The sequence below is a fragment of the Thunnus thynnus genome, chromosome 11 (genome assembly GCF_963924715.1).
Source record: "Thunnus thynnus chromosome 11, fThuThy2.1, whole genome shotgun sequence".
Classification (NCBI taxonomy): Eukaryota; Metazoa; Chordata; class Actinopteri; order Scombriformes; family Scombridae; genus Thunnus; species Thunnus thynnus.
Genome location: NC_089527.1, coordinates 30,093,261 through 30,199,387, shown reverse-complemented (window position 1 = coordinate 30,199,387; position 106,127 = coordinate 30,093,261). Strand labels below are relative to the sequence as shown.

At 40.3% G+C, this 106,127-nt stretch overlaps 1 protein-coding gene across 9 annotated transcripts; it reads left to right on the top strand.

The window, feature by feature from the left end:
- The first annotated feature begins 3,632 nt into the window (after positions 1-3,632).
- map4k4 (mitogen-activated protein kinase kinase kinase kinase 4) lies at positions 3,633-98,681 on the top strand. 9 transcript variants are annotated; one of them, XM_067604390.1, is made up of 32 exons: positions 3,633-4,040; positions 4,295-4,360; positions 47,716-47,772; positions 59,624-59,749; positions 61,764-61,874; positions 62,092-62,182; positions 63,486-63,616; positions 64,202-64,256; positions 64,860-64,938; positions 65,023-65,198; positions 65,614-65,686; positions 66,065-66,275; positions 69,301-69,462; positions 69,910-69,996; positions 71,657-71,983; positions 74,810-74,965; positions 79,630-79,932; positions 81,662-81,771; positions 83,640-83,800; positions 84,041-84,138; positions 84,898-85,076; positions 85,255-85,372; positions 85,942-86,295; positions 87,603-87,717; positions 88,850-89,038; positions 89,660-89,803; positions 92,564-92,698; positions 94,237-94,337; positions 94,658-94,807; positions 95,091-95,250; positions 95,868-96,007; positions 97,398-98,681. In XM_067604390.1, exons 1-32 carry the CDS (start codon positions 3,984-3,986, stop codon positions 97,479-97,481), a joined length of 4,506 nt encoding a protein of 1,501 aa, XP_067460491.1. In that variant the 5' UTR covers positions 3,633-3,983; the 3' UTR covers positions 97,482-98,681. The 9 variants fall into 9 exon arrangements, with proteins under 9 accessions (XP_067460491.1, XP_067460493.1, XP_067460498.1 ...); XM_067604392.1 differs by having other exon boundaries at positions 3,642-4,040; positions 88,871-89,038; XM_067604395.1 differs by lacking the exon at positions 71,657-71,983 and having other exon boundaries at positions 3,649-4,040.
- Positions 98,682-106,127: the final 7,446 nt, after the last annotated feature.

Genomic DNA, 106,127 nt, shown 5'->3' with positions numbered 1-106,127 from the left:
GGCAACTACCCGGTTGTGTTTTATTAAATTCCACACACAATACTGAGGGTGGTATTACTCCATCATAGCAGCATAAGGGTACTGTAAGGCTGCAACCAACAATTATTGTCATTATCAATAGGTCTGACAATTATCTTCTTTAACTGATTGATTGTTCAGTGTACAAAATGTCAGGAAGTAGTGAAAAAGGCCGATCATTATTCTCTGAAGCCCAAGTTAACATATTCAGATGATTTCTTTTATCTGACTAACAGTCAAAAACACAAAGATGTTGAGTTTACTTTCATAGAAAATCATGAATATTAGCAAATATGGTATCACTGGTATCAGGGAATTTTGAACATTTCTGTGTTAAAAAATGACTTAAACAAAAATCATCAAAATAGTTGCCAATTTTCTGTCAGTTGACTAACCAATTAATCATCCAATCATTTCAGCTCTGGAGTACTACAATGTATAATAGGGGTCAACAGGGGCCCAACAACAAATTTTTGCCCCGGTGTCCCATAAAAGCTTAATCCAGCCATGCTCTTTAACAATCTCCACTTGCATTAGAAATTTGAGGGTGGAAAGAAAAGCTGCTGAAGCTGATCAATCACAGTTCTTGTGGTTTCTACATGATAGGCTATTTCTGTAGCGCAAGCCCCGAGGAAGAACGCCAAGCTGTGAAGCCAATCTGACATAGTGGCCGAACCATGTAATTACAACTTCTGAGTCTTTCACGTGATGCACACTGACCCAGAAAGCATATTTCCTGCACACAATCATGGAAAAGGCTATAAAACGGTAAATACATTTCTTTGAGCATCACAACCCCCGCGACATGATTCGTTTTATTATCAGACTTTCATCCATTTGGTCCAATAATATTTGAAAAGTCTAGAAGAGCTGCATGATTAAATTATTTTATCCTCATTAAGGTGAACGAGGAGTCAACCAGAAGTTAGCCAGCTCATCCAGCAGAAGTCACTAGTGAGCATGCTCTATGGGCCCAAAAATCAGGACATCAGAATATCCGGGTAATTTCTTTACAGCAGGAAGCTGGCTTCATGCGCCACTGAGCAACTTTCATAGGAATGAACGGGGCGCCATCTTTGAGTCCGGTATCCAGTTCTCCTTAACACATCCATGGTGTAGCCTCTGTAGCATGGAAAACTGGATACTGCATTCAAAGATGGTGCGCATTCATTCCTATGAAAGTGGCGGATGAAGCCAAAAAAAGTCTGCCATGTGTCTGCAGGCTTTGCCGCGCTTCTGCGTTTTTGGGTCCATCAAGCATGTTCACCAAAGTCTTTCTCCAGCCGACTGTTCAGAGCATGTGCGCCCCAGACTTCAGCTGGCCGAGCCGGCTGACTTCCAGTTGGCTCCTCGTTCATTTGAACAGGATAAAATAATTTAATCATGTGGCTCTTTTAGACTTTCCAAATGTTATTGGACTGAATGGATCCAATTCTGATAGTTGTTATCCTCAGAAAATTTATTCACCATTTTACAGCTGCTCATTTTTCCAATAATCGAGTATGGTGAATAGGCATTTTGGGCCAGTGCGCATCATGTGACGGACTCAGACGTTGTAATTACAAGGTTTGACCACTATGTCAGATTAACTTCACAGCCCAGTGCTGGTCCTGGGGGCTTGTTTGTAGCCCTGATGAGTAATTGTATTTTTGAAGGGGTTACTAATGGTGTAGCCTACAGTGTAGTTATGGTGACATGTGAAAGTTAAATAGCTATGACCTCAATGCACAACTAACCCTACAAATCATTTTTATAGGGTAAAGTTTTAAAGTGTTCTAAGAGGCTGAGGATTGGTAAATATACAGTTACCGTTTTGGGGGTGAGGGGCCAATAAAATGTGTTTAGGGCCCCAAAATGTCTTGGGCTGTCCCTGTCAGAGAGAGAGAGACAGAGAGAGAGAGAGAGAGAGAGAGAGAGAGAGAGAGAAGGGGCAGGGGATGGAGAGAGAGGAGCCTTTTCAGCCTCTTTATCAAACCTAAAGCCCTCAAATAGAAATGCCAAAAAAACTAACAACAATGACAAATGGTTTGACAATGACTGTAAAAACCTCAGAAAGCAATTAAGGAACTTATCAAACCAAAAACATGGAGACCCAGACAACCAGAACATATGTCTTCACTATGGTGAAACATAAGAACAGTATAAAAATACAGTAAGGAAAAAAATCCATATAAACAAACAACTTCTGGGAAAATTGGAACACTCTAAACAAACAAAAACATGAGGATCTACCCATCCGAAATGGAGATGTATGGGTAAACCACTTCTCCAGTCTCTTTGGTACAATAGAGAAGAATAAACAGCAAAAACACATACAAGACAAGCTACAAAGTTTAGAGTCAACCATGAACCAGAACCAGAACCCGTTAAACTCCCTAATTACACTAAAAGAACTACAAGACAAAATAAAATCACTTGAAACCAAGAAGGCCTGCTGGTGTTGACGGCATCCTAAATCAAATGATAAAACTCACAGACCTCAAATTCCAATTGGCTATTCTAAAACTCTTTAACATCGTCCTTAGCTCTGGGATCTTCCCCAGTATTTGGAACCAAGGTCTGACAACGCCACAAAAGTGAGAGAGACAAATTCAACCCCAATAACTACTGTGGGATCTGTGTCAACAGTAACCTTGGAAAAACCCTCTGTATGATCATAAACACAGACTCATACAACTCCTTACTGAAAATGATGTCCTGAGCAAATCCCAAATTGGCTTTTTACCAAATGATTGCACAACAGACCATATCTTCACCCTCAGCACCCTAACTGACAACCAAATAAACAAAGACAAAAACAAATTATTCTCCAGATTTGTTGATTTAAAAAAAAAGCCTTTGATTCAATTTGGCACGAGGGTCTGGTGGAGGGTCTTGTCCTGCACTTTTTAACCACCTGCCAACTGTACCAAGACATCAGAGACATACACTACCCCCAGATTACAATCTCCCAAAAAGACTTTAAAAACATGGCTAATAACTAAAAACTTCCATATCTGCTGGGCGAAATACAGCAATGTATAAACACAGTAGCAAGATTTATGAGCTGTTGTGACTGGAAAAGGGCGTCCAGTGGAAAACAACCACCATTAAGACTGTCAGTCACCTGTGTATTCCTGCACTGGCCATTTGCACTGTGCTGACCTCTGTCCATAGACATATATACTGTACATACATACAGAACAAATATCTTTAAATACATTCATTTATAAGAACAACATGTGACAGAGTTTATATAGTTCACACTTATGTGTATTTATATTTTTAATTACAAGTCTACAAAATCACAATTCTTCTGTTTATGTACTTTTTTTGTTTTTATTTCACACTTGTTTTGGCAATGTAAACGTCTGTTTCCCATGCCAATAAAGCTCCTTTGAATTGAATTGAGAGAGACAGAGAGAGAGAGAGAGAGGGAGAGGGAGAGAGAGAGAGAGGCAGAGAGAGAGACGTATAGAAACACACAGAGACAGAGGCAGAGAGAGAGAGAGGGAGGGAGAGGGGCAGAGAGAGAGGCAGAGCGAGAGAGAGAAAGAGAGAGACCCATAGAAACACAGAGAGAGAGGGGCAGAGAGAGAGAGAGGGGCAGAGAGATAGAGGCAGAGAGAGAGAGGTATAGAAACACACAGAGACAGAGGCAGAGAGAGAGAGAGAGAGGCAGAGTGAGAGACAGAAAGAGAGAGACCCATAGAAACAGAGAGAGAGAGGCAGAGAGAGAGAGAGAGAGGCAGAGAGAGAGAGAGAGGGGCAGAGAGAGAGAGGCAGGGTTTCGGCACTCGGTCGGTATGTAGCAGCAGCGGAGCTTCTGTCTGGGATTACAAAGAGAGAAAAACGCGCCTTGATTGAAAATATCGGCACCGGGATTAAAAAATAAAACCACCCGACGATGAGACACGCACCGTCCGCTTGAAGGAGACTAAAAACACGCCTTTATTCCGCTGATTTATCCCCGTTTTTTTACAAAAATGGCGAACGACTCTCCGGCCAAAAGTCTGGTGGATATAGACCTGGCATCCCTGCGGGTGAGTGTGTGTCACAGACATTTCCAGAGTGCATTTCATCTTTTTACACTCACAAATAACAGTCATGTAGTAAGCAAAGCAGTTGTTGACACAGCCCTGCGGAGGCTCTTCTTTGTCTAATATCCGCTGGCATGGGAGGCCAGTAAACCGGGCGCAGCCGGCTCCTGCATCGAACATACCCGATTGTAATTAAAACAGGGAATTGATTAATCGGGCGTTTTCATATTTGTTTGTTTTGATACTTGTCAATACAGGATCCTGCTGGGATTTTCGAGTTGGTGGAAGTGGTCGGAAATGGCACCTATGGACAAGTCTACAAGGTTGGTTTGAGCCTCCATCTCTCTCTCTCCCTCTCTCTCTCTCTCTCTGAATGTATATATGTATGTGTGTGTGTGTGTGTGTGTGTGTGTATGTGTGTGTGTTAAAGCTCCAGCCGAGAGAACAAACGGGCGGAAACTGGAGCACAAACATGCATTTATGTATTTTTCCCCTCTCACGGTCTCAGGAACACGTTGATTATAACACGTCCCCTCCCCTCCTTGACTCGGGACCGGTGCGGTCTGGACTGGATTATCTCTCTGATAGCATTTTGCCCTCTCACTGCTTCACATCCATTCATTATTTTTTTTCATTCTAGCGATGCAACCATCCTCCCTGTACACCTATTTTGGTCCCAGAGAGGTCCCTCCTCCCTCCTCCTCCTCGCATCCACACCCCAGTAAAACATTCCTTGCACACTGCACGCCTTGCATTGCACTGATCAAGACAACCCCATCCGTGCATGACAGCCTTCACCACGCTGACCGACTTGTGCGCCATTGGGTGGGCGGTGTTTCATTGCGCATTTGTGAACACACCATTGCCTAGCAGGCTTTTTTTTTTTTTTGCTGGAGTGGTTCTGTGCTGCATTAATGGGGATAGGCCTGTTCATCCCAACACGCACATTGTGGAAAAGGCAATTGATGGAGATCTGGTGCTTCGGCGGCCCAGATTTCCCCCATCAGAGCCGAGCAGCGACATCATCCTGCTGTTGCTCGGTAGAAATGAGAGCAGAGGAAAGAGGAGCACTGGCTTCTACTCAGTTGTGTCACTTTGAAATGAGTCACATGCAGCGCTCCCTTGAGAGGAAATGCACATTTTGTTGTTGTGCGTGATGCCTGCTGAACCACGGTGTTTCTGCAGTTCACCAGAGCTTTTACTGTTTCTGAACACTGGTGTCTGCTGCAGGAAAATAGTTTGTTTGGAATGATGTCATATTACTGTCATGAGGGATGGAAGATTCCCAGGGTTAAGACTTACAAGCTGTCAGATAAATCTACTCGCAGACAGTTGTGTGCCGCAAACTGCAAGTCAAAGCTGTGTCCAGCTGTGATTGACTCTCGTTTGCTTTTTCCTGTAAGATTAACCGATTTCCTATCTTTTTTCTACTGTGTTGCATTGCAGTGTTGCAGCTAGATAATGTTTGAACACCAAGACTTGCGGTTAGCTTTGTGATTAACCACAAATGTCTGCATGTAGGATAACTCAGGAAACCAAATCGCCATGGTTACTTATACATATTGAATGAATAATATTCCAATATTGACCTGTGGTGTCGTACAGTCAGCAATTACCAAACAAACAGTAAGTTATGTTTGAATTATGGACTAAGCTTTCACTAAAAAGAGATTCTCAGTCATACTAAACACTTGGATGTTGATGTTAGCTGTGCGTACGTACTGCTAAACACATCAACTTCCATATGACATTGAACGCTGCATTAGTGTAGCAGAGCCAGAGGAGAATGTGTCACCTCCTGATGAGAATACACACCTGGAGACAGGATTGTGGAAATGAATGACTAAGCTCAACGCTCTCCAGTCTCTGGCGTTTTATTTCTTATATCAAACCTCACAAGGTAAAAAAAAAAAAAGGTGAATGAAAGTTGAGATAATAAGGTTATACTTTTAAGAATAGAATCAACTTTATTTATGAAAAGCATTGTATAACAGCTGATTTAACAGTTTTTGATATAGTATAGTTTCTGATTTCAGCCTTTCAACCTGTGATAGCTTCCATGTGCTAGCACTGAGATATGCTCTTCAGGCTCTGTCTACTCGAACAAGGTAGCAAAAAAAAAAAAAAAGTGTGAACATATTTTTCCAATTTTATTGAATTTGCTGTGATATGAAACAGAGAACAGCAGCAAATCATCACAGTTGAGATGATGGAACCAGACATTTGTGCTTGATAAGTAGCATAATGTACATGAGGAGCCATTTTGGGCCTCAGATTTGAGAAAGCACAGTGAGGGCTGTCACTCAACCTCAGTGGCTACATCATAATGAGGTCATGAGATGTTTGGGAGACACTCAGCTGAAAGCTTTCTGTCTTTCTGTGATGTAATAATCAAGAGTTAGAATACATGTTCCAGGAGTTTGTTCAGGAATGTGTTGACACCTAAACTGTTGGCATTGACTCTCTGGCATGTTTCGGGGGTTAACAGGCTTTATTTTTACACATGTACAATATGGCGTCAGAACGGTCTCAAGGACTACTGTATCTCTGCCTCTGAGGATTACACAAGTGACCGGGAGCGTTCAGTGATTCAGTGAGTCGAGTGTCACTTTGAATCAGATTGTATGGTCATGGACAATGAGGCCGGCCCCGAGGCGAGCCTCTGCGGACGCCCGCTCCGTCGTTACCTCGTGTGTACAATGAAATGTCTCCTGATAATTAAGCAGAGTGGGTGCCATGTGCTGCGTTGGGTCATATCTTTCTAGGTTGGGAGAAATTCAGTCTGGATTTGCTTTTGAGTTTTTTTTTTCTTTCATTTGTGTTTTTTTCTGTTTTTGTGGCTTTGGGGAGGACGGTGGCTGCTGTAAACGTTTCATTAAAGTGGGGGGTGGGGGGGGACAAGTGGTTGTGGAAATGCTCAGATGAACTAGAGCACAAATTAACCTTGACATTTTGAGTTTAGTTCCTCAGGATTCGGTGAATCACAACCACGTGTGCCATGCGAGTTTGAGTGAGGATGAACCCAGCTCTTTTTTGTCTGCACTGCCTGCCTCACAAACATCTGACCCAAAAACGTGTGTGTGTGTATGTGTGTGTGTGTGTGTTTGGGTCTGCACATGTGCACTTGATCCTCAACACTTAGCGATTGGTTGGGCTTCCCAGGCCAGCGAATAGCTTGCTAGAGTGTGACTGACTGAAGGCCGGTTGCAGCTGTGCGCACCGACAACAGCTGTTGGAATGGAAAAATAAAATAGAGGGGAGAGAGAGAGAGAAGAGAGAGAGAGAGAGAGACGCAGAGCAAAGAGGAAATAAGAAAGAGAGAGAAGCACTTATCCTTTAATCACCAATGTGTTTTTGTTCACTGGCTAAAAAGGGGTGGTAGGACCTGAATAAAACCCCGTTAATCAATATGACTGAAAAAAGATGCAAACTGAGAGTACAGAGGTCAGAGGTCACAATGTTTCTGTTTCTGGGAGGTAAAGGGGACTAATTAAATCAGAGCTTAAGAAAGAGGCAGACGGAATTTTTAAAACTCTAGGGTAAGACCACACTCAGTATGGGGCCGGGAATCCCCCTCTCTGAGGAAATGGTTTAACCCATTTATGACTTGCTGAGCTTTTGACTGGCAGAGCTTCGCTTCCTTCATGCCACAGCTGTAATCGTTTGAGCCTCACTGACACACGCTGCCGTCGAGTTTATAAAATGTCTTAAGATAAGCAAAGACATCAAACCTTTATATTTTTATTCCTTAAACAGAGTGAATATGGGGTCGCTTTTCTCGGCCTGTTGTGGGTTTTTGGTGAGGGCATGTTTGTGAGGAAGTAGTGAAACGGCGGAAGTCATCAGTGCAGTGAAGAGAAGTTGGTGGCTATGCTGTATTTAGCAGATTAGAAAACCACAGCCCGGTTCCTGTCGCTCTCTTATGTATCTTTATGTAGTGTTTCATCAGTTGGGAAAGCATGACACTGCGGTGTAGATGATGTCATAGTTAAGATGCTGGTAATTTATGTAGATCTTATTACCGTTTAAATTATTATTGTGATGCTCAAGAATACAGAATATCAGTTTAAGCTATCATAAGGCTGCAACCAATGATCATTTTTAATCAACAATTCATCTGACAGTTGTTTTTTTGATAGTTAAATTCAACATTTAATCTATAAAATGTAAGAAAATAGTCAAAAATACCCATCACTGTTTCCCAGAATCCAAGGTGACATCTTCACATAGCTTGTTTTGTCCAACTAACGTCCAAAACCAAAAAATATATACAATAATATAAAACAGAGAAAAGTGGCAAAGCCTCACATTTGAGAAACTGCATCCAGAGAAATTTTTGCATTTTCCCTCGAAAAATGACTCAAATGATTAAATCATTATGCATATTGTTGATTTCCTGTATTAAACTCTAAATATATATACTTGTATACGCTCCATTTACCGTTCTGCTACACAATTAAATGTGTGTATTTTCACGTGAGAGTCAGAAAAACTGAACAAAATGAGCTTTATTCATAAGACACTAGACACCAGACAAAGAAACTCTACTTTATCTCTGTCTTTAAATGAATAATGACGATAAAATGTGCAAAACAGTCAGATTGCACTGCAGGTGATCTAAGCTATCTCCTGTAGGGAGAAGCCTTTAGCACAACAGAGGTGGAACTTGGGTTTGCAATGCAAATATGGAGTGTCTCACTCATGCACTGTATTGTAATCTTATTTCCCTAACCTGTCATTTCAGCACTATGGGAAGATTTCTCTGGAGCCTTGCTGTAGTCTACCAGGCAAACACGTGTCAGATATGATGAAGGCCACTGAGAGGTTCTCTTTAAAGCAAATGTTAGTCCTGTTTACCTTTCAGATCGGAGGACTTCAAGCATCAGCAGCAGGGTCCACATTCTCATTTTTACTCACATGGATGCTGTTGATTCTAGGTACAAACTGACTATAGGTTTACCAGTATTCATCAGCTGGTATTCCATCCTTAGATTGGTGTTGGTCATTTACCTGCCAGTAAGAATGCTGTTGATCCAGGGTTATATGGGACATGGAAAATCCTACTACTATAGTTTGTTTCATGGTTTGTAGACGAGGCCTTCTGATTGGCTGGAAGTCTGCCATGACGCAGCTTCTGGGAGCTGTCAATCACAACAGAGTGGGCTCATTGGGCCTTAAAGAGACAGGAAGTAAAACAGCCTGTTTCAGACAGAGGCTGAACCGAGGGGCTGTGTGAAGGGCCAGTATAAGATAAATATGGAGTTATTGAACTGTAAATCATGCAGAGATATTCCAGTAGAGCCTCAGAATATAAATATAAACCTGGAAATGTGCAGAGTATCTTCTTTTAATGTTTTTGTTGAGTTCACATGGAGCCAGTGAAGAGAAGTAAGAGCAGGTGTGATATGATAGATTTGATTAACAGCCTGTTAGCAGTATTTTGTATCCGCAGGAAACTTTTTTTGTAGGGTTGCAACTAATGATGTTTTTCATTATCAATGAATCTATCGCTCTTCAAAAATGTTTCAAATTGCAATCCAAAACCCTGTAGATATTTAATGTACCGACCAACCAACAAATCATCACTTTAATGGAGCTGGAAACAGGAACGTAATATAAAAAACACTCAAAGCAGTTTGACTTCCACTGCTTCTCTGAAATCTGACTTTACAACAGGAAAGATGTGTGTTTTTTTTCTGGTGTTGCTGATAAAGTGCAGCTGGGTGTGGCTCCCCAGCACCAGCCTGTCATCAGCAGGGCAGAGCAGCATCACTGCATGTCCCACAGAGGAAGTGTGCCGCATCACTTCACTGAACGCCTGCGTGTCAAAGTGCACGCGCTTCTGTAAGTCCATGTCCCGAACTGAAGAAGGGAACATATCGCTGGTGATGTTTCATGTTCATGTGCAAGTTAACAGTCCACGCACAGGACAAATCTACTCTTTGGCTATGTTGGTCTATTAGGACAATAACGGCCTTGTATTAAACAGGATATTTCCACAGAAAAGTCTGTTAGATTTTCAATGACATTATTAAATGATTTATCTATTACTTCATTTAACCAAAACAATAGTGAAAAATCCCCCATGGCAGTTTTCTAGAATCCAAGATTCTGTCTTCAAATATTTTGTCTGACCAACAGTCCAGAAAAACCCAAATATCCCATTTGTCAATGATTTAAAACAGAGAAAAGTAATAAATCCTCTCATTTGAGAGGCTGAAGCCAGAGAGAGATTGGTATTTGAATGAATAACTGGTTGTCAAAACTGCTGTTGATTCATTTCCAGTTGACCAACTTGTCAGCTAATGGTTTCAGCTCTGGCGTCTACCATCTTGATGAGAGCAACACTCGGGGTGGTAAATGCTGGATATTTGTATACATTTATATTAAAATATATCAACCAGAATCATTGGCTATCAGCTGCTTTAACAGAAAAATATATCAGAAAATATTCATATAGTCATCAGAGGCTGAACATTTCACACTTTGAATTTCTATTGTTTTCTACTTAACCCACTTCTATGAGGAAGCTATTTATAGGGCAGCCCTTGCTCTGTAAAGTGGAGGAACTACAAAGCTGTCAGAAGGAATAGACTCATGCAAAGCTGGCTCACCGACCTTCCGGCTATTCAAACTGGAATGTTAGTCGTGTCTGCTGTGACCTTTCATAGCACAGGAAGTGCAGCACGGCCACGACCAACAGCAGCAGCAGCAGCAGCAGCAGCAGCGGTAGCGGTAAAGCAAGCTGTGTCTCCACTGGGAACTTTTCTTTACAGTCAAAACTACTGTTATCTACTGTGACCTTTCCAAACAGAAGAAGTGGAAGCTCTGCCGCTGATAGCAGCAGCAGGAACTTGACTGTGTCACGATTTACGATGGAGAAGTCGTGCTGCTTTGTGTGCCCGACTATTGTTTTCCATGTTGATGGACAAATACTGCTTTTTTTTTTGGTGAATAACTGTTTAATCTTTTCGTCTAAAGGTTCACCACAAGTGCAAAAATATCCGTCACAACAGCTTGGAGTGATAAAAGGTGGAAACATTTCAAATTTGTTCAATGAATGAGTGTTTCCTGGAACAAAAACTCCTTTTTATGGTATTTACAGTCATAGCCTACATGTTCCTGAAAGCATGAGGAACTTAGCTTGTTGCTAGCGCTCACAGGATCATTTGCTTGAAGTGCAAATGCACTTATCTTGATTACATTGCTAGATAATCATTAATCCTATTCGGTAATCTCGATGAGCTGAATAAGAAAAGTTTCCGTTTTAGCATGAAATATATCTGTAGCTTTGGGTGGTTGACAGAGAGACACTGACATCATTAACTGTAAAGAATACCGCAAAGTTGAAACACTGATGATATATTGGGTGCAAACACAAGTCGCATCATGTAGTAATTATAGAAGTGATAATACACAGATTTTTAAATGATACACCGTGGTGACATTCTTGGTACCTCTGTTAATGAGTCTGTTAGCAGTGAGCTGCTCTGCCTGCTAGCTACAGCTAAGCTAAAAATAAGACACACAGCCTGAGACAGTATCTGGGTCACGTTCTTTGATGCTCACTGTGTGGAGCGATGCAGTGACTGTACTGCTGCTGCTGCTGCTAGTGAGTCTCAGTGGATACATTCACATCATCAGCAAGGGGGAAAGTTTCTCTCTGCTCATTGAAAATCTGAAAATATTTTTAAGGGATGGACCTACGAGCAGGATTTGTGACATCATAAGTAGTTTGGAGCCAATCCTGGTCTGATATAAAACTTATACAAGTGTGATGTGGAAACTAGAAGCCTCCAGTGCACAAACAGTGAGAATGGACTTTATGGTGAAGAAGGAGTCATCTTGTGTCCAGCAGTTAAACTTATGAGATGAAATATATTTGCATATTCATAGATTCTGGATATTTTTTTAATGAGGAAGGAGTAGATGTAATTGAGTGGTAATTATACTTTTCTGTGGAAAATCCATGTCAGACATACATTATTGTTCCAAGCAGAGTATTTTGAACCTGGCACTATGTCTTAATAAATGTCTGGAGGGGATATTAATAGTAGATGAAGTCTGTGAAAGTGAGAACTCTATTAACTGAGGACTCTCTCACCGTGTCTCCATTATCACCTGTTCAACGTCCTGCAGCTTAACACCTGCTAACCTGCTCCGGTTGCAACACGCCTTCATTCTCTGTATTTGACTTCCTGGGTTTCTGCTTTATTAGCCAGAAGTCAGCAGGGTGTGAAAGCACAGACAAGAGAGGCTGTGACAAAAATCACAACGCTGCAAGTTCACACTGACGGCCTTTAGCTCGCTCAGCTGCAGAGACACCGTGTTAAAACACTCAGGCCCTGTGCTGAGCCTGGATGAAGATGGAAAAAGATGTTCCTCCTCTTCTTTGGCCACTGAGAGCCCATCCTCTATGTGGAATGCGAGGGTCAGGCTGCATCCACAAGAGGAGAAAGAGGGCGATTAGGAAGGGGAGAAAAAAGGTTTAGGTAATGAGGACAGATTCAAGAGGAGGAGGAGGAGGAAGAGAAAAGCAGAAGAGGAAGGTCTGTCGTTCTCCTCAGCCCGGGTCACGTGTCTCTGTGGGGATGGGAGTAAGGAAGAGGTCGGGGTGGGGTGTTGTTGATGTTGATGGAAGGCACCGTGGCGGCTACAGTATTATCCCTCAGTGTGAGACGGGACATGCTGAGAGGAAGAGGAGGAAGTGATAAAGAGCGAGAGATATTAACAATCATAGTAGCCGCTCTTCATTTTCTCCTGTTTATACACATCCTTCTACATGTAATTCCTCAAATTTTCATGTCATTAGTTACTATTTGGTCTGTGTGACAAAAAAGAGCCTCTTTGAAGACATTATCTTGCTCTCTGGGGAATTGTGATGGATATTTTTTGCATTACTGACCAAGCGAATGTTATTTGCAACCCACATGACATGAATGTGGCATTATCAACCTCTCTTTGCCTTTTAACTTTGTATTATCACTGCAGTAATTCTGATGACAGCAGGAATATATTCTCAGACTTAAAACGACTTTGTCCCAATGACACGTCTTTTTTAAAAACTCATCATAATCAACAAAATGCCCTTTCGTACTGTTTTGGTCGGGTGTCCGCCGGCTCCTGCGAGGACTGTTATATAATACAGCTACAGTATGTGTTGATGTGCCGGCGGGTGAAGCGGTGGATGCATACAGACAGTGTGAAGCGGCTTCTTGTTGTAGCAGCGAGGTAGTGTTGCCGAAGAGAGCGTTTCTCTCTCTCTCTCTCTGTCTCTGATGTGGGAAGTGTCGCTGAGACATTTTCACAAAGGAAGAAGAAACCAAATAGAGATTTTCTGTTGTGAACTAGCACACTGTGGTTGAAGGGGCTGGCAGTCAAATTTCAGTTCTTTTTTGGTACCGACTGAAATATATTCAAAACATGGAGTATTTAAAAAGTACAGAAAGCTGGCACTGAATGTCTGTTCAGATTTGTTTGCTTATTGTTTGATCTGAGCCCTGATTTAAATAAAAATCCTGCCAATTTAAAATTGTAATTTATTTAGTCAAAATATGTTTATTTCTCAAAGTAAGGTATAGAACAAGTGTCACTTTGTCATTGAAACTGTTTTTTTTCACCAGTTCATGTTTTCAGTCCCACAGACCAATCAGACCACAGTATTTAAGATCAGTCACACTGATCATCTGCACATCTGTGGTGAACTTGACATTTCTTTTAAATGAAACTCCCTTTTCCTTTATGAGCGATGTCACAACCTGTGTTATAATTTCATTCCAGTATCTCAACCTGCCTGACTAGTGATCGCTATCTACTTCTTCTTTCTCTCCTGCTTCCTTTTATCTTCTTTCTCATTTGCTTCTCTCTCTTCATCTTCTTTTTGTTCCGCAACTTTTTTGTATTATAAACGCATCACAAACTCTCAAATATTCCAAGACTGCTTAGACTCCAGATAGTCATGTCAGTTGTATGATGAATTATTTTTTCCTTCTGCTCAAATTTGACTCATGTCAGTCCAGTTTATACATCAGTGAGTAAACCAATGTCTGAACTCTGCCCGGTTTTGAGGTTTGATTCGTACTCTGCTCTATATTCATGCACCTAATCTCATGGATCTGCTTCTCTTGGCCTACATTGTGTTGTGTTACTCTCTGTATCGTTTGGAGTTAAACTATGAGCTTCAGTGGCTCTCATTGTACATCTCTCTGGATAAGCTTAAATGCCTGAAATGTAATTTGAAAGCTGAGGTCGTGGGGTTGTATCTCTGAGTGAAGAGGCTATTGTATCACTGTGAAAGAAGATTTGCTGTTTATTAGGCTGATTATGTCTCTCGTTATGGACAGACATCCCTTTGTGTTCGCCCTGGTGTCTCTCGCTGCTGTCGCACTGACGAGCTGAGAAGACACATGAATGCAGGTTTTTTAAGATCCGAGCTTCACACAAGAGCATAAAGTTTCTGTAATTAATAATGGTATTTTGCATGTGTTTTATAAGTCATGCTTTCATAACTGCTGACAAGCCACAACCTTTAAATACTCAATGTCCATGTGACCAAAACTAAAGTCCAGATGGAGAAGCAGCAGGAAAACCTGACTCAGTCTCTGGAAAATAGTGAAAAAGAACACATAAATCTGGTGTTTCACAATTAAATCGTACTTTTTAATGTCAGGGTAACAAATGAGGATGATTTTTGTAGACAGAAATACCTTTTTAGCAGCTAAACGCTCCGTTATGTTTGCTAGCTTGTCGCTAACTTTGTCTGGTTGTCGTTTGGTGCTGGTCAAGTAGTGTACGGTGGGTTTATCACAGACAAAAACGTTGTTATGGGAACAGTGAGAGCGAACTAGAACAATAAAGTTGCAGGATGTAAAACCAAAACAATAAGCCTCATAATCATCCCCTGGCTCCTCTTGTTAACATAACATTTTAAGTGTGGTGATAAAAAAACAAGAAAAATGTCCTAAAGATGTGTTTTTTTTTTTAATGTGGTTCATTGTCTGTCATCTGCAGGCACTTGTACTTTAAACCAGATGGCAATCGGTAAATTAAATGTGAGTAGAAGCTGCACACTGAAGTAATAAAGCAGGAACTGTTGGAATTTGCTAAATGAGGACAGTATAAAGAGTGCAGGACTGTGTAGACGCTGGAAGATTTGAGAAGTAACTTCACTCAAAGTTGAAAATATGTTTCATCTGGATTGATTTCCTCAAACAGTCTCTTACAATAGTGATATCATAACATTTAACAACATAGTTAGAAATGTATTTGTTGCAGGAAGAGTGAAGCTCCAGCAGAAGCAAAGATTTTTACCAATTGTTTTTCCCGAAGATAAATGCTATCAAGATGAAAAGTCTTTCAGCTAAATGGTCATGGGTCATGAGTACACACACACACACACTCACACACACATAAACATCATATTTCCAAGGTCAGTGCATCAGTCACGCATGTCCAGTGTTTCTAGATGGGTTTCATGCCTCACTCTTTCTTCCCAGGGCTCCACCCTTATTGATTTTCCACAGCACTAGCTAGCGTCTCGTACAACAGCCCCTTCATTCTGTTATCTGTGACCTGCTCCTGCCTGATAAAACCTACTGAAAGCCTCTCTGTTTAGAGCCAAAATGGCTGCCACCTGGGCGCCGCGTGTTGGGAGTGGTGGTGATGGTGGTGGTGCTGGGGCGGGTGGGGGGGGGGTCGGGGTTGGGCAGTGGTTTAAAGATGTTCACACAAGTAAAACGGTACTTACAAGTGATGTCATTTGAAAACATGCCAGCATGATTTTATATGGCTTAAAACATGACTGGAGGGGAAGTTTGACACAAGTGCAGTTACTGTGTGTATGTGTACTACACCGTGTGGTAACTGGGCTCTGCAACATGTTGCCATACAGTCATAAACAAGTACATATCATCACATTTAGTGACTGTTGTGAATTGCGGCTTTAAATAAGAAACCTGTTGAGCAGTCCTTTGCTTTAAGCTCAGACAGGCAACTCATTTTCAAAAAGCTACTCTGTAGTCAGGTGTGGGATATCCACTGTGGTGGAGTCACAGCTTTATAGCAGAGGCTCTCGCTTTTTGTTGGGCAGGAAGGCTGAGGAGAGTAATGTGTTTCTAACATAGATGAGACTTGGCAATAAATCACTATTATTGTTTATTAACTTTCATTGGAATTGTATTGTGATCATACAGTCTGCTGCCCAATTACTGATTTTAATATAAGGCTGCAACTAATAATGATTTTCATAATTGATTAATATAGTGATTATTTGCCTGATCGAACATAAGGTCTGTCTATATAAGATCAGAAAACAGTTATAATGCCCATTACAACCCACAGTGATGTCATTAGATGTCATCAATTTACTGTACTGTTAAGACCAGGAAAAGTAGCTAATTTTAATTTTAATCTTAAATGAGAAATCAAGCAAATCAATTGGACCAATTAGTTGACAAATGGTTGCAGCTGTATACTGATTAAAATCACTGACAGCAATCTGTGGTGTCAGTGATTTTTTTTTAGTAATTTCAAGATGCTTTTTTAAGTGTGTTAAAGTGTATTCATGTTTTATTATCTGTATGTAAATAAAAAAAAAAATCACAGCAATGTTGATGAAACGTGATGTGACGATGCAAATTTGTGACATCACAACTAGTCAGGCCTGTTGAGGTCTAACCTACAGTGCAGCCAGTTTGTTCATACAACACAAAAGTTGGCTAAAAATGGTTTGTTGAGTCTGACGCAGCATGAAAAAGGGGATTAACTACCCCGGCCCACTGTGCTTACAGTTTTTTTTGTGGGGAAGGTAAGCACTGCTAGATCATCTGTGTTTTAGAGGTTATAGATGTGTTCTTCAGACACTGTTTTGGGGAAGAAATCATTTCCTCTCCAGGGTTGAGACAAATCCTTGGCTGGGCCTTGGTCCCAGTGAATCTGGCTCTGTCTAAGCGCTGGACTAGTACGACTGAATAAGAAGTAGACTAACTGGCTTGCCAGATAAAGGCGCAACACAGAGTCCCTCCTGTTGGCTTATTACAGCCCCTCCCCCTCCGCACACACACACACACACACGCCTGCACGCACACACACACACGCCAACTAACTCTCAGCGTCTGGTCGAGGCTCTTAATGACAGTTGTTGGCCTGTCTGAGCTTCTGCGGTTTAAACGGGTGGACGTGGTGGACTGTGTGTGTGTTTGTGTGTGTGTGTGTGTAGTGTTGGGGGGTGCGGGGAGTTACTGTATGGGTGGCCATCTGGAGCGGGAAAACAAAGCTGCTATTGGATTGGGGGGCCTGTTTGTCCTGGGTACAGGCTTAAAGAAGTCCTGGACAGCAGGTTTCTGAAGTGAGGGAGAAGTTTAGTTCAAAGTTAAGATTCAGAATTTAGTTCTTTCGAGGAAGGAAGGGTACGGTCAGTGAGCCTGCCATACACCTGCACCTCTCATTTGTCTTTCAAACTAAAAAAAAGTCATGGCAGCTGTTCTGGATGTGTGGCCAAGTTCCTTCTAACAATCCACAGAGATCAGTGTGTGGGTAGAGCTGAGGTGAGAAAGCAGGTCGTGCTGTTGCAGAATCCTGCTCTTTTTTCATCATGTCGAGCTAAAATACTTCTTCTCGAGGCATGGAGTTGTGTCATCATCTAAATGTCAGCAATAGTTTCAGTATCTGTCTGAGTCCTTCTATCTTCATCCAGACTTCTTCATCTTGTAATGAAAACTGAACTTACATGACGTAGTCTGGTTGTTTGAGGCTACCAAAATGTCCCCAAGAAGCACTTCAAGGGAAATTTCAGATAGTGCTGCAGCTAAAGATTCTTTTCATAGATTTATCTGTTGATTTTCCTGAGAATCTCAGAAAAATCTGGAAAATTGCATTTCTTAGAGCCCAAGGTAATATCTTCAGATTGTTTGTTTTGGCCAATTAACAACAACTTATAATGAAATAAAACAGAAAAGCAGCAAATCCTCAAATTTTAGAGGCTGGAACACTTAAAGTATGTTGTTGCTGAGTGATTAATTGACTAATCAGCATATTACTTTGCAGTTGATGCACAACTCAGGCCTGAATGCAGAATGAATTTGTCATTTTCACACGCTAAAGTTCCATGTTCCAGTTTTAAACTGTTTTTATTGAACACCTCTGGATTGTATCACGTTGTTGTGGAGCAACCTTTATAGAACTAAAACTACAAATCTGAACTCTTTCATTCATTTTCCCTCTTGCCGTCCTCTTTCTTTCATTGTCTACCTCTTTCTTCATCATACCCCTACACACACACACAGACACACACACAGACACACACACACACTTGTTGCCGTAGCGATAATAAATCCTGTTTTTCTTTCATGGAGCTCTGTAGCTTCTTTCAGCTCTGCACACAGCGAGGCAGCTGGCTGGGACGACTGACAGCCTCATTAGCTTTTGTTTTCATCCGCTTCAAAACACTGTGAGCCGGTCTGAGCTGTCACCTGACCACGAACCCTGCCGCACGATTGGCCCAAAGCGATGAGCCTCAGCCAGCTGACCAGAACCCAGGCTTCTGATTGGGCTAGAGTTTCTCAAAGCACTTCCTCCTGTAGCCGGGCAGACTCTCTGTGTAAACTCCCATGAGAAGTGAAGAGGTTGAAAACACATATAGGCTGCAGCTAAGAAGAAGACAGTCATAACTAAAAGTACCATTCGGAGCCTCTGTTATAGTTATACAACCATACAGTTGAATATTAAGCTTCGTTCCTGTCGGGGGGGAATGATCAGTATATGAGGAGATAAAAACAGCTGATTTCTTTTCTGACTCTGCTTTACTTGATGTTGAAATGAAAAAGAGTGACCGACAGTCGCTCAGCTCCAATGAAAACCTGAAAATAATCGAAACTGAACCCGGCATACGGAAAAGCTCATGAATGCAGGCGATGTTGTCGTGACTCTGTTTCCAGGCAGAGACAACATCTCAGAGGATGCTCAGGCAGGGAGGGAGAAGCAGCTGCCACTGAGTTTGAGCTGGTAAAGGAACAGTCCGACATTCTTGGAAATGCCCCATTTGCCGTCAAGCGAAGATCGATATCGGTTTCGTTTCTGTGCTTCCAGTTCAAAGATACAGGAGGTCCAGTGTTGCCAAGCTTAGCACAAAGACTGGAAGTAGAGGGGGGAAGCTGCTAGCATCAAACAAGCATGTTTCCTTAAATGTTGAATTGTTTCTTCAGCTATAGTTAGTGCTTGTTTATTTGACAAAGGTAGATACACAGATTGTTTGGGTCCAAAGTGGAAATTGGGGAAAGAAAAACCTATAAACACAACTGAAATGTGTCCATAGTGTCAAGAATTGTCAAAAAGAGAAAATTGGCAAAAGCATTTTCAGCTCTTTCTTACATATTCCGTTAATCTTTGATTCTTTCATTAAAAGTCAACATAAAGGAAATGAAAAGGAATTTAAAAAAAAGAAAGTGAAGTATCACATTGACAGCAGTACACTCTCTTCTCTTGTATTGTATGTGTGATCATGGCTGGCACAGTCTGTGTAGAAGCTTGTTTTTTGTTGTTGTGGGCGCCGGGTGCTTGTTGCTGTGCCCAGAGCATGTTGTCAGCAGCTGGTACACGGGTCACATTAGGGTCAGGCCTCACAGTGATGCCCGCCCACCGCTGTTTGCTTACCAGCCTTTGTGCCCCCCCTCCACCCATCATCCTCTGTCCCTGTGGTTGCCTTGGACACAGGTTTGGAAAGTGTTTAGCAGTCTGACTCTGGGCTTGAAATAGGGAAGGGATCTAGCAGAATGTGCTGCAGTGTCACTGTCTGACGCTGCAGAGATGTGATGACATTGATCAGTGACTCTATTTAGGAATGTGCCAGTTATGTTTTTTTTAGTGCTGATCCCAATAAGAGGCCTTAAATATTGTTTGCTAAAATGCTCCCTTTTTGTCACCAAACATTTCCTCCGAACATAAGTATGTATAACATGAGTATGAAGGTGCTGCATCAGGAACCTATTACTCTAACATTTGTTTGTTTAGCAGCAGGTTTCAGCTTAAAAAAAAAAAAGACTCCATGAGGCTTTTGATGTTCAGTGACCTGTAGGAAAAGTCGGCTTCAGCCACTTGGAAACACACGACCCATAACTAACACCTCAGCAACACACTGCCAACCTCCAGAACAAGCCTGGACATGTCCGTGCATAACACTGACTGCTATACCTGTGTGTGTGTGAGTTGTGTCCCAGCTATACACTACATACTAATTCTAACACTGGTTTGAAGTTTTGAAGTAACACTGTTTTTTGAAGTTGCTATTCACAGTGGTAAAAAATAATGCACTATTTGTTATAAGGATTCAATTTTCAGTTTGGCAGTAGTTGAAAAATACAACATTATACAGTGTAATCTGGTTATATATAAATATGTGGTTTGAAAAATGAGAAAATAAACTTTTGATGACAAATATGACCCTGCAGGTCAATATCATCTCTTCAGCTGACTAGGTGTGTGTGTGTGTGTGTGTGTGTGTGTGTGTGTGTTCTAGTTTATTCTGCTTAGTGCCCTTTGAAAATAACTTTGACCCCCCAGATTTGTCTTGAAGGATTGTCCATTCCCAACCAATGACTAGCTGTGTGTTTCTCAAGCTTCATCTTAAAATGCGTTTAGCTTTGTTGCTCTTCATTCTGATCAGAAATCAGCGTCTCTGTACATACATCCCTCCCCATCTATCTCAGAGAAGGTCTCTATAATGTAAAAGTAAGTCCCAGAGGTGCATTTATGACTAGCCTATTTGTTTTCCAAACTCACCAAGATTTAAGCTAATAATTTAGTAAAAACTCCATAGTGACAGACATGTTGCCACAATCTTCATTATTATCATTGAAAGTCAAGTCAAATCTTGCTCTGCTTTTGCATTTCGGACTCTTTTTCTCTTTTTGGCAACACCTTCTGATACCAGTTTGCTTCAGTGTTTGCACTGAACACCTCTTCTCACCCTCTCTGCTCTCTGGCTCTCCTTGGTGGGGACAGTGGCATTGATTTAAGGCATTTTCAAACTTATAATTTGTTTTCTTTGGTCCTAATCAGTGGATGAGTCTGTAAACTTCATGTGTTTTCCCCTTGGCTCTGGTTCTTCTCACACAGAGAAAAATCCAAGCAAACCTAAATGCATCACTACAAACCACATGAGAATGTTCACTTCGCTTATTAGTCAGATGTGTCTGGAGCAGGAGCAAGAATATAAAAAGAGGAAGAAGGTCCTGAAGAAGGTCCTCTGACCAAGTACAGCACTAGTCCAGGTCGGATCTCGATTTATTCTCTGACTAGTTGTTGGCAACTGTTAAATTTGTTCATGTGCATTTAAGTATGCAACATGCACCTGGATATGGAAGCCGTTCTCAAACTTGTGGAGTACACCTGGTGGTTGGGTTGGATTAAGGCCAGATCACAGTCCCACCACAAATGAACTGCTCCAGAGTTAGTTTTGGACCAGACGGTGACCACCTCCTCTAAAGGTTCTCGGTACGGTTGTTTTGGTCTGCACCCGAGTGTGATTACTGTGTCCAAATGAATCGCACCGAGGTGGAAAACGAACCAGAGTTCGATTCAACCAGACTTAAAAGCCCAGGTGTGAAAACGCCCAAAGAGAGCTGTGATGTGGACACTACATAACTCAGTGCTCCTTCACACTCCTTCAAAAGTCATAAAAGGCCAAATCAACACTCACAATAACAACTCAGCTGACTGACTGAGAGCTTTCTGACATGAAAAGCTTCATCTCACATGTTTTTGTGGAGTTTTGTGTTATCTGAATTGAGGCTGGTAGCTAAGATAGCTATACAAGTGTGTGTGTGTGACGGAAGCATCCTTGGAAGTCTGGCAGTTTGTCAACCTTATAAAGGACAAAATAAAAGACGATGATGAACGGAAGATCTGCCTAGTCATAAAACACTCTTTCCACACACACACACACACACACACACACACACACTGTAAATCTCTCAAACAATATGCCCTTTGGCTTGACTATCTTTTATCATCATGGCATTGCTCTGCAGTGAAATCACTCTGTAATTGTCCTCACTCTCTCTCTTACTCTTTACTGCCCCCCCCTTCCTCCTCTTCCTCCTCTACCATGTGATTAAAACAAACCCTTGGCATCCACCCTCCTCCTCTGTTGTTTGATTCCATGGTAACTTGTGAGGCATGCTGGGATTGCTGGCTATTTTTGGCTCCTCAAACGAGCTACCCGGCACTCGGACATGAAAAGGTTAACACTTTCATTGGAGGTGTTAAGTGCTGTTATGTGTGGCAGTAAGTGTAACCTTTGTGGTTTCAGCTCGTCACCTTTTATATTTACCAAACAACAGCGGCGTTACTGAACTTCTAACATTGCCAACATGGACACTTTGCCGTTTGTTGGAGTCTTTATGATGTGGTCAGACAGGCCACAAATTGAATATTCACTTTGCGTCATTTGCATGTATTTGAGCGCTGGACCGTTGGGTTTATTTGCCCCAAACAGCTAAAATACCAGCTGTAAGCTAGGTAGTTCAGCCTCTGACTGAATTTAAAACTCACCATAAACTTCTTTCTGTTATTTCCCTCCAGTCTCCAGACTCTCCAGTCTTTTCCTTCTCTGTACGTCATGTCTAAAATCCGCTTCGTGTTCTGTCTGAACACACAAGAAGACTTCAAAAACATGTACGCAGTGTCGGTGATGTCACCCGTAGGTGGAGTGTGGTTTGAACCGGCCACCATGTTGGTAGATCTTGTTCCTTCAGAAGGAAGGTGGATGTGGGACAAACAACCTGCAACCATCATGCCGATAAACTTTCTAATCATGCCAACAACCTCCAAATCAGCATCACTTTGAGCATCAGTTAAATCTTTGCCTCACAAAATACTTGGAAATAGGTTGTTGGTGCCAATTGTAAGAAAAGTCAAGATTATTGACTTTCAGTTTCAAGAAAGAAGTCAAGGATTCTCGTATCAATTTCAAATAGTTTGCTTTTTTGTTTTTAAGATATGTTTGCTTTTATTTTACTCAGAACTGGGGATGTTGTATTTATATGGTCTACGCACCAGACTGCTAGAGCCTTTATATAGTGGCCATTAGAGTAACTGCCTTCAAACTGTAACCACAGATGATGCACTTTCACCCAAACCAATCTGATTCTAGTTCCTGTTCAAATGATTGAAGATCACACAAAGAAAGAACTGAATATGAGTCCAGACTTCAGTTTATACTACTTGAATTTACCTAATTTACTAAATTTCCTTTTGTTTTTGGGTTGTTTTTCTGGCTGTTGTTCCTGTAGTTCTCAACTGGATGAAGGAAATGAGCTAAACGGGTTTCATTTGAATAATTCCTCTCTTGGTGTAAAGGCTGGTTTTAAAGGCTTTTCTGCATAAGTCAGGAATGGATTCCTGATGAAGGTTTGAAATCTTGGTATTTTTCTTTTGGAAAATCTCAGATTTGTGGAGAGTGAATATTGCCACAAAATGTTCTCAGTAGCTTCAAAACAACTTTGGGTTTTGCTTCTTTGTTTTTACACTCATAATGACTCAGCCGCTCTGTCTGGATGAAGGGCCCTTTGGCAGGGAGGGTGTCCGTTGTTGGACATGTTGGTCACAGGAACGGCCTGTCTTGCCGCCAGCCGGCCCGTCCTGCCGTCACGCCATGCGGGTGAAGGAGGGAGCGTGGAGAGCGAGTGGGTGACATCATTCCTAAAGTTAAAAAAAGAACCAGAGACAGATGCAGCTTGGATGATGCAAGCCTGGTGCAAGCCCACCTGAGTGAGAACCTGAAGACCTGAGGAGGATTTACTGACTGGCAGACGATTCAGGCTCTCTCTGTCTGTCCTGTCCTCTCCTCCTCTGTTGTAATCCCAACTCTGCTCTCTCTGGCTAAATAAATCATCTGCGGCTTTCCAGCGTTGGCGTGGTGGAGGGTTTGTGTTGTCAGATGAAAGGAGCCAGGCTGTGGGGATTATCAGCCAGAGCAGAACAGAGGACTTAACAGGCTGTGTTAACACTGCAGCTCCTAAATCTTATGTTTGATTCCTCTTTACACATGAGTGACTTTGGATATTTTTCCAGTCAGAATAAACAGAAAAAGACTGCATGAACACTTCAGTTCACCCTTCAGTGAGATTCTGGACAACGTGGCTGTCAGGACTCAAATCGTATGCATGTAAATAACAGATAACTGAGGAACAGGTGTGTGTTTTTTCAAACCAAAGACTTTTTGGTGTCTCTCTAAACCAGAAGCTGCATTGGTTTAAGTTGATGGTAATTTCCTAAAGGCTGTAATTTGTTGTCTTGTACTTAATTACATCATAAATTTCTTTTTGGTCAACTGTAGCTACCAATCCTGCGGTCCAGTCTGCCCTGGGATCTTGGGTCATGTGGCATCCTAAGTGCAGAGAGTTCATTGATTTTCATATTTGACTGAATGAATGATACAATTTTTGGTAATCAATTTATAGGCCTAGGCCTTAAACTGTAAAAAAAAACATTTCTGTAGCATCAAAGCAAAGAGGTTCTGACTTAAATTAAGTCAGTTTTATACCATTTTATTTAGGAAAAGCTCTTGTAAAGCTGCTTATGCTTACACAACATTTAATTGTGTAAAGTTTGACTTCTTTTGTTGAATGAAAAAGACGTTTTGTAGAAAAGCATGTCTATTTTTCTCACATTAAGGTGTCAAAAAAGGTATCGGTTTGGTGTTAGCACAGAAACTCTGGTATTTTACTGGCATTAGTGTAAAAACATTTCAAAAAATATGCAACAGTTGTTCATTTCAGTCACAAATCTTTGTTTGTCAGTGATTTGTGCTTGACAGTGTGGTGATCATTTGTCATTTTTAAGATTTTAACTGAAAAAGTATAAATGTGTCAATCAAAAGAATTCTAAAATAGAGGAATTACTAATAAAATATTAGTCAGAGGCAGCCTTGTCAAATCCCTCTTTGTCCCATGCATCATTTAACCTTGATGAGGACGTTCTGCTCTATGTCATGCTGCTGTTATCGTTCAAGTTTTTACTGTCTAGTTTTATTTTATTGAAAAACACTTGGACTGTTTTATTAGTCAGGACGTCTCCAAATCTTTTGACCTGCATTTTCTCCCCATAATTGAAAAGTCTGTTTGCAGTCACCTATCCCATGAAGCAAAAAGCTGCTCACTAACCAAAACGTGCTGGAAAAAGTCTGGAGGACAGATGGATGTGACTTCCTGTGGCTGCTGGTTCCTCTCAGGTCTTTTCAACATTGCAACATTACATCTGCAGGAACAATATGGACACTGATCCGAAACAAATCAGATATATGAACATTATTATTATCAGAATGGAGCTGGAAACAGAGCTGGAATGGAGCTCTGTTCATGTTTGCCATCATCTTTCTTTACCTCCCTGCGCTGCCCTTTCATTCTCTCCCTCCCTCTCTCTCTTGCTGTAGGTTAAAGCTGTCTATTTATAGCGTGCGGCAGCAGAGCTGAATTGTGGGTCAGTATGTTGAGAGGGAGGAGGGGTTGCTGCTGCTGGTGCATGGCGCATCAAGATTCGCATGGCTTCATGTCTTGAGGAAAAAAAAATGGTGGATTTTGAAATTGAATTTTCTTTTCCTTTTTTTCATGAACTCGTCACTAAAAATAAAAGGAGTTTATTTCACAAATTTTAAAGTAGCTTATTAAAGAGACTAATGAACTGTCAGTGTGAGTGTTGGAACTTCTCTTTATCATTTGTATTCATACTTCATGTTTATATAATTATAATGTCAAACAGCCTGTTGCAGTGTGTTGATGTTGACAGAGGGAAGAGGTTGAAGAGGTCACTGGAGCTGAATCCAGGTCAGAAGGCGACGCTCTATTATTAACACAACCACCAGCCAACTATTAGTCACTGGAAAACAAAGGCTGCACAGTATCACTCGGAACAACATAATGTGAATTTTGTACTGAATGTCAACGATTCGGGATCCAACTTTTTTATATTGAAAGAGGCCCGATTAGTGAGGCAGCAGAGGTTCTGCATCAGCATCACCGGAGAACATCAACAGTTTTGGAAAATCCAAATTCAGCTGCTATAAATTTGGGATGAAGAATTCGGAAAGAGATCCATTATACTTTGAAAGCAAAATGTAAAAAATATTTTTATGTCTACTTCTACAGAACATTTCTGATACATTTTTAACCTGCTGAAGCTTTTGTTGACGCTGACATGACAGCATTCAAACTGTGTGTCTGTGCTCTGCTAGGAATATCACTTTAGCTATTATATGTCATTCTGTTTGTTCATTGTATTCCAGATGAAACATTTGCGCTTTTATGCTTTAAAAAGGTTATAATTAACTAAATTGAAAAGATGAAATCCCAGAAGAGAGTATAATTGTCAGCAGTCTGGTTTTAGCAGCACGTTCTCTCTTTATTCATTAGCATTGTTATGCTAGCAGCTAATTTCAGCCATATCTGCCTGCCCTCCTTCAGCAGCACAGCACACAGAGGAGTGAGCCAGCGTTTGTGCACTTACTGTTGACTTTAGGCTTTGACTGAATTACTCTTTATTCCTCATAATCCCACAGCTTGCTATATAGCTGCTCTATGGTGCTTTAAAGGAGAATTTTCACTCACAAAACTGAACTCTGGTCTGTTTTTGCCCCGTGCCCTGGCATGGATCTGAATAGTCACTGTGACTGTTGGATGTGTGGTTGTAATTCCTTGTTTTTTATTGCCACAAAGGCCTTTTCACTGCACTAAGCACCAGAAAAAGGAGTAATAGTGTTTGAATCTGCGTTAGTGTGAGATGATTAAAAATAGGGGCGTCGGTCTGTGACAGAGCTGGAAAAATGGCGCCGGAAAAGCGGCCATTGTAGATAAGATTGACACAGCTGTACAGGTTGTCATGTAGCGAGTTGATTTACGGAAAATGATGTTGACAGGAGAGATTACATGTATTTTCAGTGAAATTATGTACGCCAACTTGCAGTTAAGGTGGGATGGTTGGACAGCAGTAAGAGGTTCTTTATTTAAATCTTTGCTGACATGTTGGTATGTGGGGGCACTTTAAAGAGAGAAATTACACAGCGTTATTACTGTGACCTTCAACGTCTTAATGGCTGCCCTTCGTAATGGCTGTCACAAGGACCACCGAGCAGAAAACCCTCTTTGTGTCTGTTTGCTCAGAGCTCCAACATAGTCAGCACTGTCTTCCACATTTAAAAATAAAATGAAAAGGCAGCAGCAGTGGACTCACACAGGTTTGTTTGGCTCATCCTGAACAGACAGCTACAGTACTATACTACTAGTATTATCTCTTGCTGTGGCTCCAAACTTTACTTGCTTGTGTGCCATCAGGATAGTAAATCATTTTCTCTTATCATTTTTAGGCCCAAGGCTGGATATTGTTTGTAATTGTTATGATACCGGTGCTAATAGCAGAGTTTTGGTCTTTTTTTCTAAAAATGTTCATGTTGTCAAATGTTAAATATCTCTCATAGATACAAACAGCTGTATAAGAATTTTTCCTGAATAAAAATTGGCAAAACCGACTTGAATCAGGAACTATCTGATCAAAGGATAAATAAACAAGATTAGACATCTGATTACATTTGATGCCAGTTTTCAGTTGTTGACCGTTTTTGATACTACAGACACATTTTTGTCAGTGCCAAAAAGTATTGAGGCTTGATTCCTTTCAAGTTCACAGAATTCAAGGCGGCTACGGACCCTATTAAGCGGCTCAGGTATCAGCCAGATATGTCAGATCCACATTAAATACAGTTGCATTATCAGTCCCTTAGTGTTTTCACAATCGGTTACATTCATTCAGTCATGGCAAGCTGCCAAAATGTAACTTTTTGGAAAAAGTGATCACAATTATCGGCAAGAGCTTATTCTGAGCTGAGGTATCGAAAGAGAGAGAAGAAGTCAGATTGGCTCATCCTGGTAATATGGAGGCGGGAAAATCTCACTTCCTGCTTCTGTAAGATATTTTACTGCAGTCAGTTTTTTTTGTACAATATCTGCTTCTCTTGGGGAAGTGGTGGCCTAAAGGTTAGGGAAGCGAGCTTGTGATCGGAAGGTTATCGGTTCAATCAGCAGGATAAATCGGGTTGTGATTATATTAACACCACTGAAGTGCCCTTGAGCAAGGCCCTTAACTCCAGCTGCTCCAGTGGAGCTGCTCAGTTGCCAGCAGGTCAGACTGTGGTTGTACTGGGCAGCTTCCAGGTATGAATGTGCAACTGTGTAAGTGTGATCAGGGCGTTCCTGCAAAAGAGAGGCTGCCTCTCAATGAAACTTCCCTGAATAAATAAAGGTTAAGAAACCCCAAAGAAAAAACAGTTTGAATGTCAGACTCAGAACTAAGCTGAACTCAGTTCATCTGTCCAGGTGTTTACTAGTTTTCAGCTGCAGTACTTGGATATCTAAAGGGATATACTATATGTAATTTTACTCTTTAATTGTTGAAGTCATCACCTGTAAATTGAAACTGTATTCCTCTCTTTCACTTTTGAGATGAGATGTTTCTGTACGCCCCTTTGAGGATTTTATCATCTCTGTGTTAGTTTCTGTCCAAACTGAACAGAGCAACGGAAGATCTCTCATACAACAGAGACCCAGTGTTATCCTATCCTCTTTCTAAAATTTCCCCTCTCTTCCTGCCCGCCCGCCCGCCGCCCTGCTTTTCTTTTTTCAGCTGTGTGTTTTCACTGGCGGTTAAAACATCTCTGTCTTAATTAAGTGCGCCTCACCCTTCCCTGTGCTGAAAAAAGAGACACTCTCTTTTATTACGGCCCGCTGTGAATGTGAAACCTCCTTCAGACCTCACTCCTTGCCATCACAGGGCCCTATATTTACCAGAGCTACCCCCCCCACCCCCCCCCACCCAAAAAACCTCCTCATTACCCTCCCAGGCCTTTGAAGAGGTGATAAAAATGCCTGTGTAGAAAGTTCCAGTGGTTTGGATATCGCCCTGCCCTTGTGTCTGAAAATGGAGGGTGTAGTTAGCATCCCTGGTTGGAACCTCACAGAAATCAATGTACAGAGATGTCACTGACTTAAAAACACCAAATCATCCACGTCGTCTCCATGGAAGTGTCATATCCCATACCAATACCCATTTCCTGTGACTTTGGCTGTCTGTCTGGCAGTCGCTTCCTGTCTGAAGCAAGGCAGAAATGGAGATGTGCATGACTACAAATCATCCTGTGGGGAAGCTGTAGAGGTGAACGCGGTGCCGACTTTTGCTTTAAATGACAGAGCAGGACGAGAGGGAGAGGAAGAGGATTCACGAGAGGAGCGATCGTTTTTCCTTGGCCTTTTTCAGAAAAGCTTGGCACAGTTTTGCACTCTTTGAAGATCTCCTCCCTCCTTTCTTCCTCAGAGGATTTTGTTTATCTGCCAGTTCTTCCTGCACACCAAACACTGCAGAACCTTATGCACCGTCTAAGAAACAGCCGAATCATCAAGGGAGCCGGGATGTGGTTTGGAAGTGGGCCTAGCTGTTTCACTCAGTCAGATGCCTCTATGTAATACACACTGAAGGGGAAACTTCCTCTTCCTACTCACTTCCTGTCTTTTTTTATTCTCTCCGTCTTTGTGTGTGATATTGTTTACCATTGATTTCCACACTGCTGGGCTGTTGGAGACAAGAGGATTGTCAGTTTGAGTCTTTTTTCCGAAAATATCCTCAACTTCTCTTGTAAAGCTGCACAGAAGCGGACAGCGTTACTGAAGATTTATGCAACTATGAATGTGAAGCAGGACAAAGAGCATGTATGCATGGACAGTGAACATCTAATAACATACTTCTGTTACTTTTAATAAGCTAATAAGGCTAATTGATAAGGCATGTCTGCTGAAGGTTACATCCAGTCCTACTAACAGCCTGTAAGATAACACTACATGCTGCTGCTGTACACCTACTCTACTCTCATCATCAAATAGCTACACAGAGCAGGTTGTAGCTCAATGGAGACACATTTCAGGTTTAGCTAGTAATATCATAAATGCTGTTTATTGGGCCAGACCGGATAATCAGACTTCAGGGCGGATGTTGCTCCTTGACCATATGTGTTGATCGATATGTTAAACAGCTGATGACGAGATCCATAATTAAAACAAACCTCAGATACCAATAAATTTAGCTCCTCCATGGCTTTCTTGGTGTGGTTTTTGTGTACATTTTTTGGAAACTAAAAGAATATAACATGAATCAAAAAATCTCTTTGTGTCTTATTAGCTCATTCTGTCAAACCATTGTATACCAAACACCAGTGTAAAACAGAGTACTCATATTCTAAGTAAAAATCTTATTAGGTTTACAGCCTTAAGGAACATCTGTTGACTTCATTCTGTACCATTTGGAAGTTATCAAAACTCAGACCAATAAAACTATCACTGATTTTCAAACTTCGATCATTCATGAATTTTAGGAAACCAGATATTGTAAGCAGCTCTAATGTTTTCACTCCAGTGTATGTATGTTGCATCTCATCGTCTTTGTAAGACAAACACAGAAATCAAAATGAAATACATGAAAATACACACACATAGTGCTCACGTGATATATGTAATCATGCATACAGTCGGTATTCTTGGTGTGTAGGTGCTTCTACCTGTTCCAGTCTTTGATGTTTCTGTATGGGTGATATAGACTCAGAAGATGGTGTGCCTGACCTTTGATCCCTGCTTTAAACACATTGTTGCCTTCCCAGTGTCACCATTTGCTCTGTTTCCATGGTGATGTAATGTACGGTGCTGCAACTGTTGGAGCCGCTGAAGCATTATTACACACACACACGTGCGCCCACACACAGAAGTACTTTTACAAATGTCCTGCAGCACATTTGTAAATACAAAAGGAGTTATATTGAAAGATGGAAAAAATGCACACACACACACACACACACACACACACACACACACACACACACACACACACACACACACACAGTTATCTAGCCCACCGTCATTATTTTTATCATCAATTATGTCTTGATTTTTATTTTCATACATTTAGAAATGTTTAGAAAATGACCAACCTAACTTCAAATTTCTTATTATATTATTATATCTTATAATATAAGTCATATTGGTATTTTATGATACTGTTTTTATTTACAGACAGTTGAATTGTTGACCTAAAACCCTGCCAGTGTTTGGCTTTACCCGGTCATGTGTGATGGACAAATAAATGCTATTTAAGATGTTGATGTTGGATTCAGTTTGGAACATTTCTGCTTCTTTTCCACACTTTTGCATGATTATAAATCCTGACAGTGTGCACATGAACACATGTACCGCTCTATTCTTCAATTTCAGTTTTTCCTAATAAGCCACCGTCATCGTGCAGAGCAGAGCAGGTCTGTGTCCCTCTATAGCTGGACCGAGCTAAATAGGCCACCGGCCTCTTTCACACAACACAGACTGACAGGGCCGTGCGGACACACAGCTGATCTCCACAGCACACGCGTGTCATCAAAACGAGCAGTGTCTGACATGGCCGACCGCGCACACATGCTGCACTTCCTCTCTGCTTCCCTCCTCACATGGAGACGTGCAGCTGACTGTGTGACGTGTGGAGGCCGATACTCGCTTTGCTAGACGATTTGTGATTTGATTGATTTGTTTCAGAGATAGTTCTGGTGTTTTAACCTCAAGTGTTACATGTGAGACAGCATCATCATTAAAAACTCTTCTTTATATTCAGTTTTAGGCATTTGTGTTGCTTTTTACAAATTTCTCCATTTCATCTTTTTTTAATGGTTAACCTTTAGGCTATGTGTTTACTTTGTATATATATATTATATAAAAATTAAAAAAATGTTTCTCTGAAGCACAGGGGAAAAATTGGATGCATTGCTACTCTTTTCAGATCAGGTCTGATTATCCTCGTGTCTGTTTGGGACCAGGGCTGACTGTCCTTGGGTGCCTTTTGGATGCAGTCCATTTATTTGAAAATGAATTTACAGAGATGAGATTTGGGTAGGTTTTTATCTATTTCTGATCTATCCAAAATGTTGGACCCTTGAAGTCTCTAGCCCTCTAGCACATAGTGTTTTACAGATTAATAGTAACATGAGCAGCCATATTTGATGTTGTAGCATAATCAGTCACAGATATTATTATCCGCTGGTGCTTAATGAGTTGCTTCACCACATTCACCTCTAAATAGTCTGTAGATGAGCGACTGCTCCATTCTGCATTTGGCAGGTTGGTATCTTGCCCAAGGTTTTTTAAATCTCTTTCACATTATTTGATTTAATCATTATATAGTTTAATGCCCTATGAGGAAAGATATCCCTCCATCATTAAGCTCATAACACTATCAGTTTATCTGACTACATTGCTGATCTCTAATAAATAAAGATTTGGGTGGTAGCTTAGCCGTTAGCGCTCCCCACTCATTTGAGAGGGCAGAGAGGCTAAAAACACAGACAACCTCGGCTAACAAGCTAATTGAGTTAGCACTGTAGCCTGGCATGGCCCCGCTCTAATTAAGCTCAGCATTGGTTTCCAGGTTGAATTTAAGCAGCTTGGGGCCCCCGTGGATTAGTCAGCCTTGCCTCAGCAATGCTCAGACTGGGATCTTTTCCTCTGTTTCGCTGCTTATTTGCACTCACATAATTTACACTGTGGAAATGTGTTTTTAAGCAATTAGGCTGGGAGCCCACAGTGGGTCATGAGAGGATTTAAATCCCCAAACTACGCTAAAGAAATTAATATTTTAAGCTGCTGATGCCTACACAAAGCTGCAGCAATAGACAGCGAATGTGCTGTTTGATATAAAGCGGAGTCTGTGGAGATTTTTGTTAATGGTGAGTCATGATGAATCAGATTTTCACCTGTCTTTGCTCACTAGATTTTTTTTTTCTCATTCACCACAAGATGTGGGAGATGTGAAAACCCCTTTATAACCCTGTTGACACAAGCTATGTGAAAATACTTAGTGTACAATCGCTCACAATCAGCAGTTCTGAGCGTCCCTCCAGTGAACTCAGGCTCCTGTTTATAAGCGGGAGGTAAACAGTCATGGGCTCTCGTCTGATGTTGAACTGGTGGGTGGAGGTTTTGTTAAGAAGGGCAGGAGATAAGATAGTGTGTGGGAGTTGTGGGTCACCGAGGGAGCTGCTGAGGGCAGTGAGCCAGCCATGGGATAAAAACAGATGCTCTCTTGACATTACCTGTGTCCAACTCCAGAGTGTTTGGAGATGTAGGACACCATCTTTTCCTCTCTTCTTCTGGGGTTCTTCATTTTAACCAAGGACAGTTGTTGTGGTTATAGAGCTTTGAAACAATACTTGATGAGATGAATAAGGGTAGGAGAAGTTTTACAGACATTTTACAGACATCACGACATCACCTCTGGCCTGACTATACCGAGAGTGGCTCGTGACAGTTATTGGGGAAAATGGACCACAAAGGTGTAAGAATATAACTTTAGGCTAACTGTTATTTTTAGAGCAACTGACCTGAATCCATTAAGTCACTGCCACCAAAGTCTGAATGACAGATGGTGGAGACAACATTCAAATTCACATAAAACTACATATACAGTTAACATGCAGTGTGTGAATAGGTGCCCGTGTGGAGCTGTGCTAATAGTAGTGCAGTTTTTTTAAGAGAAGAACAGTTTTTGCTCGACTATCAATTAGTTTTTTTTGATATTCATTATGGCCTATAAATAGACCCAAGAAACAGTCAAGCTGCATCAACCAGGATCTTCTGGTGAGTAGCCTCTTTCCTCCAAACACTGCTCTATCACTTCATCTAGCTCCATCCCAAGCCTCCAAGCAGGCCTCTCTAACAGGATTTGTTTAATAGTGTACTACTCCCTGATTCATATCTCTGCAAACCCCAGTCAGCCAAGATCAACACTAATGAGCCTCTGAGAGAGAATAATGAGCTTCCAGCAGCCGCTTGACTGTGTCTTCTCTGGATGAGGGAGGACAGCGCGTGGAGGCGGAGCCAACGCCGTATCTCAGTAACAACAGGGGTAATGGCGTCCGACAGCAAGCTAATTCCTCTTGTGTACTCAGCCGCTTCATCTGGGCTCCGTCCAGAGGCTTCAGACCTGGAGCCGGTGAAGAAAGGAAGCAGTGGGATGATAAAGATAGCCTGCACTCCCCTTCCTGGTTTTATCTTGTCACTGAAGGCCTTTTTATTCCAAGTGTAGAACATGGACTTTCGATTAACTTTGTTTAGAATATGTGACCACACACAATAAAGCCAACGGCCAATATTTCTGGGCTTCCGGTGTAACGGATAACGGAAATCTGGGCCAGGACTTCCCCTTCTGTGCACCAGTTGTTTACAATCCGATGAGCAATTCGAGATGGTCTAGACGACATTTTGGCCAATCTGTATAACACATATATGCATATGAATGCAGATAAATTTAAAAAAAGCTAATAAAAAGCTAAATCCTCGTCAGATGATAGATGATGGGTTCCAAGATTCCATTTCGGACAATGCTTACTGCCTCTTCTGCTCTCCACATGGACCGTTTACCTGCATGCAACCAAAGCCTGCTTAAACATGATTGGTCAATACTACTCAGACTACAAACGGAAACCAGAAAGCTTCCAGTAGCAAAATCTTGTCCCTTGCCTACAGATTCTGTGTTCATATGCAGATATCTGTTCATCGAGATCAGTAAACCTGAACAAAGCATCTCAGGGTTTTGTCCAGACAGACTCTACAGGTGGTTTGCTGTCAGTTCAACCATAGGGGCTGACTGCTCCTTTGGTTGATAAAATATGTCTTACTTTTGTGAAACAGCAGATGAAACCAAAACAAGAACTTGTCCCCTATTTGGACCAAATAGACCAGAGAATTGCCTTCATCTGCCTGCCTTTCTTTCTCTCTTCTCCCATTCCACCTCTTTTGTCTCTGATGTCTTTCTGCCTGCCTTTGTCTCCACCGTCTTGTTGTGTTTTCCCTGCTGATCCTCCCGGCTCAGAGGACTGAGGTAGGAATGTCATGATGAAAGGAACAGTGAGAGGACGTCTGGTCGTCTCGTGTCTGGTCGTCCTCGGACTTTACACTCAGGGAATGCACTGGCACCTCCTCTTGGCTTTGCCAATTTCAACTTTGGCTTGAGGTGTGAAAAAGAATAAGCTGCAACATAAAGCTGTGTATTTTTTTATTTATTACCATTGTTAATCTCATCTGGATCTCACACTGCTGGCTTAAGCTTTTCAAGATCTTTAACATGACAACATGCTGGAGTAGATGTAGAATTAATATTTGGAAGATCTACTCAACTGTGCAGCTATCTCCCAACAATATTTTCATGTGGTCACAGGGAACAAATCTTGGCTTACTGCTTTTGGCTCGGTCTGTTTTGGGGTCTAGCTCAAAGTGAATCTCTCGGACAGAAGCTGTTTGTATGTCGGGTCAGTCTTTCGAGGGACTCAGCGTTTCCCCAGCTGCCTCCACTGACTTTGGAAAAGCCCTGATGTTGTGGTTTGTCGGCCTGGTTAGGAGTGATATCCATTTCACTGACGGTCAGTCCTCCCTGTGTGTCTAAAAATGGGGTGATAGCCCATTACGTTATGGAAAGTTGCACAGAATGTCGCCCCCTTACTACTACTAGATCTAGTTACAGCAGCTATGCAACGCTGCCTGTCTCTCTCTTTAACTACCTGTCTCTCCTCTCTCTTTCTCTGTTTGATTCTTTGACCTTTGTCCTCTTTAGATATGTTGGGTATCTGAAATTAAAATTCTGAATAATAAGTGTTAATATCAACAACAAAATCAGAAATTCCAGAGCGATCTTTCCGTAGATGTTTGTATTGTTCGTGGTCCTTATTAGTGTAGCGAAGCAGGTGATACTCCCTCCGTTTTTTTCTCTGCACCACAGCGATCAATATAGATTTATAATTGACCAGCGTTTCTCTGTGTCTCTCTATTGAGCGAGGCTGTTTTTCCTGGTCTGCTTACACACAGCTCCATGTTTGAACACTCGCTCCGAGCAAAGTAGCAACAGAAACTCACTAATGAATTTCACCCTAAAATGTGCCTTGAACTTAACCGCTTCCACTCTTTCCCATTAAACTCTCAGTAAAGTTTATTTGAATTTGGAAAAATAAAAATAAAATTTTTACAGGCTTTTTGATTTGGTTTCGTTCACGTTATGCCAGATAAGGTGTTGATTTAATGTTATGGTAACTTTTCAGACCATAGTCAGTGTTGTGTTTCATTGGACTGAAGGTTGTTCCTTATTTTTTATCTTCACTGACATACTTTAACCCCCTGAGGCTAAAAAAAGAGATATGAAATCCACATTTATTACCATAGTCCAACTGTAAACACCATAAAGCCTCAAAGACATACTAACAGCTCTTTTTCTTGAGGATATTTATACTGTATTCACTGTCACTCCTAATTCCTCAATTTTTTTTATAAAACTGTTGTCTCTCTTGATTAAAAAATACTACATTCTTAAACTTGACAACACTACAAGCTTTTTACATTAACTGTGTTTTCTTGCATGTGTTGTCAGAAAGCATCACATCAGCATAAATCACGTGTCTGGTTTGTCTGCGTGGTGTCACGTCATACCATGCAGCCAATCATGCATCAGCAGCGAATGAGCGACTCTGTAGGAGCTGCAGGGGTGGTTAAATGTGTGATAACTAAACTTCATAGATTCAGTTGTGTTGATGATGATTATTTTATTTCAGCTAACTCTGTGTTGGAGAATCTCTCTGTGTCCATGTCCATGAACCTGCACACTCACAACCAATGAGTAGCTTTCTCAGTCTAGTGGAAATAACCGTTAGTTACAGTACTAGATTTATCCCAGAACTGGTAGAAATATAGTCGCTATTTTCTGTCTGACTAGTGGAATTGTTTTTGATGGCTAACAGCCGTTTGTGCCTGCAAACCGCTTGCGTGACGACCATGTGCTGACTCTTTCTAAGAAACACACAAGATAAATGGAGGAAAATTGAGTCCCTGCAATATGGCCTCTTGAAAAAGAGAAAGATTGGGGTAATTCCAATCAATGAGGCCATTTCTGCAGGCTCTTTATCACCCAACAATAAAGTTAAGTGTTTTTTTATAGTGAATATCAGATGATACTGCAAAGTCTGCGTAACTGGTTGTAACTTAGACACGCTGCCTTTGCTGTTGTTGTTGCTGATGTGTGACAGGATGTACAGAGAGTTCAGCAGCAGCAGCAGCAACAGCTGTCTGTCTGCTCATCTGGAGCCAGAAATATTTGAATTCCTCCTCTGGACCATGTCACTTTTTGTTTTTCTCTATGTGTGTGTGCTGCTTACATATGCTGTTCAGCATGTGAAAACACCCCGAGGCGTGGAATCCAATCATTACAACCGTGATTTGCGGCATTTTCATAACTACTCGCATCATTGGTTCAATCAATAAAGACTTGTTAGCGGGATAGTTTTCACACTTGCTGAGCTGCAGAAATAGGAAGTGTGTGTGTGTGCCTATGTGTGTGTGAATGTGAGTGTGTTTACCAAAGCTTGCACCTGGCTCCTTGTCTACGTATGCCCCAAAACCCAGAGGGGTGCAATAAAGAACGCCTTGTCCCAAAAATCACACACAACCACACACACACATACACACACACACACACACACACACACACACACACACACACACACACACACAACAGAGCTGGGCATTTGTCCAGATTTAGTCTATATACGAACTATGTGGTTGTGTTGATAACAGATTATTATGTGAAACTATATATTACCTGTTTAAGATGGCACATATATGCGTGAGAAACTCTCTTCTCGTGTGTGCATGTGTGTGTGTGCGTGTGTGTTGGTCCAGGATGACTCCACTCCCCTGGCATTTCCTTGGGGGGAAGTCATGCAGTTCCCTTCTTCCCTCGTCTTAGTCCTATCTGGCTTCCATCTTCCACACACACACACACACACACACACACACACACACACATACACACATACGTACACTCATATTGTCGTCCCAGCTTCTTCTTCCTCCTCCTCTTTAAACCCTCTGACACTCAACCTCCTTCCTCTCCTTGTTCTCCTGCTCATCTTTGCTCATCCCACTTACCGTCTTTCTCCAGACTCCCCGTGTTTTCTGGCAGCAGCCTGGAAAAGTATGGAAAAAAGATTTCAAGGCCTTGAAAAGAAAAGAACCATACCAAAAATATATATGTTTAACAAGTAGGAGGAGGTGTTGCTGGCCAACATTTAATTGAGTTTAATTGTCTTCTGTGGCGACACTGCAGTGACAAAAGTGAGAAAGCAGAGCAGGAAAATGAGAATATGAACATGGAAATAAAGTATCAACTAGTGCTGTTATGTGACGTGATTGGCAGGTTTGATTACGGAGGGGGGACTTTGTTGCATGTCATTGTCCCCCTCTCTAGTGTCCACTTTCAAAAAAAGGCATAAAAAGCCCAACAAAAACGTGCTGAAACAATCTGCAGTTCAGTGTTGGCACATTAAAGGATAATTCTGGTTTATTGGATCTTATTTTCATTGTTGCAAAACACTAGTTTACTGCACAACAAATCAGACTTTTCTCTGATCCCCTCAACATGAAGCAAGGAAACTGACCACAGATCAGCACTGAAGTTCTGCTTCTGTCTCTTCCACTTTAATGAGAAACCCAGATCACTCCTCTCATCCCTTCCCCCTCAAAGCTTAAGGTCAAAGGTCACAGCAGCTGAAGGAACATGGGGCGGGGGGTATACCTTATGAACTCTGGGGTCAGCTCCCAGTCGTCTGAGTAAGGGACCTCATTAAAACTGTTGTCTGCTTCCTTGATGGGTTCTGATTGGAGAGAGGAGTGATCAGAGTGAAGGAAGCTTTAAAGGTGGTCAGGACGTGACTGAGGCTTTTCTAAATGTCAGATGTGTTAATCTTGTTTAGGCTCAATTACTGTCGTTATGATTTTATTTTTTCAAGTTGTTGCAAATGTGTTTTTGTAAGAAGAGCCTGTAAAGCTGTCAGCATGTAAACAAATGGTTGCAAATGTGCCACAGGCAGCACGTTAGAGGCTGGTGAGCGTTGGTTAAAGGTCTAGCGTGTAGTATTTTACCACCAGTATTTATCTAGAGACAGTAGCATATCATTACCATAAACAAATAAGATCTTAACTGCGCAGACTCTCAGCATCTGTGCTTTAATTGCTTTACAGCACAAAAAAGGAAGACTGTGCATTAATCCAGAGTCAACGCGTGTAGAGCTTCTGGTGACATCTGGCAGATTGAAAAATTCTTTCATTCATTAATTTCAAAGCCATATTCATATATTTATTGGCCACTTGGGGGACAAGATATAAACACAACATTGACATGTTATCACCTGAAAAGGTTGGCAACAGTTGTCTACTTACACATTCATTCGACATGGAGCAACATGAGCGTTCATTTGGAGTTGTGGATCTGGCCACTTGAGGAATTTGAGTCCAATATTTCACTCTTTGAAGGTAGAGGAGCGCACATAGACTTGCTAGTTTCATCAACTTCTTTATTCAAACAGCATTGTGCTGAATCAAAGCCTGATGTTTCAACAACGCCTCCATCAGGGGCCCAACAGGAATAATGAGTTGAAAACCACCTTTTATACATTTTCAAATATCACACAAGGCTTCATAATTTACATCATTCAGTAATCGAACCATCATCTGTGTCACCTGTATTGTTACCTGTGTTTGGGTTACACATTATGGCACAATCTTGTGGTTAAATCAAACAAACCAATCAAGCCAAACAAACAAACAAAATAATGTTCCAGTATAATTTCCAACAAATTGTATCAACGCTAAATTATAACAGTTAAACTTAGCTTGCAATGAAACTACTCAAGTCTAGCTCTTCATTCAGTCCATGTGGTGATAATGTGTTTAATTTATGTATCCAAAATGCCTCAAGTATCAAAAGCAATAGATCCAGATTGCCAATATTAATATATAAAAAGCTCCATTAAAAAAATCTTAAAACAACACAGAAAATGTAAAATGACTGCATTAGTATCAAGAAAACATTGATTGATTAGTATTAGAAACAGGTGTAAGGTGTATGTCAGCCAAGTGGTAGATTTGGAGGTTATTCATATAAAATGAGGTTTAAGGATTTAATTGTAGGCTAATTAGCTTGTTAAAATTTTTGTTATGTTCCAACATGTTTTTGGACACAAAGCAACAGGGATGATGGGAAATGTGGTTTTCAGCCAGTTGTCTTCATTGTGGTCAAAGTTTTTCACAGATATTATTAGACAATAATTATTAAATATTGTACCTTTAACTCTCAGACTAATTCATTAAATGTTCACCTGGTCAGCTCAGCAAAATAAAAATCTCCAGTCAGCAGTTGATGATAAATGTGAGTGTAAAAAAAAAAAAAAAACTAAATGACATCAGTTGAGCTGGTGGTCTGTGGGGAGCGACAGACCGGCAGTGTTGGCAAACAGCAGCTGATTAAAGTGAGTGTTGGCTGCTGAGGGAGGAGACGGGTGAGTCAGAAAAGCCCTAAAACCAAAGCAGGGTCTGTAAAGTAAAATGCTCCCAAAGTGAATCGGTTCATCAGCAGCTACACATGTGACCTTTTCAAGCTCAGAGTCTGCTGACTGAGCATTAGTTTGCTCTGTGCTTTGGTTAAGACTTTACATTTTTAGGCTCACATCCATTTATTAGTTATGCTGATTTATGATCAACTGCTTACTGTCTATAATGGGATGGAGATGCATCAACCTGGAAAATAAATTTATTGTCTTTGTACATATATTGAAATAAGTCATATTTCTTTAATCCTTAATTTAAAATACTGCTGACACAATGGGTCCATTGACAAAAATGAATTTAAAACGAAGGTCTTTGATTTGAACAGTACTTTTCTGTTACAAATTTTGGATAATGATGGAAACATAGGTGGAGTATTGTTAAGGTTTATGTGCTGTTTACACTGAAATCATTTCACAAACATTTGGACATTTAGTCCATGGTGGGAGTATTGGTCTCCCACGGTGGACTAAATGCTGTTTCTAGCCTGACAAGAGTATAATGTTTATTGAATCTTTGCTAAATATAAAGATAAATACAGTAACCATGGCCATGAGCCCAAATGTAAGGGTTCATTTTCTTCTCAGACAAAGCTTTTCCCACAAATTTTAACTTGCCTTGAGGGCGTCTGAAAAATGTGGTGAGCATGTGAGCCTGAAAGCTCTGCACTGAAACCAACACAGTTGGCCTCTTACCTCCCAGGCCCTCCAGGCTTTTCTATGATAAGAGAAATTCTGGTCCAGACATCCCACACAAAGACTTGACATAGGATGGTGGAGATGGATCATGGTGCTAGTCATGGGAGAGTCGGATGACGAAAGGATTACATCATGTTTGAACGGAGCATGGAGTCAGCTGGGAAGTTTTAACAGAGTTTCAATAACTGCATTATCTATATTCATGGTTATAAAGGGTCTTTGAAAAAAAAGTTCAATGACGGATTTATTGAAGTTTTAAATCTCTTAGATCTTCCAAATAGCAGTCATGCTGATGTAGTGTAATAGAAGTACAGATGCTTTTATTTCCATGATGACTTTTATATGATTTACTATAAATCATGTAATGTGGCTTCAGTGACCGTGGTTGAGAGTGGTTGAGAGTGGTTGAGAATGGTTGAGGTGGAAGAGTTGAGGAGTCATTTGAGGTTCACTCATCACTCGTGAGTCAGTATCTGCTGTTCAGGAGACATGAAACTCCTGAGGTCTGAATTTGTCACCAGATTTTAACTGGGGAAAATCATTTTTTGGCTTAGTGTGGACGGGAAGTTTATCACATTGATTTGAATGCTTTATTTCCCATTAAGAAGATACCTAATCTATCTTAAAATCGAATGTGGTGAAAATCCATGGACATGGCTTAGATATTAGTAAAATTAATGGTTTGGTAATACAGTTGCATTGCTACAAGCAGTCCACCAAGACAGGAAAATTAGCATTCAGACTATCCAACTGGTTGCAAACAACTTCTAGTTTTATCAAAACATATTTGGAAGAGAATAAAAGGAAAATGTGAAAATGACTACACACTCTGTTCCCTTGAAACATTTGAAATTAGATTTTACAGACTGACTTCTTGGCTCAACTTTGGCCTGTCATACTAACTGTTGTTCAGTACTGTTTGTGTGTTTTGCTATGCATTTATATGATTACATGATTTTTACCAACATTTAAGGTGCAGTCAGTTTCTGTTTCACCTCCAAATAATAGTTTATGTTGTAGAAGCAGTTTTGTGCTATTAATCATCTTGTGACACCTCGAATTTATCTTCGAAGGTTTCTGACCGCAATGTTGGTTTAGATAAAATATGGCTAAACTAATGGTTTGTTTACAACCTGCGATAGTCTGAATGCTCGTCTTCCCGCCCTGTTGGACACTGAGTGATGTCTCCAGATCTTAGTAATTAACTTGATGAGTTAAATGTTATTGTTGATAGAAATAATGAGCAGAACTGTGAAATTAAAACCCATGTTTTAAAAAAAATAACCTGGAATCTTCCTTGAAACGACTAAAAGCTACGGCAGCTGAATAATTTCTGCTCTTCTGACAGACTGCCCGTCCCTCTGTCTTTGTCCTCTCTTTTATGTGTCCATATTGGCCAGGTGTGTGTGTGTGTGTGTCTTTTCTGAACAAAAGAACCAGAGAAGATGATGTCATCTATTAACCGTTGTGCGCCTGTCTGAGTGCATTGGCGGTTGGGGGGATTTTGTAATTATTACAGTCTGTTTGTGTTCTGAGGTCACCTTTCTCACACGGAGAGGAGACGCATACACTCAGACACGCGCACGCATACAGACACATGAGAACTGTTTATAATTTAAGAAAAATCGAATCACACTGAAGCTCTCCTATAAAAAGTCAAACACAAAGACAAGACTGTCAGACACTTCCAACTTTATACACAGACACACATTAGTTGGATGCCAGTCACGAGTGGTTTGTTTTCACTTCAAGGACTCTTCTCAATCTAAACCTCAGGAAGGAAAGAGACACATCTGTGTGTGAATGTGTGTAAAGATGTTCATTCATCAGTGTTTGTCATGACATCACTGGTGGCCATACAGCAGCTCCTATACAGTATAGTTAGCTAGCCTCGTGGTGAGTGTTTGTGAGTAATGTGAAAAGTGTGTGTGTGTGTGTTGTGATGAATAAATCCAATTAACACACATTCTTAAGCTATCACAAAACTGCATCATCAGCTGAAACATATCGGTACCTTCCCTCCACACATTCCCAGCACACACACACACACGCACACACACACACACACACACACACACGCACTGCTAAACAGGCCGTCATCAAGGAAATGAAAATTCAAATTCTCAAACCGAGAGCTGGGTCAGACTGAGCAGACAGTAAGCCAGGGGAAATGTTTGGGTTCATAAATTTCTTGTGTGTGTGAATGTAAGTGGTGAGTACGTCAGAGATACCATCTGTGTGTGTGTGTGTGTGTGTGTGTGTGTGTGTGTGTGTGTGTGTGTGTGTGTGTGTGTGTGTGTGTGTGTGTGGCGTGAGTTAGAAACAGATTACTCAGCAGTGCTACAGTATGATGGATGCTGGAGTTTAATGGAGGCTGATGGAGGCCGGCATGTGTTAGCCTGCTGTGGCTGAAAAGCACACAACCACCGCATACTTAAAACACACACACACACGCACGCGTACACACAATAGTTCACTACATTTCTATGAATTCTCCACAGAAGAAGATTTTGACCAGATGTAGGATTGAGCTTCAGGTCAATTTGGATGTAGCTCCAAGTTGGTAAAGTACACAAATTATCTTTTATAGCAGCATAGAGCGATGAACAAAACAGTCATGTTCTCAGTTAGCCAAAATAGTGCACAATACGTTACTGTTTTTTGGCGCCTCTTGGGCTCAGAAGTACTCCAAAACAGGCTTACATGCATATTTTCACCTTATAAAAGTTGTTATGGCTACCAAGTTAGCAAACTATTGACTATCTACACATCTAGCAGACATGTAGCCACATTAGCATTTGGAGTTGTGTTTGTGTCCACCCAATGAATGTTAATCCAATATTCAATCTCCTTTTAGTTCTGGTCTCTGCCAACTCTTGAGAAATATCTATCTCTTTAGCTGCTAAATGCTCATTTTTCTTCACCAGCTAGGTAGTGTACAGTGGAGTTTTTATCAGGGCTTGTTTGTTGAAAAAGGCTGCCTCAGGCTAATGAGAGCATGAGACTGAACCAAACAGCAAACTTGTAATAAAACCAACAACAGTGAGCTGTGAGTTGTGCTGCTGAGTTGGGTGATGATTCACTGGATTCATCAATCTGATCAACCCTTTTAACTCACATTACATGTAATCATCTGAGTTTGTGTAAAAACTATTCATTGGCAATTTCAGTTTATGAGTCTTTAAGTTTCATATTGAGTTATTTGGAACTTTTGGAACTTAAAAGAAAGTCTAAATCAATTTAACAAAGGACTTGAAATAACTTGTTTTCAATAAGCAGATTGATAAAATGCTATGACGCCTCAACCTTACTCAGTTGCTCACTTTTACCAGATAAAGGTACCAGATTAGTCTGCTTCACTTTAATGTTGCAGCATACATAATGATGGCTAATCATGTCAATAGTAGTCGTAAAGACCCTCAGGCACTCACACACACACACACACATACACATCATTGCAAAAGCAGTTTCTCCAATTGTGGTTTTGCAATTGAATGGCTGTTCAAAAAAGTGCTGACTGTATACTGTTCACACATACAAATACGCATTTTGTTGTTGTAATAGGCCTTTTTCTTGCCTAGTTTTTAAAATGGCTATCTCACCAAGGTATTCTGTTATCGCTTGTTATTTGCGGTCTCCTCTCCACACTGAAATTGCTTTGTTTATCTTTCCCTCCCTCTCCCCTTCGTTCCAGTTTGTCCTCTCCCTTAACCGTCGCTCCTTTTGTGTTTTATGGCTGATATGGTTCAATGTAACATTAGCCCATCTGCACTTTGTTTTGTATTTGCTCTTCTCCCTCTCTCCCTCCCTCCCTCGAGCAACAGTATGAACGTTCATCTCCCTTGTACAATACTGCCAGATTCAGAGTTTTGCTTACAGTATTACACTGTTTAAGATGCTTATGAGATAATTTTACATGACCACAAGAAAGCAGTCTCTTATTATGTTTAGATTATAAATAATTTTCCTGTGATCACAAGACAAAATTTGTTTTCCCCCTGTGGTCAAAAAGTAATATTCTTGTGATCATAAGAGTTGAAGCTTATTGGGTAAGCAACATTTCCACAATTTCTTTCATTCTCTGCCTGGGTGTTACATCATGGGTTTTGTCTTTTATTTAGTTCATTCTCTCATGTTTTTTTTTTTTTTTACAATATTGTCCCCTTCGTTCTATTTCACATACTATAAGTTCCCACAGTTGGGCACCCGCAGAGATTTGCTTCCTTGTCGTCTTTGCAGTTTGCTCTCTCAATCAGCCTTGACCTTTTCGCCAACCCCACCTCCACACACACACACATTCACACGTCCCCTTCGGCTAAAGCAAAACGGGTTAATCTCTCATCACTCAGCCTGTGGACTGAGCCAACTCATTCAGGGACGGGGGCCGGTGGCTCAGGTGTCGCAGTCTTGTTTCACACAAAGGAAACTTGATCATGTAGTGGTTCAGACACACATGCACAGAGGTACGCTACATATATGATGCAAACACAAAGGATTGCAAAGACTTACACAGAGACAGATGCATGCACACACACACACTTGCTCTCTGTTTAAGTCCTCTTTATATTTCCTCTGTCTGTGAAAACATTTGATTGTTGTTAACTCACAAATGTAACTTTACATTCTGGTCTTGTTGTCAAGAAAAGTGTGCTTTAACAGCAGTATGTCTGTACTCTTACTGTGTTCAAAAGATGTGTCATACTGTATCCTTTCTGTTTGTTCTCTGTTGTCTCGTTTCTCTTTGCAAAAATAAACCCCTATAAAGAGTATATAACAACCACAATATGGTTGCAGGTTAGTTAGCTTCTCACTGACGGTACTGTTAGCATACGGTGTCTATTGTGGGTATTGTTACATCTTCCCCTGGTGTTTTTTGAACAGTAGGTCTGTAATTACTGAAGTCAGTAATTCTTCTCCTTTTCATACTGACCCTGCAGCGTTAGCTCTCCACTATGAGCCCAACACCTTATAAAGTTCAGCCAAAGCTAACATGACATTTCAACAGTCTGAGTTTAGCCATACAAGTGGTCATGCTAAAGGTTAATGGTATTTTGCAATACATTTTCTCAATGTTTGCTGGAATTATGTGTGCTGTGGTGGTAAGATACTAAAATTGTGTGTAGGTTTTCACTGAAACATCACATTGGCTGCATTTGCCTCCATTTTTATATTTTGGGATAGTGCTGGAGCTAACACTGATTTGTATTTAGGCTTATTTTTGTGCATTGTGTATATAATTCTGTATCTTTTTTACATATTCTTAGTCATTTTTGTCTGGAGTTTAAACAAGAAACACTTGAATTAAATGATCTATATATTGCTGAATGGTAGAAAAAAAAAATCCCCTGACACTCTAAGTTGATATTAGCTTACGACTCATTGTAGCTCCTTAGGTTTAGGCATGAGGAGTGAGATTGGTCAGGGTTAGGGTAAGAATATCAGGGTAAGCGAATCAGAGGCAGAGTAGGGCAGGTCATGACTTCACCTTCTTGGGAAAAAAAAATATTGTGTCCTGCATGGCACTCTTCCCAACCATGTTTTTGTCTGGAGTTCACATAAAAAGCGCATATATAACTATTATACAAACAAAATGGCTGCATGCTAGTTAACCTCTGTCACGCAAATCTACTAGCATAAAGCTCCTTTCTAGCTTTTATAGCATTTACACCCTCATGTATGTCATCCTGCATCTTGCTTTTACTTTTTTTATTTCGGTTGAATTTAACAAAAATGGGATTATTCTGCTCAGCTTTAGGCTCTTTTTAGCAAACATTAATAACTGTTAGCATTAACCTTCCTGTTGGGTGTAGCTAATTTGAGGGAAATACCCTAGAAACATGCTACCTGTTATTTACAATCTCATATTTATGACAAAACCTCAGAAATGGCAGTTGTGTGATTGTAATATGGCCACAGGCCATAGTTAGCCTCTCACGCATGTATGTTGTCACATTTGCTCTGAAATTAGAAGAAACCTGAATGAATAAATGGGATTATTATGCACACAAAATTGTACAGCTTCAGGCTAGTTACACACATATTGTATGTAGCATACTACTTATTTCTGCCCCTTGTCTTGGTTCACATCCTATTCCTGTTTTCCACATAGAAAACAGTGTGTTCAGTCTGTTCTCACACACTCAGGGTTTGGAACAGCACATGAGATTCTCCACTCTATTGTAGAGGCAAATAACTTGCTATGAATGTGTTTTTTTGTTTTTATGACTCAACTGAATCACCCTGTATGTTTACTCAGCCTATGAAACTACCGTCTGGGAAGCTCTGTTTTTATCCCACTAACAATGTGCACAGCCATGCTCTTGTCTGTGTTGTAAATTGCTCATTTAGGCTGCTTTCACCAAAGCTAGAAAAAATCCATTGTTATTGCCATATTGCAGTTTTAATTGTCCTGTTACTGAGCTATTGATATTTGAACAATAGACACATGGATTGTTAAATGACTCACCTCATCTCTCTTCTGTTTTTTTTCTCCAGGGTCGACATGTCAAGACGGGACAACTGGCGGCCATTAAGGTCATGGATGTCACAGAGGTCAGTAAACTCTAATTAATACTCGATATATATTTCGTTGTCATTGTCTGCAGTGTAGCCTCTGCTGCTGGACTGCAGGGCTGTTGAATTCTGTTGAATGTGAGAAAGCTTCTCTTTTCTTTCATAATTGAAGCAAATAAAGCAAACCCTGTTGGAGAGATGTTCCTATTTAATTTTACATAGCTGTATTAAAATATTTCCACTTCAATACTTGCAGTTGTAATACTGTATAGCATGATGCATGAAACATTCATGAGGTGAGACTAATACAGCGGCTGCAGCTGTAACAGTTAGCAGACTCATACTGCTGCAAAAGAGCAGCTTGTGCACATTTGGAATTGATCCCAAATTTTGTTTCATTGCATCTGACGTCCTAAATCATCACAAATTCTTTACTCAAGCCTTAAATATAACACCAAAACAAACAGTTTCAAGAGGAGGCCCCCCCTCCCTCCCATTGGCTCCTTAATGCCTAATCTCAGTGTTTTCTCTCCAAAAATTGTCATCATTTTCAGGTTTTCAGGTTTGTGTTTGAACAGATTTTCAATTTCCTGAGGGCAGTTAAGCCAATAGTCTTAAACTGAAGACTGTGTGTGTGTGTGTGTGTGTGTGTGTGTGTGTGTGTGTGTGTGTGTGTGTGTGTGTGTGTGTGTGTGTTTGTTTGTATTTGAGCCCATGGGTGCTTCCTCACCAGCTTTAACAAAGTTGAGTAAGGACCCAGAGGATTGTTCTGTCTGTGCAATTGCTGCCTGTGTTTCTGTGTGTGTGTGTGTGTGTGTGTGTGTGTGTGTGTGTGTGTGTGTGTACATTCAGAAATGTCTGATAAAACTATGTCTCAACTACAGTGATGCTGATGATATTTAGCGAGTGCTTCCTTCCTGCCTTTTGCGTTGCTCATCATTGAACGCTTAACTGGATGAGACACTGAGGAAAAATTTTCACAAACAAACCTTTGAGGTCACTCATAACATTTCCCACCCAGAAGAGGAATGAGTGCATCATCAAGACAATCACACAAAAATCCTTTTAATCTGAGTAACTGAAGAGGATTGTACCGGACCCCACTGGTTTTAGCTTTAAATGATTCATGTAAAATCCTGTTTATAAGACAGGGTATGTAAGATAATTGGTCACTGGGGTTATAGCCAGTTAGAACAAGATGTTGCTGTAATTACCATCCAGAATTACAGAGATGTACTAAAATGCTCCATGTGTCAAAGATACCTCCTGTAATTGATGCTGAGGTGCTCAAAGCATGACAGTACAACATGGTGAGACATTCACAGGACTACAGTTGGTGTCAGTATTCCTGAGTATGTTGTGTTGTGTTCCTGAGTATGTCCTGAGATTATGAATTTAATACCTCTTCTGTAAGTAAAATCACTTCTGTGTTAAAAAAAACAATCATCTTTTTGAGAAAGTTGATAAAGTTGATGTTGGAAGCATACTTTGAGCAGTGTTTGGTTTTCTTCCTCAGGGCTGCATTTTATTTTTAGACTACTGAATATTCGCCTCCTCTGCACTCTTTTGCCCTTTTCACACCCGTCACGATTTCCCTACGGCTGCACTCTGACATACCCCGCAAGGAAAGAATGACCACAGCAGTTTGAGTCTGTCAGGGAATCAATCCATTAAAAAAAACCATTCACATCTTAAAAGTCAGTACAAACAAATGATACAAGGATTGTGACAGCCAGGTCTGTTAAAGAAAAGCACTTTATATTTGATTTCTCAGGGAGTGACGGTCTTGTTAAAGATCTACTACAGTAACTAATTAAATTATAGGAATTTGAACAGTCACAGTTGATATCCAGTCTGCTCCTTGATGATCAAGCCAAACCACATTATTAAACATAATCGGTGTGGATTAGTTTGCACAGAAAGGAAGGAAAGAAAGAACATCTGAGAAATTTCCTTCAGACACCTGTGGGTGTTATAAATCATATATTGGGTATTGATTAGTCATGTGATCCATCTCCCTGCCTTTAGGACCTGCTAATTGCTGAGAGAATTTCCATCAGTGTGGATTTCTATGGGAGGTTTTAGCAGCTCGTAATTGCTTAAATACTGCTTAAATGATTTTCCACCTTCGTTGAGTATATTAAAGGAAAGTTTAGGTGGCAAATTTAAAGAAGAAGAGTCTACAGCTGATGCTAGCTGATCTGTGAGGCTGTACTAAATGCTAACATCATAACATGCTCACAGTGACAATGTTAACATGCTGATGCTCAGCAGGTATCAGCAGGTTAGTTTAAGCATGTTAGCATGCTGACATTTGCTAATTAGCACTAAACACAAAGTACAGCTGAGGCCGATGGGGATGCCATAAAGCAGTTTTTAAATTTCCCTTTGGGATTAATGAAGTATCTGTCTATCCATCTATGTGTCTATCCAGTCATAAACCAAAGTATTGGACAAATGAAAATTCTGACCTGATGATGGCACTATAGAAGAGGTTAAGGGATCATCAAAGTTATTACAATTCATCCTGGGTGACACAAATGTTTGTACCAAATTTCATGGCAATCCATCCAATAGTTGGTGAGACACTTTAGTTTGGAGCAAAGTGGTGGACTGACTGATGTTTTGTTGATACTAAAATGTTGAAAGTGGCAATGTGGGTTTGGGAGTGTACCTCTCACTATTGCCTGCAGGAAAAAAAAATCTGTTTCTTACCATGGAGATTAAAGAGAGCACATGAAGAAGTAGTGAGAACATTTGTATATGTGTATGAAATGGAATGACTGAAGAGAAATACATGTTTGGAATATTCAAAACATGGTGGTTGATTTCCTCCAAAATGTTTAGAGTGGTGCTTTTCCAGTTTTCTAACATAAACACTCTGAGTTTGTCTGGATGCTTGCCAAGAATGACAGTTGAGCAGAAGACGTTGCATCGGAAAAGCTTGAGATTTATGCACACATGCACCAATGAATCCCATACACTCACATGTTACAGTTGCAAAACAACACAGTCATACATCTTCTTTCCTGTGTGTGTGTGTGTGTGTGTGTGTGTGTGTACGTGTGCATGTCCACTCTCTGCTCCCTGAGCACATCTCGGCATATGTGCTCTGACCCACATACCACTTCCTGTTCTATATACAGAGTGGGAAAGAGAGAGAGAGGCTAAGGAGGGAGAAGGTTAGACACTTAGGAGGAGAGGGGGAGGATGAAGAGTAAAATAGAGATGTAGGTCTGCACAGTATAGACACATTTGTATCATTTTTTTCATATTAGTCAATATTGATATGCATGTCCCGGTTTAAATCAATTCAATATGTTTCAAGATCAAATATTCTGTTGAGCCTAAACGTAACACTTCCTAGTAGTAGATTCAGAATTTGAAAAACAGGCTGCAAACAGAAAATAATCAAAAATAATCTTTTCAGTATAAATCCTTACAAATCTGGCAGTGTGAAATGTCTGTTACCCATAACACCCTTCTCTGTGAAGGCTCGCAGAAGCATAGTTCCAGTTTTAGTCTCTATTTGTCTTTGTTGTATTTCAGGATGCACTGAAACGATCCAGCAGTGATTGTGCTCATACTGACTTTGTTAAGTGGAATGTGTATCACGTCACGTCACTGATCCACATTAAATACACTTTTCTGTTTGTCACCGTTTATTTACAGCAATAAGCTAATGCGTGTTGAACTACTGCTGATACTACGCCACCACATCCTGCGTGTGCTTCACAATAAATGCATTTTGATAAATGGTAAACACGCACTCATACACCACACAAAGTGACCGTGCAAGATGCTGGCCTGGCCATTGGGAGCAATTTGGGGTTCAGCGTCTTGCCTGAGTGCACCTGGACATGTGGACAGGAGGAGCTGGGGATTGATCTGCCAACCCTGTGATTAGTGGATGACCTACTCTACCTGAGCCACAGCTGCTGCATCTTAATGTGAAGAAGTAACAGGCCTTTACTGTGAAAATGGAAGTGTGTGACAACGACTTTCATGGTTAGCTCACATAACCAAAGATTTACTCCATATCATTTTGTCAAACAGAAGATATAAACATTTTCTGTATTTTGAAACTGCATAAATGAAACTAATTATACAAACCAGCTCAGGAAACAAGCTTCTATCTTTTTAACAATGATGTCTCAGACACTGGTGTTAAAAAGACACTGCTGGACTGGAGGAGATACTGGGTTCAACAGGTCAGTTTTGTTGTGGGAAGAAAGAGGGAGTCTCTCACAGGTGAAGTGGTTTGATAAAGAGATAGATGTAGAAGCGTGTGCTGATTACGCTGAGGAAATCCTTTTTGTTCTTATCTCTGCTGCTCACAGCAGCTCAAGTGCTGTCAGGGTTCATAAACCATCTAAACAACATAAATAACATTTTCACAAGCCTAGCAAAGTATGTTGGTATGTGAACATTTCCCTTATAGTTGAAAAGTGATCTGTATCGTACGGAATCACTTCCTCACAGGGGTTTACGGATTTTACACTGTGGGAAAAAATCAGCGCTGGTATCAGCTGATACCCTGAGTTTTGGTATCGTGGGGAAAAAAAAGTTGCATAGTCCATCCTTAGATGTAGTGTGCAACGCTAGAAGAAGCAGATTGCACTGTTACAGTTTGTTGCTGAGGGGTTTCTCACTGCTCATTCCAGGGGATGGGTCTAATATCTGGTGTTTGAGATTATATCATCGACATCTTGTTACCTCGTTATAGCATTATTTCTGCGGTGGGATTTTCTGCTCTATGTATTGTCAAGCAGTCTACCCTATAGAACGGATAGGGAAGTTTTTGATTTTCCTATCATTTCAAGTATATTGTTTCTACTGCTAATGCAGTGGGTGGAGGAGGAGAGGAAGTGAGGGAAGTGACTGAAAGTGAAACATTAGACAGGGAGTGGGAGTGTTTGATAAGAAGAAGAAGAAGAAGACCAGGAAGCGACTTTTTTTTTTTTTCTCCCTCTGTGTTCCTCCGAGAAGGTTCAGCTGAAGTGCAGTGGGATTATGGGAGGGGCTATCACCGCTCGTCTGCTTCCCTCTTCACCACCATCGCTCACATCTATTTGCCACTTCTCCTCTCCCCTCGTCAATCTATCATCTCCTCTTTTTCTCGTCGCTCTATTCATCATTCCCACCTGTGTTTCCTCTCCCTCTCTTTCCTTTTTTTGGCACGAACCCTGCTCGTATTCCTCCGGTATCTATATCTCGCCATTTTTTTTTCTTTCAGCCACCACCTCTGTTTTCTGCAGAGTGAGAGTAAGAGAACAGACAGAGAGAGTGAAGTCATCCTCGTCCCTGATAGGCAATCGGAAAGAAAAGGAAGGAGGGAGGGAGGGACGGAGAAATGTAGCTGCAGCAGCTCCGCATTCTGCCTCTCACTGCTGCTGTTGACTTGATGTAATCCTGTGGGATTCGATAGGAAAAAAATCGATCTTGATTAGTGTAGAAACTCCACAGCCAGCATCTTTTGTTCTCTACCTTTGGGCTCCCTCTGGGAATGAATCGCTTTTTCCTCGTTGCATTATCTCGCTTGCTGTTTCTCGTTCTGTGAATTTTGCACATGAAACAAACCAGACACAACTCTCTCTCTCTCTCTCTCTCTCTCTCTCTCTGTCTGTCTGCCTGCCTCTCTCTCTCACCTCCCACTCCATCCCGCTGCTCCCTGCCCAGTCAGAGGTGTGAAAGTGAAAAGTGGGAAGGTGTTGAAGGCGTGGAATTGTACGTTTGCCTCGAATAAAAGACAAAACCCAGTCCACCTGTCTCGTCAGGTCAAAACAAACACACACACAGTTGAACACTCGCTTTATCTCTACTCTGCATCTCGTCCGCATTAGCCAGGCTACTGACACGGTTCTAGGAATCGCATGTCAGTCACTCAGTCAGTCCGGAGTGAAACATCTTGACTGCTAGTTGATGGATTGCCATGAAATGTGATACGGTGATTCTCAATCTTGGAACAGACTTCTACTGTATCCCCTGAGAGTGAATGGTAATAACTTTAAATAAAACTCTACAGAGAGAATGTATTTGAACGGCAGGTGTGAGCCAGGTGTCATGGGAAAGCATTTGGGACTTATCAACTGCAATTTTGTTTCATTAGATTTTTGCTGGCTGATTCTTTAAGCTTCACAAACTGCAGAAATTCTGTAAAGGTGTTGAATCAAGTAGCCTGTGCATGCAATAGAGCAGTTTAATAGTTTTACTGATCGATTTGATGCCTATAACTAAACTGACTGTGATTTTTTTCACCTTGCTCCTCTCTTACATGAATATTCGGGGGAGCGTTTAGTCACATTTATGTCACATTTGTTGGATGCCTGTGTAATCGCCCCCAAAAAATCAAACTTACTCTACTTAATTGGTCAAACGTCTGTGAGGTTCCTTATTTTTTAATTTAGTCTTGGTGCAAAGGTTTTAATGTTGCTGTTTATTCCACACAGTGCGTGCAGAGATTCTGTTGAGAGATTAGATTCACAATAATACAATTTATAAACTTTAACATAATGGATTTCAGGTTAATAGTGTGAGATTTCATCCCACTTGTCAGCTTCTTCTGTCATGAATCAGAGTGTGATAAAGAAATCCCCGGAACAAGTCTGCTTGCCTGTCAGTGACATGTCGACCTCTCTCGGCCTCTGTGGGAGTCGAAGCCTCCCCTCCCACTCAGCTTCCGTTTTCCATTATGTTTCCATTTTGCGGCTGTCCACTCCCCCGGGGGTCGCGGTTCTGTTAGCTCCGCTCACATTGTGTGTTGTAGTACTTTAGCAGCAAGATGGCCGCCACTGAGTCTCCCCACCATCTCATGCCCAGGAATGATAATGAGTAGCTTCAGGATGCTTTGTTTTGGACGACTGACTGTACATAGTTCAGGGAAAGTGAGAGAGAGAGAGAGAGAGAGACATAGAGAGAGAGAGTGAAAGAGAGACAAGAGGTGAGGTGTCATAATGATGAGATACATGAACATGTGACTGAACTCATTACAAGAGACATTAATGGAAAGTGAAGCGCAAGGACGAGAGGGACAGGGACAGAGAGAGAGAGAGAGAGAGAGACAATAATCATCTAAAATAAATGGTCAGTGCACAAACAAGGTGGAGAGAGAGACATACTGAAGGTATGGGAGAGAGAGGTCATGATGTCACTGAGTGTCTCCTTGTCAGAGCAGCTGTGTCCCCTGTCACTGTCTGTCTCACACACACACACACACACACACACACTGGTTTGCCTGTGCGTGCACTTCAATGTTGTCTCAGACTCCAGAGTGGAAAAGATTAGTGATTAATCCAACAGTTGATGGTAGGGATGCGCAATATTGGATTTTTTTTGCCGATATCCATACACCGATATTTTCCAACTCATTTTGGGCGATTGCTGATGCAGATACTGATATATACACATGTAGACTAAACGATTAATTGAACACATACTCAACAGATAATGAAAATGCAGCCCTATCAAATTCTCAGTCTTATTTTTCTGATGATATAATCAGATATTTCCTGATTTAAATGATAGTTTTGATGTTGGTTTTATTATATTCTGGCAAAGGTCCTGTGACTGTTAGTATTTACACAGATTGCATTAGAGAGGCCTGACTTATTTTGTTGAATGAAAAAAGCATAAATAAAACACTTTGCTATCAGTACCTGACATCATTTTGCTACAAGTGGCAAGGAAGCAACTTTTTTCACTGCAGTTTATTGTCTTTTGGGCCCATTTTAGAGTTTCTATTGTCTTCTAATCCAGCGTCAATCTGAAATCACTGCAGAGAAAAAGAGATTTAAGATTTATTACAATGTATGTTGTGTTGCAGGAGAAACATGAGACTTTAGATTGTGTCTTTTTTCTTCTCAGTGTAAACATGATCAGCTAATGCAGTTGAACAGGTTTGAGGTTTATTTGGGTGTAGATGCAATTTTCTCATGACCTTTCATGGTCCCCTGACATAAAGGAAGAAGAAGCATTCCTCCATCTATGTTCTGTCCATTGGAGGTCTTTCCTCTTCTGCTTTCTCTTAGTTGTGTTATTCTGAACCTTTATTCATGGCTCACAGTGGATAATGTGTATGCCTGTTCCTGATGTGTGTCTCCTCCTCCTGCCTGTCCTCTGCTTCTGTAATTACACTGACTCCTTCCAAAAACGTTAACATAGCTTACAGTTGTGGCCGAGGGGATGTTCTGTTGACCATAGAAGGCACTGGCCTGCGTGTCTTGGATTTCTCTACATAAGGTCCCTGCTTTTATATTCTCCAAAATATGGTTTACGTATCTGACTGACCAGCTGACTGGTTGACTGAAAGGTCAGCTGGCTCACCTGCTGGGCGGCTGCTGGCTGACTGATGGTCTGCTGCTGATGAGTGGATTAACAGAAGGACTTTCTGGGCTGCAGTCTGCTTTGTTGGCTGGATGACTGATTGGTTGGCTAACTGCCTGGCTAAATGACTGGCCGCCTGGCTCAAGCAGCAACCCACCGGCTGGCTGACTGACTCAAGGGATTGGCTGCCTGACCGACTGACCCAATCATCTTTACAGACCATCAAAACTCCTGCTGAACTCTTTCAACAGCCTCAGCAGTTTCGAACAAAGTAAATATCAGGCAAATAGTTTGTCGTGGTGCACCAAAAGGCTCACGTGCGGCATTGTCCTCTCACGAAACCCCCCTGCTGCTTACATAAACACATCCTAAGAAAACAAGTGTAGCATGAGCTCATCTGTCTAACACAGGCTAATAATAATCTAGTAAGTAAGCTAGCTTTCATTTTTAACTGCAGGAAATACAGACTGGGTTTAACCTTTTATTAGTAACATCTGAAAATGAAAAAGAGTTGTAAAATATAACCACAGAGAGTGGTGATTATGATTATGATTATGTTTTGATCCAGAATGATACTTCTGCTTTCTCAGGATAGTTTCCAAATGACTGACCGCTTAAAACTTCTGCTTTTAAAAAAAAAAACAAAAAGTATATGAGTTCAGTCCCTGGTTGACCAGACATCAAGTTCACTGTGCGCGCTGTATTTCAGAGATTGTGACACTGAGCCGGAGGTAAACACGTAGCGGTTGACAGTGATTTCTTCTTTCATCTTTAAATGCTGAAATTGGTTGATCTGCCCTTTAATCTCTGGGACTTGACTCAGAAATGTCAGCGGAGACGGCGGCTGCCCATCATCTGTTGCTTCTGCGGCAGCGGCGGCAGATAAGATGTGTGTAATATAATGTCTTCCTGCACCGAAATGTTTCAGTTCCTTTTAAAAAAAAAAAAAAAAGAAAATTCATATCTGCTTTGACATTCAAATTTATGTTTATTGATGACAAAAGATTTGAGAGAGCATTAGACAAATGTGATCAAATTCTGCTCTTAGAAATCTGTGCCTGCCGTCTCTCAAATGTGGACTTGCAGACTGAGTAGCACTCAAATCTATTGTCATTAATATAATTCCATACAAACTGAAGTTGACAGTCGAGACAGTGAGGTAACTACCTGAATTGGAAAGCCTTAATATTGAAGAAGAAGTATTTATTATCTCTCCCACTATTGAAAGACATTTCTTGCATAACTTAACCTACAGTCTGTCATTTTTGAGATTTTGCTCCACACTGAATTCTGCTGTTAACAATCTTTTGTTGCACTAAAGCCAACGTGAATGATACAGCTGCTCCAAATCTGCACTACAAAATGCCAAAATGTCACAAGCTTGGATATGAAAAGCCAAACAGTTCCTCAGAGCTGCTCCTTTGTGGACATATGAGGTTGCTGCAGTTCTCAGGTTGCTTAGGAGTCCAAGCTGCAGCCACCCGTCACACTCCTCCTTATCGACCGGCCATAATAGTAGTGAAAATGTCATGTCATGTCAGCCCCGGTCGGCCCGCGGGATCAGACGCACGGGCTCGGCTGATGCAAAGCGCTCGCAAACAAATGTCACACAGCCTCAGTGATGCTGCAATGATTGAGAAATAATCGCTTGATCTTGTTATGTGTCTGAATGTGTGTCGGAGTCTGTGCTGTAATATCCTGAGTGTGTGAGAGGGTGAGATGGTAGTTTGTTCTTGGCTCTGTTATCATCAGGCTGTATCTGCATGTTTGTCTGGAGTGATACTGTATCAGTTTATGAGACTGGTTTGGACAGAGTCGCTTTCCTTGCTGGGCTCTACAGCATGTCTTTCATAGATGAACTGGAAGCCAACAAACAGCTTTTCACTGCTTAGGGGGAAAAAAATTATAGCTTTGGTTGATGTGATTTTATTTTTACTTTTAACTATTAACATAAGCTGGATTCATCACACTATGTTTTTGTCGAAGCTTTAAACATTATGCAGATGAAGTGTTAAAATCATTGGCAGGTTCTTCTAAAACACAGTGGAAGAAGCATAAACATTAGGCAAATTTATTACCATTTCAGATGCCAGCAAAGAAAAGTCCAGTCCCTACATCCTCTCAGGAGCTGCTGCACATCCAGCAATAAAGACCATGTCTGAATTTATTTTGCTGTTTGTAGCAACACAGCAAAATGTGTTGCAAAGCAGAAGCCAAAAACATTTCAAGCAGCAACTAACATTATTTCCTTTATTGAATGCAGATTATCTTTTTGATCAATCGATTGATTGTTTGATTGAAACAGCTTTTAAAGAAGGACCGGTCATGTAGTCATGAGTGATCTGGTGCTTGTTGTTCAATGAAACCTTTTATTTATTTATTTTTTTATTTTTTATTTATTTATTGGGACCATGTACAGTGTTAAATGTAAATGTTACCATTTCATGTGCTGTAACAGAGTTAGCTTATAGATAAAAAAATGTTTGTTTGTGAGTTGTTGTGTTTTGTGCTGCTTTGTATGTACTTTGTTGTTGAGTTTCATGTTGTAATGTGTGCATATCTATTGTTGAGTCTTGTGCAGTTTCATGTGTATTTTACTGTTGAGTTTTATATATTTTAAAAGCCCATCTAGGGGCTAGCTTAGGCTAGCTTAGGCTATGAATGTTGTTGTATGTGGCATAAGTTCATGCTATATACTTATATTAATCTATAAAATGTCAGAAAATAGTAAAAAAAAATGCCCATCATCATTTCCCAGAGATATCTTAAAATTGCAAGAGGAGAAAAGAAGAGCGAAAGAGAGAAAAACAGCAAATCTTCACATTTGAGAAACTAGAGGATTTTTGCGCTTTTACTGCTCAGCTGAAAGTTTAGTGTAAAGTTTGATCACAATGTGGGAGAACTCATATACCTAAATAGAACAGCTTACAGTTGTCTTTTTGAATACCAGTCTTTTGTACTGGTAACATGATTGAAATTGTATGTTCTTAACTTAAAAGGCCCAATAATTTCAACCATAGACTTGGAGTACATGGTGCAACTGCAATGCAGGGAGGAAGTCAGTGTATTTGTGGTTCGAATGAATTGATTTTAAACTTGTAAATGGATTTGAGCTGCTGCCCATCATTTTTCAGACATTCGAGTTCTGCGATGAGTGAATGGAAACTGTTTGCAATTCATAAGCAGTGCAGGCCTGCAGGCCAAAGGAGCAAGTTACTTTTGGAGTAAACCAAATGCATAAAATCAATACGGCAGAAAATCCATGTACATTTTAAATGGCTTGCACACTGAGAGTGAATACATTTTGACAACATCACCATTTTTCCAGGTGACCTCATTATGAAAGCTCAATAGTAACAGTTGTTTACCTGCCAAAGTGTTTTGCTTCTAATTTCCCATCCTTCCTCTGTATGTCCAGCTTTAATAAACTGACCAGAAGTAAAGGGATTCATATTGTTTGTTTGGATCAACTTCATTAGTTCATATAATTGCTTCCTCATCGCCTCACAAACAGTAACAATGTATTAACTCCACTCTGATGAGTCTCTCACTCCAACTCTTTTTATAGGATGAAGAGGAAGAAATTAAGCTGGAAATCAACATGCTGAAGAAGTACTCCCACCATAGAAACATAGCCACCTACTATGGAGCCTTTATCAAGAAAAGTCCACCAGGCCATGACGACCAGCTATGGGTGAGTTCATCCTACATGTTGGCTAATTCACCTGAAACTTCAATCATTCTTCCATCACTCCTGACCAATCACAACCTCTGAAGGCTTGAAGTTGGGCCTTTGAAAGCAAAGTTCAGAAGCTGAAGACAAACCTTACATTAGGCTTGTGCCGATTGGCAATAGGATTGTATATTGATGATTGAAGGGATGATCAATGATTGGTTTTTCCTACACTGATATTAAGGTGATTTCTAACTTGGATTATTGATTGATTATTGATTGGATTATGACCTTAAAAATAAGATAGTAATGTGAAACGGAGCATGATGCTGTGATATTGTAACATCAAGCACAGACACACAGATGCGTGCTGTGACCTAACTCCCCCCATCCCCTCCTACTCCTGCCCGCCCCCCTTGTGATCGGATCTCCTGTCGGCGATCTCAAGTAACCATGATTGGACGATATGAAAATAGAAATGATCACCTAACACTACCTTACACAATGCATTTGTGAGAAAAATGGAGCAATGAGCAAAGTGGAACAGATATACATGTCTTACATTAATGAGGAAAATCTTTAGAGAGAGAAAAACAAACCTAAAAGCTGATTTTAACCAGTTTTTTCAAAAGTAGTTAGATTTACGCATAAAAAATCTTTCTTAGAACTTTGATTTTAAGTTGTAATGAACATATTTATTTGTGTACATTTTAAAAAAGCTCTGTCAGTAGTGACTGCAGACAGATTAGCTCTCAACAAACCCCTAGCATTAAGTGGAGATAAGGAGGTGGTGCAGCTACAGTATATTGGGATTGTATATTAAGGTAATATGCTTGCACATTCCCCATCTGTTGACACACTTTAATGCTCACAAACAATGTCAAGCTGAAGTAAACATGAATGTTTTTTCCCCCCGTTATTACAGCTCCCACTGTTCTTCATATTGGAAAAGAAAGAAGAATAAACCAGGAGACAAGAGAGCATTACAATAAACAAAACGAATCATAGAAAAGAGAAACAAGACGGAGCAGGGAGAGAGTTAATCAGAAAGACGAGAGGCAAAGAAAGCAGGGAGGAGGAGGAGGAGGAGAACAGCAGTCAGAGATTTATGGCAGCTCAGTTTGTTAAAGGCAGGATTACCTCGTTTTATGACCCCACAGCTCTGCTCTTCCTGGAGAAGAGAAGTCTCACTCTCACTCCACAACACAGACTGGTATTTGTTTTTACAGCTGCCTCCATGACCCCTTTTCAGCCCACACTGTTATGGCTTCACGCTGTCTGCTGTGTGCGTGTGTATGTGTGTGTGTTTTATATATTTGAAGAGTTCTGTCTGATGTAATGCGTAAATATTACGCTTAATTATACTGTGCACAAGTTAGATTATTTTATGACTTTTCATACATACCACGTCTTTGCTTTATATCAATTTCAGACAAAATATTCTTATGAATATCATGATATTGAGCCTAAATATGCAAAAGAGGAGCCTTCCAGCTATGAGTGTTATTGCAAAACAGTGATGAGGATGCTACAAAGTGGAGACATACTGCATAATACTGTATGTACTCCAGCTGTAATATAACTTATTTAACAATCAGTGGATATGTTAGTGCTCATATTCCTTCATATTAAGACCACATTACCCATCAGCCCTTTGCTTCCTATCTCCCATCACAATCCCTACACAGGGTGAACATATTAGAAGTGATTTTTTTTTCCAATCAGCCTTTCACTTCCTCTACTATCTTCTGTTAACAGATACTTGTTACAAGAAAGCATTTTAATTGCCTCTTTCTGGTTTTGTGGCTTAAAGCAATCCAGATCTGACTGAAGAAGTCTCAAAAATGGAAAGTTTAAGCTGACAGTTTGCTTGTTGAAGATACAAATGAATGTAGTCATGGTTTATTAATGTCAAAATGCTGCATGTAACACCTTTAGCATATGGTCTGTAGCTGGCAGAATGATGGAGTGTGTGTGTGTTTATGTGTGTTTAAATGTCCTCAGTCTTCTCAGTATCTCTTCCTCTCTCTTCCAGCTGGTGATGGAGTTCTGCGGTGCCGGCTCCATCACAGACCTGGTGAAGAACACCAAAGGCAACTCACTGAAGGAGGACTGGATTGCCTACATCTCCCGAGAGATCCTCAGGGTCAGGAGTCCTTTCACAGCCTTCCAATGACAATTTCACTATCAGAGTCAAACGTACTGTAGTGGAAAAGTGTTTATTTTGCAGTAAAGGCTTGAAATGTCTTGTGTCTGGCTGGACTTGGCTGTTTGCTAAATGTTCACAGACAACAAAGAGTAAAGTTGAGTTTTGTTGCAGTGAGTTTGAAGTAATATGTTGTTTTTTTCGTTTATCTCTACAGGGATTAGCTCACCTGCATGCCCATCACGTCATCCATCGTGACATCAAAGGACAGAACGTGCTGCTGACTGAAAACGCTGAGGTCAAACTGGGTATGTGCCGATTTTATCTTGGTTGAATTCCCTGTTGGTCCAAACCGGGCCTGTAGACCGCGAGCATGGTCTGCGCTGAGGTTTGGACGGCTACACTGAAAAAATACTGCAGCATGGAGCTTGAGTCAGCACCAGTGTCTTGCCAACTAATGCTTTTTCAGTACTGGTGATGTTTCGTAATGTTCGCATAGATGCACAGTTGCAGGCTGTTTAAAAGTTTCACTCAAAAACACAAATCCTTCTCAAACTTTTAACATTTGTTTGTCAGCTCAAAGTTTTGCACAAATTTAATTTGACTATAAAATAACTCTTTTCTTTTCTTTTTTTTAATCCTGTTGCAAATGATCCTGCAGTATTATCATACAGTATGTCCATTTGATTCACAAACAGAACCTACTTGTTGGATAGTTCACTGCGTTACTGCATAATTGAGGCTCTTCTAATCTAGTCTGATAATCAGACTGAAATTGTGCCATCAAGTCTTTATTCAGTCTGACCAGTCAGACAATGTCTATTTCAGATGGATTATTATTTTGCTCTAACCAATTAAGTAGTGAGTAATGAATCCGTCCTGCTGACTTTTTGGTATAATGTAAGTGTTATTATTTATCATTTAATTATAAATTGATTTACATCAACCTGTATCGCTGAGTTAATCTCACCCAAACTTGTTGCTGCTGGTTTTTTGTCAAAATTGCCTTTCATAATCACACCTAAAAAACTTTGATTGGAAAAAGCCATCAACAAGCACAACTATCAGATTTTTTTGAGGACAATGATTCAGCGGTCTGGAACCAGCCTACCTTATGAATCCCTATGATGAAAATATGTATGAAAGTCAATCAATTATTTACAGGCCCTGCTATGGCCCCTTTGCTCTTCTAACATTTGAATTTGCCACTGATCAATCATGTTGTTATTTCTTTAAATATCCACAATTAGATTACTATTTGTTATCAGGCTACTCTTGGTGACCTCATCATGGCTGTCCTGTGTATAAACCACTTCTCCACCGTGGACACAACAAAACACACATTCAGCTAAAAGGAGCCTCGTAACACAACAGCAGTTTAACCTTGAGAGTCAGACACATGTGAGCACAAGACTGAATCTTTTATGTGGCTTTGGGGCTGCTGTTTTAATTTTTTTTTTTTTTTTTAAGAACAAAATGTATGATCCAGTAGTTGCACTGTCAGTAAAGTCCCAAATTTATTGGACAACACAAACAGAACACACGAAACTCCATCATGGTCGCTGCTTTTGATGGACCAGCAATAATGGCTTTAAATCTTCTCTTTCTCAGTGGACTTTGGTGTGAGTGCTCAGCTGGACCGGACAGTAGGACGAAGGAACACCTTCATCGGGACGCCTTATTGGATGGCTCCAGAGGTCATCGCTTGTGATGAAAACCCAGATGCTACCTATGACTACAGGGTAATGACAGACACTATATCTGCTCTCTTATATTGACAACAGAAAACTTATCAAGGTGAATGTTACAAAATGGTAAAATAAATACAATCCAGGTCAAAAAGGGGAAGACTTATTTCTGACAGAACATTTTCTGAGACGTTTTTAATGTTTTTGATAGATTAATATTTTGACTTTGCTAATTTGAAGCCTCTACTGTAGGTATCTGTTCATAATGGAAAGGCCAGTAGCCAAAAAAAGGAACATATTTTCCCACAGCTGTATAGTCCGGGGCTTTTTGCACTGTTTCTGAGTTTTCTGTGGCTGAGACTGCTGTTGCCACCCCACTACAGTGGTAGTAAAAGGTATTTGGTTTGTGGTAGACATACCCCCTGAAGAAAGTAGATCATGGATTATACAAATTAACAAGGACATCATCTCTGGAATCAAACTTTGCTGTAAAATAACCTAAAAAGTGTCAGTGTCAGTCATAGTTTGGTCAGAGTTCACCATTCTGTAACTCAAAGTTACAAAGCTTTTAAAAGTTTGAAAATGCACCCCCATACAGATAGTGATCTCGTCTGACTGATGTTATCTTCTGTCCTCCAGAGTGACCTGTGGTCATGTGGAATCACGGCCATAGAGATGGCTGAGGGAGCTCCCCGTAAGTACACATCACATTAAGCTGAGGGTGGTTGGTTTGGCATTTTTAAAGCATTTAATCAGATATTGATATAATTACTGTTCACAAATGAGAATAATACTGGCCTCTATCAGCCTCTGCTCTGCATGATTTATTGTATGCCACTGGGTTGGTCAGATTTGGAGGGTAATCTGGTGGATTGCTTTATGGCAGCAAAGAGGAAAAGGGTGCTGTTTTTTTTTTTTTTTGGTCTTTTTTTACAACTTCTGCTGATAAAGCTAAAGCTTTTAGAGTTTCTATTGATGGCAGACAGAGATGGAATGAGTGGGAAAAATGACTTTCAACACTTAAACTCTTTGAAAAATGCAAGCAAGTGGTGAACAAAGTGATGGAAGACAGAGGCTGCTGTTCAAATTAACCTCGGCCTTATCTGTTAAAAGTGATCATAACAAGGTATCACAGTTAATTTTACAATAACAATATCTTATAATATATAACAATATCTTTTAACCTCAAAATAGCATTTCAGCTTCAGCCCTACAGTGAAAAAGCCTCATTATTAACTTTAACTTTCTGTTCAACCTGTTAATTCCTATTTCGATCTGTGTTTTTCTTTTCCTCTAGCTCTTTGTGACATGCATCCAATGAGAGCCCTCTTCCTTATTCCAAGAAACCCTCCTCCTCGACTCAAGTCCAAAAAATGGTGGGCTAAGTTGTCACATTATTCAAGTATCATAAAAACTCAACTCCGAACATCACATATAACTGTCCTGTGCTTACCTGGCAGGTCAAAGAAGTTCTTCAGCTTCATTGAAGGCTGCCTGGTGAAGAATTACACCCAGCGCCCCCCCACCGAGCAGCTGCTGAAACACCCCTTCATCCGGGACCAGCCCAACGAGAGGCAGGTCCGCATCCAGCTCAAAGACCACATTGACCGGACCAAGAAGAAGAGGGGCGAGAAGGGTGAGTACTTGGGGGAGATCCGCAGTGTTGGAGTGTTTATCACTGCTGTGAAACTAACACTCGTCCTCACTTTCATCCTGTAAACAATAAGAGTGCTGTTCTAAACCATACAGAGGGAAAATAAAGGAGAGAGGGGAAGGAAACAGTGAAAGGAGAAAGCTTAAAAAGGGAACATTTCAAATTTAATGTATTTCCAGACAATTACATATTTTCTTGTGTTTCTTGTGTCTCTTAATTGAAACATTTATAATATCTTTTCACTCACTTTATCTCAGAAAAGAAGACCTGAAAAAATGTTGGTTGATAATTTCCCTCCAAGTTTCCAACAGTAACCATCTCATACATGTTGTGGTAGGTCTGGGCTGACGTTTGAATGCATTTTACTCAGCTGTTATTTTTCCATGCTAATCCACAGATGAGACTGAGTATGAATACAGTGGTAGTGAAGAAGAGGAGGAAGAGGCATCTGAACAAGAAGGAGAGCCCAGGTAAATGTATATCATGACAATGCATATGAAACTGGAGAGTTGTTGGTGCTTAGTTTGCACTGCGAGCTTCTTGCTTTCCGTGTATGCAAACCAGTAGACGTGTGTCTCGTCAAACTTCACCACAAACAAGCTGAGCATGATCACTTCTCCCAATGCAAGAAACTACGTACTACCATGTTCTAGTTTTGATCACACAAAAACCAGTTCTAAATCTACAGCCAGAACGTTAAATCTTTGCATAATTTGTTAAAAACAGTAACAGAAATAAATAGTCAGTGAATAAAAAAATCTTAGAAACCTAAAAACCTCCAATTTGCTTCCTACATGCCCATTACCTCGCTATGAGCTAACAGGCCTCTTGCTGTGTCCTCTGTACAGCTCCATAGTCAACGTGCCGGGTGAGTCAACCTTGCGCCGTGACTTCATCCGTCTGCAGCAGGAGAACAAGGAGCGCTCGGAGGCTCTGCGTCGCCAGCAGCTCCTCCAGGAACAGCAGCTCCGTGAGCAGGAGGAGTACAAGCGCCAACTTCTGGCTGAGAGGCAGAAACGTATTGAGCAGCAGAAGGAGCAAAGGAGACGGCTGGAGGAGGTGAGCACACAGGCCTCATGAAGTACTTCTCGTACCTCAGTCTGAATGAATCCAAATCAGATTTTGCCTGTATGAATGCCGCCATAGTGGAAGTCTTCAGCTTAGGCAGCAGTGGCTGTTTACAGCTGGCTGCCTTGTTGAAAAATTCTGCTTTTTTTTACTGGTGGGTGGCTTGAGAGGTCACACAGACCAGAAATATCTAAAACACATTCAGGAAATAAAATAAAGTAGACATGTGTCTTGTTTTCTTGTATGCTTTTCCATCAATTGTGTGCAGACAATCCTCCATCTGTGGTTTCCAGGATGTGACTACACAGCAGTGTCTATTGGCAAAACTCTATATTGAAGCCATATCTAAAATATATATCTTATTTATCAAGCATCACAGGATCTCTCCAAGGAGTCACACTGAAAGTTTGAATAGGACTAAAAATACTTCTATTTCAGAGAAGGACTTGAGTTATTTATGAAGCTTCCTGCACGCATCCTCAACAAGGAGGAGAGGTTCTCCTTTGAGAGAGAATGACATCATCGGCTTACAACAGTGAGAAGCTTAAAAGGAAATGGTTGATATTTTCTTACCTTGTGGATTCATCACATTCAATATACGGACAGGCTGATCTAGAAGATTTGATGGAGGAAAAACATTATAAAATACACGATTTACATCACAGAGGATGGATGTGTTGTGTGTGTATGATAATGTACTGTAGTCAGGCTCAGGTAAAGGGAAAGGAGCTTTTAATACATTTGGACACATCTGCAGCTCTAATAAATCCTGGTGGAGGTTAAGATAAATTTCTAAATAGAAAGCTCAGTAAATACAGGCAACCATGATTACTCATCTTTAGTCTGAAAACCTAAACACACTTAAACTTGTCAGTAACTTAGATTTTTCTAAAGCCTAAAATAACGTTACAAAGCTGACTTTCTGTGCACTCAGATTGGAGATTTTTGCTTGATGATTATATGTAATAGCCTGCGAAATCAATTTTAGGCTGCACTGAAAAAAAAAAATTAATTGGTGTCCCCAGAGGATGAGTTTCAAAACCCTTTCTGTAATTATCCTTTATCTCTTTGAGCTGTAGTCCTTTTCTATTAGTGTCTGCGTGAGCTCGGCTGCGAGCTCGGCAGCATTTCCTCCTTACTTAAAGGAGGAGGAGAGAGGAGGCAGTGGAGGGAGGAAGAGATTTGTAAAGAAATGATTATAAATTTGGACAGAAGTAGATTGAACTCAAATCTCAGGAAGGAAAGGAAGAGAGAGAGAGAGACCTAAATACACTGTAAGAGGGACTCGGAGAGGTAGAGATGAGATCAAACAGAATTAGAAAATGTAAAATGAGGCAGATGTGGGCATATGTTGGTTCACTACACCTTCAAAGGTGCGAGGCCTCTGTAGCAAGGGAGAGGTAATTTTACTTTTGCTCATGTTTCCCCGCAGCAGTCACAGCTCGAGGTGCTCTTTTTCATTCATGATTCATATGAGTGCTTGTAGCTGAATCAGCCAGTAGAAGCCACAGTTGAACCCAGGCCATGTCAGAGACACCACACTACATGTGTTCTCCTGTTGTGATTGATTACCTCTTGTGGAATCCTGAATGCTGAGCACAGACTGTATAGAAACATGATGTGTCACGATACTGCAACCACAACACATGTCCTGCAGCTTTCAACCGCACCTTTTCATGAGATGATGACAGACAGAAATCACTTTAATTTCTTCATCTGTCTGCTTAGAGAGTCAAGTGTTAGATAACTGCCTGTCAGACTTAAAGTTTTATTCTGATTAAATGATTATGTCTTCATGCAGTGCTTGAAATGTTGACATTTTAACTTGGTCCCTGTCACTTCAGCTCATCCACTGTCTGTATGTATTTAGATTTTCTCCACTGGAACGGGTACATACAGGCTGCATTTATTATGCTGGTGTCCTTTTTCCATCCCACAGCTCTCGTTGCTGAAATACTGATTATTATTCAAGCCACTTGAAAATCCTTGACATTTTATGGCTTTAAATTAAATAACTTAACTGTACATCCTTGAACAGATTAAATTAAAATAAAGCACTCATATGAATCTATTTGCCCCGCTGTTTTGACCTTAGCAGCAGGTTTCAAATGAATATTGGATTGCAACTAACTATTATTTTCCAATTATTACCAATTAATCTTCTGGACATTTTTCTTGATTTAACAATTAATACGTTTTTTATATATAATTTCAGGAAAAAAAGTTAAATATGAAATATTATAGAGCCCAAGATGATGTCTTCAGTTTGCTTGTTTTGCCAGACCAACAGCTCAAAACCCAAATATATTCACTGTATTATAATATATGACAGAGAAAAACAGCAAATCCTCAAAATTAACATACTTAAACTGAATGTTCTGAATTTTTGCTTGAAGTGATTAATTGTCTCAAAAGTGTGTTACTGTTTAACATGATAAGTAATCACAACTATTTGTCTCCATGGTCCAATGAAAGAAATGTTTTTTGCGCTTTTAGAATCTTATATCATCATTTGTATTAGTGCTTATTTGTTATGCTGGCAGCCCAGGCTGATTGGTGGATATTTGCTAAATTTGTCTTAAGAAAGTTATAGAGTTCATGAAGATGGATGCACTGTGTAACTGTCAAAGTGACCATTAAATTGAGTAAACACCATCAATAGTATCTTGGTTTACTCTATAATGTACCCAGGGGCCGTCTTCTATTTTGACAGCCTGTGTCTCATTGTGTATGATGTAATAATGCTGCTCAGTAAAGCTGTGGTGGCACCAAAGGCAGTTAGGCGAATGATGACAAATCTGTTTGCATGTTCTAATAGAAGTTTCATGAAGGTCACATACAATCACCTTATTCATGCAGCCCAAATCTGAATAATACTAAAAACTCATGCAGCTTTTGCTTTCACAATCTGAACTCTGTGTCACATATGACTTGGCAAAAATCAAAAACTGGGACACTGTCAGCTGTTGACATGAACTGGTTTCTCTGGTAACTGGTCTCCTGTGTTCACCCGTAGCAACAACGGCGCGAGCGCGAGATGAGGAGGCAGCAGGAGCGCGAGCAGCGCCGGCGTGAGCAGGAGGAGAAGAGACGCATTGAAGAGATGGAGCGACGCCGCAAAGAGGAGGAGGAGCGCAGGAGGGCCGAGGAGGAAAAAAGGAGGGCCGACCGAGAACAGGTAGGAGCCAGGAACATGGAGAGAGAAATGTTTTCAAAATCAGTTCAACAAGCAGACATGTGGCGTCTTATTCATCTCATTCAACTTCTGGAATCAAAAGTAAAGCAATAACTATAGAAATTCGATGATGTTTTTGTGATTTGTAGTTAATAAATGATTTGTAGTTTGGAGTTACAGCTATTTTTTCTGTGTTTTTTTTTTTATTGTGGCCCAAATTGAATGAATTTACAGAAGAGTTTCCTAAAAATTGTGCCAACATGAGTATTTATTTCTGTGTGAAATTTACAAGCTTGGGGGAAAAAAATTGCAGAGGTAATTTGTACACATTTTGGCCAATTGGTTAATTCATTTTTGCAATCGCAAGAGACAAAATCCTGGAGGGACTGATTACTGAGAGATGGGAGGATGTTTTATTGGTATTGATATTGAGCTGTGTATGATTGACAGGAGTACATTCGCCGTCAGTTGGAGGAGGAGCAGAGGCACCTGGAGATCTTGCAGCAGCAGCTGCTCCATGAACAGGCCATGCTGCTGGTGAGTGTTTGTCTGTCCTGTTTAAACCTGGAACATCACGCTGACCTATATTTATTTTGTCCTTATGAAAATATAGAAAGTTCTGTTTTCTTTGTCTTCTTCCTTTGCCTCTCGAAATCTACAATATTTCCTAAATGTTATTTCCATCATTTTCTATATGTCCCGAGTGGTTATTTTTTCCATAGCTCCCAGGTTGTTACATTTTTTTAATGCAGGTACTCATTATTCCTCCGTGACACAAACTTTCCTGATTCTGTTTTCCTTCTGATCTGAACAGAAACAAATTATTTGGATTAACTTATGATTTTTGTAGCCCCCAGGGGAGCCGTTATTAGCTGAGGTCAAAACCCAATAAGCATTCTCAGGTTTTTGCTGGGGAAGTCGGGATGTTTACAGGGCCCTTAGTGATGGTGATGATGTCGCCAGGAAACTAGTCATCCAGCAGGAAGTGAGGGTTTCCCCTGTTTTCATTCCAGATGTTCCAGACTTTGAGTAGGACAAGAGTCGGGTTATTTGGGGAGAGTTTGTATGACTTGATGTTTTTCATTTTTGAAGGATTGTTGTCCTCCTGGGGTTACAGAGGATACACAAATAATGTAAGGATATGAACACTCATATCCCCACTTCCAGGCTTCACACCATCACTTATCATTGGCTGAGCTCTCTGGTCCCAGCACAGTCACCATTCATAAAGTTTTCTTTACATTATGTTTGGCTTTCACACTTGGATACTGTTAGAGCTGATTTAAAGTATTCAAACACTTGCTTTGACCTGATTTAACCTCCTGCTTTTTATGGAGGCAGCAACAAGCAGATGTTAAAAAAAAAAATCATTAGTGTTTTAATAGTGCAATGGTTAAATTACTTTTCACAGAATTTAACTGCTCCACCAGACCTGCAGTTGGACACACTGCACATTTGCTCCACACGCTTGCTGTTGCTGTAGTGATGATGCTGAAGCTGTAGTTTACGCCTGGCATCTCGCCATCACAGAATCGTAATGAGGATTATTTCTGTGTGCTGACCACATCAGAGCTCTGGAAACAGCAGTATTTTGGAACACAGTGGTGACTGCTGATACTTTACAGCGAGAAAAACATGTTTCCTTGTAGATTTTCGAAGGAATGTGGTTTGCTCTCACGCAGATCAAGTATGAATGTTTGGGGGTCTTCAAGGGATTTAAGTTGCTGTGGTGATCTCATCTAAAGGGCCGCCTAAAGAATTAAATATTTAAAGGGGTACTCCAGCAATTAAGTATTTGTCCTTCATGTTAGGGGACTTGTGAGAAACAGATTAAATAAAGATAAATCAAAATCCAAGAGGCTGATATATTCTTACTTTTTGTACCTAAAATGGGAAAAACCATAATGCCTACATTTCCCGTAATGCAACTAATAGCATGTTTCCATTAGACCTTCCCTGCCTTGTAAATACCCCCATCTTTTAAACCACAAGCCCCCAGTTTGTAACACTGAATTTCTTTTAAAAATGTGCAGTTTCTTACAGAATGAGTAGTACTTCTCATGATGAGTTAAACGATCATCATGTGTAAAATCAGTGCAGTGCCCCTTTAAGAGCCACACAGCTGTGGAAATGGTACAACTTTCCCAAAGTTTTTCTGTCAGCGGCTGTGGTTCAACTTGACCCTCCCTGTACTCAGGAGTATAAATGGCGGGAGCTTGAGGAGCAGCGCCAAGCCCAGAAGCTCCAGAGGCAGTTGCAGCAGGAGCAGGCCTACCTGCTGTCCCTCCAGCAAAACCAGAACCTGGATAGTAGCAAGCAGAGCACCAACCCCCCACAGAACCTCGAACCCGAAAGGGTAAAGCCCCCGCAGAGCCCTGAACCCGACACAGCAAAACAACAGCACAGCACTGACTCTGAGAAGATGAGGTCCAGTCAAAATCACAGTCTGGAGAAAACTACAGACACCAAGCTACCTGTCTCTGACCTCCAAGGCCCCACCCCCGACTCTGAGCCAATCAGAGAGGTGAACCCTCGCAGCTCATTGCCGTCACACTGACTGCTGTAGAATGCTTCCTCTGCTTGTGTGTACTCACTCCCACTGCTTCGGGTGTGCTGTGTGTACATGGTGATGGCTACAGTAGCTGCTGGTGTGGGATGTGTAACGCTTTGTAGATTAGCTGAGTGACTAGAATTTATTAACGTCTCTTTCTAAACCCGTAGGTCTAATAATTAAACAGGTCCAAGATACATTGATACGCCAGTGATGTTGGACCAACAGCAGAAGAGTATTTAGATCTAGAGGACTCCTCTCTTGCTTGATCCCTTAACAGACAGACATTTCTACTACAAATCAATAATCAGCATGTCAGGCAACCCACTCATGTGCTCAGTTCATCCCAAACAGTGGATATGATTTGTTGATAAATCAATACGAGCGTTTGCAGTTCCGCTGCTTCAGTGGGATACAAAAGTTCAGAGCTTGAGTTTAAAGATACACCAGAAAATGACAGTTAATGTATTCAGACTTGTGCTGCATGTGTAATTGATTCAATTTATGTGCAGCACAGTCAGTTTATTGAAATCACTTGTCTGTCACAGCTGAACTCAACTGTGAATATTACACTTTACCATCAATGGAAAATTAATTTCCTTCAATTATGATAATTGATTTAATCATTTTAGTCAATTATGTAAAAAAATGCCAAACAATTTTTCTTTTTTGGCTGCTGATTACACTAATAAAAGTCAACATAAATCATTTAGTTCAGATTGTGAGATTGTTAAAAAAAACAATTTACAGATGAAGCAAACAAGCATTGTTAAATTAATATATAGAAAAAAAGATGTTGCTACTGTAGTCCAAAACAGGGTTATGTTTGATAAAATATGACTTTTTCCACAGAATTATCTGATGGTTGTGATCCCATGTTGATGTACAGATAAGTTCCCAAGAAATTTCTGAGACTGACATGTGTTTATAATTGGGGATTTATATGCATCATGACTATATAATCTATTTTGACCACTTCCTGTGTTTTTGAAAGTAAAATACAAAAGTATGCCACATTACACGATGAAAAATACTTGATAACTCTATATAATCTATTTTGACCACTTCCTGTGTTTTTGAAAGTAAAATACAAAAGTATGCCACATTACACGATGAAAAATACTTGATAACTCTTTAATTGCTGAGGTCTACAGCCTAATTGTGGGCTCAAAGGCCAAAAACAGTTGTCAAAGCCAACAATCTTATGTCTGATCTTATCATTTTAGAGTTCTTACCTCCTGTTTGAACCACTTTGGAAGAAGAGTTTAGGATGAACTGCTTACCTGAACGGCTCTTCCTCCTCAGTGAGGGCACTACTGCTCCTTTAATTAGCCTCACTCTTGTCTTTGCCACCATAATACTGCAGTTACTCTAATAACAGACCACCTCATTAGTCCTCAGTATGACTCCTTGACTCTCTCTTTTTGGCATCCTGCTGTTGCCATTTAGCACTTGGTAGGGGAGGAAAGGAAGGGAGACATGAAGCAGATCAAACAGCAACTGTGTGCATGGGGGGGGGGGGGGGGGGGGGGGGTTCTGGTTTGTTTAAAGCTACTAGAGGACAGGTGGGGTTTTACCACACAGGACAAAAAAGCAAAAACTGCCAGAAACTCATTGATGTGATCTGAAACACACTCTGGGCAGCCATGTTGGAGGATGCACTTGGGCAACAGTGGTTGTGAACAGCGGGTTTATCACAAGTTGAGTCCTATTTTTGTAGCTAATAACAACATTGTAATCGCTAAGTTCAGTGCTGAGATCTTGGAAAATGGCAACATCGCAAAAAAAAAAATCAGATAGGGAAAGAAACATGAGCAGTCAGATGATCAGACAGGTTGTAAACAAAAGGACGTTGTTGTAGTGATATCATCGTGTTTCCAGATCTCAGTAGTTACTCTGTTGAGTAGAATATCACCGTAACAGATAGAAATGATAGCCAAAACTATGGTAATAAGACCCACATTGTATTAAATCTGACTTATCCATGAATTTCTTTACTGGTTTTGATTGGAAACATATTTCAACGCTTGATAATCTGATTCTGCAGTTTTTTACAATAATTTGTCAGTGCTACATCAGAGCTGCGCACATCTGAAAAGGATCAAACCCTCTGGCGAATAAGAATGGACTATTCTCTTATACTTTTAAAAACGTGTTTGCCATCTAACTATAATCTCACTAGAGATATTTTTTAATCGTAGGGTAGTTCAATGAAAGTTCTGTTAAGGAGCAGCCATTTTCAAATTAGGATCATATAAGTGATTGGATTTTCAGACTAAGGAACACTTTTGAGACAGTTTAAAACATGTCACAATTGTTTAATGTTGGTGTACAAACTGATTTTCAGCCAAAATGTCACTGACTCCTCTTTCACACACAAACAAAGCCTCAGTACATACTGGGAATCAGTGTCCTGGACCTCAGTGTGTATCCTAACCTTTCTTTTTTCACTGTGAATGTTTTCTTCTCCACATGAAAAATGCATGACACTCTTTGCTGGTCGTGTTGCTGTTGTCCTACTAGCAGGGATGTGGGAATATTGTGGCAACAATAACACTGCTGCCCTTGAGAAAGTGCTTTATTGTTCCTGCTGGTGTGCCTGTTTCAGCAGATGACTTTCTGATGTGCCTGTACTACTGCTGGTACAAAATGTCTCTGCTCTGCGGGGGGAAACTAACAAACCGTAGCGCCTGATGGCTTTTGTCCATTTACCCTCCACTTTATGTCCTCGCACACATTGACATGTACTCTCAAACCACAGCTAATGCTTCTTTGTGTGTGTGTGTGTGTCCTCCTTAGGCTGATGAACGATACCGGAAGAACATCCAGGGTTCTCCTCAGTCAGCACAGAGCAAACCACAGCAGCCTCCAGTGCCGCCACGCTCAGAGTCTTCCTACCCCAATGGGAACTCGTCCTCTGAGGCGCCGGCCATGCACCGGCCTGTAGAACCACAGGTAACCACCGTGACCTCAATCCCCCCCCCCCATCCCCTTAAATTATTCCTCCTACTTTACTTTCATGGCTTTTGTACACAGGCAGCATTTTGAGTTGGTGGGTTGTGGGTTGTTTCTGCCACAAAAACAAGTCCAGTGGTGCTTTTCTCTTGCAGGATTTTGCTGTGTTATTGCTTATTGGGCAGATTGAGACTCTAAGGCTGAGCGTGAGGAAACACCAACATGCTCTCTGAGACTTCAGGTCTGCTTGTTTAATGACATTTACTCCAGACAACTGATCTCCTGAGCCTTAGTAGCAGACATGACTCATAAGCTCCTCAAACAAAAAAAGTAAATGCACGTGGCTTCATATGATATGCTTTTAAGTCATATGATACCTGCCTCCCTATTCATACTTTTGTCAGACAAATGTCTGTCTTGCTGTTTTCTCAACCATCCTTCTATACTATTGGGACTGTAATGAGTCTTATGTTTTTATTTCAAACTGAAGATTTCCTGATGTGACGTTACATTAAAACCTTTCCACTGGCAGGTTGTATTGTAAAGAGGCTATAGTAAATGCTGACTTAATTATCAAGGATTGGCTGTTAAGTCTTTATTCAATTTTTTTCCTCACTTTCTTGTTAGTGGACCAGTTTATAGTGTTGCAAGAGAGGATTGGTAAAAGATGATACAGCCGCAGCAGGTATCCCAACTAAATCCTGTTATTTTTCATTCAGGTGAAAGGAGTGGAGCTGCATCTGTAATTTCCTTGACAGAGACAATGGCAGTAATGCTTTCTTGAAAATCTTTCATCTTGAAATAGCTCTTCTGAATAAACTAACAACTCACAACCAATCACATGACCTGTTGCAGGTGACTCTGTTTTGGTAGGTGCCACAATTTAAAAATGTCAACAAGTTCAGCTGCTCAGGCTGCAAATACTAAGAATCAAATTCAAATGTAGCTTTTCTTTTTGGTTGTGAACCTGCCTTTTCTCCTGTTTGAACAGACCAAATCTGATTTTGTTTTGAGGACATTTTGACCAGTACACTGCCAGTGTGTTGGGGTTCATTTATGGTGCTGTTATTCACTTTGCATCATTCACTGCATGGTGTCAAGTGAAGCCAGTTAACGGGAAATTGTGAAATCAGCCTAGTTTGTAACCTCACATCCATGTGGCAGTACCCCTCATCTCCACTGACTCTAGATGTTGCCTGTATCACTTAGTCATAATCTAAAACAGTCTCTCTCTCAGGTGATTCTCTTTGCTCTTGCCCTGTTGACTGGATGTCCTGATAGTGATTATAAACTTGATCTAAAGTAGATGTGTTCACTAGTTGTGGTTCTTTTCTATTATTTCCTCTTTCCTAAGTTGTTTCTAGCTTAACTCTTTCAGGTTGTTTCATCTGGAGAATGGATCCAACTATCTGCTGTTGTTGAACGTCTCTAGTCTCCATTTAAATACAGGGTTGTCATCAATTCTATTTCAATTCACTGCTTTAAAATTGTAAATTGTGAAACTGTGTTTCATCTCCGAGCTAATGGCAGAATGCGCATTTTCATTTTCAGAAACAAGAACAGAGAAAATTTTATGACACCACAAAGAAAGTGGTGGTTTCTGACAAAAGTTTTTTTTTAAATCGAAAAGTCTTCCTTTTTACAAAAAAAGTGGCAATGAAAAAGAATTGATCCCAACCCTGATTAAACACCCTTCTCCCATGATTAAGTCTTTGATTGACAGGATGTCCTCCTACTCGTCAAGCCAAACAAAAGTACTTTCACCAAATGTGTAATTATTACAAAGTCACTTTCCCCCCAAAATTTGCATACATGTCTGTGTGTGTGTGTGTGTGTGTGTGTGTGTGCATATGCGTGTGTGTGTGTGTATGTAAACATGAGAATGTTTGTCTGGTGGTATGTTGGGGGTTTGATCTTCTCTGCTCTACATGCTGTACCTCCTCATTGTGTGCTGCTGATTAAAAACATCCATAATTCATGGGCACCCAGATTTGCAGCAGGGTGACTCAGACAGTATTAGTCATCTTCTCAGCAAAGAACTCAACTCACTAAGCATGAATAATCGCAGTTCATTGAAGTCAATCTGTTTGGAATATGTGAAAAGATCAAATTATGCAAAAATGAAACTGTAACTTGGTAAAATGGGGTTGGGGTGATGATGTAATTCACTAGTGCGTTATTAAGCATGTGGCATAATGTTGAAAGTGGATTAGTCAGTTTTCTCTCATTAGCTACGAGTCATCAAACTCAGATGCAGCGTTGTGTTCTAACATGTCCTTGTTACATGCTCATACTAAACTGTGTACTGACACAAACGTGGACGAGTTCATTTTGAGGTCCTCTGATTAGGGCTAATTAAATAAAAATGAAAACTGCAGATTTACTTTTGTGTCAAAATAGCAAGAAGCTGCAGTCACAAAGTGTATTTGTTGCTAAACCTGATCTTATGGTGCTGGACACAATTTCCAGCCCACAAATTAAACTGTGCATTGTAAGAGATGCTTAACTAGCATTACAGTGCAGTACATGTATTTTGTTTTCAACAGGTTTTCATACATAAATGACAAAACAAGCTTTTCATCAGTGCCTTTCCAAATGACCCATAAGACTGTTCCAAAAACAACTCATATGAGCTTAAACTGATCTGACACCTCTGTGGTAAAGTTCTGGTTCAGTTTAGACAACAAAGACTACTAAGTTGAGGTAAGAGGCTCGTGGTCACAAAGAAGGTTGTAGGAAGATTGCATTCATAGTTAAAAGAAACCAAGACGAGATGCAAACTGCCGTCTCCATTGTCAAAGTCACATGCTTTTTGCCCCAACCATGAATGTGTGCATGTTGTATGACCTGTATGTGTTTTTGCCAACATGTATGTTTGCATGCTAGCCTGTGTTCATGCCTTGTTAATACAAATCATCTCCATGCTTGGTACTGTTGGTGAGGCTGAGTCCTCCTGAGGCCTAAAATTGGTGAGACTACATTGAAAGCACAAGGGATAATGATAGTTTTCTTTATAAATGTAATTCAAATGAAGGATTTCATCTGGCTAAAAAAAACAACAAAACATTAAGGTCTTGATTTAATTCAACCCTTAGATTGTTCTGAACAGTTACATGTAGTGTCTATTTTTAGTTTTAGAAGAATTGAAAGCATTCATGCAATACTGATCTTATTCATGCAAATTGGCAAATATGTTGGAAGTTTTAAGTTTAAGTAGGTGAAACCTACAGGTTCCCTGATGTCAGCGGTTTACTATGTAGTGCTAGCTTTTGAATATTTTATCATTCTCATAACGTCATCAACATATTTTTCTGGAGTTCATTTTCCTTAAATTATTAAATGAATAAAAACAGACAATTTCCAAAGTGGTCACAGACAGATGTAAACAAGAGATGATAAAAGAAAAATGAGTCTCAGTAATATTTGTCTCAGGATCAGTTCAGCCTCATTTCTTCATTCACTGTCTGCTTTTTGTTAATGTTACTGTCTTGTTTGAATTGTTGTTCTTCCCCTGTGTCACTCTAAGAAATCAAAAGTATGACATGATACCTTTTGTTGCTCAGGCTGCACCTTTTTCCAAATCAGTTATTGATTAAATTTGTGATTGGAATAATAGCTCTTACAGTGCAATTTCTGCTCCCCCGAAAGGTTCAGCCTCAGTGACAACAGGTACAAACTGTACATACCTTTATTTCGTGAGTCTTTCTTATCTCCTTCCATTGCTCATTAAAAACTTGGGTTCTTTAGGGGCTCTGCTAAGATTTGGACCGACACAACAAAAAACAACAAAAATGTTGTTAAATTTTCTCTCAAAAACGAAAAAACAAAACAAAACACTACAGCAGCTAAGTTCATTGTTAAGTTCCTCCTCTGTAGTTAAAGACAGTTAGAGCTGATCCAGTATCAACTGTATCTTAATGCAGTTGTTCTGCCTTGGTTCTTGAGCGCCGATGATTCTATATTCTGCCAGGGTCATCGCTTGTATTCACTCATGTCAGGTTTTAAATGGTCCCTGACTCAGTATCAGACTCAGGAGAATAGGAATCAGAAGAGCTCTGGGCACAGATAACCATGATTGGAAATCACTGTTCCTTGAAGAGAGTTCCACAAAGAACCCCTCTGTAGTCCCTATCACACATGCTCTCTGTTAGATAAATGTGAATGCGCTATTGGAGATTATAAAACAGGCAGTAAAATTTGCTATCTAATAAATGAGAACATTTATCAGGAAATTCAATGACAATGGTCATTAATTAAGACTTTAACAGCAAAATAATTTTTAAAATCCATTAGTGATGCTCACTGATGATAAAATTATCGTGCAAGCATTGTGGCTGTTTCCATAAATGTCATGTCCCAATGATGTTGTAACCAACACCTTATTGATAAATTATTGATGAATGATAAAAGACCTTCAATCTAACACATGGATGAAGCCAGCAATGTCAGATATTCAATGTCTGAAAAAGCCTCATGTTGAAGCTTCATGTCAGTGTTCCTGAGCCTTTTACAGAGGGGTTCCTCAAGGAACTGTTTTAGGCTTCGCTATGGCTCCAATCTGACAAGCCCCTAAAGATACACTGAAGCCCCTGTTCTCATCAGAGTGCACTGCATGCACACTGACCCATCCTCCCCCAATGTGTTCTGTTTTTGTCGTCTGGAAGGTCCGTTCCCATCTGGCTGCTTTAAAGAGCAGCGGCAGTGTGGCCTCATCAAACTCCTCCGCTACCACCCCGCCTGCTGTGTCTCGGTCGCATTCTTTCAACGAGCCTCTTACCCGTAGCTTTGAAAATCTTCACCTTCGCAACAGCCAGGAACCCCACCAACACTACCACCAACACCATCACCCTCCATCTTCATCACAATCCTCCTCATCATCAACTCCTGCACGCACTGACCCACAACCCCACCCCCAGCCTAGGCCCTCGCCCCATGAACCGGCCCCTTCAGCGGAGGTCCCTCCCAGGGTAAGGACAGGAAGAAAGACCCCTGGTGTAGTCTTAGAGCAGTAGTTAGACACAATTTTCTAGCAACTGACCAAACAGGGCAATCCTGAATCCCCAAGAAACCAGACTGTCATTATCCCCAACTGTTCAATTTATTACTTTAACAGCTTCCCAGCCTCTGCCTGATTCTTTATACTATCAATAATTCATGTTTTATTGGATTTTCTTTCTGGTCATGCAGAAAACAAATGCGCAGGGCAATGATACTGTAGATAATTTAATTAAATCTAAATTAAGATTAACATAAGGGTTTTTGGATATATACAGGTTGATTTGCAGCTTTTTTCATGTAAAAGAGGAAGTTAAGTTCATGTGCGTCATGAATCAGTGTTGACTCTCAGAAAAGTAGCTTGCTGTTAGTAAGAACCACAAAATTCAGTATGTGACCTGTTTATAACCCAGCTGCGGGTACTGCAACAATGCTGAACACTTGGACATGTTGAGACAGTGTGTCTTTCCATGTCATGTTGCTTTTTCTTTCCTCACCAGACTAATTTAGCCATTTACTGTACAGCCACAGACATAAAACATAAAAATAACTGCAGAAGGAGAGAAAAATAAGCAAAGGAGGATGGGATTTCTACATTTAGAAAAACAGTTTTTGCCACCTGAATATATAGGGCGTTGAACACTCTGGTTAAGTATAGGAAAGACAAGAAAGCTACTTGACACCACCCACAAATGTGGGTAGTGAGAATTTACAAAAGTAGAAAAGATCTAAATTCAGTCCTCTGAGCCAAAGTTAGTTGTCCTCCAGAAAAGGAAACCTGCTGTTATAAGCATAACTGCCGCCAAGCTGAACCACAACCCTGTCGAGACTGGACTGTATTGTACATAGAGTTTGAATACGCCACATGAACATCAGTTAGAATAAGACACGTCACAGGACTTTTCAATCTTGAAATACAGGCGAAGCATGTTACTAAGGAAGGACTGACCTTTGATTAACATCAGTACATATTGTTTCCACTTTGTTCCATATGGTCTGTAACCTGAACGCCTGAAGAAAGCAAAATAATGGCTGTTTATGTTCTAAATGATATTAGCTGCACTGACTGGGCTGAGTTCAGTTCTGCACGGCTTTGTTGTGTTGTGCTGCGCTTTGGATGCTACCCATTGTTCTGCATTGGCTTTACTAGATTTACATATGACTCAGGGGGAAAGGTATGACTACTGGTGCGAATCACAACTACTGGTTTGATAGTTTTGATTTAACAGTGGTGCTGGGGGTTGTGGTGATGGTGGGATATTGGGTACTACATCCTTTTGGTGTGCAAGTTCATCTATTTATCATGCTGGGTAACATGGTTGAGCTATAGACCACACAGTTCACTTTGTCATATGAGCCCACATTTAGTTACAAGTCTATCTTGTTACACTGTTCACTTTTATCTGGTTTGTTAGCAATGGCTGATGTGCTGTGAACAAACCTGACTTGCACACCAGCAGAAGATGGAATGTCTTCAAGTTGTCTGTGGTTAAATTAGCCTGATGAAAATTGCAGATACTACTTCAGAGGTTTTCTAGTTGAGCAGGATGGTGTCAGCTGGGGATGTTGTGTTGCTGCTGAAAAGTCTTCACAGAAGGGTTTATGATAGGTCATGATACATTTTATGTATCTGCTGCACTATCAAGCACATTCATGCACACATGTGTATGTATGAGCTTGTCACTGTCTTTATCATGAAAGGTTCCTGTCAGGACAACATCAAGATCCCCGGTGTTGTCAAGGCGAGACTCGCCTCATCACCATGGCAACGCCTCACACAGCAGTCATGCTGTGCACCGCAATGCTGCCAGGTAAACTTACATGACCCCTCTGATTTGTGTGATTCTGTGTGTTTTTTTCTTTTTTGTAGCAGCTCCCTCCATAAAAAGTCCCCATCTCTCTTCTAACACAAGGACCAAATCTAATTACTCTTATGGTTTGGAAATATACGCACAATTCAAAATAATATAAAGAAAAAGTTCTATTAACCATCATGTTGATTTTGAGAAATACCTTACATTTAAAAACTAATTAACTTGAATGTATCTTCAATTGTAAATGGTGTTATCATGAGGTATTAGCAGTCCTTAGTTTGTGTGCTACTATATGGTTTCAAATGCATGAACTGATAATTAGTGGGTTGTTGTTGGCTGATCAGTGTGCTTTACTGAGCATTTTGAGTTAAATAGCAACTTCATAGTCTCTATATGCTTTAATGAATTACAAAGCTAATAATAATTCATTAACAGTACATTGCACCATTGTTAGATTATGCACGTAATGATCACTATAATGAAATACTGATCATTTGGAAATTAGAATGGAGTTTTTTTTTGAAAGTATAAAATTCATAAATAAGTCTTGCCACTTATTTTGCAATATCTGCATAGTTTGATGAATGAATCATATTAGTAATATACTGTAGAAACTCTAGGAGGTACAAATGAAAGGGGTCAAAAATAAGTATTTTTACAATAGCTTGTTAAATATGTAAATGTTTTAATAGTTAATGATAATCCCTAAATCTACATACAATACATGAACTGTATGTAAGTATATAGGAATGGAACTGGGCCCAAAATGGTACCCTGTGGGACTCCACTAGTTATATCTTTCCTGGAGGATATTTCGGTATAGCTACTGTATATCTACAGAGAACATTTTATCAGAGAAATGATAGATGAATCAGTCTAGGGTTCTGAGATCATAATGAATGAAAACTCCACAATGTTAGCTTATAAAAGGAAGTAGTTTGCAGCCTTCAGGAGAATAGTGAGTGCAGTGAAGCAGGTTTCTGTTTTCAACTGTGATTAAAAAGAAATGAAAAAAAACCCTTTAAATGTGCATGCACACATACAGCTGTTCTCACTGAATGTACACACACTGTCCTCACTGTCTGTGTGTGCTGCTTTAGTCTTTGTCTATGGAGTTGTGTGGGAGGGTTTATGTAATAGTGCTAGCTGTCTAACCTTGTGATACTTCTTTGTATGTGTGTGTTCTCACACACTGTTTTCTATTCCAAACCACATGCCTTCTCATGCATCATCTCACCCTTCCTCTAACCCTGCTTTGTTGTATTTTTTATCTTGAAATAATTTAGACTTTAGTAATTGTTTTCACATTGATCACAATGTTTATTTTGATGTTTAATATTAAACCTATTTTTAACTATGTCTGTTTCATTGCAGTTTAGAACAGCTTAGTGTGAGAGCAGTGTGTACCCTTTTATCGCGTTCTCTGTATCTACAAGCATGTACAAGAATTACATCTTTTTCTAAAAAGGAAAATTACCTGGATATGTTTGGAATATAAAAACAATTACAATTTGATTAAAAATGAATAATGCCAAAATTGCAGTGGAAATTGGATTATAAAAGTAACTTAACTAAAAATGTAGTATTTTGGTTTTATGATTAGCAGCTCTTTGCCTGTCCTCTCCATTTTGCTTCACTTTCAGAAAGTGGAATCACATTTTGAGCCACAAGAGGAAAATGGCTAAAATTTAAAGCATTGTATACTGGCTGAAATGAAAATATCAGTTTCTGTATTATAATAAACCCAGTGTTTTAAAATCAACACATTAAGCTACAGTAGTTCTGCAGCCCCACCATTTAAAAGTTTGTCTCTACACTTTTTACATCTCTGACTCTTATGACTCCGGTGTCTATTGGCTCTACAGTGCGGCAGAGCCTCGGCTGCTGTGGGAGCGAGTGGAGAAACTGGTTCCCAGATCAACCAGTAACAGTGGCAGTGGAGGCTCCAGTTCCTCCAGCAGCTCCAGTAACTCCAGCTCTCAGCCCGGTTCTCACTGCGGCTCTGGAGAGAGGTTCAGAGCCCGTTGTGAGTCCACACACACTCTAACAAAGCCGCATTTACAAGCATACAGGAGGTGGATAAAATAACAGAAAAACACCATCTTAACATACAGTTGTGCTAAAGTAAATACTACGTTGTTAAAGGAGAGACACTCAGGTGGAAACACACATGGTTGGATTTGCCTTTTTTTTTTTTTTTTTTGGTATTAAAATCACTCCTGACAGTATACTGACCATTCACCCTTAACTCCTCCATGTCCCTCAGCCTCATCCAAATCAGAGGGCTCACCCCTCCAACGGCCAGAGAGTGCTGGGAAAAAACCTGAGGAGAGGAGGGACTTGGTCAGGCCGAACAGACCAGCGGTGAGAGTTAGACTCAAAGCGGTAGGCTAGGCGGTAGTGCGCTAGCTGGGATAGATCTAGATCTAGAGCTCTGTGTGTGTGTGTGTGTGTGTGTGTGTGTGATGTTTTGGCGTAGCCTGTGGGTACTTTTTTCTCCTTGGCTTTTTTTTCTTGGTGTGTGAATAATAACTGTAAATGGGCTTCTTTGGACTGTGTAATGTGATATGCTTTCCTTCCAATAGAGTGACGTCTTAATAGTTTTCTGCACTAATCGCCTGCTCTCTCTCTACTGGTCTCTGCCTGGGTGGCGGCCATCTTAACTCTTGCCTTCTCTAACCTCAATCAAGATTTGACCTTTTCTTCTAGACTGATGTAATTTTTCATCTTTCCAGCTCTAACAATTTTCTCATTCTTAGAATTAATCCACTAACCTTGCCTTCAGAAGCTTGATGAGCATCAGCTGTACGCGGTACGACTGTCATCTCCTTCCTCGCTTCATCTTTTGGCTTTGCCGCTCACGCTGGTTTCTCATTGGCTGGCGTACCTCTGTAACCACACTTCCTCTCCGACAGCTTTCTGTTTCCTGCTTTTCCTCCTGTACTGCTTCCTACTTTTGTCAAACGAAGTATAACTGAAAAACATATGACATTTTAGCTAACAAATTGAATATCTTGATAACAAATTACCCAGCTGAAGAATGGACAAAATTCCAGAGGGAGGAGAAAAAAAAATAAAAATTAAGTTTGACTCAGGTTTCACCTTTCACCTCTTGACCATTAGGACCTGACAGCTCTGGCCAAAGAGCTGCGTGCAGTGGACGACGTTCGCCCCCCAAATAAGGTGACAGATTATTCGTCCTCCAGTGAAGATTCAGACACCACTGATGAAGATGACGATGAAGAGGTGGACCAGGAGGCAGGCGAGGAGTCGACCTCTGGCCCGGAGGACTCCAGAGCTGTGTATGTACACAAGTTAAACCTCTGATCTCATTTACACTTTGTAGCGACACTGTAACATGGTTAGGTTATATTATAGGTTATATTCCTCTTAAACAGAACCACATGTTCATATAATTATAGGAATTTTAAAAATTGTACCTTTTAATTTGTGTTGAATACCTCTTCCTCTCTTCTGCAGCTCTTCCAGGCTGAGTAATGGAGAGACGGAGTCGGTCAAAACCATGATTGTTCATGACGAGGGCGAGAGCGATGCAGGCTCCACACCCTGCAAAGATAGCACGCTGATCGTCAGACAGGTACTGACCGAAAAGAAAAAAATCAGACTCTGTGTTTACACCAGTCGCATTGTACACTGTATACTTTTAGTTGTTCTGTTGTGTATTTTGTTCATTCATACCCCACGTGTTTTTCCACCTTGTTTTACGTGTGTTGATCATTTTCTGTTCTTAAATACTTTGTGTGGCCGGTGGAGAGGGGTTACATGGTACAAGGTAGAAAAGCATGTAGACAATACAGCAGGTTGGGTTGAAAATCTGATACAGCTATGATTTATTTAATAATATTTATTTACACTTATTACATGAAGTTTAATTGCATTTCAACCCTTTAAGAAGGACATTCAGTAGATTTTAAAAAGATATTTTGTCAGTTGATACATTAGTAGTGATACATGCAGTTAGTACCAATACACACCACAAAATGATTTTTCTCTCACCATATAATTGACTACTAACAGCAGTTTTGTTTCCACCTGTAGAGTAGCCACAGTAGCTTGCCCTTTGCTCTAGCTAACACCTTCCCTTCCCCTGAACTCATCAGGAACACATCTAGACCCAAAGTCGTGTACCCCTCTTTCTACTTCCAGAGTGCAGGTGACAACAAAAAGCGTCCGTGCCCCGGCTCCGGCCCGGGCCAAGCCCAGAGCCCCGGCCTGCTTGCAGGCTTTGCCCCGAGTCCCGGCTCAGTGTCGAGCCCGGGCCTCGGCCACCACACCCCCAGCCCCCACCATCATCATCACCACCACCACCATCACCCCACACAGCACTCGGACAGGAACGGCTTTGCCGGCCGCATCCACCACCTCCCAGACCTGATCCAGCAGAGCCACCATTCCTCCCCCTCCTCCTCTGCATCCAACTCCCCTTCCTCCTCCAGCCTTGCCAGCCCCTCCACCATGTCCCCCCAGAGCCCCCTGGACAAGCTCGGCATCCTCCTAGAGGTATGTCCTTTAGCCCTGACACGGACACCGACCTGTGGGAGCCATTTTTTTGTCTAATCTTGAACAGGAGGAGCAAAGAGAGGTCAAAACCATCATGGCCTGCCAGAATTGGGGAACACTGTAAAGCAGAATCCTTCAGAAACTTCATTACACCAAATTAAAGTTTTAGAGAACTGTGTGAGTTCACAGCTTAAAAAATACCAATAATTTTAATAGTTTGAAAACATGTTTGTCATCATGACCTGTGGCGAAATTCTTCTCACACTGTTGTTGTTTCCACATTTCTGACCGGCCATGATGATAATGTCTTTTCCTGCATCTGTTGTTTTTGTGTGCTGGATTGGGTGGGTCGCCCTCTGCTGGTCACCATCAGCACTGGTGATCCTTCTCTGCCTCTAAATGGCTCCTCACCATTTCTTGTTCTTTTTTTCTATTGATACAAGTTTCCTGCAGAGAGATGGTGTTGGTGGAGGGATCTTTTTATAGATATTTTGGAAGTACAACTGGGAAATCTGTACAGTCTAATTTTAGCATTATTAATTTTTGCCCTGGGAAATTCTTCTTAGGCTTATTGAAGATAGGAATTTGCATCCAATTTACCAGGGGTCAGTACACAGGATCAGCCATAATGCAGGTTTATAGCATGTTGCTTAGAAGAAGTCAAACAAGAATTAACAAAAATACTCTTCATACTTTAGTAAAGTACTACTAAAATAAAAAATATAACATTGTCTCTATGGGAAGGATTTACAGCTGTAGTCCAATCATTCCTCAGTAAGCTTGTATTTACAATCACAACTGGCCTGTTAGTTCTGGTTTTCAGCATTTTTGCTGAAGTGTCCTCAGAGGCCAGTTGTGATTTTACAAGCATTCCCCCTAATATCGAAATCTCATTTTATTCCTTGACGTCGCCTATTTTCAGCAAACGAGTCATATTCTCACATTCCCCAGACAACAGATCATAGCGAACAGGGCAGTTAGGAGCACAACGGCAAGTATGTTTCCCATGGAAATACTTTTTTTTAAACTGCAGTTTTGTTTTCCCTTTTGTTCCTTTTGTCAACAACACTCTATGTTTTTACCCTCCACCATTGTTTTTTTACCTTTTTCCTGAATATTTATAATTTTACCTTCTGATTGAATGCCCATTGTATTTGCATGCAACACATTCAGAAATATCTCAGTTTGCCTGCTTGTTTGACTGCATTGTTTTGTTAATCGTTTACATAAATCTTTATCTTTCAAAAATCACACATACAGAGTCTTAATATTTTGTCACCACTAAATCTTATCGTGTCTCTCCGTAGAGCCAGTCTAGTAATAACATGCAGAAACACAAGTCCTCCTCCTCCTTCACTCCGTTCATCGACCCACGCCTCCTCCAAGTCTCTCCATCCACCGGCAGTGCCCTCAACAATGTTGGTAAGTCCTGTCCCTGACTGGATGCTGGGAAACATCTTACACCAAAAGATGCACAACCACAAAGAGTTATAGGTACCTTTTTGTAACATCTGCTAACAGGTCTCAATAGACCTTTTTCCACCAAAAGATCCAGGAATTGATCCAATGAACTTCCAACAGAGTTCAGAAACTACAAAAGTTCCTTGAGTCTGTTGAGTTGTTATCTATTTGCATCTCAGCTCAAGTTTTGCTTTTTTAACTTTCTTCATCAACATTTTTTGTGCACTTAATTGCTACAGTTCAGTTTTTATCAATCAGCTGTTTGCTGGCATTTAAAAGTTATAATTGTTTAAGATTCTTATGAAACTTCAGCAGTGTTAACTGTTGTTAACTCCGCCCCAGTAGTTTGTAGCCTAAAGTCGCACTTTTGAGCTGTGGCCAATGAACCAAAATCGACAACAGGTTCCTCAGGGGTTTAAGACCCTGAATGTGTGACACTCGGAGAAAAGTTTAACACCAATCCCAAAGCAGTTTGGCAGCGTGGACTCTCCACCTTACAGAGGTCACACAGCTTGTTAGCTGCCACAGTTTACAAACGAAGTTTTCTTATCATGGCAGTCCTCCTGTTCCCATCATCCCTCAGAAGATTGGCCATAGTCAGGGCCAGATCTTTCCAGCCTCAAGGCCTCTGGTATGCTGAGCCATTACCTCACCAGATGCAGCTGGTGACTGGCCACTGACCCTCTTAAGTGCGCTAGATTGTTCAGTCTGCATTTAATCACTGATTTGATGAGTTTAGATTTTCCTACAGATGGCAATTTAAGACAGGCAGGCAAACATTTCCTTGGATAAGTTTGCTTGTATTTCAGACTCTGTTTGAAATCAACTTTCCCAGTCTTCAATTTCAGTCAAGTCAAGTTTATTTATATAGCACAGTTCATACGACAGGCGTAGATTCAATGTGCTTCAAGATAGAAAGCAAAAAACAAAGAGGTAAAGATCATACATACATTTTTATTAAATTTTATATCTTTCATCACAGTTAATCCTCTACTCATTTACAAAAGCAAAAGCAGCACCTTTCTAATGCTGACCATTTGACTGACTCCCACCCTGCCTGATTAATTCTGCATCTTACACCATCCTTCCTAAGCCCCTCCCTTTGACCTTTTAGGCTACGGGAACGATGCCCGGCTGGCAGAGGCGCTGAGGGCCGACCCGTCCCGGAAGGGCTCCGTGGTCAACGTTAACCCGGTCAACACTCGCCCGCAGAGTGACACACCAGAGATCCGCAAATACAAGAAGAGATTCAACTCTGAGATCCTATGTGCTGCACTCTGGGGTAAGAACAACACCACTAACTTTTACATGTATTCATTTTAGCAGTTTCACATCAGTAAATGAGTAATTTGGCAGTTGTTACATCACCACAAACAAGTGAGACAACATGTCAACAAGGAGACTGTCGGTCTGTGCGCTGCAGCATCTTCAAAGAGACACATCATCACAGCTGTCGCACAACTTCTTTTAGGTCTTAACACATCATATGCATCTCTTGAAATCATACTCTTTGCTGCCATCAGAGTGATTTAGATTGAGGTTCATTTCAATTTTTAACATCCAAAAAATGTAGATGAATTTCAGTCTCAAGGATGTTCTATTTATTTTCTGGTTTAACATTCCAAAATTGTGACCTCTTTTAGCACATTTGCCAATGTTGAAGTAATGTTTAATAATTTTATCTTTTGTATCCATCAAAACTATAGCGGCTATAACAGTCTTCACCACTGGGTGGCAGCAAAGCTCTGATAAAGATTCCTGCTCTATCTGTCTGACCAGACAGCATACTTCATTACTAGCTGTAGTCAGTGTTGTTGGAGTTGTCCCCTAAGTTTGTGTGTGTGTGTGTGTGTGTGTGTGTGTGTGTGTGTGTGTGTGTGTGTGTGTGTGTGTGTGTGTGTAGGAGTGAACTTGCTGGTGGGAACAGAGAGCGGCCTGATGCTGTTAGATCGTAGCGGTCAGGGGAAAGTTTACCCTCTGATCAACAGGCGGCGCTTCCAGCAGATGGATGTCTTGGAGGGACTCAATGTTCTGGTCACTATATCAGGTACACACACACAGGCACAAGTGCTTGCACACACAGTTTAGTTTTATTGCACTTTATGAGGCCAAATTTGTTCCACTGGGATGAAGAATTGGTCAATAAGATGGACTGAAGCAAACATGAAACCACAAATTTTCATTCACACATGGACACCATTACAATAAAAATACACGCAAATAGAATCATGCATATAGATGCAGATGCAGAAATACACACACGCACACACACACACACACACACACACACACACACACACAGAAAGAGAGAGTTCAATCCTAATAATGTAGACTTCATTATGAAACTAAACTACAGTTTCACTTCTGTCACTGTCACACTTAGAATGTGTTTCTATTTTGTCTGGTTTACTTCTCTTCCCGGCTGGCACTTAAACCCACACACACATATCCTGTAAATACACACTAAAACCTGCTACGTCCTACGTGTGCTCAGATGAAATGTGACTTTTTAATCAACACACAGTTCCACGTTCTTACTTCTCTTTCTCAGTTTTACTCACACACACACACATTAGTGTTACAACAGATTTTTTTAAGCTAAACGGATGTTGAGTAAATCTCTGCCAAGTGAGAAAACGTTGTGTGTGTGTGTGTACAATATGTAACGCTGACACATACTTAAGCTTTCCATGATGGAAGGAAATCCCACAGAGCAACATGCGTCTATTTCCTTCTGTTAAACGTGTTTGCGGTACAGACATATAAATATTCACGTCATGGAAAGTTATATCACCATAGCGTGTGAAAAACAAAAAATTGTAATTGACAGCATGTCATCTTTTGGGATCAGATTGGTTGGAGACAATATTAACAATGGCCTCACGCATTAAAGACATGGCTAACTTAAAGGGGACATATTATGCTTTTTGTGATTTTGTGTTATTTATATACTGTTATGATGTCAGATATCTATGCTTAATATGGTCAAAGTTCCAAAACTTTAGGTTAACGTATGTATAAATGCTCCCTGCAAATCAAAAGGCAAGACTTCAACCTGCTCTGAACGCTCCATGTATGTTTTTTTCCTACCTTGCCAGCAAGCAGACATCAGGTTGTTGAGCATGCTCCTGAGCAACGACCCATTCTGTAGCTTTTGTTCTTGCTAAAGTTTTTCCATGTGGTTTGCATTGTCCACTATCATATTTTTGATTGGATTCAAGCTCAGACATGCATAGATGTATTTGAAAAGTTGACATTTCGAGTAAAGAACGAAAAAAGTAGGGAAATCCTACCACTATAATTTGTTGCACGGTTTGTTGACATAGTCTCTGCAGCCGGCAGATATCTGCTGAGGGGTATCTTCCGAGAGCAGGCCAATCAGAACAGAGTGGGCTCGTTTGGAGGGGTGCCTTAAAGAGACAGGAGCTAAAACGACCTGTTTCCGACAGGGGCTGTTCAAAGGGTCAGTGTAAAATAAATAAGTTGAGTTTTTTGAACTATAAATCATGCAAAGATATTCCAGGAGAGCCCCAGATTAAAAATATAGAACTGTAAATGTGCAGAATATCCCCTTTGATTTCTAAGAAGTGCATGATTTCTTATGGCGGTTCAAATTGAAAAGTCATCTGCAGTCGTCTTGTCAAACTCTTGGTTGAGTTTGAACTTGATTTCTGCGGTCTTGAAAGTACTCTGAGCCTTCATTGAAATGAACCCAGCATCATCCACTCTGATCACGACCACTTATGGCAAGTACCCAAATGAACATTGAAACAGGTTTTGCTTGGTGTGATCATCCCTCACATCACTTAAAGTGCCAGCTGCAAAGGAAATTCATTGTATTTCATTATTATTATTTCATACTTGTATGTTGCTTCTAATGAATTTGAGTGCATTTTCATACAGAAATCCATTTCACATGGGATGTACAGTGGTCACACCGGGATATGGCATCTAACATAAAAGCCACATGTGGTTTAGAGTACTTGCACCTATTTTCCAATCCGAGTACAGATCTAATTTAATGCCAAATTACTTAATAAATGTAGCTTTAAATAAAACATTTGGGTGGAAACTGAAGTCTTGTGCAGGTTTTAGTGGTGGAATCAATTCATTTGTATATCATAAACTAAAATGACCAAACTATTGACCAACTAGTTATCAGACTATTCTTACAACTTCCTACAGCTAAACAAATAAAGCCACTCTTATTATTATTATTTGGATGTATACACACAGTTAAAAGAGGGACTACTGATCATTTATTGTTGTTCTGATTGCATGCACGCACACAAACACACACACGCACAGATACACAGTTCCTTTGCATGTTGTTTTGTCCCAACTTGGCCCAACTCATCACCAACTTCCTGAAATGTTGCAAAAGACCGCAGTAATACAGGATGGAGAAAAATCCCATCACAGCTCTTCTAAAGTGTGTAATGATTTTTGCAGCGGTAAGAACAAGCATGAAATCATCAAATCAAGTGTGTTCATTTATAAATTGAGAGTCACAGGCTAGAATTAAATATCAGCAAGCGCTCAGCAGCTAATAAGGACATTACAGGTGGCTTTCAGGGTTGCTCTTAATTGTTAGTCTGTCTTTAAAAGTGCCCACATAGACACCCAGAGTAGGCCATCTGTATGAGTTTGCCAACAAAATTCACAAATGCAAAGTTTGCAGTGTAATGGTGAATACAGGATTTGCGAGATGTAAAACAAAGGTTGATCATGTGTGAGTCTCTCCCTACTTTTCTAACCATTTATCACCACCTCTCACCCTCTCCTTGTCTTTCTCTATCAACGACAGGTAAGAAGAACAAGCTGCGTGTGTACTACCTGTCCTGGCTGAGGAACAAGATCCTGCACAATGACCCTGAGGTGGAGAAGAAACAGGGTTGGACCACCGTAGGAGACCTGGAGGGCTGCGTCCACTACAAAGTTGGTAAGTAACATTCTCACAGTTTGTAAACAGCAGGACTTTATTGCAGGTAGTCTGCCAAAGGCTGGGAACCTTTTTCTTTGCATGTTTCCTTCCTGTCACTATGGTTATCTGTTAAGATTAGTAAAGGCGTAAGGTAAGGGTTTGAGAGTGTGTCTAAATATCATTATCATTTCATCACTAATCCATCTGATTGATTTAGTGTTCAGATTATGTGAGATTTTTTAGCTTGAAAATAATGCTATCTGGTCAGCTAGTCATCCCTGCTTTTTTATGAGTGCATGTTTCCCTTCAGAAACCCCCCCAGCCACATCTGGATTCAAACTGGTGACTCCTCATGACTTTATTAAACAAACTGCAGGGTGTTCACACATTTACAATAGCAGCATGTCACTGATATCTGATGGGAGGAAAGCCCTCGGTTAAGTAATGATGACAAACGATGGACATCTGTGTGGACATGGTAACTCGGCTTTCCTGTCTAAAATTTAGAATGTCCTTGGTGATGGTAGTGCCATTGAGCAAAGTCTGGCACTTCCTGTTGGAAACCCCTCTCTGCTGATCACAGCTGTCAGTCATCAATCTATTTCCTGTTGAGGAGTTTTATTCATCGAACATCGATTTTTTTTTTTTTTAAAGTTTTTATTACTTGTGTGTGTGCGTCAGATTTCTTCAGCTTGCAGAGACTAAACCAACACTTGTGGAATGTACAGGATTTTCCTAAAACCCAGAGATGAGACAGACTGTCACCCACTGATACAACTTGGTTGAGTTTTTCTTCAGGAATATGAGACAGAAATAAAACATTTAAATATTAATTACTAACTCAAACTATGTTGAAGACTAAGTGCAGGCAAAAAATCTCTCAGCTAAGCAGAATACATTTGTAACTATAACTTCTTCCCTCGTTTGATGTTGTAAAGTCATCTTGTGCAGATGTTGGGTCAAGGAGGAGCAGTATAAAGATCTTTTGATAACTAAGATAAAGACCATAAGATATTTTCATAAAATTTTAAATGGCTTTTAGTTGTTTAGTTTAGTCTCATACTTGCAGTATACAGTGAATGAATCATCCACACCCCAGAACAAGATATTGCCATGCACAAACCATGTTTTAGAGAATTATAAGATTGTATGGCAATTAGGACTTATCAGGGCTTCAACATTTTGTGTAATTAATCAATAATCAGACACTTTGCTGTAAACTGTATTGACTAATGCAGCAGGCAAGAAAATGACACAATCACACATGTGAACACAAAATCCAAATGAACCCCATTTTAATCCATTTCACTCTGTTTAAAATGTAAAAAAAAAAAAAAAAAAGAAAAATATGAGCCTTATTGGTACTGTGTCAGACCAAGAAAGTTTGGCTCTACAGCCACAGTGTCTCGAACATCATTAAAGTGATGTGGCTGGAAGTCAACAAAATCTAAAACTGACCAACATTTTGGCATGCAGCTGATGCTGGTTTCCCACCTTGATGGCAACTGAGCCCTGTCACATTTAAGTAATGTTTCCCTTTTAAACTTTCTCACCAGTTAAATATGAGAGGATCAAGTTCTTGGTTCTGGCCCTTAAGAACTCAGTGGAGGTCTACGCCTGGGCACCCAAGCCCTACCACAAGTTCATGGCCTTCAAGGTGAGTCAACCAACCACTGTAGCTCAGCTTATTAGATGATGCATGTGTTAATGACAACAAATACATGTACTGTCTTACATTACTGAAGCTGGTTCTGTGATTATATCATAAGTGTGTCTGTCATGTATTTATACTTGATTTTATGGGGGGGTTTGTATGTGTGTGTCATTAAAATGCATGTTGATACCACGGTGTCAAACGGGTCAAAGATTAAATTCTTCGAAAGTTGTATTATTTATTTAACTACAAATTCATTGAAAACTGTTTGTGCTGCTTGCTATCAATATTCATCTTGTGTTTGTCTGACCTGTGTGCTTCAGTCCTTTGGTGATCTGGTGCACAAGCCCCTGCTGGTGGACCTGACCGTAGAGGAAGGTCAGAGGTTAAAGGTCATCTACGGCTCGTGCTCTGGCTTCCACGCTGTGGATGTTGACTCTGGGGCTGTTTACGACATCTATCTGCCTACACACGTAAGAACAAACATACACAGTCTGCATGTTTTCTGGTGTGTAAAAGAACATTTCACTTCTATACAGTGACCATTTACTGTATAGTACCAGTTAGTGTAAAAATGTTAACTTTATTGATTTCTTTAAATTCTGTGATTGCAATTGTTTATTTCAGTTTCTTAGCAAGAAAGTTTAGTTTTTTAGTTATAAATGATGTTTCAGCCAAGAGGGTTATCAGCAGACATCATTCAGCAATTAATGTCTTAAGCTTATCATGTGAGTCATCCTGGTCGTGTTTCTCCAGATCCAAACCAATATCCAGTCTCACGCCATCATCATCCTGCCCAACACCGACGGCATCGAGCTGCTGGTGTGCTACGAGGACGAGGGCGTCTACGTCAACACCTATGGACGCATCACCAAGGACGTGGTGCTGCAGTGGGGGGAGATGCCCACCTCAGTGGGTGAGTCACAGATATCACATTTGGATCATTTTACAGTTAACCATAATAGGTCAAAACAATCCAGTATTTCACCAGAAAGAAAACAAAGAAAAGGTAAAAATCAGGGAAATTGACTCTGATCTAGATAAAGTTTGAAGCAAAGCAACAAATTAACAAAGAAACAGTTTAGCAGATTGATTAAAATGTGTATGAAATACATATAAACTGAAATAGTGTGGTCATTTGACAGTGCATCTCTTAATCTTAAATTCACATGTATTCTTTGCGCTCTACGGCAATCAACAGGGACTTTCATCACGTAATGTTCACTACATCCTCTAATTTGTACTGTAACACCCAGCGCCTCATCTCAATGGATCAAACTCTTTACAAGGATTAGTTGATCATTGATTACTCAGTAATTAACACATGCTCACACACACACCTATTGTATTTTGCCTACAAGGGACTTCCATCGATCATTTTTCCTGCAGCTGCAGAGGAAACACACATACAGACAACCACACACACACACATACACACACTCTGCATGAGATCTGTTCAACCTTTATCTGTCTTTATGTAAATTGTGATTTTTAAATATCATTTTATCAGTTGACTTTAATTCCTCTGTGCAGCTTACATTCGTTCCAACCAGATCATGGGTTGGGGTGAGAAGGCCATAGAGATCCGCTCGGTGGAGACCGGCCATCTGGACGGCGTCTTCATGCACAAGAGAGCCCAGAGACTTAAGTTCCTCTGTGAAAGAAATGACAAGGTGAGACTTCCATGAAGCACTTCAACAACACATCCTGATCTGATCTGTGCGGCAGTATTCATCAGCACTGGTATGACTTTAGCAGAGATTACCATTCATGCAAATCTGAAATCTTCTTGTCAGGTTTTGGCTTAGCCAGGAAATGTAACAGAAACATTTTAGTTTAAACATCCACTACAGAGGAAAGGTGTTTTTTTTGTTGTTGAGTCTGCTGTCAGACATCACTGCAGGGCATCCAAAAGGACACAGTGGAGCCTGTTTTTATATTTCTTCCCGACATTCAAAGTGAATTAGGTTAATTGTTAACTGTCCAAAACACACAGAAACACACGCTAATTTCCACACAGAGCATCAAACATGTTGGATGTAACTGTCAGCTGTGGCAGTAACATCTAACCATTCTAGTTTCACTTCTCTCTTTTCTGAGCTTTGCTGGTTTGTTTAGACAAGAAGTAAAGGATTATAGTTGAAATGTCTTCTCTGTGGTATCTTATCAGGAACTAAGTTGTTAGTCATTAGCGGGAAGAAAAGTGCTACTGTCAGACTTCAGAGAACCTTCTACGTGACTGCCTTCATTTAGGATGTTTGTTAACACTGGAGAAATCGTCTGACTACAATTCTGATTGGTGTGCCAATGGACTATGATGAACTAGGGCTGAGTGGTCTCGTATTTATTCTGATCTGAAAGATGGGAAGAGGAAATTACATACTGCTCAACTTGTGTGACATGAACCACAGTTAAAGTTCAGTTATTTGTTATTTGTCAACATTGATATTAATGTTACTTTCCATTATTTTAATCACTTTATTTCATTAGGTAGAGAACCAGATTTCTTTTCAAGAGAGACCAGAGGGCAAAAAAATATTCATAATCTGACAACTACACAAGCAATATATGAGAAACGCCACATTTTAAATTCTTATACACAATAAAATGTATAATTCACACAGAATAAAATATTTTTTGTGTCTAACAATAAACTGTTAGTTTTACTAATCTTATATATTATGTTGGAGAACAAAAATATAAGAAAAGTAAATATTGGAAAGCTCTCATCCTCAGATCTTTTTTTTTTTTTATCGGGATTGGCAGCAAGAAACATGATCAGGAAATTTTAATTTTTTTTCAAATATTTTTCTTGTGTCATAAAGTATACTGTTAGTTTTATTGGTTTTGTGTATCATGTAGGAAACTAATAAAAATATAAGACCAAAAAAATCTCGGACATGACTAATATCAGTAGATAATCTTTTATCAGGATCGGTATTGGACAAGAAAAGCTTGACCAGAATATCATCATCATCAAATATTCTTGTGTTCTAATTCAAAGTGCAAACAAGTGTTAGTCGTTGGCAGTAAATCCTCCATCTGTCTGTGTCTCCTCTTAAGGTGTTCTTCGCCTCCGTTCGGTCCGGAGGATCCAGCCAGGTCTACTTTATGACTCTGGGCCGAAGCAACCTGCTCAGCTGGTAGAGGTCCACACCCTGCCCTCTTCCTCCTCCTTCTCCTCATCCTCCTCATTGTCCTCCCCCCTCGCTAACACTGGATCTCAGAACCCACCGTCGATGTCTTGTCAGCACTCTGACAACCAAAAACAGAACAAAAACAACAACCAACCAGACCTTTGAAACAGACGACGACAATGACTTCACCTTCCCTCTGGAGCTGCATCCAAACACCAGATCCGCCTGCGATGCAGTGACGACCGGTCTCATAGTCGTCGCCCCTTGAAATACCTGAATTGTGTAAAAGGAAATTGATGATTAACATATGAAAGGAGGTAGAAATCAATTAAATGTGAATTCAAAAAAAGGGGGTAAACAACATCTTGTTCCCTTGTCCGTTTTCTTGGTGCTCATCAGATTGCGATGCATCATGTCCGTGCTCCTGGGCTGGTCAGTAAGCCTGAGGTCTTCTAACTACTAGTACTGCTACCACTATTATTACTACTACTGCTACTACCTTCTGCAGGTCTGCCACTTGTAAGAGATTTGCCCCCCTCTGCCCCCCTCCTTCCCCCCTCCTCCTTCCTCCCCTCCCCTCTTTCTGATGAGCGTTTCACAGGGCCGCTGTGGTCGGAGTCTGTTGTATTAATGCTACAGTGGTGTGTGTACATGTATTTCTGTTTGGTCCAATTACTGCTGACATGCTGGTTAGAGGTTGAGAATGTCAGCTGGGGGGAAAACGTTAAACCCCCCCCTCCCCGGAGCCGATGGGAATGGTGACAAGCAGGTGGGAGGGGCCTAATAATTGAGGTTTATTGTAAGTCATGTTTGATGGGACTTGACAGGATGGTGTGTGTGTGTGTGTCGTTGAAGTATTGTGTTGTTCGGACAGGTGCTTTAAAAAAGGGGGTGATAGAGAGAGAGAAAGAGGTGTTGAAGCAGATGGATTTCAGAATAGTATTTTTTGAATTATTGCTATTATTATTATTATTATTATTATTATTATTCCTTGAAGATAAGTGTAACTATGTGGAGTTAAACATGTCTTTTACCTTGTTTTTTAAGATTTACGCACATCCACCCACATGTCCACAGTTTGCTTGCTTTTATTCTGAACCCACAGAAGTGAGAGGTGTGTTTGTCTACAAAGAAAGTGATGTGGGTGTGTCACAAAAAATAGTAACATAAATAAAGGTGTCTATGTATAATAAAAGTTCATTTAATCTTCCGGATATTGTCAGTGGTCATGATTTTGCCCCACCGGTCAAACATGACGACCTAAACTCAACTCCGGTAGGGTGATCACCCAGTGTCTCTCAACTCCAGAAACTTGAACTGCTGTGAATAGTCAAACATATAATAAAAAAAAGACAATAACAGAGAGATAAATTAGAGGTGGAAGTTCAGTATGGGTGTGTGCGCGTGCGGTCTGAGAGTCATAGACAAATCAGAATTTTGTGGAAGAGAGGTTAACGCATGGTCACCAGGTTTGTTTCAGTAGAGGAGTTTTCTCTGGAAGGTGCTTTTCTATCTTCCATTTCGTTACTTCAAATCATTTTTCATTTGTATCATTTGTATGAATGAAATGCACTAAGTGTCAAGAATGTAGAAAGACTTATTACTGTGTGGTGGTCCAAGGCATGAGATGATGTTTTTGCTTTGTATCTTGTCACAAGTGATCAATCCTAGATGTTCAATTTCGAGTTAAGCCGATTGAAAGCTGCAGCAGCGGAGCCTCTACGTCAGGTGTAGATATTTTCCGGGGCGGCAACCTTATGCTTTTGTTTTGCAACCTTTTGCACAGCTGTGAGAATCTGTCGGAAACAAGCGCCAAGAGAGCGTCAGAGCTGAGGAGGGTTTTCTAGCATCCTGCGAGTTCTGCTCGCCTTTGTCCGGCACTCTTTCCCATCCAATGAGGACATAAACCTTATGAATCCAACGTTCAGACTGGATTTCAGTGTTACTGTGATGAAGTGTCACAAAACAGGCAACACAGAGAAGAACCTTTCCTCACTCAGCTGTTTGTGAAGAAACTGAAGACGGAAACCCACTTCTATGGGAAGGAATCTTTTTTTTTTTCTCTCTCTTTATTTTGCGCCCCTCACTTCCTGCTCCAGTGGATATTTAAGTTGTCTGTATATGTGAAAGACTGAGCAGCAAACTGCAGCATCAATCTCCTTCAGGCCATCTGCTGAGCTGGATTTTTCTCTGTTTCCACAGCCACTGACAGATTGCACATTGTTCACTGAAAAAAGGGGGCAAAGCAGAGTTCAATTTGAGCTCTGACTTCATGTCCAAATATGTCTTTGTCAGTTCACAAACAAGTTTACCTTGGTTGTGGTTTTCCCCCTGACAAAAACAATCACACACATGAGCGGTGTTCTGACGTATGTGAAGGTCACTGTCAGTCACTCTTGCATAAACATTTTCCTCCCCTTGTATGGAGAAGCTGTTTGGACCCCAATGCTGTGTTGTCTGAGGTCTGTGTGTGCAGTAGTACCTGGTGTGTGTCTCTTATTGCATCAAGGCCTTGAAGAGATGATGTACTGACTTCATGAAAAAAATTATTATTGATATTCTTAATGGGCTAAAAAAGGATAAGATATAAGTCTAGAGGTATATCTGATGAGAAAAAGCAGTCGCTCGTCGACTCACATTGGAAAAGTGCCAAGAGGGCAGCATTTAAAACATGTAAACCTATTGTTATAAAAACCACTACTTAGAAATCCTTTTTTTAAAAAAAGAAATCACTTGAAGCATTGTGTATTCTTAAGTTTTAGAGCTAGTCGGGAAGCTTAACAATAGTTTCTGTTGTTTCTGTAAGTCAATGTACACGTAAATATGCGACTGCGGTGGTTTAATATTATTATGCTCACCTTAGGTGGAGAAATGTTTACAGAGGCAATGTTTTGTTCCACTAATGTGCATCACAGTATTTATGTTTAATGCATATGCGTCTCGGTTCTTTAATTCTTTGTTTTTGCTTTTTGAGCCCAGTTTTTATTGGATTTTTTTTTTTTTTTTGGTCATCTCCCCTGCTCCACTGAATAACCTACTTAACAAAACAATAAAGAACACACGTGTTGTTCATTTCAGGTATTCACATAGCACTGCTTCAACGTGGAAACATTGCAGTAACGTTCCCTGCAGGCTTGGACGTGAGGCGACGTGTTTTTCCTCTGCTGTTTCTGCCATGCTACTCTAACTTATGTCCTCTCTGTGTATGACAGGAAGTCATGTATTTTCCTGAAGGTTTTTTTTTTTCTTTGAATAAACTTTAAAAGTAATTTTAGACAAAGAGTGTGTCGTCTGTCTCTGAAAGGTCACTGTTGCTGTTTGTTCCCCAAACACACATGCAAACATGTTGAAAAGAGACATGTTGTAACACATGTTGGCTAATTGAAACACCTCAAACACGTCAGCTGCACCTCTTTCTTACTAAGTAAGTCATTTGCATTGATACACTCTTAAAATTATTCGCACATGAAAACGCATTCGGCACCCAGTAAAACAATATCAAATTATATAAAAATGTTACGTGGTCCATCATTCACAATGCAGTGATGACCTATTAGCATGAAGAGTCATAAAAAGAACATGGTATGGTATTGGTATGTTGTAAATTTTGACGTCTTGTTGAGGCCATCCTGCGGTGCGTAGGCGTCTGAACCCTGCTGAAAAAGAGAAGTCATGACAGATGTTATTTTCTGAGGATGTCTTATGTAAGGGGCAATTTATTGACATGAACGGTATGTTGTCTGGAAGACGGGATTTTTTGAAACTCTTTGTCTTACAACACACTCTTAGTTTCTGAAAGGTTCTGTGCAGCTATCTTAGAATTCAGTGTTAAAGTGTTCGTCAACACAGCCTAAACTCTCTTTCCCCACCTTTAAATTTATAGAGTGCACTTGATCACTTCAGGTTAAGATGAAAGGTTAGGCATAAATCTATAAATCATAGATGTAGAAAAGTGAGTGACAGGAAGATTTGCTCACTGGTAGCAAGATATAGCAGATTTTTTTCTCTTCATCATTAGACAAATTAATCAGCCAGTTTCTTCTCAGTGTTCACAGCAACAAGCTTCAGCCATTGTTGGTGTCATTTTGTGTTTCATATGAAAAAAAAGATATTAATTTATTATATTTTGGGGGAAACATACAGAAAATACAAGGCCTATATTTATGAGGAAAGGGAATGGGGAAGCTGTGTTCTGTTCTCTCATTACTCTGCTTCTGAATTCAAATTGCATGTTCTTCTATGGAGAAGAAATCATAAATTAATGCTTCTCCAAAAATCTTATTTCTTTTTGTTTGTATCAGATGGGATTGTGCAAAATGTTTGTTAAAAATTCATGTCTCTACGCCCATGGGAACATTTTATATTTAATTGTTTGTCAAAAAAGGGAAATTGCTGCCACACAGGTCTGATACATTGGGCTTCTGGTAAGGGAAAGATAATTTAGATAAGGTACTGTTACATTACTTTGTTTATTACTGGTTTTTGGTCAGGTTTTCACTCATTTTAACATCAAAAACTACTGTGGTTGAGTTCATGCATCCTGGAATTTGTCATGCTTTCTGTGAAATTTTGTCATACTACTTCCTGTGGGAGCACTAAATTCTACTCCATCTCATCTTTACAATTTGCAACTTTTTTAAAAATTAGTTTTTTTAGTCACCAGAAAATTGCATTTACAGATGCTACTTATTTATAATTATTAATTAATTTTGGCTCCATTACCAGAAGAAACAGTCTGATAGTGATATAGGGGGTGATTGTTAATTCTGAAAATGTAATGTAATGTGTGGGTGGAGGGTGAATTCCTCAGCCCAGGAAACCAAAGCAGATCTGTCAATCTGTCCAGTGGTATCAAGTATCAGGATACCAGATAAAGAAGTGCTCTGGAGTTTCCCAAAACACGCAACATCTTCTGTTTTCTCAATGACCAGTCATTAGAGTCTAATGAACGGTATGTTCTGTCACCTTTTAACCCACATATGTTTAAGATACACTTCTTCATGTGTTTGTTGTTACTCATTTTGCATTTGGTACCAGCCCCCTACCAAAAAATATGAATAACCCATCAATTCCAGTCAACTGTAAAAGCTTTGCAACTGAAGATTGAGTAAATATCACGTTTAAATTTCACTGTAATGAAAATGTAAGGATTCAGTTTGTAGGAAAACACTGTTTTGACCAGGATCTGAAAATGTAAGATCTTCATTTTTGGGGGTTTTCTAAATAATTCAGAGGTATTTTATACTTTTTTTTCAGGGCAACTACAAACAAACCCAACTGTCCCAATAGTAATAGGAGAGAAGTAGTTTGTGGACAATTTGAGATGTCCACGTACTTGGCACAATACACTGAAACAGCAATGCTTGTGTTTCTCTGGGTGCATTAAAAAAAAAAGAAGAATTATGCATATAGTATAATTATTATTAATGTAATGTATAAATTAATAGAATGACTCAATTCAAGTTCATCATTTCCTTTGTTGGTTAGGTTCATTTGGTCAGGTGAACCCGCTAACATTATGGCATTTTTCCATTGTTTTGGGGGTAGTTACACCAAGCCATGACTCCATGACACAGCAGTGCAAAGTAAAACAAGTAAAATAAAAAAGTAAAACAAAAACCTCCAAACCTGTTGGAAGTGTGCTGGTCATCTGCAGCTCTTCATCAAACATCATCACCACTGTGGCTGTTTCTGCCCGTACTATTCCTCCCTGCATTATTTCTAACTGGTCTGTTCAACAAAGAGCTCCAAATATCTCCATTATCTCAATTAACACGACAATGCGGCTGCTCCTTGGTAGGCTTCCGGAAAGCTGGCCAATCAGAACAGAGTAGGCTCATCGAGAGGGAAGCTCAGGAGCTAAAACTGCCTGTTAGAGACAGAGGCTGAACTGAGGGGCTGCATAAAGGGTCAGTATAAGATAAATAAGGAGTTTCTGGAAGTGTGAATCATGCAAAGCTACTCAAGTGGCTTTGCTGGAAATGAGCATAATTGACCACCTTTAAAGATGAAAATTGTTAGTAATGGCTTTTGTTTAAAAGCAGTGTTTCTTCTTGTCGTCAATCACATCTGAACAGACTGAACACAGTGAGCTTTTTTTACTCTGCTACAAACTGAATTAAATGTGAGTAGTTGGGGTACTGATCCAACCAGCATTATGGGAGTGTCACCATAACAACCAGACCACCTTGCAGTTTGCATGATCAAAGTACTCATTTCATCGGCATGAGTATTTCAATATCAGAAAATGCCCAGTCATGATCAATATGTCAGTCAAGCTGAGTAATATGCAAGAATGCACAACGGTGAACACCGTAGTTTCTACGCATGGAGATGACAAAACATTGAGTCATCCTCCTGTTACACAGCTGTTTCTAAACATTTGTTTATACAGGGAAGGCTAGCTGAGTGCAAAGTTTTTTTTTCATAGTCAGTGACTTTAAATATTTGTGCAAGTATTTATTTATTATTGATTTTTTAGCAACAGCCTGCTCCACACACTCACAAAATGCCAGGGAGGATCACTGGAGCAGTGAGGTTTAGTGGTTTGCTTAAAGGCAACATATGAAACATATAAAGAAAACATATCATTTTTGTAACAAAGACCTGCTTGATGGACTCTTTACCCCTGAGTCTAAAGAGCACAGAGGTCAGACTACATTCTTGATGTTTCTGTAAAGTTTACATTACTTGATACTGTCAACTACTTGATAAATGGGTTAAAATTCTGGTAAATGGAAATTTCAAAATTCAGTGCATAAATAGAATGAAGCCCTATTAATGTAGTCTTTATCCATTTCACATTTGGCTTGTTTTTGATGCTTCAGTTATCCTGCCCCGTAGTGGGTGTGATTTGTATGATATGAACCAGAAATGAAAAATGAAATTGTATTGGTCGATATTAATGTTACTTGCCAAAATTGTATATTTTCATTCACAATATCACTTTTGGATGGAGATGTTTGGCAGTCGGAGAGAAAAAGAGAAACATTTCTTGAAATTTTGATTTCTTAAGTAAATAATCACACCCAGGTCAGGCCGGTTAGCAAGACTCTACCGTGTTACATCACCTGAAAGTTCTCGACACTGTCATGGCCCCCACTCCTACATATTACGATTTTAGTGTTACCTGCCCTGGTGAATGTGCACATGCTCACATACTTTACCAGAAAACATAGGGAGTGTTGCATATTTCATTACAGAATGGCTGGCTTGTAAATTACTAATCATGAGGTATAAAACTGAGAAACTGTCACCACTGCCTGTGGGCTTTGCTACTTTTCCAGTTTTACCACAACAAACAGTCCATTGTCCTATAATGTAATGTCTGTCATATAATGTAATGACTCAGTCAACAGCAATAGAAATAGTTCAGAAATCACATCAAATGATTGGAATTACAGTTTCAGTACAGGCAGTGATTTTAAAAGTGTGGGGGTTCTAGAGGTGAGCATGAGCATGGCAACCCCCTGCCTCTGAGCCCTGTTCCAGTCTCAACATGCCAAATCAAAATGAATGCCATGCATTTAAACAATTTTTTCTACTACTGTAGTTGTAACCACTGCTTCAGCTTACCATAAAATAATTACTGAGACCATATGAGTGTAACAACTCAGCAGAATTTATTTAGGGTCTGGTAGCAGTTTACTACTTACATCCAGTTATTTGTATGAATTGCTGTACTGGAGCATAGCTATCCTTATTATACTTAAGATAATCATAGAGTATCTTTATCCTACTCCCTTACATACCTTATAGACATGAAATTAAAGGAAACATACACTTCCATTTAAATGAAATGGATAGTTCTAGATGCAAAACAAATTGAACCCTGGTAACAAATCAGTTTCAGTAAAGAGTCATTTCTGAGTCCATGGACTAGTACAACCTAAACTGTCTTCAATTTTTTTTAAAAAGTGTCTCTTTTAGTAGGAATCCAAAGGGGACTTTTAATTGTCTTTAATTGGGAAATTAAATATCAAAAGTTGTCCAGGAGGTTTTGTATCAGCAGGCGTCAATCTGAAGTCTGAAAGTCTGAAGTCCACCTCAAAGCTAACAGGAGAATTTCACATAAGCAGGTGATTTGAGGCTAGTTAGTGCAGAGATTGAGCAATTAGCTCTCACAGGCCACAGCTAAAAACCATCTGAACCCTTATTAAGCTCAATAATAAATAGTAATATTATTGTGGTCTAGCTTTAATACACAATACAAACTATAGCTCATTCTAAGTTATATTAAATGCAAAACACACATTACTTCCTAACATAAGGAGTAAAACTATGACGTCGAAAGCAACATATTCCTTTGACATTTAGCTTAAAATAGCATGAACTACCGTATGTGAGTTTACATTCTTTCTGGAAACTCAGTTTCATTTCATCAAGACTACTACAGGAAAAAGTAGGGGGGGGGGGGGGGGGGGGGGGGGAATTATGTTTCTGTGAAAGTGCGGGTGTCACAACACCCTTAACACCCACGGCTGCGAGGCCCATGAGTACAGGACAAGGACAAAATAACAGTAACCATTCCCAAAGTAATAGTCATGGGATAAATACTTATTAGTCTTGGTAATGTTTTCATTGAGAAAATCTATTCTTTAAAAATGACAACTCATCAAAATACCAGAAATGTTTGATCTCAGGCGGTGTGCTGAAA

What these genes read in the sequence shown, in the direction of transcription:
- map4k4 (XM_067604390.1), top strand. Translation starts at nt 3,984, where the DNA reads ATGGCGAACGACTCTCCGGCCAAAAGTCTGGTGGATATAGACCTGGCA. An exon ending in GAACAAGAAGGAGAGCCCAG is followed by an intron (nt 65,687 to 66,064) that starts GTAAATGTATAT and finishes TCCTCTGTACAG; the next exon opens with CTCCATAGTCAACGTGCCGG. An exon ending in AGCTCGGCATCCTCCTAGAG is followed by an intron (nt 86,296 to 87,602) that starts GTATGTCCTTTA and finishes GTCTCTCCGTAG; the next exon opens with AGCCAGTCTAGTAATAACAT.